The sequence below is a fragment of the Calliphora vicina genome, chromosome 3 (assembly GCF_958450345.1).
Source record: "Calliphora vicina chromosome 3, idCalVici1.1, whole genome shotgun sequence".
NCBI lineage: Eukaryota > Metazoa > Arthropoda > Insecta > Diptera > Calliphoridae > Calliphora > Calliphora vicina.
This window is the reverse complement of record NC_088782.1, coordinates 104,406,560-104,550,738: the sequence shown is the minus strand read 5'-3', so window position 1 is coordinate 104,550,738 and position 144,179 is coordinate 104,406,560.

Here is a 144,179-nt window from a genome sequence, read left to right as displayed (position 1 = left end):
TTTGAGCAAATGAATACTTGATTTAATTATGAAATAATTGAAACCAGTTCAATATGGGATAAATGTTTGAATTGGAATATAATTTTTTCTGTGTAGTACTTTAAGGTTTCAATGCGGTATAATTTAATCTAAATTAGCTTCAATTGTCGTATTGTTATTGGATATCAAATGATCAAATTTGTTTTAATCTCATCGAAATTAAGAAAAACATTTTAGTACGAATTTCATCTTTCAAGGTCTTCGGAAACTTCATGAAGCATTGGAAATAAACAAGTGCTTGCGAAATTATATACATATGTATATAAATGTTTGGTAATATTTTTAAAAAAACCACATAGGATTTCCACTGATTTCCCTGAGTAGTCCTATTCCATATATTTTGTTTTAAATACAGCTCTAACTTTGTTATTCTATGAATAACAGATTAATACTATACCAACTGTATAATATCCAAAACAAAATAAAGAAAACACTAAATAAATAAGTTAAATAAAAAAAATATTCAATGTTTTTCAATTAGTTCCTGTCTTCAACACACCAGTGATAACATAGCTAAATACTTGTTGCCGCCGTTGTCTTAATATAACTTGACAATTAAATGAAGTTTCCGGAAAGTTCAAGCGAACTCTTTCAGCATTAATATAAAAATTTCTAACAAAAATTTCCTTATCCTGCAATTAATAATTCATTAATATAAATTTTACACAGCGCTAACTCATTTATCTACCTTTTTTATTGGACACTTTTCTGGAAAATCTGGATTTGAGACACGTAATTCTGTAAGAAAAATATAAGGGAAATTCATACTCTTACGACTAGATTTCTCTAAATAATCACAACCATCTACGGTTACATTAAGCAGGGTCCACGGTTTGCCATTTCTTTTGGTGGAGGTTAAAATGAATGTAACATCGAATTTGTCTAGATCTATTTTGTATATTATAGAACCATTAAAACCATTATTTTGCTTTGTGATGTTGACTAATTGAAAATTCATAAATTTAACAATATCAGGATTATATTCCTGGTGATATGTTTGAAAATGTACGATCTGTAAAGGTAATGTGTATAGTATATTACGTTGACAATTAAATGAGTATATAATATTTACCCATCCTTGTATCATGCAATTGAGAACTAAAAAAATTAAAAATTTTAAAATTGTTCCGCTATTAAACATGGTTTTGATTTGTTGTTGAGTAATAACGACATTTGTTTTAGTGCATGCTTTTAAAATTTGATTTTGTGCAATTAAGCAAATTATACTTAAATAAAATATTAATTGATTTATATTTATAATTATTTAATTTGGTAGCCGAAATTTGTGTACGCGACCAATTTAGATTTTTGAAATATACACTAGAGTGTCCCAAAATTTTTTTTTTTGGAATTTCGGAACGCATACCCTCTAATTTTTGTATATATGTATATAAAACTATAGTTAAATATGAAATTTTGTCTTTCTATCGTGATTGTAACCCGTGCCGACTTGCGATTTAGTTTTGTGCAATTTTTTCAGTTTTTCTAAAAATTTTGCCATTAAATAATTACTTTTGCAATTTAATTTAAAAGAATCGATATGTGTACGTAATTATCGTTCTAATAAGATATAAAAAGCAGAAATTGGTTAAAAAATGTTAAAGTTATTGAAAAATCGCCAGGCCATTAACGTGTCTCAGGACACTAGAACAAGAAACGTAGGAACAAAATTAACATATTTTGAGAAATATTAAAATAAGAGCTTATTTTTACTTAAAATATATGCATATTTACTTGTATATGAGTTTTTGTCTTCGTAGGATACCGTTGACCTATTAGCAGGTATGACCAAAAAAAAATATTTTTTTTAACGGCAGTTTCAAAACTTCAATTTCAAATTTGTATAAATTTTGTTAAACAAATTTCAGAATTTTTTGATCATCATTTGGGGAGTTATTGTCAACATAATAGGGAATAAAAATGTGAAAAAGTTATGTGAATACCTCCTATAGTTTTTCCGTACCTGCGATTTAAATGTAACGATTTTCGAGAAAAACTAATTTTTTGGCCATATTTTGGCGAATGAGCCGAATTTCCTTTCAAAAACATTTTCCTTGAACAAACGATACCATTTTCTACGATTTTGGGTTAGGGTATGAAGGCAGTCAATTCAATTCAAGGACACATTACAAGCTAATGTAAATAGCTCACTTGTGTCCTTGAATTGGTACCTTAATGCATCATGATCTGGTCCTCAGAACAGCTCCTTCACATGTCGGAATGGGGTTCGGTGCCAAACCAACCCGATAGACTTATAAACGAATCTATCTCCCTAATATCCATACTCGATAGATCCGCTAGACCATACGCCACTTTTTTTCAGGCTTTCTCAAATTAAAACCACAACACATATTCTTAATTTTTTTCTTGTTGCGGATACATACATATGTTGACTTTAGTTTTGATCATTTCAATCTTGCCTATCTCATCATAATATAAATATTTTTTAAACATATCTAGACTGACCAAAAACGGTGAAACCACCTCGCCCATGGTGTAAATACGCCATAGGGATGGGAAAGATTTGTCAACATTCGCTTTTTGAAAAAAAAAATTTACGGTTCAATTCCTAACACTTCGACGATATAAATGCTAAAAACTTATGCCAATTGTCCACTCAGTTCATATGTAAATAGCTGTGAAAGTTTAAATTTTTTAAATAAAGTTTTCAAGCTGAAAAAAGTAAAAACATTTGTATTAAAGAAAAAGTGTTTTTTTTTAAATTAGTTATAACTAAGATTTTACCAAAATGGATTACAATACGGAGGTGTGTACTTAAAACAAGTAAGAGTACTATATTCGGCTGTGCCGAATCTTATATACCCTCCACCTAAATATGATGGTATAACAACTGAATAATATACTTAACAATTGTTAGAAATACTAGTTTACGCAGACAATATTTTATTTCAAAAGTACATAATATAATGGAACGTATGAAATTTAACAATTTATATACTTAATATTTAGTTAATACGTTTGGTCAACATTTTTCCTTTTTTACCAGATTATAAAAAAGGGTATACAAATATATTTAGACAAATTTCAAGCTATTGGGTTGTGGGACTTATATGGGAGCTATGACCTATTATGAGTCGATTGTCATAAAATATTTTAACGTGATTTTTATGTATTTATATTGGAGTTGTTGCGAAATATGGACCAATATTCACAAAATTCAGTAGTATGATTTTAAAAATTACTGATCGGTGTATTATTTTGGTTCAATATATGGAAGCTATGACCTATTATGGACCTAAGTATTTGAGAGCTATTTTTGTACAATTTTATATAAACAACGCCATTATCAAAAGTGGACATTATATGGGAGATATGGTTAATTATGGACCAATATTTTAAAAATCTTGTAGTACGATTCTTGGATACAAATTAGTGATCGGTGTAAAATTTTGGTTCAGTACAGATTACTTTAAATATTTGTGCAGGTTAATGTGTTTTCCGGAAGTGATTCTTATATGGAGGCTATGACCAATTATGGGCCTATCATCGTAACATTTGGTACATCGATTTTTGTGTACATATATTGAACAAATTTGTTTCGAATTTTAACCTGATAACTATATTTGTAAGAAATTTATGAGGATACTAGCAGACCCGGTGCGCTTCGCCACCCCAATTAGAAGAAAGAAATAGTACTATTAAGTCTCCGTTTGTGAATCTAATTGTAAATGTCTAATTTCATATTTCTGGGTCCATTATTATAGAAAATGCAAAATGTGTTCCTAATTTAAAATTTTTATGTTTATTATTATAAAATATTCAAAAAGTACCATTGCAATAAGGAAATAGTACCATTGATTATCACTTTTAAATTCGCATTCACTAAACCATAACCCGTCAAGTTTGAATTTTAGATTTGTATATCATTTCCTATATTATCAACTAATTTTGTTTCTATAATACTTAAGATTTAATAAATTATCACAAAACCGAAACCGATCGGTTTTTAATTTTTTAAAACCGAAACCGCGGTTTTGAAATTCTTCGATTATTTGGAAACTCTAGGTCCATTATTATAGGAAATTCAAAAAAGTACCATTATTATATATAAAAAGTACCAAAAATCCCCCACTTGTGGTTTCCCACTCACTCCGGTCCATATAAGCTTAATTTCATGTTTTTAGGTTCATTGGTGAAGAAATTACAAAAAGTATCATTCGAATAAAGAAAAAGTACCAAAAAGTCTCCCCTAGAATTCTAACTAACTTAGGACCATGCAGTATGCTTAATTTCATGTTTTAAGTCCATTGCTATAGAAAATTAAAAAAATTAACATTAGAATAAACAAAAGGTACCATGAGGTATCCGCTTGAATTTTCAATCACTTAGTACCATATACGCTCAATTTCATATTTCTAGGTCCATTATGTTATAGAAAATTCAAAAAGTAACATTAGAATATAGAAAAAGTACCAAAAAGCACCCACTTGTAGTTACTCACCCACTCGGGTCCGTATAATCTTTATTTAATGTTTCTAGGTTCATTGGTGAAGAAATTACAAAAAGTACCATTTGAATAAAGAATAAGTACCAAAAAGTCTCCCCCTAGACTTCTCACTCACTTAATTTCGTGTTTCTAAGTCCATTGTTATAGAAAATTCAAAAAAGTACCATTAGAATATAGAAAAAGTACCAAAAAGCAGCCACTTGCGGATTCCCACTCACTCTGGTCCATATAACCTTTATTTCATATTTCAAGGTTCATTGGTGAAGAAAATACAAAAAGTACCATTCGAATAAAGAAAAAGTACCAAAAAGTCTCCCCCTAGAATTCTAACTCACTTAGGACCATGTATGCTTAATTTCATGTTTTTAAGTCCATTGCTATAGAAAATTAAAAAAAAGTACCATTAGAATAAACAAAAGGTACCATGAGGTATCCGCTTGAATTTTCAATCACTTAGGACCAAATACGCTTAATTTCATATTTCTAGGTCCATTATATTATAGAAAATTCAAAAAGTACCATTAGAATATAGAAAAAGTACTAAAAAGTATACACTTGTGGTTTTCCAGACACTCGGGTTCATATAAGCTTTATTTCATGATTCTAGGTTCATTGGTGAAGAAATTACAAAAAGTACCATTCGAATAAAGAAAAAGTACCAAAAAGTCTCCCCCTAGAATTCTCACTCACTTAGGACCATATATGCTTAATTTCATGTCTCTAAGTCCATTGTTAAAGAAAATTCAAAAAAGTACCATTAGAATATAGAAAAAGGACCAAAAAGCCCACACTTGTGGTTTCCCACTCACTCGGTTCCATTTAAGCTTTATTTCATGTTTCTAGGTTCATTGGTGAAGAAATTACAAAAAGTACCAATCGAATAAAGAAAAAGTACCAAAAAGTCTCCCCCTAGAATTATCACTTACTTAGGACCATATATGCTTAATTTCATGTTTCTAAGTCCATAGTTATAGAAAATTCAAAAAAGTACCATTAGAATTTAGAAAAAGTACCAAAAAACCCACACTTGTGGTTTCCCACTCACTCGGTTTATATATAAGCTTTATTTCATGTTTCTAGGTTCATTGGTGAAGAAATTACAAAAAGTACCCTTCCAATAAAGAAAAAGTACCAAAAAGTCTCCCCCTAGAATTCTCACTCACTTAGGACCATATATGTTTAATTTCATGTTTCTAAGTCCATTATTATAGAAATTTCAAAAAGTACCATAGATGAACAAAAAAGTACCTATAGTACAGTTCACACATTTTGGTACCTAAATATTATCCCCTATTCCTAACACTAACTTCACTCAAATACATATCAGCTAACTTTAATGTCGATAACTGAAATAATTTAAATTTTAAAAAAGTACCATTAGGAGAAAAGTACCAATTTCCCTTTTCTTACTTGAACACCCCTCAAGTTTGAAATTTAAAAATATTCCATTTTGCCAAAATTGTTTATGCTACAGGCATGTATCAAAATATTAAAATTTGTGTTAATGTGCCCAAGAATAAATATGTTTTAAAAAAAGTACCAAACTGTTTACCCGGATTTGGCCCAATATACACCTTGGTACTCGAGTTCCAAATAACACCCTGTTAGTTAATTTTTGTATGAATCCAGGAACCAACGTTAAAAAAAATTATCATAATTGGCTTAATAATTTCAAATATAATGTATTTTCCCGATTTTATCCCCTTTTTGGTACCTTTTTTATCCCCATTGAGGTGGTACAATTTCATTGAAATAAATTTCTGTAACGTGGTGGGAGCTCATAATAAAATATTCGTATGTCTATGTCAAATTATAGAAAAACATATTTTATGAAAAAGTACCAAAAATTAACACAATTTTTATCCCTTAAAGGTTCGAATTTCCAAAAAGTACCAAACTTATATTTTTTATTTTTTGTTAATTAAAGAATACGATTTAAAATTTGTTTCTATGTTTATTGGTTTAAAAGATACATAGGGTGCAAAAAAAGTACCAAAATACAGTTTTTACCCGTTTTTCCCCTAAAAGTTTCGAATTTCCAAAAAGTACGAAACACCTGTCAGCTTATTTTTTAAATGGAGTAACATGCTATTTTAAGTTTTTTTATATCTTTATTAGTTTTGAAGATATAAGGTTACCGAATTTACCCGTTTTTACCCTTTTTTACCCCCTAAACGTTCGAATTTCCAAAAATCCCTTCTTATCGGATCGTTTTGGGGAGGGAGGAACCCACAGTTAAAATTTCGTGATTCTAGCTTCAGCCGTTTGGGCTGTGCGATGATGAATCAGTCAGTCAGTCAGTCAGTCAGTCAGTCAGTAACGTTACTCTTTTATATATATAGATTAGTGATTTTCAGGAGTGGACCTTATATGGGAGCTATGGTGAAATATGGACCGATCTTAAAAAAATTCAGAAGTATGATTACTGGATACAAATTACTGATCTGTGCGTTATTTCATTTTGATATCGATATGTTTTAAATATTTTTGAAGGTTAATATCTTTTTTCGGAAATGGGCCTTATAGGGGAGCTATGACCAATTATCGGCCAATCTGCATAAAATTTGGTACAGTGATATCTATATATATGAGTATAACTTTTCCGATATTCACAAAATCCAGTAGTATGATTTCTAAATATAAACTATGGATGTGTGTGAAATTTTGTTTTGATATTTATATTTTTTAGATATTTATGTAGGTTATTGTGTTTTTCGGAAGTGGTCCTTATATGGGAGCTATAACCAATTATCGGCCGATCTTCATAGAATTAGGTACAGCGATTTTGGTATATATAAAGATTATTTGTGTCGAATTTCAACTTGATAGCGATATTTATAAGACATTTATGCTTATTTAAGAGATTTTCGGAAGTGAACTTTATACGGGGGCTATGGTCAAATATGGGCCGATCCATGAAAAATTTTGTAATATAATTTCTTTGACCACGAAACTTATTTTTGCTGAATTTCATGTGGATATTCCTATTCTGTAGGCATTTATAGACAATAGAACCATATTTCGGGAAGAAATTTGTATGGGGGCTAGGAGAAATCATGGACCGATTCTTATAATTTTCATCAGAGTTACTCCTTTTATCACAAAAGTAACGAGTGCAAAATTTTATGATATTAGCTGCAATAAATTTACAAAAAATGTCCAAAAATATGTGAAAATTGTCAATTTGTACCGATTTTCTGATTTTCAATACCAAACTGCTTAGGACAATAATAAACATTTTGCTTGCAACTCTACTAAGTTTGTTTGCGTATTTTGGACGTGAGCGTGTTTTACACAGACGGACAGACAGACGGACATATCTCAATCGACTTAGAATTTCATAAGGATCAATAATATATATACTTTGTTGGGTCTCAGATGAATATTTCTCAATGTTACACACGGAATGACAAACTTATATATACCTTCATTCACCACTTATGGTGGTGGAGGGTATAAAAATATAAAATATTTTACTAAATGTTTATATTATTTGTAAAATTTCGTTTTTTTTTAGTATATTTTTTTTTTTGTGAAGTTTTTTGTCTTCTGTAGTATAAAACTTACGTTGCCTGCATTTGCCCAAGGAATAATACATATGTGGTTATTTGTGGGAAGGTCACTCTTCATTCCATACTAAAATTTTTGCAACTACTTGCACCGAAGCAAATAATTTTAATTTTTCTAGAAACATACTAAAATTTGTTGTAACTACTGTTACCGAAGAATAAATGCTTAATGAAGTAAGTTTTATAACGATAGCGAGAGTCAAAGACATATACATACAATTGCTTACCCAAAATTTACTTATAGCGGGCCCCAAGAATACGCCAAGCATAGAAATGCTATTTGTAGACAGTTCTATTAGAATATACATTTAATTTTTTTTTGGAAATTGTTGATGAGTTGGTGGGGTGGTTATAAGAAAAGTGAGTGATATTTGTGAAAAGTGCTAGAATATAGATTGAAATCTTTTTTTTTAAATGTTTGGTGAGTTGGTGGGGAGGAGGGGTTATCAGAAAAGCGGGGAGGGGGTTATTGCCAATTTATTTAAAATGCTTATTTTAGCAATAGGGGTCTCTACACAAAGTTTTATGATGCTATATCCCTTGGAAATAATGTTTGCCGCAATTTTGGCTTTTGGACACATAGTGGACACAAGTTGTTTAAATTTAAATTTTTTTTATTGTTTATTTCACATAACTTAGCAAAAAAAAAAATTAAACAAATTGCGACTGATTTTTTCTATATTTTATCAACATTTTGCTCAACATCAAAGGGATTCCTTATCTGGCGTATGTGCCTCATTGGGAGTTTTGAGGTTTAATATAAAGTTTTTTCATACTTCAAATTAAATGGCCGAAAAAACTATTGTCACTTATTGTTCACTACTATTGACATTCTATCATCAACAAATATCTTTTTTGTATCACAAAAACTAAAGAAGTTAGAACACAAAATTCTCACGCTATAATATTTTCACAGTTTGTTGAAAAACCATTAATCGCGTCTGACTCACATCATATGTAAAATTAAACTTTCAGGGATGATGATGATACATAACTTGATTATGTAACAAAATCTATTAATCGGTCTTTATGTTATTCGGTGTTGGCAGATGTGCCCCTATGGCATATGATCCCCCTTCTACTGCTAACGAACGCATCACAGGTTGCGGATTGTGGTACGTGCCTCAGATATGCGGGGTAGCCGAGAGTAGAGTCTCAGAGGGATATCGGGATATACCGATCACCACCTAAATTCTGAGTATCAATTATACTCGAAATGACATGGAGTCCGAAAATTATAAACTGGCACTACTTGGCATTAGCGAGCTGCGTTGGTCTGATGCAGGAGAACACATGGCAAGTGATGGTCTAACCCTGCTGTAATCTGGAAGAAGAGCTGATGAAGTTAGCGCAAGTGGTGTAGGGTATTTAGTCTTGAAGGAAACTCTTCGAGCACTTGTAAGTTGGAAACCATGGTCAGGTCGGATAATAACTTCCACATTTAATACCAGAGCTAGAAGTCTAACTTGCGTACAGTGCTACGATCCTACTGAAACATCAGTAAGATCAATGAAGGATGCATTCTATAGGCAACTTGAAAGGGTTTTAGCTACTGTTAATCGCGGGAATATACCAATGGTCATGGGCGATTTCAATGCGAAAGTTGGTGCTGAAAACTCCAGTATGGAGAGTACGATGGGCAGACATGGCTTTGCGAGACTGCCGAAAAAAACTACATATTCTCTCATCATTAGTGGCACACCATTTCCTCACAAGAGAATTCACAAGGTTACTTAGATTTCATTTGAACATGTGACGGAAAACCAAATTGATCACATCAAAATCAGCAGGAAATTCCGGGGGTCTCTATTAGTCGTACGTAATAAGAGAGGGGCAGACATTGCCAGTGATTACAACTTAGTAATTACCACACACCAAATGAAGGTCGCTGCCATAAGGAAGAACAAAACATCATCAGGGATCAAATTCGATATAGATAAAATCGAGTCGCGAATGACCCTGAGCTTTTAAAATCACGAAAAACACATTCATTTAGACCCCAAGTGCTCTTAGGGGTTAATTTCCATTTTTGTGCTGTTATTGTAAATACTAGATTTCATGTTATATTTTTCTTAAGTTTCATCAAAATCGGCCCAAAAATATATAACATTTCGCTAGCTTTCCATTAGAAATTCCAAATATTGAAAAAATTTACTTTTGACCTTCACGATTTAAGGGTTAACGTTTTCCGATTTTAGGAGAACTTTCAGACTATATTTGAAATTACCTGGAATGAACAGATTTTACTTAAAATTAATAACAGTAAGGAAATTGGGCTCATTCGCTAAAATATGGCCAAAAAAAATAGTTTTTTTTCGAAAATCGCAAAATTTATATCGCAGGTACGGAAAAAATATGGGAGGTATTGACATACTTTTTTCACATTTTTATTCCCTATTATGTTGTCAATAAATCCCCATGTGAAGATCAAAAAATTCTAAAATTTGTTTAACAAAATTTTTAAAAATTTGAAAATGGAATTTTGAAGCTGCCGGTAAAAAAATAATTTTTGTTTGGTCATATCTGCGAATAGGTTAACGGTTTCCTACTAAGACAAACACTCTTATACAAGTAAATACGGATATATTTTAAGTAAAAATGAGCTTTTATTTTAATATTTCTCAAAATATGTTAATTTTGTTCTTACATTTCTTGTTCTAGTGGCCTGAGATACATTAATGGCCTGACGAATTTTTAATAACTTTAACATTTTTTAACCAATTTTTGTCTTTTATATCTCATTAGAACGACAATTACGTACACATTTGGATTCTTTTAAATTAAATAGCAAAAGTAATTAATAAATAGCTAAATTTTAACAAAAGCTGAAAAAATTGAATTTTTTTCCCCTTGTAAATGCACCGCAAAACACCTACACACACGATGTAGCACTGTGCGACTGTGAGTAACATGAGATAAACCGAAATATCACCACAGAATGTCCATATATTCCCCAAATATGTGAAGCTATAAACAAATTGAAAAACAACAAATCCCCAAGACTAGACAATATCCATCCCGATCCAGCTCAAGACTACTGCTACCGCTCATGAATGGATTTTGGTCTTCCAATTATTTACCAGATTCACTCATAAAAAAAAAAAATCTGATCTCTCTCATAAAATCTATTTATGCTAATGCAAATGCAGAATATTAAAACGAACTATCTAATAAGATAAATATCGGTAAAGGAGATGTGTGCTCTCGCCGCTTCACTTTCATATTGTGCAAGATGTCATTATGCAACAAGCTACAACATCAATAAATGAAATTGTGTGGGACCTTCAAGATAGACTTGAAGACCTTGACTTTGCTGACGATATTTGTCTTCTCACACATTTGTGTTGTGAGGGAGACAAATGAAAACTATTAATTTTTAAGTTTTTGTTCTTATTTTAATGTTATTTTTAGTATATTCTTAAATAAATATCTCAAAAGTTTGACGTCCTGAATTTTCCAATATTTTTCCCAAAGATCGGCGGCCTAATATTACAAACCCATATAAGTATTTTTCACATCACGAACAAACCCTTGTAATCAATTTATCTGCTTGTTTTCACTGAACCACCAATGACAAGTTTTAACACTTGGACCCGACGATCTCTCGATATAACTACAGCATTAAATGATAATTCCGGAAAGTAGAAGGATATCTTTTCAGCATTGATGTAAGAATTCCGAATGAAAATTTCTTTATCCTTATAACGAATAAACATTAATGTAAATTTTACATACTGAATTTATTTAATTACCTTTTTGAAGGGACATTTTGTTGGAAAATCTGGATTTGAAGAGCGCAATTCTGTAAGGAATATGTAAGGAAATTTCACATTCTTACGGCTGGATTTCTCTACATAATCACAACCATCTAAGGTTACATTAAGCAGGGTCCAGATTTTACCATTTCTTTTTGTAGAGCTTACAATAAATGTGATATCAAATTTGACAATATCATTTTTGTGATTTGTAATATTAATTAGACGTATATTCATAAATTTTATAATATCAGGATTAATCTCTTGATGATATGATTCAAAATTTATTAGCTGTAAACAATAATTATTTTATTTTATTAGTATTTATGGATTTGATCACCAATTTTATATTTACCCAGCCTTGTATAAGATGATGCAGTATTAATAAAATTAAGAATTTTAACAATTTCCCGCAACTCGACATTGTTACGTTGAATTATTAAGTGATTTATTTGAAAATCAATTTTGTTATATTAAAAGCATTTGTGTATTTAAATCTAGGTAATTAAGTGTGGTATTCACTTAACTAAATAGGTATTAATTGATTTGATACCAGGTAAGCGTATATGGTAAAATTCCAAAATTGTTTAATAATAAAAATTGATAATTATACCCTACACGACCATAGTGGGGAGGGTATTATGCGTTTGTGCAGATGTTTGTAACGCCCAAAAATATTAGTCTAACACCCACCTTAAAGTATACCGATCGACTTAGAATCACTTTATGAGTCGATTAAACGATGTCCGTCCGTCTGGCTGGTAGGCTGGCTGTCCATGTAAACCTTGTGCGCAGGTCGCAATTTTGAAGATATTTCGATAAAATTTGGTACATACAATTGTTCCTGCCCAAGGACGAAGCCTATTGAAACTGGCTGAAATCGGTCCATTATTTCACCTAGCCCCCATACAAATGTCCTCTCGAAATTGAAATTTATCGGTCATAAATGTTTAATTTATATATGTATCTACACAAATTTCGCTCCAAATAAGTTTTATATATACAAAATTCATGTCACCAAATTTTGTTACGATCGGTCCATAATTAGTCATAGCTCCCATTTAGACCCGCTTCCGAAAATAACTTTAACGTGCTTAAATCACTTAAAAATGTTGGTATATACACAAAATTCCACATAAATAACTTTCAAATAGACATAAATCACACGACCTAATTTTATGATGATCGGTCCATAATTGGTCATAGCTCCCATATAAGGGCCACTTCCGAAAATCACTCACGAATATAAATTATTGATATTTTAAAAGAAAAATATTTTTACTCATTTACTTGGTGTAGGGTATTATATGGTCGGGCTTGACCGACCATACTCTCTTACTTGTTTTATTTATTTTTGTTAGCACTTTTTTTTATCACTTTTTTAAAATTTTTACTACTTATGATGGGCTGCTGGTAGCCAACAAGTAATTTAGTTTTGTAAATTTTTAAAGAGAGTTAATCAAAGTGATGCAGAGTATTTTATTTTTTGATGTAGACTATTTTCATTTACTCACTTGTCATTAGAAGGGGATTCATAGGGCTTCTTGAACACCTTCTAAGAGCAGGCAGTGTGAATGAGTATCGGATATTTTAGAATGAGTAAGTATGCCTTTTAGAAGGCCTACAAACTTAAGTCCTATCATTTTTTCCCGCTGGGTATCTTGCAAACAGTTGGGAATTTTGATATACTCTCTGAAGCAAAGTTGTAGCCCTTGTCATTGTCCAATTTTTTAAAATTGTTTGCCATTTTGATCATAAAGATGAAGTTTTTTTGATTTTCGATGTTTATAATTGTTGTTCTTTATGACAAGGCCCACATATTTGCTTCAGAGAGTAAATCAAAATTCCAAACTTCCCAGCGGTAAAAATACACATTACGTAAGCGCTTATCTAAGCAATATTTCGTAGCAGTCATTGGTGATTGTTTCGCTTATTTTCCCACTTAGATTAAACATAAAAGTGTCATAGGCTGTATAATCGGTGTGCTCTCGCCACAATATCAGTGGGTGTCACTACTATTTAATTTACATTAAAAGCGGAGTTCTAAGCGAACTTGATGATATGCCTATAAAGACTTGCAAATTAGAATGTAATAAATGTAGATTACAATTCTATTTGCATTTGCAAGTTAAGGTATAGTACCATGCATACTGATTTCGTAATTGAAAGAATACTTATGTATATTTTCATATATAAATTTCTGGAGGAAAAACCTTCCATTTGCATTTAATTTATTTATAATTTTTACGGCACTGAAATCAACACCTTCACTTACAGCATAAATATAAATTTTATCAATTTTGTTTTTCATGTATAAACAAGAAAGAAAAGGTATTTATTTTTAGTGAATTTTAGTGAAAAATTAAAATCAAAAAAAAAATTAAATAGCTGCTGACTATCCGCTTAAATCGTAATCGAAGTTATAATTAGTGCATGATGTGTTGGATTACGCACAGATTATACTCTAAGTACTTATGTAGATTGCTCGCTTAGAATATCATCCTGACGTTATCGATTATTATCTGGGTAGTTTGTTTCATTTACCGCTGGGTTTTTGCATGATATGAGCCCAAGAAAATTATCACGTTTTTACAAAAATTACACCGAGGCCCCAAATTGTAGGGGCCTGACTTTGGTCTTTTATCACTTTGTGGTGTCCGTATATGGTTATATTTCCAAGACTCAAAAAATTACACACAGTGTTTCCTGCGTTTAGGGTTTAAAGAATGATTTAAAATATTTTATGAATAATAACATTATACAACAAACTCAATTTTTTTTCCAAAATTACAAGGTCCGACCAATAAATTTTGATAGAGCAGACAAAAAAGACACGTGTATCGGCGTTTTGAATGTTTACATCTGAATTTAGTTTGAGGGCGGGTTATAGTAAAATTTCACGGATAATATTTTTGCGGAACATTTTAACCCCTTTAATCCCTGTTTTAATAGAGTTTGTTGCTCTTTTTTAAAAGAAGGACCAAAAAGACCCATGCCTTGCGGAGTTAGAGGGTTAATATATTCTACAAAAAAGTTCTCCGTAACATTTTGCATAAATTTGCTGAATACAATTTATACCTAAAATGTTCTTTAAAATAAAATTCTTAATAAATGCGAAATTAACCCTCGGCTCTCTTTTGTTATATCTTATTTCTGACTTTCTGGTTGAATTTTCCGTTTTGGTGTATTTAGGGACTTATAGTAAAATTTTACGGATAATATTTTTGCGGAACATTTTAACCCCTTAAATCCCTGTTGTACTGGTGTTTTTTGCTCATTTTTAAAAGAAGGACAAAAAAGACCCATGCCTTGATAATTTAGAGCGCTAACATATTCTACAAAAATATTCTCCGTAACATTTTACATAACTTTGCTGAACACATTTTATACCTAAAACGTAAGGATCACATGGTTTCTTATGACGATAAACAATAAGAATGTGCCAGAGTTGGGAAACTTTAAGTCCCCCTCAAATTTAATTCAGATGTAAACTTTCAAAACGCCGATACACATGTCTTTTTTTTTCGTCTCCTCTATCAAAATTTATTGGTCGGACCTCGTAATTTTTTTGGTGTTGTATAGTGTAATATACCAACAGTTTAATATAATATACAGCAAAACACAATTATGAACACGCTAAATACATAATTAAAATAAAAAAATTATTCAATGTTTTTCAATTTGTTCACGTCTTCAACACACCAGTGATAACATAGCTAAATACTAGTTGCCGCCTTTGTCTTAATATAACTTGACATTTAAAAGAAGTTTCCGGAAATTTTATACGAACTCTTTTAGCATTAATATAAAAATTTCGAATAAAAATTTCCTTATCCTGAAATTAAATATTCATTAATATTAATTTTACACAGTGCAAATTTATTAATTTTTACCTTTTTAAAGGGACATTTTTCAGGAAAATCTGGACTTGAGGCACGTAATTCTGTAAGGAATACATAGGGGAAATTCATATTGTTACGACTGGCTTTCTCTAAATAATCACAACCATCTACGGTTACGTTCAGCAGGGTCCATGGTTTGCCATTTCGTTTGGTGGAGGTTATAATGAATATAATATCAAATTTATCTAGATCAACTTTATACATTGTAGAGCCATTTAAGCCATTAATGTGCTTTGTGATGTTGACTAATTGAAGATTCATAAATTTAACAATATCAGGATTATATTCCTGGTGATATGTTTGAAAACGTATGATCTGTAAAGGTAAGTTGAATAAAACCTTATTACTTGGACAAACAAATGTGTAAATAATATTTACCCATCCTTGTGTCATTCGATTTAGTACTAAAAAAATTAATAATTTTAAAACTGTTCCGGTATTAGTCATGGTTCTGTTGACTGTTGAATAATAAAGCGGTTTATTTTAGTAAAATGTATTAGTCAGTGGTACATGGTTTTACAATTTGTGTAATTAAGTATTTAAATTAAATATTAATTGATTTGTTTTTCTAACTATTTAACTTTATTAACGAAATATGTGTAGGCGACCAATTTATACACATAATAACAAAATATTTCAATATTTTATTTTTTATAGGTTAGGCGATAAAGCCAGCCAGTTACACTTGCTCATTTGGTCTCTTTATTATGCATAGAAAAAATTATATTTCAGTTCAAACATTTGTCACATATTGAACTGGTTTCAATTATTTCATAATTAAATCAAGTATTCATTTGCTCAAAAACAAAATTTCTTTATATTTTCTATTGAATTTAGAGTTTTGAATTTGATTATTTTGACAATTGATTATACAATTTTCGTTATTGGTTGAATTTCAAATACAAAAATTATTGAATAGATAATTTTCGTAATTGAAACACAACAAGTAAGAGTACTATATTCGGCCGTGCCGAATCTTAAATACCCTCCACCTAAATATGATGGTATAAAAGCTGAAATAATATAACAATTGTTAGAAAGACTAGTTTACGCAGAAGATATTTTATTTCAAATGTACAAAAAATTGTATCTAATTCAGCAATTTATAACTGAAATTCCTATTAAAACGTATGAAATTTAAAAATATATATACTTAATAATTAGTTAATACGTTTGGATCAACATTTTTCCCTTTTAACCTCAAGTGAAGAAATAGAGTATAAACAAGAGTGGACCTTATATGGGAGCTATGTCGAATTATGGACCAATATTTAAAAAATACTGTAGTACGATTCTTGGATACAAATTACTGATCGGTGGAAAATTTTGGTTCAGTATAGATTTTTTTTGGATATTTGTGCATGTTAATGTGTTTTCCTGAAGTGATTCTTATATGGAGGTTATGACCAATTATGGGCCTATCATCATAAAATTTGGAACATCGATTTTTGTATATATTGAATAAATTTGTTTCGAATTTCGACCTGATAACTATATTTGTAAGAAATTTATGAGGATTTTAGTGATTTTCGGGAGTGGACCTTATATGGGAGCTATGGTTAAATATGGACCGATATTCACAAAATCCAGAAGTATGATTACTGGATACAAATTATTGATATGTGCGTTATTTCATTTTGATATCGATATGTTTTTAATATTTTTAAGGTTAATATCTTTTTTCGGAAATGGGCCTTATAGGGAAGCTGTAACCAATTATCGGCCAATCTGCATAAAATTTGGTACAGTGATATCTATATATATGAGTATAATTTTTGTCGAATTTTAGCATGATAAATGTATTTATAAGAGATTTATGAGTACTTAACTGACTTTTGGAAGTGGACCTTATATGGGAGCTATGATCAAATATGGACCGATATTCACAAAATCCAGTAGTATGATTTCTAAATATAAACTATGGATGTGTGTGAAATTTTGTTTTGATATTGATATTTTTTAGATATTTATGTAGGTTATTGTGTTTTTCGGAAGTGGTCCTTATATGGGAGCTATAACCAATTATCGGCCGATCTTCATAGAATTAGGTGCAGCGATTTTGGTATATATGGGGATTATTCATGTCGAATTTCAACTTAATAGCGATATTTATAAGACATTTATGCTTATTTAAGACATTTTCGGAAGTGTACTTTATATGGGGGCTATGGTCAAATGTGGGCCGATCCACGAAAAATTTTGTAATATAATTTCTTTTACCACGAAACTTATTTTTGCTGAATTTCATGTGGAAATTCCTATTCTGTAGGCATTTATAGACCATAGAACCATATTTCGGGAAGAAATTTGTATGGGGGCTAGGAGAAATCATGGACCGATTCTTATAATTTTCACCAGAGTTACTCCTTTTATCATAAAAGTAACGAGTGCAAAATTTTATGATATTAGCTGCAATATATTTACAAAAAATGTCCAAAAATATGTGAAAATTATAAATTTTTTTTTGAGGTTGTCCCACATTTTCATTCATAACTTTGGTTCCACTAAACCGATTTCGCTGATTTTCAATACCAAACTGCTTAGGACAATAATAAACATTTTTCTTGCAACTCTACTAAGTTTGTTTGCGTATTTTGGACGTGAGCGTGTTTTACACAGACGGACAGACGGACAGACAGACGGACATGGCTCAATCGACTTAGAATTTCATAAGGATCAATAATATATATACTTTGTTGGGTCTCAGATGAATATTTCTCAATGTTACACACGGAATGACAAACTTATATATACCCTCATTCACCACTTATGGTGGTGGAGGGTATAAAAAGGGTATACAAATATATTTAGACAAATTTCAAAATATTTGGTTGTGGGACTTATGTGGGAGCTATGACCTATTATGATTCGATTGTCATAAAATATTTTTACGTGACTTTTATGTATTTATATGAGAGCTGTGGCCAATTATGGACCAATATTCACAAAATTCAGTATTATGATTTTTGAATACAAATTACTGATCTGTGTACTATTTTGGTTTAATATATTAATGCTATGACCTATTATGGTCCTAAGTATTTAAGGGCTCTTTTTGTAGAATTTCAAGAGTGGACCTTATATGGGAGCTATGCCGAATTATGGACCACTTTTTAAAAAATCTTTTAGTACGATTCTTGGATACAAATTACTGATCGGTGTAAAATTTTGGTTCAGTATAGATTTTTTTTGGATATTTGTGCATGTTAATGTGTTTTCCTGAAGTGATTCTTATATGGAGGTTATGACCAATTATGGGCCTATCATCATAAAATTTGGAACATCGATTTTTGTATATATTGAATAAATTTGTTTCGAATTTCGACCTGATAACTATATTTGTAAGAAATTTATGAGGATTTTAGTGATTTTCGGGAGTGGACCTTATATAGGAGCTATGGTTAAATATGGACCGATATTCACAAAATCCAGAATTATGATTACTGGATACAAATTATTGATATGTGCGTTATTTCATTTTGATATCGATATGTTTTTAATATTTTTAAGGTTAATATCTTTTTTCGGAAATGGGCCTTATAGGGAAGCTGTAACCAATTATCGGCCAATCTGCATAAAATTTGGTACAGTGATATCTATATATATGAGTATAATTTTTGTCGAATTTTAGCATGATAAATGTATTTATAAGAGATTTATGAGTAGTTAACTGATTTTTGGAAGTGGACCTTATATGGGAGCTATGGTCAAATATGGACCGATATTCACAAAATCCAGTAGTATGATTTCTAAATATAAACTATGGATGTGTGTGAAATTTTGTTTTGATATTGATATTTTTGGATACTTATGTAGGTTATTGTGTTTTTCGGAAGTGGTCCTTATATGGGAGCTATAACCAATTATCGGCCGATCTTCATAGAATTAGGTACAGCGATTTTGGTATATATGGGGATTATTCATGTCGAATTTCAACTTGATAGCGATATTTATAAGACATTTATGCTTATTTAAGAGATTTTCGGAAGTGTACTTTATATGGGGGCTATGGTCAAATATGGGCCGATCCACGAAAAATTTTTTAATATAATTTCTTTTACCACGAAACTTATTTTTGCTGAATTTCATGTGGATATTCCTATTTTGTAGGCATTTATAGACATAGAACCATATTTCGGGAAGATATTTGTATGGGGGCTAGGAGAAATCATGGACCGATTCTTATAATTTTCACCAGAGTTACTCCTTTTATCATAAAAGTAACGAGTGCAAAATTTTATGATATTAGCTGCAATAAATTTACAAAAAATGTCCAAAAATATGTGAAAATTATCAATTTTTTTTTGAGGTTGTCCCACATTTTCATTCATTACTTTGGTTCCACTGTACCGATTTCGCTGATTTTCAATACCAAACTGCTTAGGATAATAATAAACATTTTTCTTGCAACTCTACTATGTTTGTTTGCGTATTTTGGACGAGAGCGTGTTTTACACAGACGGACAGACGGACAGACGGACAGACAGACGGACATGGCTCAATCGACTTAGAATTTCATAAGGATCAATAATATATATACTTTGTTGGGTCTCAGATGAATATTTCTCAATGTTACACACGGAATGACAAACTTATATATACCCTCATTCACCACTTATGGTGGTGGAGGGTATAAAAAATAACAAAAATGTGTTTTCAATTACGAAAATTATCTATTCAATAATTTTTGTATTTGAAATTCAACCAATAACGAAAATTGTATATTCTAAATAATCAAATTCTAAACTCAAAATGAAATAATTGAAACCAGTTCAATATGTGACAAATATTTGAATTGAAACGGTTTAAGAAATATTTTTTTCTGTGTGCCTTAAAGGATCATGATCTGGTCCTCAGAATAGTTGCTTAAAATGTCAATGATCAAATGATCAAAGACTATGAAGAAAATGACTACCCATTGTTCAAGTACTTACTAGTCCCCGATAAAGCAGTGCAAATACGAAGAAGCCGTACAACTGTACCTATGAACAAGTAAGAGTACTATATTCGGCCGTGCCGAATCTTAAATAGCCTCCACCTAAATATGATGGTATAGCAACTGAAATAATATTACAATTGTTAGTAAGACTAGTTTACGCAGAAGATATTTTATTTCAAATGTACAAAAAATTGTATTTAATTCAGCAATTTATAATTTAAATTCCTATTAGAACGTATGAAATTTAACAATTTATATACTTAATAATAAATTAATACGTTTGGATCAACATTTTTCCTTGTTAACCTCAAGTGAAGAAACAGAGTATAAACAAGTAAGAGTACTATATTCGGCCGTGCCGAATTTTAAACATAGCTGTAACTTGTGAATAAAATACAAAATATAAATATTTTTTATATTATTTTAGTTTTTGTTTCCAATTATAAATATTTATTTTCCAAATTATTTATTAGTTAAATAAAGTATTTGTCTAATTTATTAATAATATTTACAGTTAAATTTATGCATATTTATATATTTTTAAAACCAAATAAATTATAAATAAAATCATTTTATATTAGCTTAATTAAATTATATTGATATTTTTTTTAGAAAATAGTAAAATTTTATATATTCAAATAAAACAAAGTTGAATAAAATTTAAATTTATTTCATTTAGATACAAATAAAATCAACTAATTTCTTTGGAATATTTATTCAAACAAAACACAAAAAACTAAAATTATTCAAACAAAAAATGATTGAATAGAAATAATTCTAATAAAACTTTAGAAATATTTTTATTTTTCACAAATTTGAAACAAATAAATTTATTTTTCCAAAAATTACTGAATAGAAATAATTCTAATAAATGTTAAATAATATATTTATTTCACAATAATACTGCTGTAAAATATCTTCTGATTGCATTCTGAGTTGAAAAAGTTATTTTCGAAACGAATTACAAATTTTTTTCAGATTTAACTTGTTTTTTCTTAGTTTAGGAATGGAAAAATTCCGGGTAATTGGAACACTAGTTCTCTGATATCTAATATTTTATTTTTAAAAACTATTACTTAATCATTGATTATCACTAGAATATGGACACAGATTAATGGTTTCAATTGGAGGTTTATTATTAATTTAAATTGTGAAGAACAAAATTCATGAATTATTTTTAAAAACTGTTTTTAAAGTAACTAGTTGTTCAAAATGATCGTCTTACATGGCATTCCTCGTAGGACTATTTAATAACCCTGCAAGTGAAATTAGACGTTCAAAATATCGTTGAATTATTTTTGAGCATTGTTTTTGTTTATTTATAGCAAACGAAGGATCTTTTTCATAATCCTCGAAAAATCTTTATCGTCCGAGCTCATTTTCACAAACAAAAATATTTTTTTATAAAATTGTTCAAAAATTTGTTGTTAAAATATTTGACTTTATTTTCACAAATAAAATTATTCAAAGAAAATTTCTATGAATAAAAAAGTATTCTAAAATTTTTTGTTGAATATTTAAATATTTTTCTTTTTTTTGGAGAAATAAAATTATTCAAAGAAAATTGCTTCGAATAAAATCTATCAACAAATTTTCGAATAAGTAAAATAATATTTTATTCATAACTAGTTGAATAAACTAAATTAATATTTCATTTTTACTATAAAAATATAATTTGAAAATAATTACATGTTTTCATATTGATTAGAATATTTTAAAATCTATTCATTATATAATAAATAAAATACAACTTATTGTTACTAAAATACAAATACTATTAGTATAATTTTATAAATGTTTATTAAAAACTTTTAAGTATAATTTATTTAATATCGTATTCTATTGAAATCAAATAATATTTAATGCTTTATGTTCTAAATAGATATATACTAATTAGTATCCTATTTTGAATTATATAGAATGATTTCAATATAAATTTATTTTTTTAAATATAACTAAAATTCAAAAATAATTAAGTTTTTGAAAATATTTTGAATAAAAATATTCACAATTTACAGCTATGATTTTAAATACCCTCCACCTAAATATAATGGTATAAAAACTGAAATAATATAACAATTGTTAGAAAGACTAGTTTACGCAGAAGATATTTTATTTCAAATGTACAAAAAATTGTATCTAATTCAGCAATTTATAACTGAAATTCCTATTAGAATGTATGAAATTTAACAATATATACTTAATAATTAGTTAATACGTTTGGATCAACATTTTTCCCTTTTAACCTCAAGTGAAGATACAGAGTATAAAAAAGGGTATACAAATATATTTAGACAAATTTCAAAATATTTGGTTGTGGGAGCTATGACCTATTATGATTCGATTGTCATAAAATATTTGAACGTGACTGTTATGTATTTATATGAGAGCTGTGGCCAATTATGGACCAATATTCACAAAATTCAGTATTATGATTTTTTAATACAAATTACTGATCTGTGTACTATTTTGATTTAATATATGTAAGCTATGACCTATTATGGTCCTAAGTATTTGAGAGCTATTTTTGTAGAATTTCATATAAACAACGCTATTAACAAGAGTGGACCTTATATGGGAGCTATGCCGAATTATGGACCAATATTTAAAAAATTTTCTAGTACGATTCTTGGATACAAATTATTGATCGGTGTAAAATTTTAGTTCAGTATAGATTTTTTTGGATATTTTTGCAGGTTAATTTGTTTTCCTGAAGTGGTTCTTATATGGAGGCTATGAATAATTATGGGCCTATCATCATAAAATTTGGTACATCGATTTTTGTATATATTGAATAAATTTGTTTCGAATTTCAACCTGATATCTATATTTGTAACAAATTTATTAGGATTTTAGTGATTTTCGGTAGTGGACCTTATATGGGAGCTATGGCTAAATATGGACCGATATTCAAAAAATTCAGAAGTATGATTACTGGATACAAATTACTGACCTGTGCGTTATTTCATTTTGATATCGATATGTTTTAAATATTTTTTAAGGATAATATCTTTTTCGGAAATGGGCCTTATAGGGGAGCTATGACCAATTATCGGCCAATCTGCAATTTAGTAAAGTGATTTCTATGTATATGAGTATTATTTTTGTCGAATTTTAGCACAATAAAGATATTTATGAGTACTTAACTGATTTTCGGAAGTGGACCTTATATGGGAGCTATGGTCAAATATGGACCGATATTCACAAAATCCTGTAGTATGATTTCTAAGTATAAACTATGGATCTATGTAAAATTTTGTTTTGATATTGATATTTTTTAGATATTTATGTAGATTATTGTGTTTTTCGGAAGTGGTCCTTATATGGGAGCTATAACCAATTATCGGCCGATCTTCATAGAATTAAGTACTGCGATTTTGGTATATATGGGGATTATTTATGACGAATTTCAACTTAATATCGTTATCTATAAGACATTTATGCTTATTTAAGTGATTTTCGGAAATGAACTTTATATGGGGGCAACGGTCAAATATGGGCCGATCCACAAAAAATTTGGGGTTGTAATTTTTTTAAGCACGAAACATATTTCTCATGAATTTTGTATGGATACTGCAATTTTGTAGGCATTTACAGACCTAATAACCATATTTCGGGAAAAAAATTGTATGGGGGCTAGGAGAAATCATAGACCGATTCTTATAATTTTCGCCAGAGTTAGGCCGTTTAACATAAAAATAACGTGTGTGCAATTTTATGGTATTATTTGCAATGTATTTGCACAAATAAGGAAAATTATATTAAAATTATCAATTTTTTTTTTAGGTTGTCTCACATTTTGGTTCATAACTCTGGTTCCACTGAACCGATTTTGCTGATTTTCAATACCAAAGTGCTTAGGAGAACAATAAACATTTTTTTTGCAAGTCTACCAATTTTGTTTGCCTATTTTGGACGTGAGCGTGTTTTACAGAGACAGACAGACAGACGGACAGACTGACGGACATGGCTCAATCGACTTAGAATTTCACAAGGATCAATAATATATATACTTTGGTCTCAGATGAATATTTCTCTATGTTACACATGGAATGACAAACTTATATATACCCTCATTCATCACTTATGGTGGTGGAGGGTATAAAAAGGGTATACAAATATATTTGGACAAATTTCAAGATATTGGGTTGTGTGACTTATATGGGAGATATGACCTATTATGAGTAGATTGTCATGAAATATTTTAACGTGATTTGTATGTATTTATATGGGAGCTATTGCCAAATATGGACCGATATTCACCAAATTCAGTAGTATGATTTTAAAAATTACTGATCTGTGTACTATTTTGGTTCAATATATGGAAGCTATGACCTATTATGGGCCTAAGTATTTGAGTGCTATTTTTGTACAATTTCATATAAACAACGCCATTAACAAGAGTGGACCTTATATGGGAGCTATCACGAATTATTGACCAATATTTAAAAAATCTTGTAATGCGATTCTACAAATTACTGATCGGTGTAAAATTTTGGTTCAGTACTGATTATTTTGGATATTTGTGCAGGTTATTGAGTTTTCCGAAAGTGATGGAGGCTATGACCAATTATGGGCCTATCATCGTAACATTTGGTACATAGATTTTTGTATACATATATTGAACAAATTTGTTTCGAATTTCAACCTGATAACTATATTTCTAAGAAATTTATGAGTTTAGTGATTTTCGGGAGTGGACCTTATATGGGAGCTATGGTCAAATATGGACCGATATTCATTAAATCCTGTAGTATGATTTCTAAATGTAAATAACGGATCTGTGTGAAATTTTGTTTTGATATTGATATTTTTAGATATTTATGTAGGTTATTATGTTTTTCAGAAGTGGTCCTTATATGGGAGCTATAACTAATTATCGGCCGATCTTCATAGAGTTAGGTACAGCGATTTTGGTATATATGAAGATTATATGTGTCGAATTTCAACTTGATAGCGACATTTATAAGACATTTATGCTTATTTAAGGGATTTTAGGAAGTGTACTTTATATTAGGGCTATTGTCAAATATAGGCCGATCCACGAAAAATTTTGTAATATAATTTTCTTTACCACGAAACTTATTTTTGCTGAATTTTCTATGGATATTCCTATTCTGTAGGCATTTATAGACCATAGAACCATATTTCGGGAAGAAATTTGTATGGGGGCTAGGAGAAATCATGGACCGATTCTTATAATTTTCACCAGAGATACTACTTTTATCATAACAGTTACGAGTGCAAAATTTTATGATATTAGCTGCAATATATTTACAAATGATATGTGAACATTTTAATTCATAACTTTGGTTCCACTGCTTAGGACAATAGTAAATATTTTTCTTGTAACTCTACTATGTTTGTTTTCGTATTTTGGAAGGGAGCGTGTTTTACACAGACGGACAGACTGACGGACATGGCTCAATCGACTTAAAATTTCTCAGATGGTGTCAGATGAATATTTCTCAATGTTACAATCTTATATATACCCTCATTCACCACTTATGGTGGTGGAGGGCATAAAAACACAGGTAATTTTTAATTTTTTGTTGCAATTTTAATGTTATTATTGGTATTATATTCTTTCACAATAAATATTTCAAAACCTTGATCTGAAAACCTGGAGCTTAAGAACAAAAGATACTTTTTTGGGAATTTAAAAATTTTTGGAAATTAGTTTTTTCTAGAAGATTTCAATGCAAATATTTTAAAAAACCCAAAATATCAACTTGTAAAAAAATTCGAAAAAGTATATTTTGCTCTGCGGCTCCTCATATGGTTATTAACCATGAACATTTTCTGACAACTTTGTAAGAATATGACAACCGTGTATTAGAGGCCTAAGCAATCAGTTTATTTCCTGGTTTTCACTGAACCATCAACGACAAGTTTAAACACTTGGATCCGACGTTCTCTCAGTATGACTACAGCATTATATGATAATTCCGGAAAGTTGAAGGATATCTTTTCAGCATTGATGTAAAAATTCCGAATGAAAATTTCTTTGTCCTTATAATAAATAAATATTAATATAAATTTTACATTTTGATTGAATTTAATTACCTTTGCTATGGGACATTTTGTTGGAAAATCTGGATTTGAGGTGCGTAATTCTGTAAGGAATATGTAAGGAAACTTCACATTCTTACGGCTGGATTTCTCTACATAATCACAACCATCTACGGTTACATTAAACAGGGTCCACCTTTTGCCATTTCTATTTGTAGAGGTAACAATAAATGCAATATCAAATTTGTCAAGATCTTTTCTGTACATTAAAGAACCGTTAACTACATTTTGGTGATTTGTAATGTTAATTAGACGTAAATTCATAAATTTTACAATATCAGGGTTAATCTCTTGGCTATACGATTCAAAATTTATGAGCTGTAAACAAGAATTGTTTTATTTTATTAGTATTTATGGATTTGATCATAAAATTTCTATTTACCCAGCCTTGTATAATGTGCTGCAGTATTAATAAAATTAAGAATTTTAGCAATTTCCCGCAACTCCACATTGTTACGTTGAATTCTTAAGTGATTTATTTGAAAATCAATTTTGTTATACTAAAAGTATTTGAGTAATTAAATCTAGGTAATTATGTCCGGCATTCACTTAACTAAATATGTACTAATTGATTTGATACCAGGAGTGATAAACGTATATGGTAAAATCCCAGAATTTTTTAATACTATAAGGGGTGGGTGAGGTGTGCTACAAATCACAATAATTTCTCCGTCAAATTCAAACGAAATTATAAAACTAATATATTGGGCATTTCATGACAAGTGAACCAACTTTTGAAATCGATGTCTTCCGATCGGGATGAAACTTGCACCAAGGTTAGTTCTATTGGATAGTAACTCAGACACAATTTTTCAACAGGAGAAAGTCTGAGTTAGAGGGGGTCAACATTTGACATTTTGGCCAAGCAGCTGTTTTTTCTTATCCATGTATCTTATTACCTATTATTCTTAGCAAAATGTGTCCCAAATAGCTTAGATAGCTCTTTCTTCAATCTTTCGAAAAAAAATATTTAAAATTTTTTTTTTCAAAATGGGCCATTTTTTCTTTATATAAAGCTTAGACATTTTCCTTGAGGACCTATTTGGCCGCTTAGTGGGATGCGAGTGGGATATCTATCAAAATAAATATTTTGTAACTCAAGAAATACAATTTTTGAATTTTTTATTGCAAAATCGAACATTTTTTCAAATGGGCCCTTTTTTCAACATTTTTTTTTCTCAAAAAAAGGGCCTATTTTAAAAAAAAAATTAAAAAAAATTTTTGATTTCGGAAAAAAATATTAAACATTTTTTATTTTTTTATACCCTCCAACACCATAAGTGGTGAATGAGGGTATATATAAGTTTGTCATTCCGTGTGTAACATTGAGATATATTCATCTGAGACCCAACAAAGTATATATATTATTGATGCTTATGAAATTCTAAGTCGATTGAGCCATGTCCGCCTGTCCGTATGTGTAAAACGCTCTCACGTACGAAATACGCAAACAAACTTAGTAGGGTTGCAAGAAAAATGTTTATTATTGTCCTAACCAGTTTGGTATTGAAAATCAGCGAAATCGGTACAGTGGAACCAAAGTTATGAATTAAAATGTGGGACAACCTAAACAAAAAATTGATAATTTTCACATATTTTTGGTAATTTTTGTAAATATATTGCAGCTAATATCATGATTTCTCCTAGCCCCCATACACATTTTTTCCCGAAATATGGTTCTATGGTCTATAAATGCCTACAGAACAGGAATATCAATATAAAATTCAGCAAAAATAAGTTTCGTGGTAAAAAAATTATATTACAAAATTTTTCGTGGATCGGTCCATATTTGACCATAGCCCCCATATAATGTATACATCCGAAAATCTCTTAAATAAGCATAAATAGTTTTATAAATGTCGCTATCAAGTTGAAATTCGACATAAATAATCCCCATATATGTCAAAATCGTTGAACCTAATTCTATGAAGATCGGCCTATAATTGGTTATAGCTCCCATATAAGGACCACTTCCGAAAAACACAATAACCTACATAAATATCTAAAAAATATAAATATCAAAACAAAACTTCACACACATCTGTAGTTTATATTTAGAAATCATACTACTGGATTTTGTGAATATCGGTCCATATTTGACCATAGCTCCCATATAAGATCCACTTCTGAAAATTAGTTAAGTACTCATAAATCTCTTATAAATAACTTTATCATGTTAAAATTCAACAAAAATAATAAGTATATACATAGAAATTTCTGTACCAAATTTTACGCAGATTGGCCGATAATTGGTCATAGCTCCCCTATAACGCCCATTTCCTTAATAAATATTTAAAACAAATCGATATCAAAATGAAATTACGCACAGATCAGTAATTTGTATCCAGCAATCATACTACTGGATTTTGTGAATATCGGTCCATATTTAAATCACTAAAATCCTCATAAATATCTTATAATACAGTTATCAGGTTGAAATACGAAACAAATTTGTTCAATATATACAAAAATCGATGTACCAAATGTTACGATGAGAGGTCCATAATTGGTCATAGCCTCCATATAAGAACCACCTCCTGGAAACACATTAGCCTGCACAAATATACAAAATAATCTGTACTGAACCAAAATTTTACACCGATCAGTAATTTGTATCCAAGAATCGTACTACAAGATTTTTTAAATATTGGTCCATAATTCGTCATAGCTCCCATATAAGGTCCACTCTAGTGTGTTGTTTATATAAAATTCTACAAAAATATCCCTTCAAATGCATCATAACTTCCATATATTGAACCAAAATAGTACACAGATCAGTAATTTGTATTCAAAAATCATACTACTGAATTTTGTGAATATCGGTTTATAATTGGACACAGCTCCCATATATATACATAAAAATCACGTTAAAATATTTTATGATAATCGAATCATAATAGGTCATAGCTCCCATATAATTCCCAAATATTTTGATATTTTTTTATATATTTTATTTTTTTTATACTCTGTTTCTTCACTTGAAGTTAAAAAGGAAAAATGTTGATCCAAACGTATTAACTAATTATTATGTATATAAATTGTTAAATTTCATACGTTATAATAGGAATTTCAATTGTAAATTGCTGAATTAGATACAATTTTTTGTACATTTGAAATAAAATATCTTGTGCGTATACTAGTCTTTATAACAATTGTTATATTATTTCCGCTGATATACCATCATATTTAGGTGGAGGGTATTTAAGATTCGGCACGAATACAGTACTCTTACTTGTTTTTAATATTTTTTTTCGAAAGATTTGACCACCTCTAACTCAGAGTTTCTCTTGTTGAAAACTTGTGTCTGAGTTACTATCCAATAGAACTAACCTTGGTGCAATTTTCATCCCCATCGAAAGACATCGATTTCAAAAGTTGGTTCACTTGAAATGAAATGCCCCATATACGTCTACTTTTTTTGTCTTTTCAAAAAATTCGTTTACTGCTGCTGTCAACTGAATATATTGGGTGAATTTACAAAAAAATTATTTTAAATGTTTTTTATTTAAATTATTTAATTATTTTTAATGGTAAACGAATTTTATTTTATTTTATATTTTTCAATTAAAATAGCAAAACGATTGTGAATTAAACATGTTTTATATATTTTAGAATTTACGTTCATATTGCTGAAACATTTGATGCCATTCAGGTAAGTTTGAACGATTTGCAAAAGAAAATAAACAAATCTCCACTCCTCTTTTAATTGCAATTTGTAAAAATTCAGAACCAAATAGTCAAACCAATTCAAAGTGTTGCACATCACTCCTTTTGAAGAAATCCCTACTTGCTTTATTTATATTAACGATTGCTTACTATGCGCTTCTCATTATTTCTTTTAATATTATCTCTTAAGCATTCGTCTTTGTTTGGTTGTTGTTTTTGTTACTGCTCATGCTTTTTCCGTTTTTAGAGATATATTTTTTTTTTATTCGAAAGATCATTACATGACATTGAGCACAGTGCTTTATCCCCATATAACGATGGGACAAAAACGGAAGGAGTAGACTTTTGAAAAACAACATAAAATTTTTGGAAAAAATCAGATCAATTATAATTTTTGATATTGGCTGCACAATTAATCTAAAAATCTGCATTTGTTATACACACTAAGCTTAAAATATACAGCAAGGATTCACGATACTGCCATATATCCTAAAAAACTAATCTGATTATAATGAATCTTGGTATGTTTTTGTATTTACTAAATATTTTATTGAGTTGAATAAGATTTGTCCGTCCGTCTCCATCTATCTGTCCTTGTAAATTTGCCTCCTGGAGTTGGACTTTAACGTATCCCATTAAGCACCAAAGTACCAAAAATTCAAGCACTTGAACATTTTGATGGAATTTGACTTGAATGCAAATGTAATTATGTTTTAAACTTGAAAAATATTTGATAAAATTAAATATTTTTCAAACAAAAAACATATGGCTTGAATTTATCTGTATTTAAATTGCTTGAATATAATTCAAGGCTTGAATTACACTTGCTTTCGACTTGAATACCAGTAAAAATGGTTATTGGGATATAACTGATTAATAACTCTATACAACAAAATCAATTTTTTTCCAAAATTATAGATAAAAAAAAAAGACACGTGTATCGGCGTTATAATATTTTACATCTGAATTTCATTTGAGGGGGGGTTAAAGTTTCCCAACTCTAGCACATTCTTATTGTTAATCGGCATAAGAAACCATGTGATCCTTACGCCGATACACGTGTCTTTTTTTTTGTCTCCTCTATCAAAATTTATTGGTCGGACCTTGTAATTTTTTTTCTGTTGTACAGTGTAATTAATCGGATTTTAATAAAAATCAACAGAAACATGTTTTATATAAAAACAAATGTGCTTCCCAAATTAGTTGGTGATAGGTCCATTAGTAATCCTAACTCCTAAATAAAGTCTATATTCGAAAATAACCGCAACCAAAACGCCAAAAAGTGGCTTGAGTTTTGATGTCAGCTATCGAACAGTATATCTTTTATTCTATTTTAAGAGTATTTTTTTGTCTATGAGACAAAGCATCGTGCGCTGGTTGCTGGTTTACCAGCATAAAACAGTTACTGCACGTGGCTCCACAGGAAATAATCGAGAGTTGTCAAATCGCACGACCTGGGAGGTCAATTAGTAGCACCATACTTTTTCCACATACTGGACGGACAAAGCCCCAATTCCTGCGACTGACGATGAATCGATAAATTTGGATCTTATTGCACACTTTCGTTTACAGCGACGATATTCTCTTCAGTACGCACATTCCTTTGACATGTTTTATTGCATCATTTAAAGAGTATGTGATATGAAATCTATTCACAGTTTGACGAATGGCTTGCTCAGATGGACGATTATGTTCGCTATAAAAATCACGAAGTTGTCTATAGGTTGTCAGTCATCGGACTGATTTTCAAACTAAATTTGTATAATTTGGTGGCCACTCTAGTCACTATGATTTGCCAGAGTATGCTGATCATAATTGTGAAAAAGTGAGACAGTTCGTTAAATAGATAACCCTTTCGTAAGTACTACTAGGCTTAAAAACCATCCTTTATATATTAGTATACCCTACACCACCATAATGTGGAGGGTATTTCACGTTTATGCTGAAGTTTGTAACGCCCAAAAATATTAAACAAACTCCCAACTTTAAGTATAATGATCGACTCAGAAAGTGATTCTGACGTTATCCGATCGGTCAATAATTAAAAATGGATCCCATATAAGGCCTACTTCGGAAAGTCACTTTAAAGAGTATAAATTTCTTAAAAATTTGTATATTAATATTAAACCATAAAATTATAATCAAATATTATTTAATCTACATATTTATTTCGTTGTCTTCACTGAACCTGACACAGAAAATTTGAATGCTTGAATGCGATGCCGTGTTAAGCTAAAATCACAATTAAAAGACAATTCTGGAAAGTTGAGCGAAATCTTTTCCGAATTTATATAGAAATTTTTAAAAACAATTTTTGTATCCTAAAAAGAAAGCAATTAATAATTGATATTTAAAAACAATAAATTCCAAAAAAACAAACCTTTTCTACAGGACACTTTTTCGGAAAATTGGGATTGGAAGCACGTAATTCCCCCAACACTATATAGGGAAAATTCATATTCTTGCGACGAGATTTCTCAATAAAATCACAACCATTTATGGTAATATTAAGCATTGTCCATGGTTTTCCATTTCTTTTGGGCGCGGTTATGAAAAATGAAAAATCAAATTCATCCAGGTCTTGGTTAAATATTATGAAACCAGTGATGGCACTGCGATTTGTACTGTTGCTTAATTGTAAATCCATAGATTTAACTATATTGGGATTATATTGCTGATGACAAGATTCAAATTCGATAAACTGTAACAAATAATTCATATTAGACTGATTATTTAGGTCAGCAAAGTGTATCATAAATATTTACCCATCCTTTTATCATATTGCTCAGCATTAATAAAATTAATATATTCAAAAATGTTCCGTTTGCTTTCATGGTTTTATTTAGTTTTAAATAATAAAGTTATTTGTTTTTAACATTTTGTCACATTTATTGTATGTGCCTAGCATTTGGCTAATTAACTTAATTTGTCATTAATATTAATGCCATCAATTGTATTTTTTGTTCGTGGTTAATCGTTTTGTGTTTGATAGAAATTTGTGTAAATGACCGCTTGATGGTGCATATATTTTCAGCAAGAATATAACAAATTACGTTCACATGTTTCATAATATTTATTTAAATTTTATTAACAATAGATTAACCCGATGCGCTTCGCTACCCCTATCGTAGTAAAATAAAATAAATGTGAAAGAATTTTATAACAAACTAGCTCACTCGACAGATGTTGTTCTGTCCAAATTAGAAAAAAAATTTGTATTGGTTTTCTGAATTTGTGAGAAGCTCTTTGAAATGTGTAAAAAAATCCCTCTCGATTCAACAGGGGAATGTTTGTTTGAACTGATTCCCTCAAGGAATCGCAGTCTTATTGTTTTTCTCGTCGCAACTCTTTATTAAATGCATCGTGAATCAGATAATACCTTGTTCGACATCATCAAGGACATATCCTTAATTAATATCAAAGACTCGTTGTAAATTTCCTCGCTCAGTTTTCAAATTTAAATTTGATGGTCTAATACGCATCCGATGTAAAATATCATTACACATGGAATCGTTGCATTTGCTCTACAAATCAGTCGGTATGGATGGAAAGCAAGTTGATATAATTATCGAAATCAATGTTCGTATTTGATAAACATTTGACGAAAGCTCAGTATCTCCCAGGGTGTATTCCCAATGAGTGTCATTCTCTAACAATCGCAAGCATTGATACGCGTCTCTATACGTGTCACACAATACACCAGTTCGCAAATCTGGGAATGATGTTGGGCCACGAGCATTGACTAATATCAAACGCAAATAGAAACACTTATCGTTTATTGGATGAACTGTGCAAATGCCTGTTCCGCAGTTGAAATTTGTTTGATGATTGATTCTAACTTTCGGTGGAAAAAAGTGGAAATAAATCTGTAACTTCTAAACGAATAGACCGATTTTAATAAAAATTTCCATGGCTATAGAGGTGTTGATAAGTTTAAGTTTTGTATTTGGGATTATAACACCTAGGGGGTGCCGAGCCACAATGCCCCAAAGTGGGGCACCTCGGGTATATCAGAAATTAAAAATGATGCCAATTTTTTGTTTGCGATCCGATTTAAAAGATTTTTATATATGTATGAAATCTACTAGACGAGAACTACCATATATTATCTCTTATAGTTTACGAGTTATTCGCATTTGAAAAGTAAAATTTTATTTTATTTACCCACCTTGGTCTCGTTTTTTGCTAATAACGGATACAATTCCTTACCGATTTTCTTGAAATATAATTTTTTTAATTAAATTTAAAATTTAGCCAACATTTTCTAATATCGCATAGCTGCTTTCAAAAAAATAAGATCTGTTTTGTATGTCCCAAAATGTTCTTCAATATTGTGCAAAGGGATTTCATTAGTTAGACAACTAAATTACCAATAACATACAAAAGATTTCATAGCAATATCAATTACGAATCCAAAAATAACCGAATTTCAATTTAAAAATTCAAAAAATAGTAGATTTTTGCTGTTTTTTGGACAAAAAGGTAACTTAACACTTTTTTTTATTAAAAAAAAACTTTCTTTAAGACTATATAACAATTTTATGTTTTTCTATAAAGATTCTTTACGGAGAACACTTTGGTATAAAAAACATGTCCTATTTTTCGAACATGTCGGCTCTACGCCCTTCGGAAATTGACCTATTTTTTTATCAAAATTTCAAATTTGGGCCACATGTTCTAAAATCACAAAGCTGGGATCAAAAACGGAAAACAGATTTGGAAACCCTGATGTGTTTCCTATTTATCCCTAAAGTATTTTCTTAGCCCCAAAGGAAATGTGGATTCTATGAATAAAATTGTAAAAAATACTATTTTTGGGAATTTTGCTCCAATTTTTAGGAATTGCGGGATGCCCTTTAACCTTTTGACAAGGTTTTTTACACTTTGTTATTTAGAATGACAAACTTAAAAAACGTTGAAAATTTCGTTGAGTTTCGTTAATAAATAAAGATTTTATTACATATTAAATATTTATAGAGTTTCTAAAACTAAAATTTGTACCAAAATTTTAATAGGATTGCAAATATTAGGAACAATTTAATCCACATATATTCCGAACAAATTTTTATTGTTTAGATAAGTTAATTTTTGAAAAAAATTTCATGTCAATATCTCAATTGGATTCAAATATATGCCACTTTTAAAACTCAGTCAATTCGAGTCCATTCGGTCCAAAAGTGCTCCCTAAATTTTTAAAAAAGCAGACCAAGGTATGGTCTACTCGGAAATTATAAGAGATAAATAGCAGACGCAATAGCAGACCTAGCTGAGCGCATTCCAAAAATATAAAATTCTTTGAAATCGGATGGGAAACAAAAAAATGGCACGTGTTTAAAAATGTTACATGTCGAAGGTACCCTACTTTGAACCCTCATAGCGCCGCCCCTGAAGCATTTGCTGGACTCATTTTAATAACTTAAACTCGAATACTCCTTGGCTACGCCCACGTCAAATTTTTTTTTTTTATCCCGATCCGACCAGCCGTTTAGAAATGCCAGATTTATTTCCAAAAAATTTCGATTCTGCCCCACTGTGCGACAGTTCGTTGTCTTTTATAAATGGCAAAAGAAATTTGCCATTTATAAAAGAAATTTGAAATTTGGATTACGACGAATATTTAAAAAATTAGCCATGTCGGTGCAGCCGTTTCCGATTTAAGATAAATCGAAAAAAGTGGGCATGGTCCATTTGTTTAATAAAATTAAATTTTCAAAACATCGCCAAACAAATAACACAAACTTGCGCAAACTTTTTTCTTGTTCCTGAATATAGAGATTTAAAATTTTATTTTGGTACATATTTTTTTGTGGGGGTAAAAAAGTGTGATTTTGTTTTGCTTTTTAGTTTTTTAACGAATTGTTCGAACACAAATATTTAAATATTTGTTTTTTAAATATTGAAAATAGGTGTTGCACATGTCTTTCAAAATAAATCTCTTAATATGAATAAAAACGCATTTAATTTTCATCACTTTTCTGAATTAGATAGACAGCATTTGAAAACTTCAAATCTCAACATAAAGTTTACAGTATGATGCAGAATTTTGCAGTCTATCGAGCAGTCTATCGAGTACTCAGTTTTTTAAAATTTCTTTTAATGAATTTTTGCCTTTTTGGTCATGTTTTCTTGTTAAATTATCCTTAGTGCATCGTAAAAATATAAGGAAGCTGAATCACTTCCAAAGTTAAAACTCTTAAAATTTAAATTTTCTTTGTAATGGAGGTCCTATACCCACTTTTCCTATCTCACACATTTTTAGCTAAGCTTTCGTACAGCCATATTAAGCTTAAAGACGTTCACAATTATTGTTCTTTAAATATTCAAAAATCACTATATATGTATGTTGTATGGACGGTGCCACGTCTGCTAGTCAAATCCCACCCCTTTCCAGCCAAATTTCGTATAGTAAATTTGTATTTTATCTTGATATTAACTTTCGAATGAGTTCTTAGCAGTCTCTAAACTTTATCCAATTTTGCCAAAAATTTTGAGAATTTGATTCTAAGTTTGATGGACAACAATTTTAGACCTTGGGAGCACCGAGTTTTAAGGGTTAACCTGGTACAGTGAAAAAACCTTGAAGTAGTGCTTAAATTATTTTATTAATGTGCTTATTTTCTGTTGCGATTATTTTCATTGCCTAATTTTACAGATTACTTTATTTTAATAAATATATAATTTGTTTATAATTATTACTTTCGCTTAACAATTTAATTTACTCATCTAAATGTTACTATTAATTAAACATCAATTACAATCCAATCAAATAGTTGAACGTATTTAAAAATCATATCAAACCCCATACTTTATAAACCCTTCACAAACGTTTTGCTGGCCATTTTACATTTAGAATTTCAATGAATAAAACTTTGTTATAAATCAAGAAGGAAGAAAAACAAACTCCGGTTTATTTCGCATAGTTATCTCTTTTAGTTTAAAAGATATTTAAGTGTAAATTTTGAAATTTTCGTTTTTACCATGATTATAACCATAGTGGGGAGGGTATAATGCGTTTGTGTAGATGTTTGTAACGCCCACAAAATATTAATATAACACTCACCCACCCAATTATACCGATCGACTTAGAATCACATTCTGAGTCGAGTCCGTCCCTCCGTCCGTCTGGCTGGCTGTCCATGTAAACCTTGTGCGCTACTTTGCAGGTCGCAATTTTTAAGATATTTCGATCAAATTTGGTACATATTTTTTTCGCCCCAAGGACGAAGCCTATTGAAACTATTGAACCTAGCCGCAATACAAATGTCCTCCCGAAATTGGACTTTATTGGTCATAAATGTTTAACTTATATGTAAATTTCGTTCCAAATAAGTTTTATATATACGAAATTCTTGTCACCATATTTTGTTACGATCGGTTCATAATTAGTCATAGCTCCCATATAGACTCGTTTCCGAAAATAACTTTAACGTGCATAAATCTCTTAAAAATGTTGGTATACACACAAAATTCTACATAAATAACATCCATATAAACATAAATCACACGACCTAATTTCATGGTGATCGGTCCATAATTGGTCATAGCTCCCATATAAGGCCCACTTCCGAAAATCACTCCCGAATATAAATTATTGATATTTTAAAAGAAAAATGATTTTGCTCATTTACTTAGTGTAGTGTATTATATGGTCAGGCTTGACCGATAAATTTCAAATTAATACGTAAAAAGTATTTAGGAAATATCTCAATACGCCTAGGTAGTGCAAAATAATCAAAATTTTAAAATAAGTTTGAAAAAGAAAATTGTACATGTTGTTTTGTTGTTCGGCAAGAGACTTGCCTAATGTGAAAGTGGTCTAACGTCTAAATGCAGGAACTAATCAACAAATGAAAATAGCGCAATGTACTTTCCGATATGTCTGCTGTGCAGATAAGTTTTTTTCATAACTGTGGAACAAATGGGCATATTTGAGACTATGTTACAAATATCACACAACTTTTTGTAGGTTTCCGCATATTTTTGGTGGCGCAAGTACAAATTTATAAATAATATAAAGAGTTATTTACCATTAAATTCTGCATTTGTAGCCATACATTAAATATGCTAAATTTTACTGATACCACCCAGAAAATTCCGCAGAAATTTAACAGTCATGATATCAGTAAAACTGTAAAATAATCATTAACGAAAAGAAAAACAAATTGTTAAAATTCTGATTCGTTGGGTGTCAATCAAAATAAATTTTTTTATTATTATTTTTATTATTTTGTTTACCGCCCCAAACCATAAATACTTATGGGGAAATGCTAATATGTGAGTGTATCTACTTTGCATATTAAAGTATGTTAAGTTTGTTATGTCAAACTACTTTATCAAAAAAGGCTGTTTAGCATTTAAAGCGTTTGAAAGTTGCAGTGGAAATGTTAGGACTTCTTAGTTTATTTTTGGGCTTACTACTTTATTGACTTGAGCTGGTGATATCTCGACAACAATACCCCACAACAGGAATATACATATGTATGTATAAAGTAAAACATAATCAGAAAGCGATACTTTTGAGATATATTTGTCAAATGTACACATTTTCAAATCAAACAGTAAACTTCATATTCCCATCAAATACAGAGATTTGATCTCAAATTGAGAATTATTTGAAAATCTAAGACTTTAAAAAATTTCAATATTTCTGAATGCTTTGATAATATTTGAAAATAATGCCTATTTCAACAATAAGCAGTTTTTGCATCAAATAGCAATATTTTCAAAACAAGTTAAATTTGTGATTCAAAATCTTTCAAAATATCAAAATATTTGTCCCAGACCCCATTAGTAATTGGGGATTTAATGTCAAGTGGAACAACTTTTAAAATCGATGTCTTCCGATCGAGATGAAATTTGCACCAAGGTTAGATCTATCGATAGTAATTCAGATACAATTTCTAAACAAGATCGGTCAAGAACTCTCTGAGTTAGAGGGGGTAAAAATTTTACAATTTATGCAAACATGTGTTTTTTCTCATCCATGTAAAGCTGGCCACACGCGGAATGATTTGTTCGCCTGATTTGTGATCCCCATTAACAAGTCGAACACGAAGAAATCGCAATCGTGTGTGAACAGCTTAACTTATTACCTATTGTTCTTAGCAAAATGTGTCCCAAATAGTTTAGATAGCTATTTCTTCAATCTATTTAAAAAAAAATTTAATTTTTTTTTCCGAAATCAAAAACTTTTTTGAATTTTTTTTTAAAAATGTGCCATTTTTTTGACCAATATTGTTGAAAATTGGGTCTGAATTAATATCCAATAGGTCTAACCTTGGTGCAAATTTCATCCCGATCAGAAGATATCGATTTTATAAGATGGTCACTTGAAATGAAATCCCTCATATATATTCTAGGTAGGGTGATTGGGCCGGTTTTTAATAACCGGTTAATTCGGTTTCGGTTTTTTTTAAAAGCTCAAATTTCGAATATCGAAGAAACCGGATTTTTTTTTCGAATAGAAGGTTTTTTCTAAAAGTGTGTTTTTATGAGTTTAATAAGCTGTGTTTTATTCCTAAGATATTATTTTAGCCTTCATAAGGGGATCAAATTTATTGACGTTAACGATCTTAGGGTAAAATTTGACACATTTGAAATAAATGTCATAAAATATCAAAAATATCAACCACTCTCTTTTTGAAAAAATTAATTTTCAAAATGGGTCAAATTTGGAGACCTTGTGAAGGACAAGAAAAACATAGCTTTGGTATCTCACCGGGGAATCGCAGTTTTCATACAAGTATAATGTTCAGCAGATATGATGAAAAGAGACAGATATACATATATTAGTGCTACCAAAGCTCTGAAAACATTTAACTTAATTGTGAGTAACAAAAATTCAAGATTTTTGCTCCAGGTTTGAACCAAAGACCTTAACTGCAAAAAAAGTTAAAGATATTTTTTTACCAATATGTTTTTCTGAAATCCTAACGTATTTGTTGACATTTTAAATTAAATAAAATTCATAAAATACATATCAAAATTATCAACCACTCACTTTTAGAAAAAATTCAATTTTAATTTCAAAATGGATCGAATTTGACCAAAGACCTCGTGAAGGTTAAAACAGTAATCAAAATTATAATTTAAGGCTTATTTTTTGTTATTAGAATACATGTTTATTCTTATCATAACTATCTATATGATCTCAAAAAAAAATTGATAATTTTCACATATTTTTGGACATTTTTTGTAAATATATTGCAGCTAATATCATAAAATTTTGCACTCGTTACTTTTGTGATAAAAGGAGTAACTCTGGTGAAAATTATAAGATTTCTCCTAGCCCCCATACAAATTTCTTCCCGAAATATGGTTCTATGGTCTATAAATGCCTACAGAATAGGAATATCCATACAAAATTCAGCAAAAATAAATCTCGTGGTAAAAACATTATATTACAAAATTTTTCGTGGATCGGCCTATATTCGACCATAGCCCCCATATAAAGTACACTTCCGAAAATCTCTTAAATAAGCATAAATGTCTTATCAATGTCGCTATCAAGTTCAAATTCAACATAAATAATCTTTATGTATACCAAAATCGCTGTACCTAATTCTATGAAGATCGGCCTATAATTGGTTATAGCTCCCATATAAGGACCACTTCCGAAAAACACAATAACCTACATAAATATCTAAAAAATATCAATATCAAAACAAAATTTCACACACATCCATAGTTTATATTTAGAAATCACACTACTGGATTTTGTGAATATCGGTCCATATTTGACCACAGCTCCCATATAAGGTCCACTTCCAAAAATCAGTTAAGTACTCATAAATCTCTTATAAATACATTTATCATGCTATAATTCGACAAAAGTTATACTCATATATATAGATATCACTGTACCAGATTTTATGCAGATTGGCCGATAATTGGTCATAGCTCCCCTAGAAGGCCCATTTCCGAAAAAAGATATTAACCTTAAAAAGTATTAAAAACATATCGATATCAAAATGAAATTACGCACAGATCCAGTAATTTGAATCCAGTAATCATACTTCTGGATTTTGTGAATATCGGTCCATATTTAACCACAGCTCCCATATAAGGTCCACTCCCGAAAATCACTAATATCCTCATAAATTTCTTACAAATATAGATATCAGGTTAAAATTCGAAACAAATTTGTTCAATATATGTACACCAAAATCGATGTACCAAATGTTACGATGATAGGCCCATAATTGGTCATAACCTCCATATAAGAATCACTTCCGGAAAACACATTAACCTACACAAATATTTAAAGTAATCTGTACTGAACCAAAATTTTACACCGATCACTAATTTGTATCCAAGAATCGTACAACAAGATTTTTAAAATATTGGTCCATAATTAACCATATCTCCCATATAATGTCCACTTTTGATAATGCCGTTGTTTATATAAAATTGTACAAAAATAGCTCTCAAATACTTAGGTCCATAATAGGTCATAGCTTCCATATATTGAACCAAAATAGTACACCGATCAGTAATTTTTAAAATCATACTACTGAATTTTGTGAATATTGGTCCATATTTCGCAACAACTCCAATATAAATACATAAAAATCACGATAAAATATTTTATGACAATCGACTCATAATAGGTCATAGCTCCCATATAAGTCCCACAACCCAATAGCTTGAAATTTGTCTAAATATATTTGTATACCCTTTTTTATAATCTGGTAAAAAAGGAAAAATGTTGACCAAACGTATTAACTAAATATTAAGTATATAAATTGTTAAATTTCATACGTTCCAATAGGAATTTCAATTATATTATGTACTTTTGAAATAAAATATTGTCTGCGTAAACTAGTATTTCTAACAATTGTTAAGTATATTATTTCAGTTGTTATAAAATCATATTTAGGTGGAGGGTATATAAGATTCGGCACAGCCGAATATAGTACTCTTACTTGTTTATACTCTGTTTTTTCACTTGATGTTAAAAGGGAAAAATGTTGATCCAAACGTATTAAATAATTATTAAGTATATAAATTGTTAAAATTCATACGTTCAAACAGGAATTTTAGTTATAAATTGCTGAATTAGAAACAATTGTTTGTACATTTGAAATAAAATATCTTCTGCGTAAACTAGTCTTTCTGACAATTGTTATATTATTTTAGTTGTTATACCATAATATTTAGGTGGAGGGTATTTAAGATTCGGCACGGCCAAATATAGTACTCTTACTTGTTTATACTCTGTTTCTTCACTTAAGGTTAAAAGGGAAAAATGTTGATCCAAATGTATTAACTAATTATTAAGTATATAAATTGTTAAATTTCATTTCATGAGGTCCAGACTTAAACTCGACAACACTTTCCCTTTGCGCATGTGAAATTTCGTTAAAATGGGACTAAGGGTTTAGAAGTTACAGATTTATTTCCCTCTTTTTTTTTTTCTCATACCACTGTGCGCCACTTTGACACTCAGATATTGTAGATCGTTTAACCCAGTTCCAACAAACTGTTTACGGTTACCTATGTAAGAAAATAATAATTTACACAAAGATTTAGAAAAATTAAATTTAGACGACAATTTCTCAATTAAAAGACAATAATTAACTGTGTCAAACGTTCTAATAGGAATTTCATTTATAAATTGCTGAATTAGATACAATTTTTTGTACATTTGAAATAAAATATCTTCTGCGTAAACTAGTCTTTCTAACAATTGTTATATTATTTCAGTTGTTATACCATCATATTTAGGTGGAGGGTATTTAAGATTCGGCACGGCAGAATATAGTACTCTTACTTGTTTATTTTATTATGTTTTTCCATGAACTGTTTTTGATTTAATAACTATTATTTTAATAAATAAAACTTTTTTTCTTCTTATTTCTATGCGTTTTAATTTTTTTGGCGGTTAACCGGTTAGTATTTACAAAACAGTACAAAAATGGATATTAACCCTTAAGAGTACTTAGGGTCAAAATTACTGTGTTTTTCGTGATTTTAAAAGTTCAGGGCCATTTGGACCCCAAGTGCTGTTAAGGGTTAATTTCCATTTTTGTGCTGTTATTGTAAATACTAGACTTCATGTTATATTTTTTTTAAGTTTCATCAAAATCGGCCCAAAAATGTATAATATTTCGCTATCTCTCCATGAAAAATTCCAAATATTGAAAAATTTGACTTTTAACCCTCAAGATTTAAGGCTTAGCGTTTTTCGATTTTAGTAAACCATTCAGACTATATTAAAATAACCTGGGCTATAGTATTCTGAATTGGTTTTACTTAAAAATCATAATAGTAAGGAAGTAAGGCTCATTCGCCAAATATGGCCAAAAAATTAGTTTTTCTCGAAAATCGCAAATTTTAAATCGAAGGTACGGCAAAACTATAGGAGCTATTGACACACTTTTTCAATAATTTTATTCCCTATTTGTTGTTAATAAATCCCCGTGTGATGATCAAAAAATTCTGAAATTTGTTTAACAAAATTTTTAAAAATTTGAAATTGGAGTTTTTAAACTGCCGTTAAAAAAATATTTTTTTTGGTTATACCTGCGAATAGGTTAACTGTATGCTATGAAGATAAAACTCATATACAAGTAAATATGGATATATTTTAAGTAAGAATAAACTTTTATTTTAATATTTCTCAAAATATCTTTATTTTGTTCCTACATTTCTTGTTTTTTTAACCAATTTTTGTCTTTTATATCTCATTAAAACGATAGTTACGTACACATTGCGATTCTTTTAAATTAAATTGCAAAAGTAATTACTTAATAGCAAAATTTTTAAAAAGAATTAAAAAAATGCATTATTCCCCTTGTAAAAGCACTTCAAAACTAAATCGTCCGTCATATCTGCCTGCCTGTCTGTTTAAAACAAGATAGAGCCCAAACGAAAGGAGCTAGTTGGTTCCACAAATACTCTCTATTGATAAGGTTGGTTTGGTATTGAAAATGGGCATTATCGGTCCATGATTTCACATATCCCCCCGAAATACAGTTTGAGCACTCATAAATATGTTGATTATGCTGCAATCCTGATAAAATTTTGCATAAATTAATTATAAGTACTTTGAATTTATACTGTGATGTATGGCGAAAATCGGGCAACATTTGTCCATAGTCCCCATATAAGGTAACCCTCAGAAAATGACTTAAACATTCATAATTGTCTTTTAATAATTAATATCGTGATGAAATTGGACATAAACAAGATTTATATCTACCTAAATCTACCAACTTTTTTGAGGATCGGTCCATAATTGATCGTACCTCCATATAACCCATTTATTAGAAAAATATTTTATTGTAACAGATTGAGGGTGGGTATTCAAAATTCGGCACAGTCGAATATAACACTATTACTTGTTTAGTTTCTTGAAATTTCGTTTAACATTTTTTTTGAAATGTCAAATTTGGGATTTGAAATTTTTTGATTTTTGTTGACAAATTGTGTTTCCATAAAATGTTTATATTCCAATTGTTTCTTCTCAGCTAATAATGTTCAATATCTTAATAAAGCTATTGATAACAAATCATTTATCTTAACGCCTTCTACTATCTGCCAACATTGCCTGTCATTTAACAATCAAACATGTAGCACCTTTTATGGTCGCTCTTAACCATTAATAATGCTTAAATTTAGTTCTTTTATTTTGGCTTTAAAAACAAATTTCCATAAATTTTTTGGATTTTTAATATTTTTATTTTTGATAACCTGTCAATTTGTTCGTTGCCATTGTCTGCAGTTGCTGTTTACAATGTCGCTGGTGATGATGATGACGCTTTTGTTACTGCTGTTGATAATGATGATGTGGCTGATGATTTTGCTGTTGTTGATATTATTTACTGATACTAATGACAGCAATTTTGATGAGACGAACGTGTGCAAAAACATATTTCTGCAATATTTATTCACTTCACCAACATGCTCGTGAAGTGTCAATGAAATGTTTTTAAAATGATCCAAAACTATACGAAACAAACAGACATTGACATTTTGATTAATGATGATTACGGTTGGTTGGTAAAAATTTTAAATTCAAACTTTAAAGCTGTGAAGATTTTATTAAGCATGAATAATGTTAAGGAGGGGGTCAATACTTTAGGGAAATTATTAAATGACAATTTCAATTAATGAATTTTATACAATGCTTTTTATTATATTGCAATTTTTATTTAAATTGTATGGAATTTGCTATAAATTGCTACAATGGGAAATAGTACCTTACTAATGTTGTTGTTAATATTTGATCTACAAAATTGTAGTTTGTCTTCACTGCTACATTTTACTTTATGGAAATTTTGTTTCTATGTTTAACTAAATCTAAATCCTTGACCTCAATACAATTGAAAATTAAATGTAGTTTAATATTTAGATTAAAATATTGGTTTTTAAAATCACTTTAAACTTGTTCTTTAGTTTCTGTATCAAATCGAAAATCAGTTAAAATTAATCATACGTCTACGACAAATATTATATTAAATTACGGAATTTTTAACGCGGTTTTTTGATTTTAATAAATTATACATCATTTTAAAGGGCACATATCAGTTATACAAGGTGGCGCAAAAACTTCCGATGTTTTTTGTCTGTAATTAAAGAAAAAAATGAAAAACTTTGATTCTTCTTGTGGATTATTTTTATTTGGTCTTTTAATTTTTTTTACATCAAGTCGAGAATATTATGTCATGTAAATGCCCGCCGCCACAGTTGATTGTCATTTGAGCCCTTTTTATGGCATTTTCCATCACTTTGGCCAAAACTTCTTTAAGAGCTGCAAGAGTCTGAGGCTTGTTGACATAAACCCGCGACTTCAAAAAGCCCCACAAAAAGAAGTCTGGTGCGGTCAAATCAGGCGATCTTGCTGGCCAGTGCAAATCGCCAAAACGGGAGATTAGGCGACCGGGAAATGCATCCTTCAGCATATCGGTTGTGGCACGTGCAGTGTGTACCGTTGCACCGTCCTGTTGGAACCACATGTTTTCCTATTACAATTCATCAAGTTGTAGCGCTCACCATTCACAGTAACCGTTTGGCCCGCGACGTCTTCGAAGAAAAAAGGTCCGATGACTCCTCCAGCGAAAACAGCACACCATATAGTGACTTCGAGCGGGTGTAATGGCTCTTCGTGGGTTACACGCGAATTTTCAGTGCCCCAGAAGCGTAAATTTTGCTTATTTACGTACCCGCTAAGATGGTAATGGGCCTCGTCACTCATGATTATTTTAGATGAAGTCACCGACCGATTATTGGTCAAATAAATAGTCCGCAATATTCCCCGTTCTGGAGCAGTGTAGCGTAACATTGTTTATTAACGTGTATTTCGCATGTGTTTACTACACAAATGTCAAAACAGAACTGACATTAGGGGCCAATCGCAAAATTTATAGCATTTTCTGATAGGAGGATTACTTTTGCGCCACCTTGTATATTGATGTTTATAGTGTAAACAACACGAATTTTGTGCCAAGAAAGCGTCATATGCGAGAAGTTTTGCTTTACTTCTTTTAATTTGAAAAAAGCGCCGCTGAAGCACGCCAATGCTTATGGTGAATATGTTCCATCGGTTTTAAAGTATTTTTCTACCCATCTGTCATTACTGGGTTAAATAGTTTATGTTCATATTCTCAACAGGACTAATTTGAATTTCATATGCCTAATTATAACCTACACCACCATAGTGGGGAGGGTATAATGCGTTTGTGTAACGCCCAAAAATATTGGTCTAACATCCACCTTAAAGTATACCGATCGACTTAGAATCTCGATTAAACGATGTCCGTCCGTCTGGCTGGTTGGCTGGCTGTCCATGTAAACCTTGTGCGCAGAGTACAGGTCGCAATTTTGAAGATATTTCGATAAAATTTGGTACATATAATTTTTTTGGCCCAAGGACGAAGCCTAATGAAACTGGCTGAAATCGGTCCATTATTTCACCTAGCCCCCAAACAAATGTCCCTCCGAAATTGGACTTTATCGGACATAAATGTTTAATTTATAAATGTTTCTACACAAATTTCGCTCCAAATAAGTTTTATATACACCAAATTCATGTCACTAAATTTTGTTAAGATCGGTCCATAATTAGTCATAGCTCCCATATAGACCCGCTTCCGAAAATCACTTTAACATGCTTAAATCACTTAAAAATTTTGGTATATACACAAAATTCAACATAAATAACTTTCACACGACCTAATTTCATGGTGATCGGTCCATAATTGGTTATAGCTCCCATATAAGGCCCACTTCCGAAAATCACTCACGAATATAAATTATTGATATTTTAAAAGAAAAATATTTTTACTCATTTACTTGGTGTAGGGTATTATATGGTCGGGCTTGACCGACCATACTTTCTTACTTGATTTTATACAAAAATATGGTTATATACCTACATTTTCTCTATGTCTATGCTAAATTATTAATTACTGTAATAGTTACTATCTATACAAGAATATTCACAAATATTCAAATGCATAAGAGTATTTTGCATCAAATTTTAATTTAAAAGTCTTTCTTTGAATTATTACCCTAATGAATATTGTGGCATTAGTTACGTACTAACGTTAGCAACTAATCTCAGAAATGTACATAAATTGTAATTATACAAAGAGTAAAAGTGTCCGTATGATTTAAGAGCAAAGTGAAGTTTTCTGGAATTCTGATGAAATTCAATGGAAACTTAAGTGTACAGTGGGGAACAAAAGTTTAAAATTCAAAATACTAAAATCATGTTTCTTCGAAGGGCAGAGCTATTAGTGCATTAAATATATGATTTAGTGGACATCCAATTATTGGTGTACAAATACCAGAGCACGTAGGATAAAATCTTCTTTTTAAGGGCCTTATAGACTGAGTTATTAAAAATTCCTATCAAGAAATGTATTATCTCAGCTTCGTTGGACCAATAAGGATAACAAGTTTCATCTAAAAGACATCTCAATCAATATATTCCCCATTATTGGAGTTTTTTCTTAAACCAAAGGTTTCCTGAAATGCGCATAGGAACTAGCTTATCCTCCATCAATAAATTTCAGTGAATTTATCAATAACACAGGTCAACAGAAAAAAGGCTTCACTAACCACTATATAGATTGGATGTATTATGGTTACCTACGTACAAAAATGGTGAAATTTTTTAATTCTATGGATAGATTTTTTTTAAATTATTTTTCTAAAATTGTGAATTTTTGTAGATTTTTCTCCATATCATAATATTAATAGGCAAGTAGATTTCTTTAGACCCCTTTTACTCTCACATTATATATTTAATTTGGACAAGAAATATATCATTTTAAAGGGATTTATTCACAGAAGTGCAGAATATATATTTTATTGAAATCGGTTCAGTTTTTTAGGAGTTATAAGCGTTTAAAGATGTTACTAACACATATGCAAAAACGTGTACATGTGAACCTTAAGCTAAAAAGTAAACAAAGCAATGTGTGTTTGTTTGTTCAATTTGTTGTTGTAAATAAATAAGAGAAACAATTAAACAGTATTGATTTCGCTCTGTTTTAAGTGAGAGTTGTTATAAAAAACAAAGAAGACTTTAGTAATTTAAATTCGCTTTAATAAATATATTTTGAAGGTGTTTTTTTATTTTCTAACTCCCAAATGCATAAAAAATTTTTAAATTTATCAAAGTTTTATAAAACAAAATATGTTTTATAAACCTTTGACAAATTTAAAGAACTGTTTATGCATATGGGGGTAAATACGTAATTGTAGATAAGTAAATAGTAGTTATTTTATAATTGTGACGATGAATGAAATATGGGACGGGTCGGAAAAAATGGTGAGTCGCCTCCCATACAAAGTGAGTAGTTATTTCTAAATATTTTGTGAACTATAATTGCAAGATTCTTCAAACTTAGTCTAAATGGCTCGCTGAAATTGTTCGGGATTGAAAAGGTGGGCGTGGCACACCATATACAAAGCATATAATTCATTTCGAATATCTGCAGAACTATAATAGTAAAAGTGTTTAAACTTTTAGCGAATTAATTTCTTATTACTGTGCGGAGTTTAGCTGAATATAGACGGAATTAGATTAGAGGGCATAGCACCCAAAATGGGAGAGGTCGGAATACCTCCCATACAAAGTAATAATTGCAAGGTTCTTCAAACTTTGTCTGCATAACTCTCTTACCATTTTACACAGATTGGCTGAAAATGGTCGGGATTGCATTAGTGATTATGGCGCAAAGTAAATAATTAATTTTGAATATCTGGAGAACTATAATTCTAAAAGAATTTAAACTCTGTATCAATCAATTTATTACCATTCTAAGGAGGTTAGCTAAAAACGAATTTATTCCTGATCCCTGTTCGAAGTTTCCCTTATAATGGAAAGTTAAAGTAAAGCATGATATTTACATAAAGGGTTTAAAAATGGGTGGGATCTGAGCAGTGGAGTGGTATCTCCCATACAAAATTAGTTAGTTATTTTCGAATATCAAGTGAACTGTAATTGAGAGATTCTCAAATTTTGTATGTGTTATTTTCGTATTTCCATTCATATTTTTTTTAATTTTACTAGGGTAGGGGTAGCGAAGTGCACCGGGTTATGCTAGTAATTTATGATAACTCAAAAAGGGTTAGTCCGATATTATTGAAGTAAACTTAAAAAAGTTGCAATTTACATAACCTTTGAGTTTACATTTTAAGCATGTTATGTTTTTGTTAAAATTTTTGTTACAATAACAAAACACATGTAAAATTTACGTTCAAAGAACACGCTTGTAAGCGCTTAGTTACAATTTTCTGAAAATTAGTGAGTTGACTTAATTGTGAATAAATTCGAAAATAATCAATAGATTTTTATGATCGATATCTCATTTTGTTGCCATTATATGTGGGTTTGTGACAAAGCAATAAACCTAAACAATTTCTGCCGTTTTCGATTTTTCATAATTTTTTAGAACAAAAAAATTTGTTATTTTCACGTAAAAAAATATATTTTTAGCTTCAATTTGTTATTATAACTCCGAAAATACTGAGTCGATTAAAATGCAAAATATATGTGAAAATTCGCACATAGCATGGGGAAAACGTTTTCAAAATTCAATCAATCGTAACAAGATTATTAACTACTCAATTTTATGTATTTCAAACAGAAAAGTAAAATTTTATGAAAATGAGCGAATTCACTTAATTGTGAATAAATTGGAAAAGAATTAATCGATTTTTATGATCAATATCTCATTTTGTTGCTATTATATGTGGGTTTGTGATAAAGTAATAAACCTGAACAATTTTAGCTATTTTCGATTTTTCATGAGTTTTTTAAAACAAAAAAATTGATATTTTCACATAAAAAATAAATTATTTGCTTCAATTTGTTATTACATACAACTCCGAAACTACTGAGCCGCTTAAAACGCAATATATAAACAGATTAAAGGTTATGTAAATTTGAACTTTTCCAAGTTTATTTCAGTAATATCGGACTAACCCTTTTTGAGTTATCATAAATTATGTGGAGAAACATCTAAAAAATTTGCAATTTAAAAAAAAACAAGTAAGAGTACTATATTCGGCTGTGCCGAATCTTATATACCCTCCACCTAAATATGATGGTATAACACCTGAATATATACTTAACAATTGTTAGAAATACTAGTTTACGCAGACAATATTTTATTTCAAAAGTACATAATATAATTGAAATTCCTATTGGAACGTATGAAATTTAACAATTTATATACTTAATATTTAGTTAATACGTTTGGTCAGCATTTTTCCTTTTTTACCAGATTATAACAAAAGGGTATACAAATATATTTAGACAATTTTCAAGCTATTGGGTTGTGGGACTTATATAGGAGCTATGACCTATTATGAGTCGATTGTCATAAAATATTTTAACGTAATTTTTATGTATTTATATTGGAGTTGTTGTGAAATATGGACCATTATTCAAAAAATTCAGTAGTATGACTTTAAAAATTACTGATCGGTGTACTATTTTGGTTCAATATATGGAAGCTATGACCTATTATGGACCTAAGTATTTGAGAGCTATTTTTCTACAATTTTATATAAACAACGCCATTATCAAAAGTGGACATTATATGGGAGATATGGTTAATTATGGACCAATATTTTAAAAATCTTGTAGTACGATTCTTGGATACAAATTAGTGATCGGTGTAAAATTTTGGTTCAGTACAGATTACTTTAAATATTTGTGCAGGTTAATGTGTTTTCCGGAAGTGATTCTTATATGGAGCCTATGACCAATTATGGGCCTATCATCGTAACATTTGGTACATCGATTTTTGTGTACATATATTGCACAAATTTGTTTCGAATTTTAACCTGATAACTATATTTGTAAGAAATTTATGAGGATATTAGTGATTTTCGGGAGTGGACCTTATATGGGAGCTATGGTTAAATATGGACCGATATTCACAAAACCCAGAAGTATGATTACTGGATTCAAATTACTGGATCTGTGCGTAATTTCATTTTGATATCGATATGTTTTTAATACTTTTTAAGGTTAATATATTTTTTTGGAAATGGGCCTTATAGGGGAGCTATGACCAATTATCGGCCAATCTGCATAAAATTTGGTACAGTGATATCTATATATATGAGTATAACTTTTGTCGAATTTTAGCATGATAAATGTATTTATAAGAGATTTATGAGTACTTAACTGATTTTTGGAAGTGGACCTTATGTGGAAGCTATGGTCAAATATGTACCGATATTCACAAAATCCAGTAGTATGATTTCTAAATATAAACTATGGATGTGTGTGAAATTTTGTTTTGATATTGATATTTTTTAGATATTTATGTAGGTTATTGTGTTTTTCGGAAGTGGTCCTTATATGGGAGCTATCACCAATTATCGGCCGATCTTCATAGAATTAGGTAAATCGATTTTGGTATATATGGGGATTGTTTATGTCGAATTTCAACTTGATAGCGACATTTATAAGACATTTATGCTTATTTAAGAGATTTTCGGAAGTGTACTTTATATGGGGGCTATGGTCAAATATGGGCCGATCCACGAAACATTTTGTAATATAATTTCTTTTACCACGAAACTTATTCTTGCTGAATTTTATATGGATATTCCTATTCTGTAGGCATTTATAGACCATAGAACCATATTTCGGGAAGAAATTTGTATGGGAGCTAGGAGAAGTCTTGGACCGATTCTTATAATTTTCACCAGAGTTACGCCTTTTATCATAAAAGTAACGAGTGCAAAATTTTATGATATTAGCTGCAATATATTTACAAAAAATGTCCAAAAATATGTGAAAATTATCAATTTTTTTTTGAGGTTGTCCCACATTTTCATTCATAACTTTGGTTCCACTGTACCGATTTCGCTGATTTTCAACACCAAACTGCTTAGGAAAATATTAAACATTTTTCTTGCAACTCTACTAAGTTTGTTTGCGTATTTTGGACGTGAGCGTGTTTTACACAGACGGACAGACAGACGGACATGACTCAATCGACTTAGAATTTCATAAGGATCAATAATATATATACTTTGAATATATATGAATATTTCTCAATGTTACACACGGAATGACAAACTTATATATACCCTCATTCACCACTTATGGTGGTGGAGGGTATAAAAATATGTAAAAAAACTTATCCATAGAATTTAAAATTTGAACCATATTTGTACTACTGGAACCACAATACATCAAAATTGTGTTGAGGTTTAAAAAGCCTCCAAATTTTTTTTCGATTTCGTTGCCCTGTGGAATTAAAAATTTAATTTTTTTAATTTTTGTCTTATAAAATTAAAGATTTTCCCCCTAAGCCAAAAAAAGACTGAGTTATATGGCATTATTATTATTTGAATATAGAATAAAATTATAAAAAATTATAAATTAAAAGAAACAAATAAATAAGCAAATATTTTTATTCGTTTTATTCAATTATTCTACATAAAATTATTCCAATTATTATAAAAAACAAAAGGTAGACAGACATCTTTATAGAGGATTTTGTTTTTTTCAAAAATATTTATAACTTTTGACAGTCAAAAAATTCATAGAATACTTTTCTGAAAAATGTGACAAAAAATACATTTTATTGATTTTTTTCATATATACAAATTTTTCAAATTGAAATTAATGTGAAATTTAACATGTGTTTTGTTATTGTAACAAAAACAAAATACATGTCCACTCAAAGTACTCGTTCGCTATAGAAAACCAGCACGTAAATTTTTATTTATGAATATTTTTCAAGGAAACTTTACAGTTATATAGGATTTTCAATTTAAAATTGAAAAGTAAAACAAATTTTGAAAATTGTAATCAGAAATCCTGCAATTCCCAAAAAAGTGTTGCAAAATTCCAAAAATAGGATTTTTTAGTGCTGTGGCTATAATATCCATACCAGAAGTGCGGGTAACGGAACCCTTTACAAAACAATTAAGAACATATTTGGCCATATAAAATGGGTTACTATATTTTGATATCGACTATGCCATTTGAGAATTTTTCCCATAAAGATGAATTTTACATAAAAAATAGGCGTTTTTTTTGGATGGACCTGATCCCCTCGGTATCAATAACTTTGAAATTTGTTTTCATTTAAAATATTTAATGTAAAGTAAGCTTTTCAAAAAGTATAAATTCCTGTTACATCTCCTTAGAAATACTTTAGATAACTTAAAAAGAATAAAAGTACTTTTTTCACATAAGCTAGCGAAAAATTGCCTTTTTAAAAATTTTTAAATTCAAAAGACTTTAAGTCAGTTTTAAGATTTTTAAACAATTCTTTATTTTAAACAAATTTTTATTTGACATAGGCATTTGTTGTTAGTAAAATAAAATAAAAATGAAGAAAATCGGGAAATATGTGGACTCGCTGTTATCAAAAAACTAATCATAAGATATAATTAATAGCTACCATGAAGTTTTTTGTAGTGCTCGATGAGGAGATGAAACACACACTAAGAAATAGGATCGTTTTAAAAATTTAACATGCTCATAAAATTCAAAAGTGAAACTTGTCCTTACTTCTTCTTTGTGCACGTCTAATTTCAGTCAAATCGGGATTAGAAGTTACAGATTTATTTCCCTCTTTATTTTTATACCCTACACCACCTAAGTGGGGAGGGTATTATGCGTTTGTGTAGATGTTTGTAACGCCCAAAAATATTAGTCTATCACCCACCTTAAAGTATACCAATCGACTTAGAATCACTTTCTGAGTCGATTAAGCGATGTCCGTCCGTCCGTCCGTCTGGTCGGCTGTCCATGTAAACCTTGTGCGCAGAGTACAGGTCGCAATTTTGAAGATATTTCGATCAAATTTTGTACATATTATTTTTTCGGCCCAAGGACCAAGCCTATTGCAACTGGCTGAAATCGGTCGATTATTTCACCTAGCCCCCATACAAATGTCCTCCCGAAATTGGACTTCATCGGTCATAAATGTTTAATTTATATATGTATCTCCACAAATTCCGCTCCAAATAAGTTTTGTATACACAAAATTCATGTCGCCAAATTTTGTTACGATCGATCCATAATTAGTCATAGCTCCCATATAGACCCGCTTCCGAAAATCACTTTAACGTGCATAAATCGCTTAAAAATGTTGGTAAACACACAAAATTCAACATAGTTAACTTTAATATAGACATAAATCACACGACCGAATTTCATGGTGATCGGTCCATAATTGGTCATAGCCTCCATATAAGGCCCACTTCCAAAAATCACTCAAAAATATAAATTATTGAAATTTTAAAAGAAAATTTTTTTTTGCTCTTTTACTTAGTGTAGGGTATTATATGGTCGGGCTTGACCGACCATATTTTCTTACTTGTTTTCTATATCACTGTGCGGTAGTTCGTAAAAAATACTGCCATTTTTACATGTTCCAAATTTGGATGCGTGTAACTTTTTGTAGGAACGAGTTAACTGTTTGCAAGTTAACTCGTTCCGTTGCACTGTGGGAAAAATGACCAATCTAGCTTATAAAAAATATTTTTTTTTTTTATTTTGAATTTATAGCATAGAATAATTCTATGATAGTTGCTACTAAAAAGTGCATTCAACATTTTTCGATTGATATTTTAATTATGAAAATACAGGGCCGTAAATGTATGCAATGAATAAGTAGTACGTTCATGAGGGATTTTGGTTTCATGTTTCACCCAATGTATTATCAAAAGTTTTATTGCGCTATTGAACCTACACTTTATTTTTGGATAAAACAAGTCCTAAAGATTACGAGGACATAATTTCTGTAGTGAAAATGATTTTAGTAATACCTTTTGCAATTAAATATATAAAAGTATATTTTTGTTAAAATTTCTTAATGTGAAAAGGGATTAGAAAAAAGTACCCCTGATTGCCGCCAAACTAATTTTTGAATTTGAAACTAGACCTAATGAAGTAAGTCTCGACAAAAAATTGGCTGCCACAAAGTATAATTTTAAGCAATTGTTTTATCCTCTGGCTCTGGCATCAATATTTTTATACGAACCCTGGCACTATTTACATTTGTAAATACGTTTAGTTTCTTGTATAATATATTTAATTTCCTATATAATCATATTGTTAGGGATACTCAACCATTAGGGATACTGGTGTAGCCGTCCTTAATTTCACCACAATAGGACCTGGGTTCAAATAACTAGTACCAAAACAGTGTTTAAAATTGAGATATTTACATATATAAATAGTAGGCTGGGTCGAATTGTATGGACGATAAAAAAGTAAGAAATCGTATAGCAGAAACGCAATCTACGGAAAATTCTAAGAAAGTTTCCTCAATAAACCATAGGTCCAAAATGAAATTCTTAAATAACTCTTGAACTAATAGAGATAACGTACATAATATAAGTGTGCATGTCTTTTGCAGATCTCTTTAATGACTATTTATATTTTAAATATCAGCTCATATGGACCATGAATAGATTTTTGGCGATTTTTTTTTAAAAATTAGAGACACAATTAAGTGTATAAAGCTTTATTTACAACTTTGGTATCTTTGTGACCCCCACTGAAATTTTCCGGCAAACATTTTCTTTGAATATTTTAAGGATTAAAAAATGCCTTTTTGAGAAGACTTTTTTGATTTTCTCGAAAAAAGTGTCAAAGAGAGGAGCTAGAGGGTCAAGATCTTCCACAAAAATTATCCCCATAAAATTCCACAATATAACTGTGACAATAAGAATTCTATTAGACATTAACTTACATAATTTTTTTCAGTTAGTATAATGCTGCCTTCAATCAAAAAATTAAAACTTTGACCCACTGTAAACAAAATTGAGACCAGCTGAACATGCGCTTTCAGACAGTGGAATTAATATCGTGATGATATGGACCGTAATCTTTCTACAAACGTCTATGTTGATCGGTCTATAACTGATCCCCATATACTATTTTTACACATTTCAAACAGCTTCTCACAAATTCCCAAATCTAACACAAGTTTTTTTTAATTTGGATAGGACAACTTCTGTCGGGTCGCTAGTTCTTCTATAACATTTGAACTTTGAACCTCAATAGAACCAAACCATAGCAAATTTAAAAGTTTTAATCCATGTTCGAATTTTCGGTAGATTTGTATGGATTCTAATATTTGAGGTCTACAAAAACCTCATAAAACGTTTTGAGTATCTCTCAAGTGTACAAGGTATTTGCATTTTAAAGAAAAATCGATCTATCTTTCACTGAAAGCATGAAAAATCATATTGATTATTTTATTGCTTATTGATATGCTGAAGTAAATCCAATAATTGAAGATTCAGCTGAACTTGCCATTGAAATCTTGAAAAGGTTTACAAATATCATTGGTGCTATGCACGGCATCCATATACAAAAACGTTGATTAATCGATACAGGACATTTTTTGGGCAGTGCTTTGATCCTGATTATGACAGGAGCAGTTTCTTATATATTAGTAAAAGATATGCCCTTTTTATTAGACTGCTTCCAAATGTAGTACTGTAATTTAACCAAATATTCTATGAAATTTTAAGCTGTCATCTATAATCTTAATTATGTGTAGTTTATAGCTTTACATGACATTAGGTAACGGCATCAACATCATTTATAAAATTTAGGGAAACTGTATTTACGTTTTGGCCACATTAGCAACCATATTAGCTATAGTATCCCAAATACATTCATACAATCCATCACAGCTTGTTATACTTAAATAATTTAAATCTTTTCCTTTCATATCTTTTTTGTGTATCCTTCGTACAAGGGGAATATTTAAATAGTTTTTGTTACGCAGTGTCCAGTTTTAGCCTTTTTGTTTTCGAAAGGAACATTTAACATTTGTATTGTTTGCCAAATGTTTTAATATTGTGTCACTTACCCACTTCTGTTTCTATTTTTGGGGTCAAACAAACAGAAAACAGTAACACAAATATGCAAATATTCGCATTTACACACAGAAACACACAGACACACACATCAGCACTCAAACACATGTAAATACCTATGACTGTATGTGTCTTTTTTTTAATTATGCAAATTTAAGCCTTTGTACGAGGGTTAACTGAAAAGTGATTTTGTAAATTAAATGCAATTTTTTTTTTGTTTTAGTCTTCCTTCAAAATTCAATCTTCAGTTGAAGTCTTTAATCGATGATTGCTGAACATTGCTCATGATGTCCAAATGAAAAAATAGACTTGCTTTGCCTAGCGATTATTATAATATGCAATTATTTTATAATTTTTTTTTATATCTATACATAAATTTCTTATATTCTCTTTCATTCATATTCTCTTTCCGCAACTTTCTGAAGCCATCTGATGTCATAGGAAGCTAAATTAAATTATTTGCGACATAAGGGAGACATATTATATATCGATGCATAGAAGATTTTGTCTACTCTTCAAAAATATGTATAACTTTTGATAATTAACAAGTGAGAAAGTATGGTCGGTCAAGCCCGACCATATAATACCCTACACTAAGTAAAAGAGCAAAAACATTTTTACATGGACCAAGGTTTACATGGACAGCCAGCCGACCAGACGGACGGACATCGTTTAATCGACTCAGAAAGTGATTCTAAGCCGACCGGTATACTTTAAGGTGGGTGTTAGACTAATATTTTTGGGCGTTACAAACATCTGCACAAACGCTTAATACCCTCCCAACTGTGGTGGTGGGGAGGGTATTATGACTGGCTGGCTGTCCATGTAAACCTTGTGCGCAGAGTACAGGTCGCAATTTTGAAGGTATTTCGATCAAATTTGGTACATATAATTTTTTCAGCCCAAGGGCCAAGCCTATTGAAACTGGCTGAAATCGGTATATTATTTCACCTCCCGAAATTGGACTTTATCGGTCATAAATGTTTAATTTATATATGTATCTCCACAAATTCCGCTCCAAATAAGTTTTATATACACAAAATTTAGGTCACCAAATTTTGTTACGATCGGTCCATAATCAGTCATAGCTCCCATATAGACCCGCTTCCGAAAATCACTTTAACGTGCATAAATCGCTTAAAAATGTTGGTATACATACAAAATTCAACATAGTTAACTTTAATATTGACATAAATCACACGATCTAATTTCATGGTGATTGGTACATAATTTGTCATAGATCCCATATAAGGCTCACTTTCGAAAATCACTCTAGAATATAAATTATTGATATTTTAAAAGAAAAATATTTTTTCTCATTTACTTGGTGTAGGGTATTATATGGTCGGACTTGACCGACCATACTTTCTTACCTGTTTAAATTGAAATTCAATTTTTATTTATGAACAGTTTTTAGTGAAATTTTACAGTTATGCAGAATTTTCTATTTAAAATGGAGAAATACAAACAAATTTTGAAATTTATTATCAGCAATCCCGCAATTCCCAAAAAATTTTTGAAAAATCCCAAAAATGGGAATTTTTAGTTTATCCGAACTCTTCACAAAATTACACAGAGGAAGAAAATTGACATTCTGGTTTGGTGCCGCGTAAAATGTTGTTGATAAAACATGTATGGGATATTTCATAGTCAAAACTATATTTAGATTTTTTTGGTTATTATATATTTTTTTCTCTTTTTGCTTGATTATTTCATAAATGGAGACTAAAATTAAAAACGCATGTTTGTACTGGTATTCTACACAAAATTGTCTTTTCTTTGACATCAATTTGGTTTATCTAAGTTTCAGGATATATTGGTGATATCGCAAGGATTTTGAAAATTAACTTTTTTCAGTTTCATCCTTATAAGATTGAGCTATGGTAAGAGGGTTCAAAATATGTTCACTATATATAATAAAAACATATCAATAAACTAATTTATATAAAAATATTGAAAATTCGCTGAAAATATACTAAACTTTTTGGTAAATAACTCAAAGTTTTACAATATTTTTCATGTGTATTACGTTAGGGTGGCCCTTAATAAACGAAAGTTGGATTTTAGCCATTCTCACCCTCCAGTTTGGTGAACATTAGTAAAGAAATCATCCTGAAAAAATTTTAGGTAAATCGGTTTAGGTAAATCGGCAAGCCCTCTGATATTTGGAATTTCTCTTGGAAAGATTTCGAAATGTATGAAATGTTGTATATTTTTTGGGCCGATTTTAATGAAATTTAACAAATAATTGTTTTTTCTCGAAAATTTCAAAATTTAAATCGCAGGTACGGAAAAACTATAAGAGATATTTTCAAAATTTTTTCACATTTTTGTTCCCTATTATATTCTTAATAAATCCCAATGAGATGATCAAAAAATTCTGAAATTTGTTTAACAAAATTTTTAAAAATATGAAAATGGAGTTTTGAAACAGCCGTTAACAAATTTTATTTGTTTGTTCATAACTAAGAATAGGTTAACGGTATCCTACGAAAACAAAAACTCATATACAAGTAAATATGGACATATTTTAAGTAAAAATGAGCTTTTATTTTAATATTTATCAAATTATGTTAATTTTGTTCCTACATTTCTTGTTCTAGTGGCCTGAGATATGTTAATGGCCTGGCGAATTTTTAATAACTTTAACATTTTTTGACCAATTTCTGTTTTTTATGTCTCATTAGAACGACAATTACGTCCACATTTCGATTCTTTTAAATTAAATTACAAAACTAATTTTTTAATGGCAAAATTTTTACAAAAACTGAAAAAAATGCATTTTTCCCCCTTGTAAATGCATCTCAAAACTTCAGAGGGCTTGCGGCACGTTTTAACCCCAACCGATTTACCTAAAATTTTTTCAGGATGATTTTTTTACTAATGTTCACCTAACTGGAGGGTGAGAATGGCCAAAATCCAACTTTCGTTTATTAAGGGCCACCCTAGTATTAAGTATTAAAAAAATGTTTTACACCTGTTTTTTGATAAATATAATTTCTCCTGTTATATTATTTCATTATGGCTAGTAAGATAAGATGCTGTGTTAAAGATCCTAATATGTTTTGTTACATTTGTGGCGAATATATGTTAAAAGATCAGCGTAAATCAATCACTGTTCTCTAATTGTATTTTGTTTACTTTGGTATTCAAATTCGCAACTTAGACAATTCGTGTATATATAATGTAGAAATAAAATATGTGTGTGTAAAAATTTTTAATAAAAATTTTAAGATATTTTCACCAAAAACGCTGTAAATCACGTAAATACAAAATACGCAATATTTTAAAAACGTCAAATGAAGAATTTATATTGCTGTAGTTGGATTTAAATATGTATTAAGAAATAAGACTAATAACTACCTAAAAATTAATTTATAAAAGAATTGTTTTTTAGGATATACAATTTTGGGATATTATCTAAATATTTCATTAAATTTTTAACTAATTTTTCATTTTAATTAAAAACTATGTTCGCTATAATGCCTTGAATGTGCAGTGCTAAATTTTTATTTAAAATTTTCATAATGCACAATTTTATTAAGGATAAAGCTAAAAGAGTCAAATTTCAACTTTCCTGAAAGATCAGACAAATATGCCAAAACATCCATTAGAATTATTATACTCAAAAGAAGCATATGTTTACTTAGTCCCGTCTCATGCTAAAAAAATTTCACATTCTTAGCTGCATTAGCCAAAATTTTGAAGAAAAACACAAACAAAATGGGTATTCAATGAAAATATAAAAACCGCGATACTTCGAAAACGCGAGCTGACTGGAAAAAACAAATATAACATAGTAATGAGGGTTCATCAACTTGTACAAAACGTAGTTCAAATCTCGGGCACCAAGATCTCTGTTCCGCAGTGTTATTAAAAACAATTTTCATTTTTATACCCTTCGCCATGTGTGGCAAGGGTATATATAAGTTTATCATTCCGTTTGTAATTTCTACATTTTTCATTTGCGACCCCAAATTATATATATTCTGGATCCTATTTTTGATCTATATCTGGATTACTAAGTCATTAATATAGACAATATGGATATCTAATCATAGATATTTTAAATTCCATTGCAACGATGTATATAAAGTTGGGTCAAAATCGGGAAATATATTTTTTTACCGGAAATTTTTTTTCATCAAAAAATTTTTTTTGTCATAAATTATTTTTCCAAAAAAAAAAATTTAAAAATTAAAAAAATTTTAAAAAATTTAAAAAACAAACTTTTTAAAAAAACAAGTAAGAGTACTATATTCGGCCGTGCCGAATCTTAAATACCCTCCACCTAAATATGATGGTATAACAACTGAAATAATATAACAATTGTTAGAAAGACTAGTTTACGCAAAAGATATTTTATTTCAAATGTACAAAAAATTGTATCTAATTCAGCAATTTATAACTGAAATTCCTATTAGAACGTATGCAATTTAACAATTTATATACTTAATAACACAGTGCAACAGTGAAAAAAACACACGATCATGACAGTATAGATTCGACTCTACTACCAAAGGGTAGTAAAACCCTATACTCAGTTTGCCCATTTTGGTGACCGATTTTTTTTTATGGGCCCCCAAAGTTTCTGAAAATCAGTGGGGCCTCTAAAAAAGGTGTCATCAGGTTTTGGTTAACAGCTAATTCAGACTTTGTGCTACGGCTTAACTTTATATGGCAATAATATAGCTAAGAGTCCGCCAAATAAATTTTGTTAAAATTTGTTTCCAAAAAATAGCTTTTTCGTGCACTTTTGTTGAAAAAATATAGGAAGAAAATTTTTTTTTTTTACTTTTTTTAGAATAACTTCCAGGGACTCCTAATTTTTCAATAACAATATCTCGCAAAGTTGTAGCTACGGTAAATTTGAATAACTCTCGTGAACATATCAAAGCAATCCGAACATACCTAGGTATTCTAAATAGCTGTCAAAAATCACTTTGTAGCTTAAAATTTGTAGTTTTTTACTAATTTTTGACTCTAAAACAATAATTTTTTGTTAAAAATGTATGTTCGAGTGTATACTTCTCTATTTTGCTGGAATAACGAAGAATGGGCAAATCATTATCGGTATGATCCGGGCGCATAACTTTATCCAATCTTGATCATGCAAGACCGGCTTGATGCAAGATATGAAAAAACTTTAAAATTTTTGAAAGTGGGCAAGGTTTGTGGAACTTCTGAAGTGTAAATATAAGCTTTTTATATAAGTTTTTGATATCGGTGGAAACCTAATGACTTAAAGATTGACATTTTAGTGAAATGAATAATTTTGTGACGTCATTTACCTTAAAAACTAATAATATTTTAAAATGGTGATTTTCCATCAAGAAAAATAAAAACTTTGAATTAATGTAAAATTTGAACAGTTACAGACATCACAATAAAATTTGGAAGTAATATAGACCTAAATATTCGTAAGTCAATGGCATCACTAATGTTGCCATTCTTTGTTTTTAAACACCGAAATTCCTAAAACGGCGAAAATTTGTTCCAAAAACTAAGTTTTTTTTAGAAAATAGCCCACTTTGACGTTATTTACAGCATGATAGTAAAAACGTTCTGTATGTATATAAACAACATATGGGGCTATACAAATGTGATGAGCTTTTGAGGGTCGGTGTTTTGCGTTTTTAGAATTTTTTACTCAAACCTAATTTTTTTTTTCAAAATTGCCCAAGTTTGGATAGGGCTGGGGGGTACAATGTCCGCTTAAGTTAGTCAAATGTTACCTTATATGTTTTTGCATTAAGTTCTCTTTCCAGATCATAAAAAAATTTATATAGTCCCGAAGAAAATTAGTTTTTTATAAAAGAAAATATATGGGGACTTTTTTGGGAAAAAACTTAAAAAACACACGCATACAAAGTTGAAATATATAAAAAGATGCTTCAACTTTGGATGCGTGTAACTTTTTATAGGGACGAAATAATTGTTATCAGATTTGTTTTATTTTCTTTAGAATTTTATCGCAAATATACGTCATATATAAAAAAACAAATTTCGACCTTTCGTAGCCCCATCAAATTTAAAATACGAAAAAAAGATCGGGCAAAATTTAAAAAATATTAAACCCAAATATCTCTTGAACTAAAAGAGATAACTACAGATAAAATCATATTTTTTGTAGACCTTCTCAAGGTCTATCTATATTTGAAATTGCAGCTCATTCGGATCATAAATGACTTTTTGGCAATTTTTTTATAAATGTGTGACATTGAAGGTCCACCCACTGATCCCCATTCCGAACACCTCAGCCGAGTAAATAATACAGCACAACATAGAAGTGTGGACTTGATAATACTATTTTTACAAAAAAATCTTTGTTTTAGCGTCAAAAAATAGGAAAAACGTAAATTGTTAAGGTACAAAGTGATCTTTATGTGCTATGTAGAGTGACTAGACACATTCAGAATGCATTGATATGTTCACAAGAGTTATTCAAATTTACCGTAGCTACAACTTTGTGAGATATTGTTATTGAAAAATTAGGAGTCCCTGGAAGTTATTCTAAAAAAAGTAAAAAAAAAAATTTTCTTCCTATATTTTTTCAACAAAAGTGCACGAAAAAGCTATTTGTTGGAAACAAATTTTAACAAAATTTATTTGGCGGACTCTTAGCTATATTATTGCCATATAAAGTTAAGCCGTAGCACAAAGTCTGAATTAGCTGTTAACCAAAACCTGATGGCACCTTTTTTAGAGGCCCCACTGATTTTCAGAAACTTTGGGGGCCCATAAAAAAAAATCGGTCACCAAAATGGGCAAACTGAGTATAGGGTTGTACTACCCTTTGGTAGTAGAGTCGAACCTATACTGTCATGATCTTGTGTTTTTCCAAAAGTCTCCATTTGTTGCATAGTGTAATTAGTTAATACGTTTGGATCAACATTTTCCCTTTTAACCTCAAGTGAAGAAACAGAGTATAAAAAAGGGTATACAAATATATTTAGACAAATTTCAAAATATTTGGTTGTGTGGCTTATGTGGGAGCTATGACCTATTATGATTCGATTGTAATAAAATATTTTTACGTGATTATTATGTTTTTATGTGAGAGCTGTGACCAATTATGGACCAATATTCACAAAATTCAGTATTATGATTTTTGAATACAAATTACTGATCTGTGTACTATTTTGGTTTAATATATGGATGCTATGACCTATTATGGTCCTAAGTATTTGAGGGCTATTTTTGTAGAATTTCATATAAACAACGTTGTTAACAAATGTGGACTTTATATGGGAGATATGCCGAATTATGGACCAATATTTAAAAAATCTTGTAGTACGATTCTTGGGTACAAATTACTGATCGGTGTAAAATTTAGGTTCAGTATAGATTTTTATGGATATTTGTGCAGGTTAATGTGTTTTCCTGAAGTGGATCTTATATGGAGGTTATGACCAATTATGGGCCTATCATCATAAAATTTGGTACATCGATTTTTGTATATATTGAATAAATTTGTTTTGAATTTCAACCTGATAACTATATTTGCAAGAAATTTATGAGGATTTTAGTGATTTTCGGGAGTGGACCTTATATGGGAGCTATGGTTAAATATGGGCCGATATTCACAAAATCCAGAAGTATTACTGGATACAAATTATTGATCTGTGCGTAATTTCATTTTGATATCGATAGTTCTTAATATTTTTTAAGGTTAATATCTTTTTTTGGAAATGGGCCTTATAGGGGAGCTATGACCAATTATCGGCCAATCTGCATAAAATTTGGTACAGTGATATCTATATATATGAGTATTATTTTTGTCGAATTTTAGCATGGTAAAGGTATTTATAAGAGATTTATGAGTACTTAATTGATTTTTTGAAGTGGACCTTATATGGGGGCTATGGTCAAATATGGACCGATATTCACAAAATCTTGTAGTATGATTTCTAAATATAAATTATGGATATGTGTGAAATGTTGTTTTGATATTGATATTTTTTAGATATTTATATAGGTTATTGTGTTTTTCGGAAGTGGACCTTCTATGGGAGCTATAACCAATTATCGGCCGATCTTCATAGAATTATGTACAGCGATTTTGGTATATATGAAGATTATTTGTGTCGAATTTCAACTTGATAGCGATATTTATAAGACATTTATGCTTATTTAAGAGATTTTCGGAAGTGTACTTTATATGGGGGCTATGGTCAAATATGGGCCGATCCACGAAAAATTTTGTAATATAATTTTTTTTACCACGAAACTTATTTTTGCTGAATTTTATATGGATATTCCTATTCTGTAGGCATTTATAGACCATAGAACCATATTTCGGGAAGAAATTTGTATGGGGGCTAGGAGAAAACTTGGACCGATTCTTACAATTTTCACCAGAGTTACTCCTTTTATCATAAAAGTAACGAGTGCAAAATTTTATGATATTAGCTGCAATATATTTACAAAAAATGTCCAAAAATATGTGAAAATTATCAATTTTTTTTTGAGGTTGTCCCACATTTTAATTCATAACTTTGGTTCCACTATACCGATTTTGCTGATTTTCAATACCAAACTGCTTAGGACAATAATAAACATTTTTCTTGCAACTATACTTAGTTTGTTTGCGTATTTTGGACGTGAGCGTGTTTTACACAGACGGACAGACGGACAGACGGACAGACAGACGGACATGGCCCAATCGACTTAGAATTTCATAAGGATCAATAATATATATACTTTGTTGGGTCTCAGATGAATATTTCTCAATGTTACACACGGAATGACAAACTTATATATACCCTCATTCACCACTTATGGTGGTGGAGGGTATAATAATTTCAAAAATAAAAATTAAAAAAAAACTTTTTTATAAAAAAATTTCGAAAGAAGTTAAATTTGTTTACATAAAAATATTTAAAAAACAAGTAAGAGTACTATATTCGGCCGTGCCGAATCTTAAATACCCTCCACCTAAATATGATGGTATAAAAGCTGAAATAATATAACAATTGTTAGAAAGACTAGTTTACGCAGAACATATTTTATTTCAAATGTACAAAAAATTGTATATAATTCAGCAATTTATAACTGAAATTCCTATTAGAACGTTTGACACAGTTAATTATTGTCTTTTAATTGAGAAATTGTCGTCTAAATTTAATTTTTCTAAATCTTCGTGTAAATTATTATTTTCTTACATAGGTAACCGTAAACACTTTGTTGGAACTGGGTTAAACGATCTACAATATCTGAGTGTCAAAGTGGCGCACAGTGGTATGAGAAAAAAAAGAGGGAAACAAATCTGTAACTTCTAAACCCTTAGTCCGATTTTAATGAAATTTCACATGCGCAAAGGGGAAGTGTTGTCGAGTTTAAGTCTGGACCTCAACATTTTTCCCTTTTAACCTCAAGTGAAGAAACGGAGTATAAAAAACAGAGTATAAAAAAGGGTATACAAATATATTTAGACAAATTTCAAAATATTTGGTTGTGGGACTTATGTGTTAGCTATGACCTATTATCGTTCGATTGTTATAAAATATTTTAACGTGATTTTTATGTATTTATATGAGAGCTGGTGCCAATTATGGGCCAATATTCACAAAATTCAGTATTATGATTTTTGAATACAAATTACTGATCTGTATACTATTTTTATTTAATATATGGATGCTATGACCTATTATGGTCCTAAGTATTTAAGGGATATTTTTGTAGAATTTCATATAAACAACGCTATTAACAAGAATGGATCTTATGTGGGAGCTATGCCGAATTATGCACCAATATTTAAAAAATCTTGTAGTACGATTCTTGGATACAAATTACTCATCGGTGTAAAATTTTGGTTGAGTGTAGATTTTTATGGATATTTGTGCAGGGTAATGTGTTTTCCTGAAGTAGTTCTTATATGGAGGTTATGACCATTTATGGGCCTATCATCATAAAATTTGATACATCGATTTTTGTATATATTGAATAAATTTGTTTTGAATTTCAACGTGATAACTATATTTGTAAGAAATTTATGAGGATATTAGTGATTTTCGGGAGTGGACCTTATATGAGAGCTATGGTTAAATATGGACCGATATTCACAAAATCCAGAAGTATGATTACTGGATTCAAATTACTGGATCTGTGCGTAATTTCATTTTGATATCGATATGTTTTTAATACTTTTTAAGGTTAATATCTTTTTTCGGAAATGGGAGCTATGACCAATTATCGGCCAATCTGCATAAAATTTGGTACAGTGATATCTATATATATGTGTATAATTTTTGTCGAATTTTAGCATGATAAATGTATTTATAAGAGATTTATGAGTACTTAACTGATTTTTGGAAGTGGACCTTATATGGGAGCTATGGTCAAATATGGACCGATATTCACAAAATCCAGTAGTATGATTTCTAAATATAAACTATGGATGTGTGTGAAATTTTGTTTTGATATTGATATTTTTTAGATATTTATGTAGGTTATTGTGTTTTTTGGAAGTGGTCCTTATATGGGAGCTATAACCAATTATCGGCCGATTTTCATAGAATTAGGTACAGCAATTTTGGTATATATGGGGATTATTCACGTTGAATTTCAACTTGATAGCGATATTTATAAGACATTTATGCTTATTTATGAGATTTTCGGAAGTGTACTTTATATGGGGGCTATGGTCAAATATGGGCCGATCCACGAAAAATTTTGTAATATAATTTCTTTTACCACGAAACTTATTTTTGCTGAATTTCATGTGGATATTCCTATTTTGTAGGCATTTATAGACCATAGAACCTTATTTCGGGAAGATATTTGTATGGGGGCTAGGAGAAATCATGGACCGATTCTTATAATTTTCACCAGAGTTACTCCTTTTATCATAAAAGTAGCGAGTGCAAAATTTTATGATATTAGCTGCAATATATTTACAAAAAATGTCCAAAATATGTGAAAATTATCAATTTTTTTTTGAGGTTGTCCCACATTTTCATTCATAACTTTGGTTCCACTATACCGATTTCGCTGATTTTCAATACCAAACTGCTTAGGACAATAATAAACATTTTTCTTGCAACTCTACTAAGTTTGTTTGCGTATTTTGGACGTGAGCGTGTTTTACACAGACGGACAGACGGACAGACAGACGGACATGGCTCAATCGACTTAGAATTTCATAAGGATCAATAATATATATACTTTGTTGGGTCTCAGATGAATATTTCTCAATGTTACACACGGAATGACAAACTTATATATACCCTCATTCACCACTTATGGTGGTGGAGGGTATAAAAAGGACTTTTTTTCCAAAAAATTGGCGAAAAATCGCCTTTTTCAAATTTTTTAAATTCGAATGCATATAACTTTGGACTTAGTCATTAGTTTTAAACAATTCTTTTTCCGTTTGACATATACATGTGTTGTTACTCCAATAAAGGAGAAAATCGGGAAATATTTGGATCCGCTGTTATCAAACAACAGAAGTAGGGTGGGTAAGAATGTTGAAAATTTAAGTTTCAAATGCGTAATTGTTTTGAAATCGGAACACAAACGAAGAAATATGATCGTTTTAAAAATGTAACATACCCGAGGTGTCCTACTTTGGGGACCTTGAGGTCCAAGTTCAAAACTTAAACTCGACAATACTTCCTCTTTGCGTATTTCATTGAAATCGGACTTACCGTTTTGAAGTTACATATTTATTTCCCTCTATTTTTATATCCTACACCACCATTTTGGGGAGGGTATAATGCGTTTGTGCTGATGTTTGTAACGCCCAAAAATATTGGTCTAACACCTGTCCTAAAGTTACCGATCGACTTAGATTCATTTTCTGAGTCGATTAAACGATGTCCGTCCATCTGGTCGGCTGGCTGGCTGTCCATGTAAACCTTTTGCGCAGTTTACAGGTCGCAATTTTAAAGATATTTCGATCAAATTTGGTACATATTACTTTTTCGGCCCAAGGACCAAGCCTATTGAAACTGGCTGAAATCGGTCCATTATTTCACCTAGCCCCCATACAAATGTCCTCCCGAAATTGGACTTTATCGGTCATAAATGTTTAATTTATATATGTATCTCCAAATAGGTTTTATATACACAAAATTCATGTCACCAAATTATGTTACGATCGGTCTATAATCAGTCATAGCTCCCATATAGACCCGCTTCCGAAAATCACTTTAACGTGCATAAATTATGTTGGTATACACACAAAATTCAACATAGTTAACTTTAATATAGACATAAGTAAAATGACCTAATCTCATGGTGATCGGTCCATAATTGGTCATAGCCCCCATATAAGGTCCACTTCCGAAAATCACTCAAAAATATAAATTATTTAAATTTTAAAAGAAATATGTTTTTGCTCTTTTACTTAGTGTAGGGTATTATATGGTCGGGCTTGACCGATCATACTTTATTACTTGTTTTTTTCTATACCACTGTGCATCGTAATTTTCTGGTGCCAAAATTGCTCGTTCGCACGGCCAATCCGAATGTGTTTAGTTGGTAGTAAGTCTTGGGAATACCTTGTCGACAATGGCTTGAATATTAGTTTGCATTTGGCAGAAGTTCGTCGGGAACTAAATCTCATTTGTGGTGGGATTAATTTGAATTTTTCCATTTCCGATGTCCAACAGTTGTTTTGAGAATATTCCGGCAGAAGGGTATTGTTTTTTTTTAGGACAAAATAATATTTTTTCATGTCATTAGCAGTGTAATCTCAAAATTTGATTTTGCCACGCCCCTCCACTCACAGGCCGAAAAATCTGACTTTACAAAAACTATTTTTAATTGGATATTTTTTTAAAATTTAATTTCTTTTTAATATTACCAAAAACTTAAAATGAAATTTACAATATCTAAATGTTATCCGATTTTGATTAAATTGTCAGCATTTTATTTTTAGAAGACAGAGAAGACAATTTTAGAACTCTGGTCCTTCAGTACCCATACATCTGTCGATTATTTTGTACAATTTGAAAATCGTATTAGTCAAACAACTTTTCAGTCTGATCTCCTTCATTATATTTGTATTCGTTCGTATACACTTAACTTTTGTATCTTTGTATGGCAAAAGGTTTCATTTGCATTTTGTTGGTTGAGAGGAGAAAAAAACGGACTCACAATACATATTAAGCCTACAACATTTACACTCTTATGCAGATATGGAGCACTTGACCATTGTTTGAGTGTTGCATTTAAGTGAGGTTACAGGTCTTTAAGCATGTCGGTAATGCCAAACAAGAGAATAGTCCTACATTTGTAAGACTTGTTCTTGTGCTTCTACTTCTAAATACTTGAATATTTTAACTACATGCAATAAAATGGAAAAACGGGTTCTCTTAACTAGCTTTATTTGTAACAGTTGAAAGTTAAATAAAGATTTTAGGGACTACAACTACAATTGAGTAAAACAAATAGTCGTAAATATACTAGGGGTTGTGTGTACTTGCTCTAGTTTCGACAAAATTAAGCCATTTTTGGGAGAGGGTGGATTTAAAAACATAAAGTGGTCTTATGCGAGTATATGTGTATTGGACATATGAAATTTTGGTCAAATTTGTATACTAAAGTGGTTTTTAAGTGCGTTAAGATTGTAAATTTAAATGGGTTTTAATTAAAAAGAATTAAAGAAGCACTGAATTTGCATTAATAGGGGAAATAATGGAACAGTAATAGTTATAATATCTGTATAGTTTAATTAAATTTTTAGTATAATTGTAAGAAGATACATTTATTTGTATGAACATAAGAGGAATTAGTATCATAATAAGGAAAACTTTAAAACAAAGCTGCAACTTTGTTACAATCTCTCATCTGCGATATGGAATTGATTGTTGAATCAATTGTTCAATTGAAAAAAAGTTTACATATTTCATTTACCCATAGATTACCAATTATAACTTGATACCAAAAAAAAAAGTATTTTTTAAACCAAATTAAAAAAAATATGTTTTCGATTCTAATGTGAATCGAAATGAGGATTAACAAGTAAGAGAGCTATATTCGGCTGTGACGAATCTGTCATACTCTTCACCAAATTATGCTTAATTTTTTATTTTTTTATATATTTTTAAGTAAACATAATAAAATTTTTTTTTAATTTTTTTAAAAAATGTTTTTCAAAATTTTTTCTTTAAAAGCCATTTTCCAAATTTTTTTTGGAAAAGAATTTATGAAAAAAATTTTGTTGATGAAAAAAAATTGGTGTTGAAAAATATTTTTCCCGATTTTGACCCATTGTAGATCCAACTTACTATAGCCTTATATACATCGTTGCAATGGATTCTGAAGTAGCTATCATTAGATATCCATATTGTCTATATTAATGACTTAGTAATCCAGATATAGATCAAATATAAGATAAAAATCCAGGTTGTCCCGGTTTTTTCCTTATATCTCAGCCATTTGTGTTTCGATTTTAACTAGCAACTAGGGTTCCTAAGCTGGACAAATTTCCCAGGAATATCTTTTCTTCTAAAGTTTCTAGAGTTTTCTTCTAAAAGTTATTATATTCAGATACGTTTCGATGGCCAAATTTGTTGCTAATTGAATTATTCTATCCATAGATTGTTTCGGTTCTAACAACAGAGTCTTAGTCAGTTGGCAAAGAAGTATTAGTATTGAAATAACCGAAGTTTTTTCACTTAACTCAAGCCACAGCAGAAAAATGTTGTTATTAAGAATTAATCAAATTTAAAGTTTATGCTCTTAAACGAATTATTAAGTTGAATAACATTACATCGTTTAGGGATATTCAATGATCAATATTCATATTTAGAGAAAATACTAACAATAATAGTGGTTCAAATTTGTTTATCTACAATCAGATTTCTCTGAAAAATTTCTCTAACTACGCATATTTTGTAGATTTAAAATGGTCAAAATTCTTAAGTTTTTTAATTAAACAATGAATTTATTGATTTCATACTGATTGCTATTAAATCAGAAACTCTTATAAAGGCTGGACCAACAACCAAATACAGTTATTTTATACTTCTTTGAAACCCTGGTAAAATTATAAGTCAATTTATTCGAACAAATTTTTCTGTTTTTTGGTTTCATTTAGTGTTAAAAAAAAACCAGGGAATTAAACGATTTCTTAATTTCCTCCCGGGAAAGAAAAAAGTCCGGGAAATTAGGAAAGCTACTAGCAATCGAGCCGGAAGAATTCCCGATATATTGTTGTATGAATCAGGGATGGCAAAGCTGGTACAATTGAACTTTTTTTGGCACAATTCGAAGATAAAAAGTACCATGGTACACCAATGACTCATTTGGTACAATTATTTCGAGTTTAAAAAATTAATTTAAAAATTGTATTTCATTAATTAAGTTTAGTTTCATTAATGAATAAAATATTAATATGATTGCTCTTTAAAGTTATAGCAATGTTTGTAATAGTTTCTGAAATAGGAAAGAAATGAATTCAGATTATTTTATTTTTAACCTTCGCTTGACCTCTTGGTTTTTATTAGTTTAATATTTATACCCTACACCACCATAGTGGGGAGGGTATTATGCGTTTGTGCAGATGTTTGTAACGCCCAAAAATATTAGTCTAACACCCACCTTAAAGTATACCGATCGACTTAGAATCACTTTCTGAGTCAGTCCGTCCGTCCGTCTGGTCGGCTGGCTGGCTGTCCATGTAAACTTGGTGCGCAGAGTACAAGTCGCAATTTTGAAGATATTTCGATCACATTTGGTACATATTATTTTTTCGGCCCAAGGACCAAGCCTATTGAAACTGGCTGAAATCAGTCCATTATTTCACCTAGCCCCCATACAAATGTCCTTCCGAAATTGGACTTTATCGGTCATAAATGTTTAATTTATAAATGTGTATCCACAAATTGCGCTCCAAATAAGTTTTGTATATACAAAATTCATGTCACCAAATTTTGTTACGATCGGTCCATAATTAGTCATAGCTTCCATATAGACCCGCTTCCGAAAATCACTTTAACGTGAATAAATCACTTAAAAATTTTGGTATACTCACAAAATTCACAAATCGCACGACCTAATTTCATGGTGATCGGTCCATAATTGGTCATAGCCCCCATATAAGGTCCACTTCAGAAAATCACTCAAAAATATAAATTATTGAAGTTTTAAAAGAAAAGTGTTTTGCTCTTTTACTTAGTGTAGGGTATTATATGGTCGGGCTTGACCGACCATACTTTCTTATTTGCTTAGTATGAAAAAGTGCAATATTTGTGAGGGACGGAGATTTAAAGTGGCATATTTTTGAATATAATAGAGATATTGACTTGAATTTTTTTTGTAAGACCAAGAATTAACTTATCTAAACAAAAAAATATATCTCGGAATAAATGTGGATTAAATTGTCTAATATTTGTAATCCTATTAAAATTTTAGTTTTAGAAACTCAATTAATATGTAATAAAATCTTTATTTATTAACGAAACTCAATGAAAATTTCAACGTTTTTTAGGTTTGTCAAGGTGTAAAAAACTTGTCAAAAGGTCAAAGGCAATCCCGCAAATCCTAAAAATTGGAGCGAAAATCCCAAAAATGGTATTTTTTATAATTTTGCCTATAGGGTCCACATTTCCTTCGGGGCTGGGAAAATACTTTGACGAAAATAGGGAACACATCAAGGTTTCCAAAGCTGGTATTTGTCTTCTAATCCCTGCTTTGGGATTTTAGAACATGTGGCCCAAAATTGAATTTTTGATCAAAAATAGGTAAAATTCCGGGCGTAAGGGCGACATATTCGATGAATATGACATGTTTTCTATATCAAAATGTTCTCCGTGAAGATATCTTTCAGATAAACATATAACTGTTATATGTTCTTAAATAAAGTTTTTATACCCTACACCACCATAGTGGGGAGGGTATTATGCGTTTGTGCAGATGTTTGTAACGCCCAAAAATATTAGTCTAACCCACCTTAAAGTATACCGATCGACTTAGAATCACTTTCTGAGTCGATTAAACAATGTCCGTCCGTCCGTCTGGTCGGCTGGCTGGCTGTCCATGTAAACCTTGTGCGCAGAGTACAGGTCGCAATTTTTAAGATATTTCGATCAAATTTGCTACATATTATTTTTTCGGCTCAAGGACCAAGCCTATTGAAACTGGCTGAAATCGGTCCATTATTTCACCTAGCCCCCATACAAATGTCCTCCAGAAATTGGACTTTATCGGTCATAAATGTTTAATTTATACATGTATCTCCACAAATTCTGCTCCAAATAAGTTTTGTATACACAAAATTCATGTCACCAAATTTTGTTACGATCGGTCCATAATTAGTCATAGCTCCCATATAGACCCGCTTCCGAAAATCACTTTAACGTGCATAAATCGCTTAAAAATGTTGGTAAACACACAAAATTCAACATAGTTAACTTTAATATAGACATAAATCACACGACCTAATTTCATGGTGATCGGTCCATAATTGGTCGTAGCCCCCATATAAGGCCCACTTCCGAAAATCACTCAAAAATATAAATTAATGAAATTTTAAAAGAAAATTTATTTTTGCTCTTTTACTTAGTGTAGGGTATTATATGGTCGGGCATGACCGACCATACTTTCTTACTTGTTTTTAATTAAAAAAGAGTTAAGTCACCTTTTCGCCCAAAAAAAGCAAAAATCAACTATTTTTTGAATATTTAAATTGAAAATATGTTATTTTTGGATCCATAATTGATATTGCCCTGGAATCTTTTTTATGTTATTCGTAATTTAGTTGTCTAACTAAAAAAAAATCGAGTCAATTCGCTCCAAAAGTACGATCAATATTTTCAAAATTTTAAAATTTCAATTTTGAAATGCCTATAACTCGGAAATTATAAGAGATAAATAGCAGTCGCATGCAAGTTTCAAGACCTAGCCGAGCGCTTTCCAAAAATATGAAAATCTTTGAAATCGGATAGGAAACAAAACAAGTAAGAGTACTATATTCGGCCGTGCCGAATCTTAAATACCCTCCACCTAAAGATGATGGTATAGCAACTGAAATAATAAAACAATTGATAGTAAGACTAGTTTACGCAGCTCTAATTCAGCAATTTATAATTGAAATTCCTATTAGAACGTATGAAATTTAACAATTTATATACTTAATAATAAGTTAATACGTTTGGATCAACATTTTTCCTTTTTAACCTCAAGTGAAGATTCTTCACTGAAGAAACAGATTATAAACAAGTAAGAGTACTATATTCGGCCGTGCCGAATCTTAAATACCCTCCACCTAAATATGATGGTATAACAACTGAAATAATATAACAATTGTTAGAAAGACTAGTTTACGCAAAAGATATTTTATTTCAAATGTACAAAAAATTGTATCTAATTCAGCAATTTATAACTGAAATTCCTATTAGAACGTATGCAATTTAACAATTTATATACTTAATAACACAGTGCAACAGTGAAAAAAACACACGATCATGACAGTATAGATTCGACTCTACTACCAAAGGGTAGTAAAACCCTATACTCAGTTTGCCCATTTTGGTGACCGATTTTTTTTTATGGGCCCCCAAAGTTTCTGAAAATCAGTGGGGCCTCTAAAAAAGGTGTCATCAGGTTTTGGTTAACAGCTAATTCAGACTTTGTGCTACGGCTTAACTTTATATGGCAATAATATAGCTAAGAGTCCGCCAAATAAATTTTGTTAAAATTTGTTTCCAAAAAATAGCTTTTTCGTGCACTTTTGTTGAAAAAATATAGGAAGAAAATTTTTTTTTTTTACTTTTTTTAGAATAACTTCCAGGGACTCCTAATTTTTCAATAACAATATCTCGCAAAGTTGTAGCTACGGTAAATTTGAATAACTCTCGTGAACATATCAAAGCAATCCGAACATACCTAGGTATTCTAAATAGCTGTCAAAAATCACTTTGTAGCTTAAAATTTGTAGTTTTTTACTAATTTTTGACTCTAAAACAATAATTTTTTGTTAAAAATGTATGTTCGAGTGTATACTTCTCTATTTTGCTGGAATAACGAAGAATGGGCAAATCATTATCGGTATGATCCGGGCGCATAACTTTATCCAATCTTGATCATGCAAGACCGGCTTGATGCAAGATATGAAAAAACTTTAAAATTTTTGAAAGTGGGCAAGGTTTGTGGAACTTCTGAAGTGTAAATATAAGCTTTTTATATAAGTTTTTGATATCGGTGGAAACCTAATGACTTAAAGATTGACATTTTAGTGAAATGAATAATTTTGTGACGTCATTTACCTTAAAAACTAATAATATTTTAAAATGGTGATTTTCCATCAAGAAAAATAAAAACTTTGAATTAATGTAAAATTTGAACAGTTACAGACATCACAATAAAATTTGGAAGTAATATAGACCTAAATATTCGTAAGTCAATGGCATCACTAATGTTGCCATTCTTTGTTTTTAAACACCGAAATTCCTAAAACGGCGAAAATTTGTTCCAAAAACTAAGTTTTTTTTAGAAAATAGCCCACTTTGACGTTATTTACAGCATGATAGTAAAAACGTTCTGTATGTATATAAACAACATATGGGGCTATACAAATGTGATGAGCTTTTGAGGGTCGGTGTTTTGCGTTTTTAGAATTTTTTACTCAAACCTAATTTTTTTTTTCAAAATTGCCCAAGTTTGGATAGGGCTGGGGGGTACAATGTCCGCTTAAGTTAGTCAAATGTTACCTTATATGTTTTTGCATTAAGTTCTCTTTCCAGATCATAAAAAAATTTATATAGTCCCGAAGAAAATTAGTTTTTTATAAAAGAAAATATATGGGGACTTTTTTGGGAAAAAACTTAAAAAACACACGCATACAAAGTTGAAATATATAAAAAGATGCTTCAACTTTGGATGCGTGTAACTTTTTATAGGGACGAAATAATTGTTATCAGATTTGTTTTATTTTCTTTAGAATTTTATCGCAAATATACGTCATATATAAAAAAACAAATTTCGACCTTTCGTAGCCCCATCAAATTTAAAATACGAAAAAAAGATCGGGCAAAATTTAAAAAATATTAAACCCAAATATCTCTTGAACTAAAAGAGATAACTACAGATAAAATCATATTTTTTGTAGACCTTCTCAAGGTCTATCTATATTTGAAATTGCAGCTCATTCGGATCATAAATGACTTTTTGGCAATTTTTTTATAAATGTGTGACATTGAAGGTCCACCCACTGATCCCCATTCCGAACACCTCAGCCGAGTAAATAATACAGCACAACATAGAAGTGTGGACTTGATAATACTATTTTTACAAAAAAATCTTTGTTTTAGCGTCAAAAAATAGGAAAAACGTAAATTGTTAAGGTACAAAGTGATCTTTATGTGCTATGTAGAGTGACTAGACACATTCAGAATGCATTGATATGTTCACAAGAGTTATTCAAATTTACCGTAGCTACAACTTTGTGAGATATTGTTATTGAAAAATTAGGAGTCCCTGGAAGTTATTCTAAAAAAAGTAAAAAAAAAAATTTTCTTCCTATATTTTTTCAACAAAAGTGCACGAAAAAGCTATTTGTTGGAAACAAATTTTAACAAAATTTATTTGGCGGACTCTTAGCTATATTATTGCCATATAAAGTTAAGCCGTAGCACAAAGTCTGAATTAGCTGTTAACCAAAACCTGATGGCACCTTTTTTAGAGGCCCCACTGATTTTCAGAAACTTTGGGGGCCCATAAAAAAAAATCGGTCACCAAAATGGGCAAACTGAGTATAGGGTTGTACTACCCTTTGGTAGTAGAGTCGAACCTATACTGTCATGATCTTGTGTTTTTCCAAAAGTCTCCATTTGTTGCATAGTGTAATTAGTTAATACGTTTGGATCAACATTTTCCCTTTTAACCTCAAGTGAAGAAACAGAGTATAAAAAAGGGTATACAAATATATTTAGACAAATTTCAAAATATTTGGTTGTGTGGCTTATGTGGGAGCTATGACCTATTATGATTCGATTGTAATAAAATATTTTTACGTGATTATTATGTTTTTATGTGAGAGCTGTGACCAATTATGGACCAATATTCACAAAATTCAGTATTATGATTTTTGAATACAAATTACTGATCTGTGTACTATTTTGGTTCAATATATGGAAGCTATGACCTATTATGGGCCTAAGTATTTGAGTGCTATTTTTGTGCAATTTCATATAAACAACGCCATTAACAAGAGTGGACCTTATATGGTAGCTATGACGAATTATGGACAAATATTTAAAAAATCTTGTAGTACGATTCTTGGATACAAATTACTAATCGGTGTAAAATTTTGATTCAGTATAGTTTTTTTTGGATATTTGTGCAGGTTAATGTGTTTTCCTGAAGTGATTTCTATATGGAGGCTATATTTCGAATTTCAACCTGATAACTATGTTTGTAGGAAATTTATGAGGAGTTTTGTGATTTTCGGGAGTGGACCTTATATGGGAGCTATGGTTAAATATGGACCGCTATTCACAAAATATAGTAGTATGATTGCTGGATACAAATTACTGATCTGTGCGTAATTTCATTTTGATATCGATTTGTTTTAAATATTTGTTAAGGTTAATATCATTTTCGGAAATGGGCATTATAGGGAGCTATGACCAATTATCGGCCAATCTGTGTTAAATTTAGTACAGTAATTTCTATATATATGCTTATTATTTTTGTCGAATTTTAGCATGATAAAGCTATTTATAAGAGATTTACGAGTACTGAACTGATTTTCAGAAGTAGATCGTATATGGTAGCTATGGTCAAATATGGACCGATATTCAAAAACTCCCGTAGTATGATTTCTAAATATAAATTAGAGATTTGTATAAAATTTTGTTTTGATATTGATATTTTTCAGATATTTATGTAGGTTAATATGTTTTTCGGAAGTGGTCCTTATATGGGAGCTATAACCAATTATTGGCCGATCTTCATAGAATTAGGTATATCGATTTTGGTATATATTGGGACTATTTATGACGAATTTAAACTTAATAGCGATATTAACAAGACATTTATGCTTATTTAAGTGATTTTCGGAATTGAACTTTATATGGGGGCTATGGTCAAATATGCGCCGATCTACAAAAAATTTGGTGTTGTGTTTTTTTTAAGCACAAAACTTATTTTTAATGAATTTTGTGTGGATACTGCAATTTGGTAGGCATTTACAGACCATAGAATTATATTTCGAGAAGAAATTTGTATTGGGGCTAGGAGAAATCATGGACCGATTTCTATAATTTTTACCAAAATTATAGTTCTCCAGTTATTCGAAATTAATATGCCAAACCCACTAATCCAATCCCGAAAATTTTCAGCGAAACTACATATCGCACTCGTACTGTTTTTTCACTAGAGGGAAAAAACTGTTTGTGGTTACATTTTACGAGAATTTTAAAATCCTTTTAATATAAAATAATATAAAAACAAGTAAGAGTACTATATTCGGCCGTGCCGAATCTTAAATACCCTCCACCTAAATATGATGGTATAAAAGCTGAAATAATATAACAATTGTTAGAAAGACTAGTTTACGCAGAACATATTTTATTTCAAATGTACAAAAAATTGTATATAATTCAGCAATTTATAACTGAAATTCCTATTAGAACGTTTGACACAGTTAATTATTGTCTTTTTCTAAATCTTCGTGTAAATTATTATTTTCTTACATAGGTAACCGTAAACACTTTGTTGGAACTGGGTTAAACGATCTACAATATCTGAGTGTCAAAGTGGCGCACAGTGGTATGAGAAAAAAAAGAGGGAAACAAATCTGTAACCTCTAAACCCTTAGTCCGATTTTAATGAAATTTCACATGCGCAAAGGGGAAGTGTTGTCGAGTTTAAGTCTGGACCTCAACATTTTTCCCTTTTAACCTCAAGTGAAGAAACAGAGTATAAAAAACAGAGTATAAAAAAGGGTATACAAATATATTTAGACAAATTTCAAAATATTTGGTTGTGGGACTTATGTGTTAGCTATGACCTATTATCGTTCGAAATTTATGAGGATATTAGTGATTTTCGGGAGTGGACCTTATATGGGAGCTATGGTTAAATATGGACCGATATTCACAAAATCCAGAAGTATGATTACTGGATTCAAATTACTGGATCTGTGCGTAATTTCATTTTGATATCGATATGTTTTTAATACTTTTTAAGGTTAATATCTTTTTTCGGAAATGGGCCTTATAGGGGAGCTATGACCAATTATCGGCCAAACTGCATAAAATTTGGTACAGTGATATCTATATATATGAGTATAATTTTTGTCGAATTTTAGCATGATAAATGTATTTATAAGACATTTATGAGTACTTAACTGATTTTTGGAAGTGGACCTTATATGGGAGCTATGGTCAAATATGGACCGATATTCACAAAATCCAGTAGTATGATTTCTAAATATAAACTATGGATGTGTGTGAAATTTTGTTTTGATATTGATATTTTTTAGATATTTATGTAGGTTATTGTGTTTTTCGGAAGTGGTCCTTATATGGGAGCTATAACCAATTATCGGCCGATTTTCATAGAATTAGGTAGAGCAATTTTGGTATATATGGGGATTATTCATGTCGAATTTCAACTTGATAGCGATATTTATAAGACATTTATGCTTATTTAAGAGATTTTCGGAAGTGTACTTTATATGGGGGCTATGGTCAAATATGGGCCGATCCACGAAAAATTTTGTAATATAATTTCTTTTACCACGAAACTTATTTTCGCTGAATTTCATATGGATATTCATATTCTGTAGGCATTTATAGACCATATAACCATATTTCGGGAAGAAATTTGTATGGGGGCTAGGAGAAATCTTGGACCGATTCTTATAATTTTAACCAGAGTTACTCCTTTTATCATAAAAGTAACGAGTGCAAAATTTTATGATATTAGCTGCAATATATTTACAAAAAATGTCCAAAAATATATGAAAATTATCAATTTTTTTTTAGGTTGTCCCACATTTTCATTCATAACTTTGGTTCCACTGAACCGATTTCGCTGATTTTCAATACCAAACTGCTTAGGAGAACAATAAGCATTCTTTTTGCAAGTTTAACCATTTTGTTTGTCTATTTTGGACGTGAGCGTGTTTTACACAGACAGACAGACGGACAGACAGACGGACATGGCTCAATCGACTTAAAATTTCATAAGGATCAATAATATATATACTTTGTTGGGTCTCAGATGAATATTTCTCAATGTTACACACGGAATGACAAACTTATATATACCCTCATTCACCACTTATGGTGGTGGAGGGTATAATAACGTGTGTAAAATTTGATGGTATTATCTTCAATATATTTGCACATATAATAAAAACAATTTTAAAATTATCATGTTTTTTTGTAGGTTGTCTCACATTTAGGTTCATAACTCTGGTTTAACTGAACCGATTTTGCTGATTTTCAATAATAATAATTTTGTTTGTCAGACAGACAGACGGACACAGCTCAATCGACTTAAAATTTCATAAGGATCAATAATATATATACTTTGTTGGGTCTCAGATGAATATTTCTGAATGTTACACACGGAATGACAAACTTATATATACCCTCATTCACCACTTATGGTGGTGGAGGGTATAAAAATATCGATAAGTTTCAGAAACCCTCTTATTATAAACTCAAATAATTTATATATTTTGCAATAATTGCAAAAATTTTAAAGAAAAACAATGTAAATATATTTTCAAATGGAATTTGCTTACTATAATGTACTCGGATTTTAAAATTCTCGTAAAATGTAACCACAAACAGTTTTTTCCCTCTAGTGAAAAAACAGTACGAGTGCGATATGTAGTTTCGCTGAAAATTTTCGGGATTGGATTAGTGGGTTTGGCATATTAATTTCGAATAACTGGAGAACTATAATTGTAAAAGTGTTTAAAATTTGTACGAATTAATTTCTTATTACTGTGCGGAGTTTAGCTGAATATAGACAGAATTAGATACAAATACAAAGTAAATAGTTTAACTATAATTGTTAAAATATTTAAACTTTGTATGAATCAATTTATTATTATTGTACGTTGTTTAGCTAAAAGCTAAAGATTGACAAGAGTTATTTTTCTTTAAATATTTTATATTTTCAGTAAATTTTTTTTTTTTAAATAACAAATTCCATTTTTAATGTTGACAGTTCGGAGCACCAAACCAATATAAATATTGCTATTTGCGTACAGCTTGTATTTATATAGCAGCTGTAAACGAAATATTCAATAAACCTAAGAAATTAATGCGCATGTCCAAAATATGGTCTACTTTTAGTTGACATAGCAGTACTTAAGCAAATACAAAACAGTTGATTTTGATTTAAATTCTTTTTTGTTCAGACATGCGCAGTAATGACTAAAATTTTATTATTGAAAAGAAACGCAAGTTTGTGTATCTGCTTACAGAAATTTTACGCTTGTTCATTAGCTATTTATACTAAAACTTTAAACCAAAGCGTATGGGAATTTTTGTACTAAACAACATTTCAGTTTCAATAAAAGTTAATGCGCATGTCCAAAAAGTAGTTGACTTTTACATTGACAAAGCAAATACAAAACAGTTTTGATTTTGATTTAAATTCATTTTTGCTCAGGCATGCGCAGTAATGACTAAAATTCTATTATTGAAAAGAAACGCAAGTTTGTGTATCTGTTTGCAGAAATTTTACGCTTGTGCATTAGCTATTTATACTAAAACTTTAAACCGAAGCGTATGGGAATTTTTGCCGAAAATAGTCTAAACTTTTATGTTGACAAAGCAGTACTTAAGCAAATACAAATCAGTTGAAGTTGCAATAAACATTGTTTTTTGCTCAGACATGCGCAGTAGTGACTAAAATTCTATTATTGAAAAGAAACGCAAATATGTACATCAGCTATTTATACTAAAACTTTAAACCGAAGCGCATGAGAAGTTTTTGTATTAAAGTGATGAACAAATATGTTTTTTTGTGTGTTTGGTTGGTTGGTTTGTTTGTTTCTAGGTTGGTTTGTTTTTTGTTTGTTTGTTTGTTTCTTTGTTTGTTTGCGGATTTATTGGATATGCTTAAAAATTCCGCAATAAAATTTCCTTTAAGAAAGATGAAAATTTTGTTTGTCTGCGCAGTAGTTTTTGAAATATAAATTTTTTATGGCAAAAAAAAACTGTTTTTTTTAAATTTTCGACATTTTTGTTTTTTAAAACTTTACTCCCGGTTATACCTGATACATTTTTATCATGATAAACGTCAAAATGGTTGTCAAGATAAAAAATTATTAGGTATAGTCTTCATTTATTAGTATTATTGCTTCGTTATGATAAAATTGTTAGTGCTTTTGCTTAGACAACTTTGTCTTGACTACAAATGTCATTTATTGTTATGATGAATATTTGTCATGTATAGACAGGCGGCAAGATTTTCTGTTTGTTTTTGATTTTGAATCCATAAATTTGACTAGTGGAAATTATAAGATATACATATTATACATATGGGGCATTTCATGTTAAGTGAACTAACTTTTGAAATCGATATCTTCCGATCGGGATGAAATATTGGATAGTAACTCAGGCACAATTTTTCAACAAGATTACCTATTGTTCTTAGCAAAATGTGTCCCAAATAGCTTAGATAGCTCTTTCTCCAATCATTAAAAAAAGTGTTTAATATTTTTTTCCCGAAATCAAAAACTTGTTTGATTTTTTATTTTAAATGTGCCCTTTTTAGAGCTTAGATATTTTCCTTGAAGACCTATTTGGTCGCATAGTGGGATCCGAGTTGGATATCTATCAAAATTTCAATATATATATTGAATAAATTTGTTTCGAATTTCAACCTGATAACTATATTTGTAATAAATTTATGAGGATTTTAGTGATTTTTGGGAGAGGACCTTATATGGGAGCTATGGTTAAATATAGACCGATATTCACAAAATCCAGAAGTATGATTACTGGATACAAATTACTGATCTGTGCGTAATTTCATTTTGATATCGATATGTTTTAAATATTTTTTAAGGTGAATATCTTTTCCGGAAATGGGCCTTATAGGGGAGCTATGACCAATTATCGGCCAATCTGCACAAAAATTATTTATATCGAATTTCATCTTGATAGCGACATTTATAAGACATTTATGCTTATTTAAGAGATTTTCGGAAGTGTACTTTATATGGGGGCTATGGTCAAATATGGGCCGATACACGAAAAAATTTGTAATATAATTTGTTTTACCACGAAACTTGGATATTCATATTCTGTAGGCATTTATAGACCATAGAAACATATTTCAGGAAGAAATTTGTATGGGGGCTAGGAGAAATCATGGACCGATTCTTATAATTTTCACCAGAGTTACTCCTTTTATCATAAAAGTAACGAGTGCAAAATTTTATGATATTAGCTGCAATATATTTACAAAAATGACGAAAAATATGTGAAAATTATCAATTTTTTTTTGAGGTTGTCCCATATTTTAATTCATAACTTTGGTTCCACTGTACCGATTTCGCTGATTTTCAATACCAAACTGCTTAGGACAATAATAAACATTTTTCGTGCAACTGTACTAAGTTTTTTTGCGTATTTTGGACGTGAGCGTGTTTTACACAGACGGACAGACAGACGGACATGGCTCAATCGGACGGACATGGTTCAATCGACTTAGAATTTCATAAGGATCAATAATATATATACTTTGTTGGGTCTCAGATGAATATTTCTCAATGTTAAACACGGAATAACAATCTTATATATACCCTATATGACAAACTTATATATAATGTCGCTATCATGATGATGGTGGTGGAGGGTATAAAAAGGGTTCATTTTGAAAAAAAAAAAACGTCAACAAATTTTTTGATTTAGCAAAAAAAAGTAAACATTTTTATTTTTTGAGTTACAAAACACTTATTTTGATAGATACCGAATTCGCATCCCACTAAGCAACCAAATAGGTCTTCAAGGAAAATATTTAAGAAAAAAAGGGCGCATTTTGAAAAAAAAAGTCAAAAAAGTTTTAGATTTCGGAATAAAAATATTAATTTTTTATTTTTTTTTTTTTAAATATTTTTTTCGGAAAATTGAAGAAAGAGCTATGTAAACTGTTTGGGACACATTTTGCTAAGAGCAATAGGTAATAAGCTACATGGATAAGAATAAACACCTGCTTGGCCAAAATGTTAAATTTTGACCCCCTCTAACTCAGAGAGTTCTCGACCGATATTGTTGAAAAATTGTGTCTAAATTACTATCCAATAGAACTAACATTGGTCAATCTGTCCCACTGTGTTCTGTAATTTAAAATCAACTTCCTTGTCGTCTCTAAACAAATTATGTTTTGATAAATACCATGAAAATAGTCTTTCAGAAAGAGCTTAAGTTTGTTTTTAATATGCATGAAATTTCATAAGTAGATTGCTAGTGCAGATACATGAGGAAAGACTTGTTTGAGAATCCTTTAAACAAAACAGACACCAAAAACATGGCAACAACAAATTTAATCTTCCTTCAAGTAATTATACCCTTCACCTCCGTGAGAAGGGTATATATAAGTTTGTCATTCCGTTTGTAATTTCTACATTTTTCATTTCCGACCCTATAAAGTATATATATTCTGGATCCTTATAGATAGCGGAGTCGATTAAGCCATGTCCGTCTGTCTGTCTGTCTGTCTGTCTGTCTGTCTGTCCGTCTGTCTGTCTGTCTGTCTGTTGAAATCAGTTTTCTGAAGACCCCAGATATCTTCGGGATCCAAATCTTCAATAATTCTGTCAGACATGCTTTCGAGAATTTTGCTATTTAAAATCAGCAAAATCGGTCCACAAATGGCTGAGATATGAGGAAAAAACCAAGACAACCTCGATTTTTGACCTATTTTTTACCTATATCTGGATTACTAAGACATTAATATAGACAATATGGATATCTAATGATAGATATTTCAAAGACATTTGCAACGACGTATATAAGACCATAGTAAGTTGGACCTACAATGGGTCAAAATCGGGAAAAAAAATTTTGAACCCGAATTTTTTTTTTAAAAAATTGAAAAAACGAAAAAAAAATTTTTTAAACTTAAAAAATTTTTTTTTTTTTAAATTGAAAAAAAAAATTTTAAAATTTAAAAAAAAATTTTTTTTTTAATTTAAAAAAAAAAAAAATTTTAAATTTAAAAAAAAAAAAATTTTAAATTAAAATAATTAAATAACAATCGAAAAATTTTTTTTTCCAAAAAATTCAAAAAACAAATGGAAAAAAAAATAAATTTTGTTTACCTAAAAATATTTAAAATTTTGAAGTATAATTTGGTGAAGGGTATATAAGATTCGGCACAGCCGAATATAGCACTCTTACTTGTTTTTTATTCATATACTCGCATCATTCATAATGTTGCCTGTCACAAATTATTAAACTGAAATGAGAAACAAAACGAAGGAACCTTCAACTTACACAAACAAAAAATCTGTCCAAACTTGTCAATTTTAATTAAAAAAAAAAATTCCTGGTTTTATTACAAAAATCTGATTTGTTCATACTCAGTTTGGTGCTGGTATTTAATTCCCGAATAAAAGTTGTTTTTTTTTTGCATTTTATCGGTGATATCAACAACTGCAACAAGGAAATTACATGATAGTAAAGGGTGCTGCAAAAGTAAGAGTGTTTGCTGTTTGATATAGCCAAAATAACAAATTCTTTTTAAACACCCTTTGCCACACTTGACACTTTGGGCTATATTGAAGGTGGAACAAGTTGACGCACCAATGAATAAATACTCGCACAATTAAATGATATCAACCAAAAAAAATAAGCGAAAATAATAATAACCCTTCTTTTTTTTATTCCAGACCACATGAGTTACAATAATTTATTGCCACAGAGTTTAAGTACTCGACAGTTATGGATCAGTGCACTTTGGCTTTGACAAAAATCATTGCAGCAGCAGTCATCAGACTGTCTGGAGGGCTGGCTGCTCTTAGCTGTCTCTTGTAAAAGATATGGAATTTATATTTATTACATTCAATACTGGCCAAACGAAAATAAATAAACACTTACGCAGCTCATTGACATAACTTTTTTGTATATTTTTGGAAATTCCATTTGTTTCGAATTTAAGTTGTTTATCCAATAAAATTAATTTCATGATTAAATTGTAATGATAAGTTTTAATTAAGTAATTCATGTTCAATGACAGAGAACTGTTGGTTCTGTTTTTTTGGGGCGGTTTAATTATAATAATTAAAAAAAACAGAACATTTGTATTTAGAGTGTTAAAGAAAAAAAAACAGAGCTGCATTATACTGAAAGCAGTTGCTGGATAATTTTACAGAATTATTTAATTTTCATATGTAAAGTCGACTGGGATGAGAGTGGGATATCCATAAAAATGAATATTTTGTAATTCAAAACATACAATTTTTGAAACTTTTTGCAAAATCCAACTTTTTTTTCCAAAATGGGCTCTTTTTATACCCTCCACCACCATAAGTGGTGAATGAGAAATATTCATCTGAGACCCAACAAAGTATATATATATTATTGATCCTTATGAAATTCTAAGTCGATTGAGCCATGTCCGTCTGTGTAAAACACGCTCACGTCCAAAATACGCAAAAAAACTTAGTAGAGTTGCAAGAAAAATGTTTATTATTGTTCCAAATCAGCGAAATCGGTGCAGTGGAACCAAAGTTATGAATTAAAATGTGGGACAACCTAAAAAAAAATTGATAATTTTCACATATTTTTGGACATTTTTTGTAAATATATTGCAGCTAATATCGTTACTTTTATGATAAAAGGCGTAACTCTGGTGAAAATTATAAGAATCGGTCCAAAATTTCTCATAGCTCCCATACAAATTTCTTCCCAAAATATGGTTCTATGGTCTGTAAATGCCTACAGAATAGCACTATCCATAGAAAATTCAGCAAAAATTAGTTTCGTGGTAAAAAAAATTATATTACAAAATTTTTCGTAGATCGGACCATATTTGACCATAGCCCCCATATAAAGTACACTTCCGAAAATCTCTTAAATAAGCATAAATGTCTTATAAATGTCGCTATCAAGTTGAAATTCGACATGAATAATCCCCATATATACCAAAATCGCTGTACCTAAAAATTATACTCATATATATAGATATCACTGTACCAAATTTTATGCAAATTGGCCTATAAAGCTCCCCTATAAGGCCCATTTCCGAAAAAAGATATTAACCTTAAAAAGAATTAAAAACATATCGATATGAAAATGAAATTACGCACAGATCCATTTGAATCCAGTAATCATACTTCTGGATTTTGTGAATATCGGTCCATATTTAACCATAGCTCCCATATAAGGTCCACTCCCGAAAATCACTAAAATCCTCATAAATTTCTTACAAATATAGTTATCAGGTTGAAATTCAAAACAAATTTATTCAATATATACAAAAATCGATGTACCAAATTTTATGATGATAGGCCCATAATTGGTCATAACCTCCATATAAGAACTTCTTCAGGAAAACACATTACCCTGCACAAATATCCATAAAAATCTAAATTTGTCTAAATATATTTGTATACCCTTTTTTATATTCTGTTTCTTCGCTTGTGGTTAAAAGGGAAAAATGTTGATCCAAACATATTAACTAATTATTAAGTATATATATATATCTGGAAGGAACAATAGGATACTTTTTGTTTTGAATTTTCAAGTGGGCGTGGTACCTCCCATACAAATTTAATTTTAAATATCATATATTTTGGAAACAATAAAAGCTATAGTCCTCAAATTTTGCATGATCAATACCACAGTTTGTATAAATATTTGAGGCCAAAATGGGAGTAGAAGCCACAGAGGGCATGGCACCTCCCATATGATGATAATTAAAAAATCTATTATATGGGATACAATAAGAGATAGAGTCCATAAATTTTGCACGGTTATTCTATCATCAGTATTAATAGTGGGCGTGGCACATCCCATCCAACTAAATACTAAAAATCATATCTATGTGTATAATTTTGATATGTAAAGCAATGAAAATTTGTATGAATTACATATTTAGGCCAAAAATGGGCAAACTAGCAAAAGTGGGCGTGGCACTTTCCATAGATATACTGACAAATTATATATAGAGAAAGCTATAGCAGCTATCAATATTAATTTTTAGTACAGAAGTGTTCGGACTACCAACAATATGAAGTAAATGTTAAAATGTGTATACATTTGAAATCCTTATCTATATATGGGGCATTTCACGTCAAGTGAACCAACTTTTGAAATCGATGTCTTCCGATCGCGATTTGCACCAATGTTAGTTCTATTGGATAGTAATTCGGACACCATTTTTCAACAAGATCGGTCAAGAACTCTCTGAGTTATAGGAGGTCAAAATTTGACATTTTGGCCAAACAGGTGTTTTTTTTTATCCATATAACTTATTACCTATTGTTCTTAGCAAAATGTGTCCCAAATAGTTTAGATAGCTATTTATGCAATCTTTCGAAAAAAAAAAATTAAAAAAATTTAATAAAATATTTTTGATTTTTTTTTTTTAAATCAAAAATATTTTTGACTTTTTTTTCAAAATGGGCCCTTTTTATTTTTTTTTTTTAGTTTTTTTAAGAAAGCTTAGGTCTTTTCCTAAGCGACCTATATGGTCGCTTAGTGGGATGCGAGTGGGATATCTATCAAAAAAAATATTTTGTAACTCAAGATTTAAAATTTTTGAATTTTTTTGCAAAATCAAAAACTTTGTTGACTTTTTTTAAAAAAATGGACTCATTTTTTAATTTTTTTTTTTGCTCAGAAGAAAGCTTATGTGTTTTCCTTTAACACCCTTTTTGTCGCTTAGTGGGATGCGAGTGGGATATCTATAAAAAAAATGTTTTGTAACTCAAGACATACAATTTTTTACTTTTTTTTGAAAAATCAAAAACCTTTTTGACTTTTTTTTTCCAAAATGGACTTTTTTTTTATTAATTTTTTTTCTCAAAAGAAAGCTTAGGTCTTTTCCTTTAAAACCTTTTTGGTCGCTTAGTGGGATGCGAGTGGGATATCTATCAAAATAAATGTTTTGTAACTCAAGACAAAGGTTTTTAAATTTGCACTATTTTAATTTTTTTCATATTTGTGTGTAAACCTTAAAAATTAAACTTACGCAGAGAAACTAGACACATTAGCCTTTCCGATGGTATGTTACATACCCAACTAAAATTTCATAGCCTCGATACTGTAATACCCATAATATGTTAACCTCAGGAATAAAAATCACTTTTTTTCTATGGAAATGTTGAATAATTTAATTTTGTTATTTATTTGTAATAATAATTAATTTAATATATAATAATAATAATAATAATAATAATAATAATAATAATAATAATAATAATAATAATAATAATAATAAAAAGATGAATAATTTAGTAAAATTTAATATTAATCACAATAGATCAATTTATATAATAACTATTTTTACACTTAATTTATGAAGTTTTTAAATTTTCAAATATCCATACTTTTATCCTCCTTATTTGTCACCTTTATTAGCTGCTTTTTTTTTGTCAATCCTTTCTTGGCGTTATTAGATTAAGCTACTGATTTCGCTGCTGGCTTCTTTTTTGGCTTTGGAAAGAAATCGCATTGAGTAGATGCAGAAAACTTTTTTAATTTGAGTCTTCCATCGACAAGCGGTATGAAAGCATGGTATTGAGCAGTGCCATCGATTGTTACCGCAGCATCGAATCTGCTCTTTAGTGTTTTCAATGTTTCCTCATGATCCTCTTTGCTACTAAAAACTATTTTAGTTTCTTTACAATATATATAGTATATTTCATGAGGTCCAGACTAGTCTTTCTAACAATTGTTATATTATTTCAGTTTTTATACCATCATATTTAGGTGGAGGGTATTTAAGATTCGGCACGGCCGAATATAGTACTCTTACTTGTTTAAAAGAAAGCTTAGGTTCATTCCTTTAAGAGGATTTTAGTCGCTTAGTGGGATGCGAGTGGGATATATATCAAAATAAATGTTTTGTAACTCAAGATCTACAATTTTTTTTTTGCTCAAAAGAAAGCTTAGGTCTATTTCTTTATGATCTTTTTTGTTTCGTAGTGGTACTCGAGTGGGATATATATCAAAAAAAATGTTTTAACTTAAAAATTTTATGTCTTGAGTATAGTATAGAGTATTTGGACCTCGAGTAAATCCCTCAAAAACTATTCATGTGGTGTCAAACTAATCTTATCCGAAAGCTCAAAGTGTCTATTAGTTATTCTAGATTTGAAACCATCTTAGAATCAGCGACCATTTAGAGAGGACATAAGGAGAAACCCATGATAATGAATGGCTTTGCACTGCTTATTACTGCTGCTTTTCGCATAATAGTATCCAAAGTCATCATTACCATGATAAATTAGCTTTCTGTTGAACTTTTGGCTCAATGCTGTGATAAGATGTGATACTATGGGACAGAGGAATTTCGTGTTTATGACAGATCCCTACTGAAGAACACATTTGAGATCCTATCTGATGGGTCGAAATCGAAGATGGTTAAAGTTTCTGTATGACATATAATTGAACTCATATGCATATATTTTAGACTACCAAACCAGTGTAGTGTTCTTCAGAATGAGATCTCTACCGTGGGTATGACTCGGTTAGTCAGCCGGGATACCTGAAAATTGCATTGTGGATGTATAGGACAGAAGAGGAGTCTCGCTTCCGGATTATGAGTTTGATCGATAACTTTCTGATCAGCTCTCATCGCCCAGCGCCATAAGGTTTAAGTATGATTATCTTGAACCACAACACTGATCGTGCGTGATCCATTACGGAATATTGTGCCTGTTCGTTGTGGACGCTAGGTTATTGAATCTCCAATATAATGACTGATGAAGGAGTTGGTATGATGAAGAAGGCGAAAGAGCACCTGTTCTAAATAGTTAACAATCATAAATACACTTATACTAACAACTGTAGATTAAACATTTGACATATATTAAAATTGTTGGTAAATCGCATGTTTATCATCCTTTAATATTTAGCACGTAATTAAAGTGTCTTAAACATGATTAAACAAATGAACTCTAACGCTTAGAGTCGCAATTGTAATTGAACTCCTACATTATCTGTAACAAGTATCTATTACATTTTGATATGTTCAAATTTAAGCATAAAAATTAATTATTTAGAGAGCAGCAACTTGGTGAAATGAGTGTATGGTTTTGGTTTTAATTTTAGACATAACGACAGATAGGCAGACACAAACAAGAAATAAACAATCTTACATACAAATTTATTTGTATTAAATGAATGGATTTTTTTATATTGTAAAAAACAAACAACCCCGCAGTTAAGCAAATTGTCAATGTATCCATAATAGACAGTTATTGGCACTATCTGCTCACTTGGCTGACACCAATCAAATATTGTTGGTCATTTGAAACGTATGTATTCTTTATAGAGCAGAGAGAACTGGTTACTTTATACCTCCCAGGTAATCTAGCGTGAAGACAATTGTCACTTAACTGTCTCTAAGTAATCTAAAGTGTAGTTACTTTAATCGTCTATTGTACTGGTTTTATACAAATTGTATTGATACAGTATATTTTCTTATTGCTTAAGTATATTGACATCTATGTAACCTAGCGGGAAGTTAATTGTCACTTTAGTGTCTCTAAGTAATCTAGAGTGTAGTCACTTTAAGCGTTTATTTTGTACCGCTCACCAAAAGTAATCTATTGGATAGTTGTCGGAGGAAGGTTTGTTTAGAAGCAATCGGTTATTGGACCTTCTATGAGATGTCTTTTTAACTGACCTTTTGAGGTCTATTAGTACCCATACATGTTAATATAACTAGTTATGTAGCTAGTAAGGGAACTGACTCTATATAACCGGTATGTGAATCCAAAAAGTTGAATACTTAGGACCAGCTATCAGACAGTCTTATTGTAATCAAAAAGGGTCATCTAGTAACGTAACTACTTATATAATTAATTGTCACCATAAATAATAGGTGAAAATCACTTGTTTGGGACAGTTACCAAGAACTGCTGGGAAATTAGACAACTCATCAAATATTTGTAAGGCGTAACGTAAATATAGAACATTATATTGAAAAGTTTCGTTTTATTTATTTTATTTAGTATTTTCATTCTTTAATTTTTGTGGAGATGTCAATGACAACAATGATGATGGTGTCAAAGGGGGCGTTAAAGACAGTTAATCAAATAGAAATGAACTGTTTGTAGAGAGTAAAATTATACATTTTTCTTTTGCTAATAAATTTTGTTGTTTTGTTTACTCAAGAGCAAAATTATATTGACACAACACTCTGCTAAGATTTAGAATTTTTCCTCAAGAATAATTAATTTGAAAGAGGATTAAAATAAATTCATTAAATTTTATTAATTTAATAGGAAAATAGCAAAAGTATTCAACAGAGCAACAGTTTTTGGTACACACAGAAATAAAATAAAAATACATTGTGGTAGATTAGGGTTGTAGGATAAATTTATTAATGTTGAATTTGATTTAATTTCTAAGGACTTAAATTGCAAGTGACACAAATTGACACAAACATTTTCTTTTTATAGAGCTAAATTGTAGGTCATCAAATATTTATGTAGACAGTATGAAACAATATAAAGGAATTTGTCTTTAAATAAATTTCCATTTAAATTTTCTGATATTACAAATACCTTTATACATTTGTGTTTAATACTTTTTATGCAAATCATCTGCTATTTCCTTCTTTACAAATCACTAACATATGTATGTAAAATTTATTTGCTTTTGATTTGTCATCTTTACTTTTATGTATGAAATATACATGAATTGTAAAGTGACAAAAAGTAAAGTGCAAGTAAACTATGCAAATTTGTGATTACAAATGACAAATGATCAAGTGGAAATTTATGCGAGATATAGAAAGACTATACACACCATAATATTTAAATTATTTTAAGAACTATATTCCACCTAACACGACTATTGAGTTTAATAGATTCGACATAAAATTAGACGTTTGGAAAAGTTGGTAAAAAACAGTTGGACGTATCTAATTGGGCGGCATACACTGTCCTGTGGTTCCTATTGGGATGAAAGAGCAACAACGAATCTATTCCATTCCATTTGGCTGACTTTGATATTCAGTTGCCGGCACTATGTGTGTAACGGTCTGCCTACTCTTCGTGTCCTACCCTGTGGTTGTGACCAATCCAGCGCCATTTTCAGTTCAAGATATCAATATAGACTGGCCGCTGATGAGCTTGTGTCCAGATTTCCGTATTACATATGGTGTTAGGCCACAAAACTTTTAATATTCTTCGGAGACATCGATTAACAAACACTTGTAGGGAGTTTACGTCGTGTTCTGTCATATGCCACGTCTTGCATGCATAGAGTAGCACACAATTGACACAAGAGTTAAAGATACCGATCTTGGTGTTCTTGGATATGGCAGAAGATTTTCATACTGACCGAAGGGTACCGAATGCTTGGTTGGCTCGTGAGATTCAGTTGCTGATTCAGCGTATCAAATGCTTTTTCAAAGTCGATAAACAACAGGTAAATCTGAGAGCGAAGTTCTTTAGATTGCTCTATAATTATTCGTAGACTACTGATTTGGTCTACACAGGATTTTTGGGGCCGGAAGCCAACTTGTTCGGGCCTTAGATCCTTTAGTACAGTGTCGGATATTCTCCTGTTAATGATTTGCGCTATGATCTAATTCACTGCACTAAGGATGGTAATTCCCCGTCTGTTCTTGAAGTTTGTCAGGCCACCTTTTTTGGGGAAATTTACTATAAACCCTTCCTTCAAATTTGGATCAAGTTCATGAGTGAGCCAGGGGTCTTATTAATTTTAGGTGTTCAATTTCATGGGAAACACAAATGCATATGGCTTGGTGGTCAGAAGTTGTTAAGGAAAGCATATTGGAATAATGCTGTTTTCATACTTCCAATTGGTGTTTCGCAGATGTTGTGAGTTCGCCTTCGGCGTTTCTCAGCGGTCTTGTGTTCGAAAAGTTCTTTCCAGTTAGTTTCTAGGTGATACTATAAATTGAGCGGCATATGCAGTGAATGTCCAAAAATTATTGGATTTTTTTAAGATAATGAAAATCCTAAAATCATGGATTCAAATTTAAAAGTTTTGGTTTGTTGGAGATTGAGTTGAATAACAGATTCGGTTCGGAAATAAAAAGATTTAAGTCGGGATATAATGATTTTCATGTTCTTAAAAAAATCACACACTTCTGAGGCTGGGTGTATGTTAAATAAACTGGTTTTTGTCAGAGCGACAGAAATGATTGCGAATGGAAGAAAGTTGCCTGCCACTGATGAGGTGTCTAACATATTGGCATTGTATAAGTTTAATAAGGACTACGAATGGGTTCGTCTTTTCTATAGCCTACATAATGGATCAATCTGAAGTTTCAGTGTGTTTCTGGCATTTATTTAATTAGTAATCATTCATCATGATTTTAATTCAAAATAGAATTAATTCAATAGAATTCATGTAACCTTTGCAAATCTAATAATAATTGAGTTAAAATATTTTTTTTTCATTCTAGTTGGTTTTTGTTTTGCTTTTAATCAGTCGATTAAACGATGTCCGTCTGGCTGGCTGGTTGGTTGGTTGGTTGGTTGGTTCGTTGGTTGGTTGGTTGGTTGGTTGGTTGGTTGGTTGGTTGGTTGGTTGGTTGGTTGGTTGGTTGGTTGGTTGGTTGGTTGGTTGGTTGGTTGGTTGGTTGGTTGGTTGGCTGTCCATGTAAACTTTGTGCGCAGAGTACAGGGCGCAATTTTGGAGATATTTCGATAAAATTTGGTGCATATAAGTTTTTCGTCCCAAGGACGAAGCATATTGAAACTGGCTGCAATCGGTCTATTATTTCACCTAGCCCCCATACAAATGTCCTTCCGAAATTGGACTTTATCGGTCATAAATATTTAATTTATATATGTATCTCCACAAATTTCGCTCCAAATAAGTTTTATATATACAAAATTCATGTCGCCAAATTTTGTTATGATCGGTCCATAATTAGTCATAGCTCCCATATAGACCCTCTTCCGAAAATCACTTTAACGTGCATAAATCTCTTAAAAATATTGGTATACACACAAAATTCAACATAAATAATTATCACAAAAACATATATCACACGACCTAATTTCATGGTGATCGATCCATAATTGCTAATAGCTCCCATATAAGGGTCAATTCCGAAAATCACTCACGAATATAAATTATTGATATTTTAAAAGAAAAATGTTTTGGTCGGGCTTGACCGACCATACTTTCTTACTTGTTTTAAGTTGTATTGCAGCACTCTCTAATAACACTGTCCGATAAATTGAGATTTTTGATTGGAACAGAATTTTTTTTTTAACGCTTTATTGAATTATTGGATCTGTCTGTTATCGACCTTACAATAAGTATTTAAATCTTATAACTAAAAGTAAAACTATTTGCTCTTCAACCAGAGAGCCTTAATGGTAAACTGTCACTCATCTTAGCGGGGTGGTAGATCTGCTCTACGGAGCCTGGATCGGGTTTGGGTCTGCACAAGTTGTCTTGCAAGCGTATTGGGATGGTTTCGCAGCTGCACAATATATTTCTCACGGACTTTCTCGAACTCTTCCTTTACCAATGTCACTTCTAAGTCTCTGTGGATGTTTTCATTTCTTATGTACCATGGTGCTCCCGTCATGGTCCTAAGAATTTTAGATTGGGCCCTCTGTATAAGATCAATACTGGTGTTGCTAGCCATTCCCCATAATTGAATTCCATATGTCCAAATTGGTTTTAAAACGGTCTTATACAGGATGACTTTATATTCAAGGCTCAACCTGGATTGGTCACAGATTAACCAATGAAAGCTAGAGGCTTTTAACTTCATGTGAAGTCTCTTGGTTTCTATGTGTCGGCGCCAAGTAAGCCGTCTATCTAGATGAATACCTAGGTAGGTGACATAATCACACTACGTATTAACGTTGTTGAGTGTGACAGGTGGGCAATTTCCTCTCCTTAGAGCGAACGTAACATGTTTACTTTTCAGCTCATTTCCCTTTATTCGCCAGTTTTTCAACCATGACTCCACACGTACGAGGTAATTCTGTAGTTGACTAGATGCCATGAGTGGGTTTTCGTCTAAGCTAATAATGGCGGTATCATCAGCAAATGTTGAAATTGTTAGTTTATCGAACGTAGGGAGATCGGAGGGGTAAATCAAATATAGCGTAGGTCCTAGTACACTTCCCTGTGGAACGCCAGCTCTAATCTTGTACTCTCGTCACATAATCATTGTACTTAACTCTGAACAGAATAGCGACTGATAATTCTGGAAGGGCATGTTTAGTAGATAATTTTTGTGGAACAAACTTATAATCCAGCTGGTCTGAATTTCTATTTATAGTGGGTGAAAATTTAAATTTTTTGATCGAAGGGAGCATTATATTAAATGAAACAAATGTTGTAAGTTAATGTCTGAGATAATTCTTATTGTCAGAGTTATATTGTGGAATTTTATAGGGATATAATTTTTGGGAAAGTTGTAAATATAGTTCTTTACGTTTAATTAGCAAAATTACACGCCACCTTGGGACTCATATTTTCTTGAGAAGATCTACAAGAACATGCACACTAGTGTGTCCCAAAAAAAGTTGTTTTTCTTATTTTCATGGGTGCTCAAGCATAATTTGAAAGCTTATAGGGTAGAGTATTTTTGAGATTTTTTCAGATTTTTCGGAAGTGGTTTAAAGGTCGCTAAAATCGGGTTTGCGTTTTCTTCATAACTTTGTCAAGATCCACGATTTTCATTACTTTTCAGGACACATTTTAAAAGAAAAATGTCCGAGCTTTATTTTTGAGTGCAAACATTTTTAATTTTTGTAATGAATTGGCTCATTAAGGTGCCCTACATTACAATTTTTCGAAATTTTTCCATAAATTTTGTAAATAAGGCTTTATAACTTTTAAAATTTTTATGAAAATGAAAAAAACTAAAAATGCAGTTTGAAAGATCAATTAATTCTTAATATTTTTTTCTTTTATATTATTTGGAAGCCATGCAATTAACCCCAATCTATTGAACTTTTGTATGCATATCTGTTTAAAATTCCCTTATTTACAATTTATAGTCGTTATAAACAATGAATGACATAAATTTTGGTTGTTCATTTTCTCTTCATAACATTAATTAACTTTGTATGACCTATTAAAATTGCAATTACAACAATTACAGCAAAAGAAAAAAGAAAAAACGTTTATCACTATTTCCTAAATTACAATAGCTATTACAAATTTCAATAAGGGTACTCATTTAAACGCTTATGTTTGCCATTTGTTCAATTGTGCAAATTTGCGCGACGTGTTTCATGAACCCACCTTATCAATGTTGTGCAAGTTTATACATTAAATTTCTCGCTATTTGATATAAATGTCAAATAAAAATAAATTCAACAAAAGCCTTAACAAATTTTTCAAATTGTATAAATTTTAATTTTAAAAATGTTGAATGAAAGTTAAATCTTTGGAACAAACGGTGATATACAGAGTTTGCAAGATTTTGTTTATATTCTAGCTGTTGGTTAATGTTATCATACACAATGCCATTTAATACAATCATGCTGTTCCAAAGTTACACAATTTTCACATGCACAACATTTTTATATTTTATTTGATTTTTATTTCTTATTAATAAACGTAAACAAAAGCAGCTGATTCATCAAATGCACAATAAATTCAAGTTTGCGAGTCTAAATTGTCGCGCAAACTTATCGAGGTTGTGCAAACGAATTTCCATACATTTTTTGACAGTTCATTTGCGAGAGTGTAAAAATGCACAGATTGCACAGCTTGCGAGGCATTTAAGCGTTTACATGAGGACCCTTAATATGTATGTAAAAAAACAGAGTGTATAAATAATTGGTTAATTTTTGTAAGATGATATTTTGAATTGATTTGATTTATTGATTGAATAGATTTATTTTATGATTGCTATTATTTACTTGAGAAAATGTGTTAAAATCTGGCTTTAATCTGTACACCAGTGTGCAAGCAAATCCAATAATGTGAAGCTAATGTCGAGTTAAAGTACATTGTACTCCATTTTTAGATTTTGCAGACATCTTAACGTATGAGTATGTGCAAACATTTCCTTTTTATATATTGATTATACGTTCAGTTATTTCCCATAAATTAAGAAAAATCAATTAAACCAAAAATAACAACATTCCTCGAAACACTGTGTACAATCGCAGGAAAAGCCAACGCAACTCCAACAATAAAATTATGCACTTACATTGTGTCATACATAATCGCGCACACAGCAGTTGTAAGTGCAAATTAACACTTTATTTCTACCTGTGCTGACAGTTGCAAGTTACACAAAATGTATTAAAAACTGTATTGTTTCCAAGTAGTGTTGTGTTAATGTTTTCCTTTATGTTACACAGCAATATTGTAACAATATAAAATTGTTGCTGAAGCTTTTTGTAATGTAAATAAATCCAAAGGTCAATATGAGTAAATGGTTGGCTGGGGTTGTAGTTTGCAGGAAACTTTTTAGTTCATATGTGCAAAAAAGTGCACTCGAGCTATCTCTTTTATAAAGTGAGTTCAGAAATAATATGAAAATTGTTGTCAAATACAATTAGGATTTTTCACAAAAATATAAATTTGTTTCGTCTCCATATAGTCTTAATTTTGCAACAGTTGTAAGTAATTTTAATATACCTTCAGTCGTGGATCTTCATTTAGCTTTAAACCTGGCTCTTCATTTACCATTAATCACGCAATACTAAACGATGCTAAATAAATAACTAAGAATAAAGCTTATTTGAGCTGTACAAAGAGCCATGATTGAAGCTAAATGAAGAATATAAAGAGAACTACGATATGAGCTAAATAAAAACTATTTAAGGACACACGCATAATAAATGAATAGTTTATAAAGATCCTTTATTTATCTAGTTTAGTTTTTTGTCGTAATTCTTTATATATTCTTCATTTAGATTCAATCATGGCTATTTATATAGTTTTATTTGAACTTTAGTTCCTTATATAGTCATTGTTTAGGATCAATTGTGTGTCATAATATAGTCTCTATTTAGCTTCAATCATAGTTTTCTATATAGTTCTCATTGAACTTCAATCGCATGTCTTTTTATGTTCTTTATTAAGCCTTACTCGTAGTTCTTTAAATGGTCTCAATTAGCTTTAAACCTCGGTCTTAATATACTCTTCATTTATCGTAGTTTCAATTGTGGTTATTTATATGATTTTCATTTAGCTTTAATCATCGCTCTTTATATATTCTTCTCTTAGCTTCAATAGCTGTTCTTTTTATAGACTTTGATCAGCATTCGTGTGTATTTTCATAGCTTGGTCTTTATACAGACAGCATTTAATTTCGATCGTTATTTTTATAAAATTGTGGTAACAATTGTGAGTTTTTATGAAGTCTCTATTTAGCTTCAATATTAAGTCATTATATAGTCTTCAGTTATATTTACTATTTGCCTTTTTATATTGTCTTCATTTAGCTATAATCGTATTTAGTATCAATTATTAGCTTATATATAGTATTCCTCTGGATTCAGCCACGGCTCAATTTATGGCCTTTATTTAGCATCAAATAGGTCTTTATATAGCCTTAATTTAACCTTGGTCAATTTAAGCTCATTAAGCTTCAATCATGGGTCTTTATTTATAATTAATAGTCACTCCATATCGTCCCCTCAATAAAACAATAGTGTATAAGCATATACATAATAAGAATCTACAGAGCTGATTCTATATGTGGTCAAAATATGGTGAAATTCTACTTCCACAAAGTGGGTCAAAAGATCAATTGAAATATTACTTTTATTCTAGATGTCTATTAAAACAAAATTTTTAAACTCAATTATTTCGAAATGGAAAAAAAATTATACACTATTGTTTTATTAAGGGGGCGATATAAAGCTTTTATTTAGCTTTAATAGTGACACTAAACGTAATATCTATTTAGCACTAAATTTTTCTCTTTATACAGTCTTCTCTTGGCTTCAAACTTGGATCTTCATATAGTCTATATTGATCTTCAATGGTGAGCTTTTCTGTAATATTTATTTATCTTCAATCGTGGGTTTTTATACAGACTTTATTTAGCTTCAATTGTGGATATTTATGTAGTCCTCATATAGCAACAATCATAGGTTCTAATATATTTAGCTTTAAACATGTCTATTTTAGTCTTCATTTAGCTATAATCGAAGCTCTTTATAAAGTCCTCATTAATCTCCAACAGTGGCTCAGAATCTTGATTCATCGACCAAAACTCTGTAACTTATGAAACGATGGAGATATTTTAGAATTTTTTTCTGATATTTTCTTGAATTTTTCTCCAACTTCATAAAAATCGGTTCAGAGTTGTTGAGAAATTTAAAGCTAAAGTTGAACTTTTAATTTTTGCATTAGCTTTACTTATGAAAAAGTTATAAGTAGAATAATTTTTGGAAGAGGGCCTTATATGGGACCTATGACTAATTAGGGTCCTATCGCCATGAAATTAGGTGTATATGAATGTTATTTCTTACATATGAACAGGTAAAATAAAAATAGAAAATAATTTGAGAGTAATTTCATTAAAATGAAAAAAAAAACTGATAAACAAGTATATATGGGATTAAAGAGGCATTTCTCTTGGTAGTAAAATTTGTTTAACCTCTTAGGGTCCTTAGGGTCAAGGACTTCTATTCCATTGAAATTAAAATTTGACTAAAATATAGTATCTGAGAAAAAATTGCATACCATATCATGTATAAACTGCACAGTGACACATTATAACATTTCTTAAAAACTATTATCCTGCCAACATAACAAAATTTACAAAAATCACAATTTTTATAAAATAACATAAAATATTTGTGTTTAACAGCATGCCACGCCCACAATTACCAATATTTTTATCTAATTTTGTGGCCACCTTAGTTTAAATATGTTTACTATTTTATGGCATTAAAATCTTTTAAATCAGAGATAAAAAAGTTGAACTTTTGGCCGATGAAATTAAGTTCTGAGCCACCTTACGTCGTGGATCCTTGTCTTAGTTTAGCCTCAATCATTGCTATTCACATTGTGTTTAATGTAAGTCAAATAGTGGGTCTTTATATTGGCTTAATTTAGCTTAAATTGTGGGTTTTTACAAATACTTCAATTATGTTCTAGCAGTCCAGTCGATTTTTTGAATCAAGATAGCATGATTAGGGTGACACTTAATAAACGAAAGTTGGAGTTTGGCCATTCTCACCTCCCAGTTCGGTGAAGATTAGTAAAAAAAACATCCTGAAAAAATTGTAGGTAAATCGGTTACGGTTAAGACGTGCCTCAAGCCCTCTGAAGTTTTGAGATGCATTTACAAGGGGAAAAATGCATTTTTTTCAGTTTTTGTAAAAATTTTGTCATTAAAAAATTACTTTTTCAATTTAATTTAAAAGAATAGAAATGTGTACGTAATTGTCTTTATAATGAGACATAAAAAACAGAAATTGGTTAAAAAATGTTAAAGTTATTAAAAAATCGCCAGGCCATTAACTTGTCTCAGGCAACTAGAACAAGAAATGTAGGAACAAAATTAACATATTTTGATAAATATTAAAATAAAAGCTTATTTTTAATTAAAATATATCCATATTTACTTGTATATGAGTTTTTGTCTTCGTAGGATACCGTTAACCTATTCGCAGGTATGACCAAAAAAATTAAATTTTTTTAACATTTTCAAATATTTATACCCTCCACCACCATAAGTGGTGAATGAGGGTATATATAAGTTTGTCATTCCGTGTGTAACATTGAGAAATATTCATCTGAGACCCAACAAAGTATATATATATGTATATTATTGATCCTTATGAAATTATAAGTCGATTGAGCCATGTCCGTCTGTCTGTCCATCTGTGTAAAACACGCTCACGTCCAAAATACGCAAACAAACTTAGTAGAGTTGCAAGAAAAATGTTTATTATTGTCCTAAGCAGTTTGGTATTGAAAATCAACGAAATCGGTACAGTGGAACCAAAGTTATGAATTAAAATGTGGGACAACCTCAAAAATTTTCGCTCGTTACTTTTATGATAAAAGGCGTAACTCTGGTGAAAATTATAACAATCGGTCCAAGATTTCTCCTAGCCCCCATACAAATTTCTTCCCGAAATATGTTTCTATGGTCTATAAATGCCTACAGAATAAGAATATCCATATAAAATTCAGCAAAAATAAGTTTCGTGGTAAAAAAACTTATATTACAAAATGTTTCGTGGATCGGCCCATATTTGACCATAGCCCCCATATAAAGTACACTTCCGAAAATCTCCTAAATAAGCATAAATGTCTTATAAATATCGCTATCTAGTTGAAATTCGACACAAATAATCCCCATATATACCAAAATCGCTGTACCTAATTCTATGAAGATCGGCCGATAATTGGTTATAGCTCCCATATAAGGACCACTTCCGAAAAACACAATAACCTACATAAATATCTAAAAAATATCAATATCAAAACAAAATTTCACACAGATCCGTAATTTATATTTAGAAATCATACTACAGGATTTTGTGAATATCGGTCATATTTGACCATAGCTCCCATATAAGGTCCACTTCCGAAAATCAGTTAAGTACTCATAAATCTCTTATAAATACCTTTAACATGCTAAAATTCTACAGAAATAATACTCATATACATAGAAATTGCTGTACCAAATTTTGCGCAGATTGACCGATAATTGGTCATAGCTCCCCTATAAGGCCCATTTCCAAAAAAGATATTAACCTTAATAAATATTTGCAACAAAACGATATCAAAACAAAATTACAAACAGATCAGTAATTTGTATCCAGCAATCATACTATTGGATTTTATGAACATCGGTCCATATTTAACCATAGCTCCCATATAAGGTCCACTCCCGAAAATCACTAATATCCTCATAAATTTCTTACAAATACAAATAAATAATCTGTGCTGAACCAAAATTTTACACCGATCAGTAATTCGTATCCAAGAATCGAACTACAAGATTTTTTAAATATTGGTTCATAATTCGGCATAGCTCCCATATAAGGTCCACTCTTGTTAATAGCGTTGTTTATATATAATTCTACAAAAATAGCCCTCAAATACTTAGGCCCGTAATACGTCATAGCTTCCATATATTGAGCGAAAATTGTACAGAGATCAGTAATTTGTATTCAAAAATCATACTACTGAATTTTGTGAATATCGGTCTATAATTGGCCACAGCTCCCATATAAATACATAAAAATCACGTTAAAATATTTTATGATAATCGAATCATAATAGGTCATAGCTCCCGTATAAGTCCCACAACCCAATATTGGCCTGGCGATTTTTTAATAACTTTAACATTTTTTAACCAATATGTGTGTTTTATATCTTATTAGAAGGAAAATTACGTACATATTTCGATTCTTTTAAATTAAATTACAAAAGTAATTATTTAACCGCAAAGTTTTTACAAAAACTGAAAAATAGTATTTTTCCCCTTGTAAATGCACCTAAAAACTAAATCTCAAGTCGGCACGGGTTTCAATTATGAGGGTATGCGTTCCAAAATTCCAAACTAAAAAAAAAGTTGGACACTCTAATGCTCACAAATGAAGGTTCCTAACTGTCTGACTCTTGAAATAAAATTACAAAATTTTAAGAACAATTGAGTTGATTTTTCTGGTAAATTAAAATTGACAAGCAATTTTATAGTCAAGTAAATACTTGGAAATGGATAACTTATTCTAAAACGATTTACATAATGCAATAAATCTTTAAAACAGAATATTAACATGCCGAATTAAAATGTTGAAATTATACACATTCCCGATTATTTTAAATTAAAGTACCAATTTTGCTGATTTTTTATAAAATGTATATGGAAGCAGTGATCGTGGGTCTTTATATTTCAAATGCCCTACTCTCCCTTTAATGAAACTCCCCCTTTATTTGACATAACAACTCTTCTCGATTATCTACATACAGTATTTGTACACTCACATAAGTCCAACAACATTTACTGCAAAGTTAAACTCTAGTTATGTTTGTGGGCTTGGGGGGGGTCTATTGCACAAAACACAAAAAATAAAAGTAAAGTTACGTCTTTTGTGTATGATTTGAATTTTTAATTAAAAACAATGTTTATTTAACTTGTGTGTATGAGAACTTTTTTCTGTTGTATTTTGTTTTCGAATCATATAAATTTGCTGATGCAAAAACCCCAAAAGAACTAAATTGTTATTTTTGTTTAGCAAATAAAATAAAAAACACACGAATGAGTTGTGGGTCATTATCAGTGTAATTATCACGTTTTTTGTGATAATGTGCATAAATGCAACACAAAATAAAATAAAAGTAACAATCATCAAAACAATCATCGAATCATGGCGCACAACATACCATTTGAAATGGTCATCACTTTGAACAGAATTGAATGTGAATATTGATTTTTCTTGTTAAATAAAATAAGAAATATGTACTTTAAACTACTTTAAATTTTGAGTTGTTTGTTTAAACCTGAAATATGTTAATTTGTTTTACTCCTTTTGCTTTAAAGACTTATTATTATGCAAATTATGTAGCATTATGGTTTGGCATGTGAAATTTATTCGAACAAAATTTTTGGTAAGAGTTTTTATTTTCTGCTTTCAAGTTTTTGACACAAAATGACTCAGGATATTTATGATCATTTAGTTTGCACTGGACAGTTTAATAAAACATCATAAATTTTGAGCAAAACTGCAAAATGTATCGTAAATTCATCAAATGAGGTTTTTTTTGGGAAACAATGATGACACAAGAAAATGAAACAGGGAAAAAGGATTTAATTTATTTTGATTAAAATGTATTAGAAGAGAAAAGAATGATGAATTGAATTAAGTATTTTTTGTTAAGTCATTGAACTCTTTACAAAAATATTGTGAAAATATGTGAAATTGACAGTTTGGGCAGAGATAGGTAGGACTGGCGAATCTCTAAACTAGGGAGGTATTGCAACCAGATAATTTAGGTTTTCTTTGTACGCAATTTCAACTTTAACTTAAAAACTTTTTAACTCTTGTGGAAATGTGCATCTATCTCTTGCATGATCCCTAAAAAATTTCAAATTTATATATTTTTTTTTAAACTTTAACATATTGTTAAATATTGCATAACAGCATTAATATTGCTATTTACATTTGTATCTTGTCATATTACGGTTTATATTTGTACTATTTTTTCTGCTTTTATTCAATTGTTTAATCATTTTTTTTTATTCATATAAATCATTTAATATTTTACGTTTGGTCACCACAGCAAAAACCTACCATTTATGTCCACATTTATGCATACTGTGTTGCACACACAAGTCTAGTGGTGCATGTTAAACTTTTATTCAAACTTTGGCTTTATTATCACAAAGAAAAAATGCAGTTATTTATCTTTTTTTGCATTTAATAAATCAAACTTATTTGATTTACTACATACATATGTATATGTATACGAGGAAATATTACATAGTATATTGTTGTATTGCATTATTTGTATACCAAACATTAACAATTTATATAAAGGTTTTGTTAAAAGACCTCCATCATGAACTATATGCAGCATATTTTTAAATGCCCGTAACATATTTTGGTAAAATGTCATGTATTTTTAAAACATTTAACAATTATTGTTGCATAAATATTTAAAAATAGCAGCGGGCTTCATTAAGTGGGAACTCTACAAAAAGCATAAGTACACAGTATTACACAGTGGAAACTGTTTCATTATGACTCTTCATAGAAACACATTTCAAGATAAATAATGTCTATATATAGCCCTTGTCCAATTATGAATCTCTATAGAGTCATATTTTAGCTATAATAGTGGGTTTGTAATAGTCCTCTTCTCGAGGCTTTTTATATAGTCTACATTTATATTCAATCATGTCTTTATATAGCTTTCATTTAGCTTCAATCGTTGGTCTTTATATAGTATTCATTTAACTTCCATAGTGGGTCGTTCGATATTTTTCATTTAGCTTCAGTCGTGGGCCTTTATATAGTCGTCATGAAGCTTCAATCGTGGGTCTTTATATAGTCTTCATTTAGCTTCAATCATAGGTCTTTCGATAGTCTTCAATTAGCTTCAATCGTGGGTCTTTATATAGTCGTCATTTAGCTTCAATCGTGGTTCTTTATATAGTCTTCATTTAGCTTCAATCATAGGTCTTTCGATAGTCTTCAATTAGCTTCAATCAAAGGTCTTTCGATAGTCTTCAATTAGCTTCAATCATGGGTCTTTATATAGTCGTCATTTAGCTTCAATCGTGGTTCTTTATATAGTCTTCATTTAGCTTCAATCATAGGTCTTTCGATAGTCTTCATTTAGCTTCAACCGTAGGTCTTTCGATAGTCTTCAATTAGCTTCAATCGTGGGTCTTTATATAGTCGTCATTTAGCTTCAATCGTGGGTCTTTATATAGTGTTCATTTAGCTTCAATAGAGGGTCTTAATATTTTCTTCATTATCTTCAATCGTGTGCCTTTAGACAGTCTTCATTTAGCTTCAATGGTGGGTCTTAATATTTTCTTCATTATCTTCAATCGTGTGTCTTTATATAGTCTTCATTTAGCTTCAATCTTGGGACTTAATATAGTCTTCGATTAGCTTCTATCGCGGATCTTTATATAGTCTTCATTTAGCCTCATTCGTGGGTTTTTCTATAGCCTTCATTTAGCTTCAATCGTGGGTCTTTATTTAGTCTTCATGTAGCTTCAATCGTGCGTCTTTATATAATCTTCATTTAGCTTCAATCATGGGTCTTTTTATATCCTTGATTTTCTTCAATCATGGGTCTTTCTATAGCCTTGATTTTGCTTCAATCATGGGTCTTTCTTTAGAATTGATTTTGCTTGAAGCATGTGTCTTTATATAATCTTCATTTAGCTTCAATCAGGGGTCTTTCTTTAGCCTTGATTTTGCTACAATCATGGGTCTTTATATAATCTTCATTTAGCTTCAATCATGGGTCTTTCTATAGGCTTGATTTTGCTTCTATCATGGGCCATTCTATAGCCTTGGTTTTGCTTCTATCATGGGTCAGTCTATAGCCTTGGTTTTGCTTCAATCATGAGTCTTTCTTTAGCCATGATTTTGCTTCAATCGTGGGTCTTTATATAATCTTCATTTATCTTCAATCGTGGGTCTTTCTATAGCCTTGATTTTCTTCAATCATGGGTATTTCTATAGCCTTGATTTTGCTTCAATCATGAGTCTTTATACAGTCTTCATTTAGCTTCAATCATGGGTCTTTCTATAGCCTTGATTTAGCTTCAATCATGGGTCTTTCTATATCCTAGGTTTTGCTTCAATCCTGGGTCTTTCTTTAGAATTGATTTTGCTTGAAGCATGTATCTTTATATAATCTTCATTTAGCTTCAATCATGGGTCTCTATATATAATATTCATTTAGCTTCAATCATGGGTCTTTCTATAGCCTTGATTTTGCTTCTATCATGGGCCATTCTATAGCCTTGGTTTTGCTTCTATTATGGGTCAGTCTATAGCCTTGGTTTTGCTTCAATCAAGGGTCTTTCTTTAGCCTTGATTTTGCTTCAATCGTGGGTATTTCTATAGCCTTGATTTTGCTTCAATCGTGGGTCTTTCTATAGCCTTGATTTAGCTTCAATCATGGGTCCTTATACAGTCTTCATTTAGCTTCAGACGTAGGTCTTTCTATAGCCTTGATTTTGCTTCAATCATGGGTCTTTATACAGTCTTCATGTAGCTTCAATCGTGGGCCTTTATGTACTCTTCATTTTGCATCAATCGTGGGTTTTTATATAGTCTTCATTTAGCTTCAATCATGGGGTTCAAATAGTCTTCTTTAATCTTCAATCGAGGATCATTATATAGTCAAGTTCAAGCTTCAAATCGTGGGATTCTCGCTTCGATCGTGGAGCATTATAAATTAATATTCAACCTTTAGTCATAGGTATTTATGTAGACATTTTCAAGCTTCAATGGTAGGGTATTAAATAACATTTTTAAATAATTCGTGTAATGTCTCAAACTTTTTCTGTAAGTCACCTATTTTTTATTAGTAAAGAGTATGTCTGTTTATGTGGCAAAAACTGCAATTTATTAAGTTATAAAAATATTTAAAACTATAAAGAATATATAACAGATATTAAAACAGATATACTATGCGAGGATGTAAATTAATAACAAAAGCGGAAATGTCATAATAAACATAAATACATGAAAACAATTTATATGGATATAAGCATATTAGACTGCCTCCAAAAAAAACTTCGGCTATAACTCCCACACAATTTTTCCTTATATTATAAAACACAGCATTATCTTTTTAAGAAAATAAAAAGATCGCTTGGGAAATACTTAATTTACTCAACATTTCCTTTGATCAGTTACGTGCTTCTGAGCAATGGAATAAGATGTGCAAGTAATTTTTATTATGTGCAAGCTCATAAACAATTTCCTTTATTAATTGTATACCCACCATCAAAAAAGAGTGGGGGTATATTGATTTTGTCATTCCGTTTAGTCATCGAAATATCCCTGCGGGAAATTTGTGTCAGTTGTTCTAAAAGCACTTGTCCTGTGACCAGTGAATACAAAATTATTACAAAAAGGAACGAATTATGATAGGTGAAAACAAGACATATCACATAACTAGTGTTAAAGTGTTTGAAGTGTAGTTACTACTGAGGAAAGGTAACTGACACAAAATTAGTCCTGTGACTAGGTTTTGTGGGTGTTATGTTCAATCTCTATATATGGCATAATGTTGGTCTAGAAAGTGGTGAAATCACATCTTTTCGGCTCATTGTGATAGGTCACATAATGAACGCAAATGAACCGGTTCAGTTTATTATGAAACTGGTCACCAAATAGGATTAAAATAGTTTGAACTTTTTTTACCAAATATTATTAAAATACGTTGAACCGACATTGAATAAGTGCGCTTAGGTTAGTTCAGCGACTTGTACACTTGGTACAATATATGAGACAGGTCTTGTATTAACCGAAATTGAAAACGTCCATTTAGATAAGTTCAGAGACCTGTCACAAAGTGTCAAAAAGGTGTCAATTAACCCCATCCTAGGACATCCCCATGTTAAAGTGACAGGTCCCCATTCATATAAAGTGTTAGAACTGGAACCGGTCCCTACCACTTTGGAACTGTCACGTGATAAGTTTGGTGTTAGTTCATTTTCCCATAGGGATGTGTCGCCAAAAATACCTGTTTAGCAAAAATTTCGACCCCCTCTAACTCAGAGAGTTCTTGACAGATCTTGTAGAAAAATTGTGTCTGAATTGGTTCACTTGAAATTATGATTGGCCTCAAACGAAAGGAGCTAGCTGGCTGAAATTTTTCACAACTGCTCTCTGTTGACTTCAATAATCAGTTTATTCACACAATTTTGTAGCAGTTTAATAAAAATACAAATGCAATGTGACAAATTTTATGGATTGTAAATTTTTATATATATTTTATATGTATACATTAGAGTGACAGCCGATTTTTTTTTTTTAGATTTCAAAGAGTGCCGGGTGGAATATTGTGACACTAGGCCTAAATGTTAAGTGCTGAAAATTTGAGCCAAATCGGGCAACGATTTCTGGACGCGCATCGAGGTCAAAGTTCAGATATATGCAAAATTTTACTGTTAATATGGAATAAATAGGTGAAACTCGTTAACTTTCTGCATTGTTTTCTAGAAATATGTAGATTTATTTATATTAATGAATATTACATTAAAAAAAAAATTTTGGAACTTAACCCTGTATCTCCATTGGTTCAAAATGACCCAAAAACTGTATTATCGCCAAAATTAGAGAAAAATGCAAATTTTTCAGTTTTTGAAAAAATTTTGCTACTAAATAAATACTTTTGCAATTGAATGCTAAAGAATCAAAATATGTACGTAATTATCGTTGTAATGAGATATAAATGACAAAATTGATGATATGATATGAATGAATGTGTTTTTATTTAACATGAAATGGTATTTTACAATATGTTATTTACAAATATTATTAAAGAGTTCAGGCAAAATAATAACCTTTTCTACTTAGTTATGATATAAGTTTACAATAAATATTATTTAATAATATAATAATAATAATTTTAAAAAAATTAAGGAAAAAGTGGTAAGAAAAAAAACCTTTGAAAATAAAAAAAAAAAGAAAAAGGGTTTTATGTTAAGATAAAAACATAAAACTATGAGCTAACATTTAATATGTTAATATGGTCGTATTCAGACATTTCACACCTAATATTATAATTGTTTTTAAGTTTCAAAACTCTCTCTTTAACTCTGTCGATATTATTAATGGAATGCAAACGCTGTGTAGAAAAATGCCATGGTAAATTGTATATCATTTTTAACAATTTATTTTGACTAATTTGGAGCTTCTTTATGTGGCATTCCGCAATATCACTCCATACTGGAGCTGCATAATATAATATAGACATAAAAATTGATTTAAAAATAATAATTTAGTTATCTTGACTTAGCAATGAATTTCTATTTACAAACGGGTATAAAAGTCTTGTGATATTATTTAATTTATTTATAATATATGAAACGTGTTCTCCAAAATTCATTTTTGGGTCAAGGATGACTCCTAGATATTTAACTCTTGATTCCCACTTAATATATGTATTGTTGAAATATAAATCTCTTTGTGGGGTAAACATATTTTTCCTTCTTCTAGTGAAATAAATAGCTTGAGTTTTTTGGGTGTTAATAAGAATTTTCCATTTGTTGAAATATTCTACTACTGCTAGGTCATCTTGAAGATTATTAATTATATTTTCTGCCATTACATCGTGGCAGAGGATAGCAGTGTCATCTGCGAAAATTGAAGACGAACAATTAAGGAGCGGTGGAAAATCAGAGGTGAAAATGTTGTAAAGAATTGGAGATAAACAAGACCCTTGAGGGCACCCTGCTGTGATTGCAATTTTCGAAGAACAAGTTTTTCCAATGTATACTTTATAATTTCTATTGAGTAGAAAGCTTTGAATTAGTTTGGTAATCTCAGGAGGGAAGTTCAGTTGAACCATTTTATAAATAAGTCCATCGTGCCATACACAATCAAATGCTGATTTAATATCTAAAAGTACCATGCCAGTGGATTTTCCAGCATTGAAATTGTCTTTTATTTTGGATTTGATTCTGACCAAAGGGTGTGATGTATTGTGCCCGGTTCTAAAACCGAACTGTTGAGTCGGGAATACCTGGTTTTCGTCGCAAAATTTCAATATTTTTTCTTTAATTACTTTTTTAAGAACTTTACTTAAAGATGATAGTAGGCTTATTGGCCTATACGATAAAGGACATGATGGTAATTTGTTTGGCTTGCAAATAGCAATAACCTTTGCATCTTTCCAACAATCAGGAAAATAACAAAGTTTAAAACAGTTGTTTATAATGCTGGTAATATTTTGTATTCCTTTTTTCGGGAGGGCCTTTAATAATCTATTACTTATCCCATCAGGGCCCGTTGCTTTTTTAATTTTGAGATTTTTAATTATCGTTTTTATTTTATCGTATGATACCAAAAAATCATTATTGATATTAGTGTGAACTTGTTGTAATGAATTTAATGCATTTGCAACGTTAGCAATAGTTGTATTATCACTGAGATGTGTAGTAAGCGTGTGATTTAAGTTGAAACAATTAGCTAATAACTCGCATTTCTCTTGCGTAGTAGAGTAACGAACATCTTCATATTTAAGAATTGGCAAATTTTGGTACTTCTTTTTCAGGACTTTTGAAATATTCCAAAAGGGGGAAGAACCTTTTTCAAGAGTTGCCAAAACATTGCTCCAAGACTTATTCCTTTCAATAATGAGTTCTTTCTTAATTTTTTTATTAAGAAAGTTCATTTGCATCTTATCAATACTATGCCTGTTTTGCATCCATCGACGACGAAAAAAATTTCTGTTTGTCATCAATACTTTAATGTGAGTTGGTATTTGTTTGGTTTTGTGTAGTAATGATTTTTTCGGCACACTTGCGTTTGTAGCATTGTGAATGATATTTGTGAACGACTAGCATGCAACCCGCTACTTCGTTAGCGAAAAAATGTGGAAATAACAAAACAACTACGTAAATTATTTTAAAATGTTTATTATAGAAATTTTAATTATTGCGTAAAGTAAATACACCTTACAATTGTTTGTAGTCCATGATATTTTGAAGTATTAAAGCATCTCAAAACTGCTTGCGTAATTGAAAATTCATAATAATAATTGCAAATATTAATAGTAGATAGATAAAGATATACTAATTTAATAATGTGTGTGAAGTTAAATTTCGAAATTTATAACCCTAGACACAAACCAGTTGAGTTAACAGAGTTATGTTTAAAAGTTTACATGACACCGTTAATTTCAACTAACAGTCGTACATACACTCAGATGGACAAATAAGTGTTCACCAATTACCAATAAATATTCTTACTTTAATCATATATGTATATTTACAACTGTCTCAATTTACATCCATTGTTTAAGCCAAAATAAAAATTACAGCCAGAAGATAGATAATTAATAGTAGTAGTAATTGGGTTTTAAGTCTCATAGAAACTCACATTCTAACTTTTAGAATTTTCTATGTTTATGAAAATCAAAAATACTATTAAATAACTGTTAGTTCAAACGTCATTTCGGAAATGCTAAATCGCTTTTCAAGGTATCTCGTCTTCGATTCGTATGGTACCCAATTTGCCTTTTTTTTTGACAAATCCTGCTGCTTGCAAACGTTTTGCTTCTTGAGTATCTCCCTAAGATATTGCAAGCTCATGTTGAGTTTGACAACAACATTCACGGATTAATGCCTCCAAATCTTGGTCTTCAAATTGTTTGGTTGTCCTGGGCCTTCCGTTTCAAAATCATCACTTCTGAACATGCACCATCTCTTGCACGTTGAAACCGATGGAACACGTTCACCATAAGCTTTGGTGATCTATGTGTACTTCTGCGGCACGTTTTTCAAATGAAAGAAGTAAAGCAAAACTTTCCACATATGACGCTTTGTTGGCACAAAATTCGACAAAAAAAACTTTGTTGTTTACACTTAATGTTCAATAACTAAGCGAGGATGAATGACAGATATATACCCTTTAGAGTGATATAAAAGTTATTAAAAATTAAAAAAGGGGTTCAAAAGATACGCCACCTATAGCAAATCCCACATTTTTAAGTCATATACCCAATAGTTGAAATCAAATTTCAGTAAAAATATTTTTTAAACACACTTTCAACATATTTGGGGTATTCAAACGGTCTGATTGTCCTAATATATTATGATAGTTTAAACAAATTGTTGTTGTGCTTCAAAAAAGTGTTATTTTATGACAAAACAATGAACATAGTTCAAAAAGTCTTATTAGTTTAGAACATTATTTTTTGAAACACAACAAAAATTGTTTAAACTATCATAATATATTAGGACATTATGACAATAAGGACATTATGACAATATGACCTAATAGCATATCATTTTTTAAAATTTTAAAAATTGTGGTGTGAATGTATGTACATATACATTTTATTTACACGATAAAAACGTAATAAAACTTAATGAAGATTAATATACATATATACATATATGGAATATGAAATTAAAAAACTTACATTTCTAAGTAACGTAGAATTTTTTCTTTTAATTGAATTTATAAAATTTGAGCACTTATTATTACACAACTATTTTTTTTCAAATGAGTTGACGGTTATATGTAAATAGTGTTGTCTATTCATCGAAATAAAAATATTTAAATAAATGTTTGTGTAAACGATTTTATTTAAGCGAAAATTTATTTGTTATTATCTAAAAAAATGTTTTTTTTTATAAAGCGTGCAATTTGTATGAAGAATACTGGTAATAAGGTTTTAAACTTGAATTTTTTTCATACACAATTTGTTTAACGTTTGGAAGCGTAAGCAATTTGTATGAAGAATACTGGGAAAAAAGTTTAAAACTTATTTCCATAGAATTTTATTTTAACGTTTGTCGTTGCGTTTTATAAAATGAGGCCCTAAATTTGTTTTATAATCTTTTGATAAATTGAATATGAATAAGGTTTTAATCATAGAGACACATATTGCGTAAATTCTGTTTTTTAAATTTATAAAAAGTTTCTAATACTACATTTGAGTGAGATATAAGTTGATTTTATAAACTTGATAAATAGAGTATAAATAATGATTTACTCATAGATACACATAGTGCATTTTAATTTTTTTAGGGTCTAATTTTATAAAACGAAACGACAAACGTTAAAATAAAATTCTATGGAAATAAGTTTTAAACTTTTTTCCCAGTATTCTTCATACAAATTGCTTACGCTTCCAAACGTTTTGTTTTATAAAATGAGGACCTTAATTTACTGAAATTGTTATTAAATTTTGCGAGAACAAAATTCTTATTTTAGCGAATAGGAATAAACACGTGATTTTTTTTTGAGAAATGCTTTAATGAATATATTTTTATGAATATTTTTTGTTTTGTTTCACATTTCAACAAAATAATTTGTTTTGTAGTTTTTTATCAAATAAAACTATAACATTTCAAATAGCATTAAACCAATTATATTTACAACACTGTTATTAATATTTTCCCTCATAAATTCCCATATACATTTCATATAACTGTATGTTGAATAAATTTTAAATTTATTGAATAAGGTGAAAATAATAATTTTTACAAAAAAGGTTAAGGTTTGTGTCTGTACTATTGGAATTTTCAACACCATTAGAATTCAACTAATGGTGAATAGGGTGAAAAACTATATATTTTAAAATAAAATTAGTATTCTAAACATGAAAATAAACATTCTGTTGTAGGCTAAGGGTTTAGACTACTGAACTGTAGCCGAACTACATCGGTTCGAATCTCAGTGGAGGCAAAACAATTTTATTGAAAAAAAAAAATAAAACTACTTGAATAGAATAGTAGAAATGAATTTCAAAAAAGTACCAATATAAGTGTACTGAAATTTGGCCCTTTTTACCCATTTGTATTTGACTTCCGAATAGCATGTTGTGGATTCTTTTTTGTGTGGTTGGAAGAATATTTTATCTTTTTTTTATTTTTAAATTGAATAAATAATATCAAATCTCCGTTTTTATCCCGTTTTTTGTCCCCTTTTTGTCCCCCGTGAAGAAATAATTTTCAAAAAAGTACTTAGTAATACGTACTATTTGAAAATAATAGTTCATGGAATTGTTAGTGAGAAAATACATTTTGATAAAAAAGTACCAAAAAAGAAAACAATTTTGAGGCCTTAGGAATTCGAATTTCAAAAAAGTACCAAAAAGATTTCTAGTTTTTATTGATCTGAGCCAGATACATTCAATATAATATTTCTATGTTTATTTATGTAGGAGATATACATGTTAACAGAGGGTTCTACGGGGACTATTTTTACCCCATATGGCCACTTGAATTTTGAATTTCAAAAAAGTACCAAACACCTGTCGGCTCTTTTTTTGATTACAGGCGGACGCATTTAAAATATTATTTCTAAGTTTATTTGTTTTGGAGATATAGAGGTACAGGTTTTACCCGTTTTTGCCCCATTTGTCCCCCTTAACGACCGAATTTCCAAAAATCCCTTCTTAGTGGATCTACATATTGTAAAAGGAACCCATTACCCGAATTTCAAGTTTCTAGCTTTAGCGGTTTGGGCTGTGCGATGATGAATGAATCAGTCAGTCAGTCAGTCAGTCACGTTACTCTTTTATATATATAGATTCAATGATACCATTTAATTCGATTGTGTTGTCGCAAATGAAGCTTTCATCAGATATGTTTTGTTTAACATATTGTTTAAACTGTACCCAGTTGGCTTTACTAAAGTCGAAAAATAGGTGAGTAGTATTAATATTTGTACATTTAAGTGTTATCTGTACAGGTAAATGATCGGAGCCTAAATTGTTGCATGTAATAGGGTCGGATAATTTTAGAGGAATATTAGTCAAATAGAAGTCCAAAATTGAGGGTTGGTGGGTGTCAATTGTAGGTATGTGTGTAGGGTCACATGGAGCTTTAATCCAAATGCTATTTGATTCGATTTTTTCAAAAAGAATATTTCCCCAACAGTTGGCTCGAATACAACCCCAGGAACGATGGTGACTATTAAAATCACCACCCAGTATATAATTATCCCAACGAGTTAATTTTGATATATCAGCTGCAAATTGTTTTTTCTTTAAATCATCTCGACCGGCAGCTCCTCCGGGAAAGTAACAAGAAATTATAGTTACTAGACCATCTTGTGTTTCTAGTTGTATACCAATGTTTTCAATTAAAACTGTGTTTGTTATAGGAATCAATTTATGCCGTATATTTTTTTTAATAAAAATTGCAACGCCTCCGCCTCTGGTGTCTCTATCGTTTCTATAACAGTAATAAGCATTGTTTTTAATGGAAACTTGATGTGTTAGTAGCGTTTCCGATAGTAAACAAATATCTATTTCATTACTAATCATAAAATCAAGCAATTCATCTTTCTTATGTCTGATGCCTCTAGCATTCCAGTTCATAATTTTTGTTGATCTTGTTTGAGCCATTATGGTGACAAAAATTTGCAAGCAATGCTTGAAACAACCTCTAATTGGTCTAATTTAGATTTACATGCTCTTAGTTTATGTATTAGTTCGAACGTAATATTCTTGATTTCATCAAATGAAAATAAATCGCTATTATTAGCATTGGTGTTTAAATTTGCCCAACTATTTGTAGGGGGGTCACTTAAGGGAAGTGCGGGAAATTGGGAGTTATCCAATTTATTGTTGGTAGTATTAACAACTACTCTTTGTCTATTATGACCTTGAGATCTGGAGTTTTTGGACATATAACGTTGTTTCAACTCAATATAACTGATACGATTTGGACAATTTGGTGACGATGACGGGTGATCACCTCTACAATTTGCACATTTAATAATATTTACGTTGCATTCCGTCGTTTTATGTTCTCCTGAAGATTTAGAACAAAATGTTTTGACAGCACAACGAGAGGAACCGTGACCAAACATTTGGCAATTGTAACATTGCGTTATTTTATTTTTCCTATTTCTATGGAACTGCCACTTAACTTTGAGGAACTCGATTGACGAGTATTTTTCTCTAAGTTCTTTGAGTGTGATACTTTGTCTTTTAAAATAAACAATATAGAATATAAGGTCAGTATTTAAATTCCCAGATTTAGTAATCATTTTGACATCTATGCAATCTAAACCCATAGATATTAATTTTGTTTTTAATAACAAGACATCAGATTTGTCATAGCCAAACAATAAGGCTTTATATGGTCTATCATTTTTGGTAGCATACGTAAAGAATTCAAATTTATTTGATGTTAAATATTTTGATATATTATCAAAATCCTCTTGATTTTGACAAAAAAGTTTTAATCCAATTGAAATTCTTCTTATAGCATAATTGCTAACATTACTTTTTTTGCATAATTCATGCAATTGTTCAATTTTACTTTTAAGTATTGTTATTGGAGGAATGTGTTGTTTTTTTGTTTTTGATACTATTGTTTCATTATCAGCCTCTACAGTTTGTAGAGGCTGCCAATAATTATTGTTATTTGTAACGGTTCTCGCCGTACTACTAGTATTTGTTTTTATCATTTTAGCTTGCAAATTGAAAGCAGAAGTATCATTTTCGCGACTGCGTTTAATTTTTGTTTTTTTTATTTTTTTTATTTATGTTTTGATCTGTGTTTCTTTATTAAGTCAAAGCGCAAACAACGTCCGTACCATACGAAATCACAACACCAACTGTAATGACAAAATTTGATTAAAAAATTTTAAAGTTATTACAAATTCGCCAGACAAAATTTTGCATATATCTGAACTTTGACCTCGATGCGCGTCCAGAAATCGTTGCCCGATTTGGCTCAAATTTTCAGCACTTAACATTTAGGCCTAGTGTCACAATATTCCACCCGGCACTCTTCAAAATTTTAACAAAAATTTTTTTCCATACAACTGATTGTCACTCTAATATACATACATATTTGTGATTTCAAATATAAAAAAAAAATAGATGCATATTGAAATGTGTATATACTATTTATGGTTTTTTACGGGAAAATGTTCTCTACATTCTCTTGAAAATGGGAAATTGTACATAATAATGAATTTATATAAAAACTAAAAAGAGAGACTGTATTAGACAGTGCCGAACCTTATATACCCTTCGCTATATTTCACTTAAAAATTTTATTTTTAGGTGAAGAAAATATAAAGTGAATGATACCTATATAATATTCGGCACACTCGAATATATCACCCTTACGTGTTTCAATTCAAATTAAAGTATCTTATTCTGTGCACTACAATATTTTTGCTCAGCAAAGTACTTCTATACACAGAAAGAAGTACTTTACTGAGCAACAATTTTTGCACCCTTAAGAATATTTAACTACAACTACAGTCTTTCCAAATTTTTAGTAATCAAAAAGAAATAAATTTAAAATTTTTATTAAATTTCGAATTTGTTAAAATTAAGTTTCATGCTGTGCAGAAAAACAATAACAATTGTTTATGAGTTTGGTATAAAAATTAATTGAATTATTTAGCGTTTTGTTTTATTTATTAAGATTTTCTATGGAGGAATCAATAAAAATATAAAGCATATTTTTAGGGTTTAGAAATAAAATATTTACAATTTACATTTATTGACATATTTGATGTTTATGTTTTAGAGAAAGGTTTGGTGCATACGTGGACAAAATAAGAGCACCAACGCAAAAATTCTGTTTTGAAAAGTTATTTTATTATATTTCTGTTAATTGATGAGTTAAATAGATGATATTTATAAGTGCAACTTACGATTTTATACCTCTTTAATTAATGATAGATTTTGTGATGTTATTTTTTACCGCAACTGTATATTCGAAAAAGAAAATAAATTTTACAACATTATTTTATTATATAATTTGATAGCATTGTCATCAATACATTGATGAATTGTATGAAAAAGCATATAACCTATATTTTTATAATTCATTAAAATGAATTGACACATTTCCATTTATAGAATTTATTTGCATAACTAAAAATTTTTATCTAAAATCTAACAAAATTGTTGATATTTAAAATTTAAATCGATCTAGATATGTGTAGCTATATATTAACATTCATTGGAATACCTAGTAGGAATACAGCAATCATATGGAGGGAAACAAATTTCAGTTTTACCAACTCAAAATTTTTGTTGAAAATATTCTGGATAGTTCTCTAGCCTGGGTCCACTGTAATAGTTCCCAATGAACCATCCAAATCGAAAGAAATATTGAAACTCCTTCGTTTCGGAAATCTTGACATTAAAACACATGATTGGAAGCTGGTCAGGGTCTCTGAATCCGAAGAACATTCCAGAATAATGAGGATCATTATGAAGCAGGGACTTCTAAGGCGGGTAAGGCGTTTAATAGGGTGACTTCGGAGACATGCCGATTTAGTGTGTGTAGGGTTAGAAGTAAGAAAGAAAGACAGCGAGCATTCGTAGGAAGTGTCGCAGACTAAGGCGAAAAGAAAGGAAAACTGGTTCGTATAGAATTCCAAGTAAATATATTCAAGAACCTGATGATGAAGTTTAAACGCAAATTTCGAAGGACATTTTGAATAGGTAAATCAGTTGATTGTTCGCTTCATATCTAGACTTCGGACGAACAGAGTCATTATCTCTAATATGGTGACTGATAATGTCTACAGAGTAGAGAATCGGGGTAATCGGCAGGGAGTTGTTTTTGCAACTCCTCTGGATTATTTCCATTAGTTACAGTGGTTGTTTTTGGGAAATATCTGGTAACTCTTTCACAATGTCTAGACACTTCACTAAGTCAACTTAGCCGCTGAGGCTGAGTCAACTATTCTCAAGAATATAAAAAATACTTTCGCACTACCGCGCCTTTGTGAGGTTGAACTTGGGGTCTCCGACAGTGCCAATTATATCTGGAAATAATTCTGGAAAGAGAACTTTCTTTGCCGTAGCTATTGTCGAATATGCATGCAGACCATAGATATAACCTTGCACTGATACCCTGTTCTATATCGAACTCTATGAACACTGGATATGAGACCATTCTACGATGTGTATCTAATATACCTGCGAATGTTAATAATTCCTTACTTACACCCTTCTTCACAGACAGACGGATGGCGGCAGGATCATTGAAGGGTGAGATTTAGGACGTTAAGAGTGAGGATCTATCGAGGATCAATATTAGGAATATGGAATCATGCATCTGGACGATTTGGTATTGAACGGAACAGGCATAAACAAATGCGCTGATTTGGAAACCGAAACATGAACCCAAGTAAGTCGGCTATCGCTGGATGTCTGCTAAAATTTATTAATCCGCTAAAACACATCAATACTAAACCAACGATAAGTAATAAACCTCCTGTAAAGGGCGTACGATTACACACTCAATAACGTAAACATACCTTAATCTGATTTGACATCTAGGGATTTCAAACGGGACTGGGTTTAACAAATCTCGGGATTCTGGATAACGGTATTTTTTGGTATTCTTGCTTCACATCAAACAACTCAAAATGCAACAATGAAAACTAAAATTACTTTTAGGGAAATACATTACCGTTACTGTTAGACCAATCGTGTAAAAATAGCTTAGGAAGTAAAATTTATTTACAATTGAAAATGCACAATATTACAATTCTTATTAAAAGTGGAATCTCGATAGAATCCAGACCATAGCACATATGAGGGGTTTAGAGCACAAGGGATTCAAGTGACTTATGTTTAATAATGAGAAAAAAGAGGTTAAAGTTAATTTACAATAAAAAATGTTAGATATTACCTGGTATATTACTTTTTAATTTATAGAGATCCTGATATATTTTAATCTAACACGATAAAAAAGACCATCTTTTATATGTATATATGTATAAATATCCAAAAACTACCTTTGAAGTAAGGAAAGTCGCACTTATACCCCTTGTGCTTTAAATTTTTTTTTAAATTTCTCAATTTATTATTAAGATTTTATTAAGAAAAGCTTTTATGGTTCTTTGTTACATTTCTTAGTCGTCATAATCAGATTCCATGACATCATCAGGCTCATCTTCATCCTCACTTTGACTTTCGATTCTTTCCGGAATTTCTTCCATTCAATCGTGGGGAAGTGCTTTAAACCATTCATGGTAAATTGGTGGTATATAGCAATGAAGATCCTGTAGGTTCTTGAATTTCTGGAATATTATTGTTTTGGCGCTATTTTTTGGAGGAAGTTTTGGTTCATATTTACTTCGGTGAAGTTTTCTTGCACATTCATAAGATCATCTTTGTATGAGATGATCAGATTCAGAAAATTCGTCAATATTATTTTCAGATTCACATATTTTTAATAATTTTACGTACCAAAAATAATAAAAAATCAACAATTATTTACATATATACTCAACTGCATTATTTTATGTTACTTTTTCTTTTTTGGGAAACCGGTGTTTTGATAGTGATGGAATTATCTAACATCTAAATTCACATAATCAGTCCATGTGAAAAATGAATTTTAATATTTGCTTAGAGCACAAGTAGTTTAAGTGCTCATGTACCACTTGTGCTCCAAGCGAAACAGGTATATTAATGAAAAGTGCTAGAATTGGTCGCCATATCTCGCTTACTGATGAAAATTCCACTTTCAACTCTTGTGCTATGAACTTCTCTGAACTTCACCTACTAACTCCATATGTTAACTCAATTTGAGAAAAAAGGCACTTGAACCCCTTGTGCTTTAAGCCCCTCATATTAATTAAGGAACTTAAAATTTTTGTTAAACATATTAAATATAAAGGCATTGTGAAATAAATAGGAATTTCTTAACATTCCCATATGGACAGATTGGATTCATTGAAATCTGTTCACACATATTTGTTACAAGCTGTACAAAGTTTATCTAACCAGAGGAGCTTTGCTCAAAGCCTATGTCCTTCTCTACGATTCGTTCATACATATTTTTACAATCGGAACACATGTTTGGAAAATTTTGATTTATTACCACATTTTGTCGATCGGACCCACTGTGTGTTGAGTCTTCGAAATCCTTCAGGTTATGAAATTAATACGAAAGGAATTATGTTGCCATATCAGATGCTGATTGAGATAGAGGGACACTCTAATGTACATAATATTCATACAGCTAAATACATACATACATGTGTATGTATATTTATTCAACTGAATATGTTTAAGTTAATTATTCAAACTTGAATTTGGGGCAAATCTCCCTAATTTATTTTCTCACAATTATAAAGTGTCCTTGGCCAAGCCTATTTCAATTTCATTTACAATGTACACCCCATTTATTTGAAATTAAATAATGTAATTTAAACAAATATTTCACATTTGAAATGATCACGTTTCGGTAATAAGCAAAATGTCCCATTAATTACATACGACCCGTACGCAATAAACAAAGATTGAGTTGAAAAATTATTATACATTTAACCGAACAGTATGAAACGCAAACAATACAAGTGTTATCAATTTAAATTATATGCAATACAATATTTAGACAGTTAATTTGACTTCGATTTTATGGGAAATTTATGTCAATAGTACGTTTTGCACGCAGTCGCATGAAAACAAATAAAATTTTGATTACGAAATTTTAATTGTGTCCCCAGTACGCCCGAGGAAATTTTAAAAGTCAAACACTTAAATAAGATTAAAATCTGGAAGTTTAAATCCTATTAAATTTTCCTAAATAAGAAAACTCTACTCTTTAGACCAAAATAGACAATTGAAAATTACAATTGTTCGCTGGATTTGTAATAAAATATACAACCGATATTATTGTGCAATGTAATACTTCGCTTTTTAATTTTTTTCCCTCAGGTTGTAATCGAAATACAGATCGTTAAAATAATGTATTTATAATAAGCCTTTAAATAAAATATTCTTTCGATTATAAATTTTCTTTTGAGTCTATCAATATTTATGCACAGTCATACTTATTACAATAAATAACAGATTTAATCGAAAATAAATAACAATTATAACGTTTTTTTAAATACATAATAATAAAATATACAGGTTAAACAATACAGACATCTACATGTAATATGAACACAAATAATGAAGTAAATGTCTCATATGTGGAGCAACAAAACACAAACAAAAAGGTAAAAACTTAATTTAAACAATAATACAAAAAAAGACATTTAACATAAAATTAAATTTATGTCAATGTGTTCTGAATGCGAGATAATTATTCAGTATTGTGGTTTCCAGTATTGTGTTCTTTAATTCACTCTTAATTAAAATTACACTATAGGAAATGTTCGCAATTTTCAGAACAAAAAAATAATTATACAAAGTATATTATAAAACTCATTTGCCATTGAAGTAGGTGGGTGTTTGAAATAACAACTTTTAATAATTCATAACTTAGCCTCAATCATGGGTCTTTATACAGTCTCTATTTAGCTTCAATCGTTGGTCTTTATATAGCAGGATTTGAGCATTAATCGTGGATCCTTATATGGTATTTTTTAAGCTTCAATCGTAACTCTTTATATAGTCTTCATTTAGCTTCAATCGTGGGTCTTATTTAATCTTCATTTAGCTTCAATCGTGGGTTTTTATATAGTCTTCATTTAGCTTCAATCGTGGGACTTTATTTAATCTTCATTTAGCTTCAATCGTGGGTTTTTATATAGTCTTCATTTAGCTTCAATCGTGGGACTTTATATAATCGTCATTTAGCTTCAAACGTTGGTCTTTTTATAGTCTTTATTAGCTTCAATCGTGGGTTTGAGGGTGCTGTGGCTTAGTTGGTTAGCGCGTTTGATCATTAAGCATGATATGGTATTTGTGGCCTGGGTTCGATTCCCAGCCGCTGCCAATCAACAACATCAGTTTATAATAATTATTAGTGTTGGCGTCTGTCCGGTGTAACAACTATTATATTGTTTCTCGTGTAAACATATTCCGTTTACTAACTACATATGGCAACTTCATACAAGTGTGGTGAGTTTTGCTGTTAGAACAAACAATGTGTGGCTCGACCGTGTCACTCTGAAACTACTACTCAAACCTATAAGAAGCCGACAGACGCCAAAAACATTAAATTAAAAATTAAATAAAATAAAACAAGTTCTTTAAATAATATTATAAATAAAACAAAAGTGAAAAATAAAAATAATAAATAACAAGTAAGAGTACTATATTCGGCCGTGCCGAATCTTAAATACCCTCCACCTAAATATGATGGTATAAAAGCTGAAATAATATAACAATTGTTAGAAAGACTAGTTTATGCAGTAGATATTTTATTTCAAATGTACAAAAAATTGTATCTAATTCAGTTATTTATAACTGAAATTCCTATTACAACGTTTGACACAGTTATTATTGTCTTTTAATTGAGAAATTGTCGTCTAAATTTAATTTTTCTAAATCTTCGTGTAAATTATTATTTTCTTACATAGGTAACCGTAAACAGTTTGTTGGAACTGGGTTAAATGATCTACAATATGTGTGTGTCAAAGTGGCGCACAGTGGTATGAGAAAAAAAAAGTGGGAAATAAATCTGTAACTTCTAAACCCTTAGTCCGATTTTAATGAAATTTCACATGCGCAAAGGGGAAGTGTTGTCGAGTTTAAGTCTGGACCTCATGAAATGAAATTTAACAATTTATATGCTTAATAATTAGTTAATATGTTTGGATCAACATTTTTCCCTTTTAACCACAAGCGAAGAAACAGAGTATAAAAAAGGGTATACAAATATATGTGGTCAAATTTCAAAATAATTGGTTGTGGGACTTATGCGGGAGCTATGACCTATTATGATTCGATTGTCATAAAATATTTTTACGTGATTTTTATGTATTTATATGAGAGCTGTGGCCAATTATGGACCAATATTCACAAAATTCAGTATTATGATTTTTGAATATAAATTACTGATCTGTGTACTATTTTGGTGATGCTATGACCTATTATGGTCCTAAGTATTTAAGGATTATTTTTGTAGAATTTCATATAAACAACGCTATTAACAAGAGTGGACCTTATGTGGGAGCTATGCCGAATTATGCACCAATATTTAAAAAATCTTGTAGTAGTGTCGATTTTTATGGATATTTGTGCAGGGTAATGTGTTTTCCTGAAGAAGTTCTTATATGGAGGTTATGACCAATTATGGGCCTATCATCATCAAATTTGGTACATCGATTTTTGTATATATTGAATAAATTTGTTTTGAATTTCAACCTGATAACTATATTTGTAAGAAATTTATGAGGATATTAGTGATTTTCGAGAGTGGACCTTATATGGGAGCTATGGTTAAATATGGACCGATATTCACAAAATCCAGAAGTATGATTACTGGATTCAAATTACTGGATCTGTGCGTAATTTCATTTTGATATCGATATGTTTTTAATATTTTTTAAGGTTAATATCTTTTTTCGGAAATGGGCCTTATAGGGGAGCTATGACCAATTATCGGCCAATCTGCATAAAATTTGATACAGTGATATCTATATATATGCGTATTATTTTTGTCGAATTTTAGCATGATAAATGTATTTATAAGAGATTTATGAGTACTTAACTGATTTTTGGAAGTGGACCTTATATGGGGGCTATGGTCAAATATGGACCGATATTCACAAAATCCAGTAGTATGATTTCTAAATATAAACTATGGATGTGTGTGAAATTTTGTTTTGATATTGATATTTTTTAGATATTTATGTAGGTTAATGTGTTTTTCGGAAGTGGTCCTTATATGGGAGCTATAACCAATTATCGGCCGATCTTCATAGAATTAGGTACAGCGATTTTGGTATATATGGGGATTATTCATGTCGAATTTCAACTTGATAGCGATATTTATAAGACATTTATGCTTATTTAAGAGATTTTCGGAAGTGTACTTTATATGGGGGCTATGGTCAAATATGGGCCGATCCACGAAAAATTTTGTAGTATAATTTCTTTTACCACGAAACTTATTTTTGCTGAATTTTATGTGGATATTCCTATTCAGTAGGCATTTATAGACCATAGAACCATATTTCGGGAAGAAATTTGTATGGGGGCTAGGAGAAATCATGGACCGATTCTTATAATTTTCACCATAGTTACTCCTTTTATCATAAAAGTAACGAGTGCAAAATTTTATGATATTAGCTGCAATATATTTACAAAAATATGTGAAAATTATCAATTTTTTTTGAGGTTGTCCCACATTTTCATTCATAACTTTGGTTCCACTGTACCGATTTCGCTGATTTTCAATACCAAACTGCTTAGGACAACAATAAACATTTTTCTTGCAACTGTACTAAGTTTGTTTGCGTATTTTGGACGTGAGCGTGTTTTACACAGACGGACAGACGGACAGACGGACAGACAGACGGACATGGCTCAATCGACTTAGAATTTCATAAGGATCAATAATATATATACTTTGTTGGGTCTCAGATGAATATTTCTCAATGTTACACACGGAATGACAAACTTATATATACCCTCATTCACCACTTATGGTGGTGGAGGGTATAAAAACACAAACTAAAACAACACAAGCTGTTTTATTGAGAACCCAAAAATAAGGGTGGTTTTTTCTTGTGTGTGAAAGCTGTAAGAGTGTGTGCAGAACAACTTGGCCCTGACCTGCCACAACAACTGAGGAAGCTGCCGGAGACTGCGTGCCTGTCTACAACCAGTGAAAAAGGTAATCGGGAAACACTGCAACCCCCCAACAATTAGTTTACTAATAACTAATATTTATCACAGCGCCCTCCTTCGGTGGTATAACACTAAAACGCCACCGAAGTAAAATAATTAAATAAAGGTTGTTGGCTTTACTAAGGCGCCATCTCACCATCAGAGGCGCTGCAACCTGCACTAATAAGAAACATAACGCGCAATTGCAGAGTTGTCAATTAAAAAGCTTTTCTCCTCCTTTCACCACCTTTTCCTCTACACTCTATCCCCTTTCCAAAGCAAGTAACACATTTAATATAGGCATATTAATTGCCTGAGTGTTACTTCTCATTAAAAAAAAAAAAAATCGTAGGTCTTTATTTAGTCTTCATTTAGCTTCAATCGTGACTCTTTATATAGTCCTCATTTAGCTTCAATCATTGGTCTTTATTTAGTCTTGATTTAGCTTGAATCGTTGGTCTTTATTTAGTCTCCATTTAGCTACAATCGTGGGTCTTTATTTAGTCTTCATTTAGCTGCAATAGTGGATCTTTATATAGTCCTCAATTAACTTCAATAATTGGTCTTTGTTTAGTCTTCATTTAGCTTCAGTCGAGATTCTTTATATAGTCCTCCTTTAGCTTCAATCATTGGTCTATATTTAGTCTTCATTTAGCTTGAATCGTGAGTCTTTATTTAGTCTTGATTTAGCTTCAATCGTGGATCTTTATATAGTCTTCATTTAGCTTCAATGGTGACTCTTTATATAGTCCTCATTTAGCTTCAATCATTGGTCTTTATTTCGTCTTCAATTAGCTTCAATCGTGGATCTCTATATAGTCTTCATTTAGCTTCAATCATTGGTCTTTATATAGTCTTCAATTAGCTTCAATCGCGACTCTTTATATAGTCCTCATTTAGCTTCAATCATTGGTCTTTATTTAGCTTTAATCGTGGGTCTTTATATAGTCTTAATTTAGCTACAATCGTGGGATTTTACTTAGTCTTCATTTAGCTTCAATCGTGGCTCTTCATATAGTCCTCATTTAGCTTCAATCATTGGTCTTTATTTAGTCTTCATTTAGCATGAATCGTGGGTCTTCATTTAGTCTTCAATTAGCTTCAATCGTGACTTTTATATAGTCCTCATTTAGCTTCAATCACTGGTCTTTATATAGTCCTCATTTAGCTTCAATCATTGGTCTTTATATAGTCTTCATTTAGCTTCAATCGTGGGTCTTTATTTAGTCTTAATTTAGCTTCAATCGTGGGTCTTTATTTAGTCTTAATTTAGCTACAATCGTGGGTCTTTATTTAGTCTTCATTTAGCTGCAATTGTGGATCTTTATATAGTCCTCAGTTAACTTCAATCATGGGTCTTTGTTTAGTCTTCATTTAGCTTCAGTCGTGATTCTTTATATAGTCTTCATTTAGCTTCAACCATTGATCTTTATTAAGTCTTCATTTAGCATGAATTGTGGGTCTTCATTTAGTCTTCAATTAGCTTCAATCGTGACTTTTATATAATCCTCATTTAGCTCCAATCATTGGTCTTTATATAGTCCTCATTTAGCTTCAATCATTGGTCTTTATATAGTCTTTATTTAGCTTCAATCGTGGGTCTTTATTTAGTCTTAATTTAGCTTCAATCCTGGATCATTATTTAGTCCTCAATTAGCTTCAATCGTGGGTCTTCATATAGTCTTTATTTAACTTCAATCTTGGGTCTTTATATAGTCTTCAATTAGCTTCAATCGTGGATCTTTTTATAGTCTTCATTTAGCTTTAATCGTGGTTCTCTCCGTGGTCACATTTGAGCTTCAATCGTGGATTTTTATTTAGACATATTTGAGCTTCAATCGTGGATCTATATTTAGTCACATTTGAGCTTCAATCGTGGATCTTTATTTTGTCACATTGAGCTTCAATCGTGGATCTATATTTAGTCACATTTTAGCTTCAATCGTGAATTTTTATGTAGTCACATTTGAGCTTCAAGCGTGGGTATATAAAATCCAAGTCGGGTTTTTGCTATGACCTCTTTCCGCAGTCCAGTTAACTTCCGTTTTCCAGTTTTATTTTGTTATAAAATAATAAATAAATTTGCATTTAATAAATAAAATAAATCGCTTTTAATTTTATTACAAATAAGGTGTGTGCACTCGATTGTTTGTTCGGTTAACAGTGGTGGCAACACAAATTAATTGTGTTAAAGTAGGTGTGAAAATTAATCAAATTTATTATTTGTTCAGTCTGATACTGATTATAATTCACATTATTTTTGTATGATTCTTTTGTGTTTTTTTATATGTGAGAGTTGGTGTGGTTTTGTAAATGTGTCTCTGTTGTGCAAATTAATATGGTCTGGCTAATTTAAACAGACAAGATTACATTAATGTCGTTATTAATTTTATGCGAAACATTGTTAATTTTGTCAAATGAATGAAAAGCAGGGCAAATGAAAAATATTATGAGTCTAAGGAGACATTAATGTCAGTGAATATAATTAATTTAAGTCCATTTAAATATGGATATTGTTATAATTTATTACAACAATTAGCTTTACATTGTCATGAATTGAAACATACGAAATTTATGAATCATTTTTTTTGTTTGGTAATTTGTGTGACAGATTATGATAATTGAAGTTGAAAGAAATATAAATGAGTTTGGTATTGAGTACCAAGCAATTTATAAGAACAACATGATTGGCAAAAAATATCATGTCATTATTTTAAAAATAATTATCTTATTTCTTGAACTTTAATATTAAATTTAAACAAGTTATTAAAACGATATAGATTTATTTGAATGCTATTTAATTTTCTTTTAATAATGTTAATATATTTATATGTTTTTATATATTACATATTCAAATTATTAATTAATATTTTTGGCTGGAAAATACCACAATTTATAGAAAACTTGCGGCTATAGATCAAGCCACTGTAAGCTGTTTCTTAATTTGATTTTAATATGACCTACTGCATGCAATTCGCATGTATCTTGCTTCAGTAATAATCAATATATTGTTATACATACAGGGTCTACTATAGCAGAGTTTGATTTTAAAAACTAAGTCAAATGATGGATGTAACAATGTTTTTTTTTTGTTGAGCAGAATCAAAATAATTAGGAAACAAAACTGCCATTTATGTGTGCACAGTGGGGCCGAATCAATAATATTTTTGGGAATAATTCTGGCATTTCTAAACCGATAGTTCGATCAGGATAAAATTTGATGTGGGCGTAGACATGGAGCATTCGAGTTTAATTTATTAAAATGGATCCTACAAATGCTCCATGGACGGTGCTATGGGGGCTCAAAGTAGGGTACTTCGGCATGTAAAACACGTGCCATTTTTTCAAAGATTTTTATATTTTTGGAAAGCGCTCTGTTAGGTCTTGAAAATAATGATATTTATCTCTTATAAATTCCTAGTTCTAAGCATTTCAATATTGAAATTATAAAAATTCGCCATACCTTGGTGCACTTTTTTAAAAATATAGATACTTTTGAATTGAATCGATTTCTTTAGTTAGGCAACTAAATTACCCATAATATACAAATGATTTTAAAGCAATATCAATTATAGATCCAAAAATAAACGATTTCCAATTTAAATATTCAAAAAATTGTTTTAGATTTTTGCTGTTTTTTGGGCGAAAAAGCGACTTATTTTTTTATTAAAAATAAAATTTCTTTAAAAACATATAATAATTTTATATTTTTCTGTAAGGTATCTTTACGTAGAATATTTTGGTATAAAAAACATGTCCTATTTTTGGAACATGTCGCCCCTAAAACCTTTATTATTTAGAATGAAAAATTTAAAAAAAACGTTGAAAATTTCATTGAGTTTTGTTAATAAATAAAGATTTTAATTTATGGAGCATTTCATGTCTAGTGAACCAACTTTTGAAATCGATGTCTTCCGATCGGGTTGATTTGTTCTATTGGATAGTAACTCAGACACAATTTTTCAACAAGATAGGTCGAGAACTCTCTGAGTTAGAGGGGGTCAGAATTTGACATTTTGGCCAAGAAGGGTTTTTTTTCTTATCCATGTAACTTATTTACCTATTGTTCTTAGCTAAATGTGTCCCAAATAGTTTAGACAGCTCATTCTTCAATATTTCGAAAAAAAAATTAAAAAAAAAAAAAAAATTTATATTTTTTTTCCAAAATCAAAAACTTTTTTGGCTTTTTTTCAAAATGGGCCCTTTTTTTCTTAAAATAAAGCTTAGATATTTTCCTTGAGGACATATTTGGTCGCTTAGTGGGATGCGAGTGGGATATCTATCAAAATAAATATTTTGTAACTCAAGACATACAATTTTTGAATTTTTTTGAAAAATCGAAATTTTTCATTTTTTTTAAATTTTTTTTTTTTGCTCAAAAGACCTAATTTTTAATATTTTTTTTTCCGAAATCAAAAACTTTTTTGACTTTTTTTCAAAATGGGCCCTTTTTTCTTAAAATAAAGCTTAGATATTTTCCATGAAGACCTATTTGGTCGCTGTCAAAATAAATATTTATGTGGATACCTGTCAAAATAAATATTTTGTTACTTAAGACATACAATTTTGGACTTTTTTTTTGCAAAACCGAAATTTTTTTTCAATATGGGCCCTTTTTTTAAAAATTTGTTTCTTGCTCAAAACAAAGCTTAGGTCCATTCCTTTAAGATATTTTTGGTCACTTAGTGGGATTCTAGTGGGATATCTATCAAAATAAATGTTTTAACACTAGAAGACATCGATTTCAAAAGTTTGTTCACTTGACATGAAATTCCCCATATATTTATTGAGTTTCTAAAACTAAAACTTGTTTCAAAATTTTAACAGGATTGCATATACACTCAGGTCTCGTTTTGTGCGGATTTTTTTTATGCGAATTCAAATTTATGCGGTTTTTAAATTAACGATTTTTTTTGGAATTTTAATAGATTTTAAAATTTTAGATGTTTTTTTTTAGTTCTACTGATGAAAATGTTATTTTACAATATGATGACAATATGATTATATCATCTAGTGATGAAAGTGACGTTGAACCAATTCCTAAGCGATGCCGACAATTATTCAGTCATTCAGATTGATCATACATATTTACAGAATTTGCATAAAAAATGTTTTAGCTTAATTCTTGGATCATTTTCTGTTTTTTCTGTAATTAATGAATTAATATTATATTTTTGTTTATTTTTTTTAAAGGGTTTTTGTTTTTATTGTTTAAATAAATGAAATAATTATATTTTTGTTGATTTTTTTATGCGATTTTGCTTTGGTTTTTTAATTAAAATTTGAATTTATGCGGTTTTTCAGAATTTTGGAACGAATCATTAGTTTTTATATGAAGCTAGAGTACCGTTTTATGCGAATTCAATTTATGCGATTTTTTTTGGAACGCATCTATCGCATAAAACGAGACCTGAGTGTATTAGGAAAAATTTATCCATATTTATTCCGAACTAATTTTTTATACCCTTTACCATCTGTTGAAATCAACTTTCCGAAGCCCCCAAATAACTTACATATACCATTCGTACATCAATATCTCCGGAATTCTTCCGGCTCGGTTGCTATAGATATAAGGAAAAAACTAGGATAACCTCGATTTTTGACCTATATCTGGATTAATAAGTAATTAATATAGACAATATGGATACCTAATGATAGATATTTCAAAGACCTTTGCAACGACGCATATAAGTTGGACCTACAATGGGTCAAATGGGAAAAAATATTTTTTAACACGAATTTTTTTTCCAAAAAAATTAAGAAAACAAAAAAATGTTTAAAATTAAAAAAAAAAAAATTTAATTTAAAAAAACAATTCGAAATTTTTTTTTACAAAAAATTTAAAAAAAACAACTTTGGAAAATAAAATAAATTTCGACTTAGAATCACTTTCTGAGTCGATTAAACGATGTCCGTCCGTCTGGTTGGCTGCCTGTCCATGTAAACTTTTGAGCAGAGTACAGGTAGCAATTTTGAAGGTATTTTGATCAAATTTGGTGCATATTATTTCTTCGGCGCAAGGACCAAGCCTATTGAAACTGGCTGAAATCGGTCCATTATTTCACCTAGCCCCCATACAAATGTCTTTCCGAAATTGGACTTTATCGGTCATAAATGTTTAATTTATAAATGTGTTTCCACAAATTGCACTCCAAATAATTTTTATATATGCAAAATTCATGTCACCAAATTTTGTTACGATCGGTACATAATTAGTCATAGCTCCCATATAGACCCGCTTCCGAAAATCACTTTAACGTGCATAAATCGCTTAAAAATGTTGGTATACTCACAAAATTCAACATAGTAAACTTTCATAGAGACATAAATCACACGACATAATTTCATGGTGATCGGTACATAATTGGTTATAGCCCCCATATAAGGCCCACTTTCGAAAATCACTCAAAAATATAAATTATTGAAATTTTAAAAGAAAAATGTTTTTGCTCTTTTATTTAGTGTAGGGTATTATATGGACGGGCTTGACCGACCATACTTTCTTACTTGTTTTTCTTTAGATAAGTTAATTTTTTATCTTGTAAAAAAAATTCAATTCAATATCTCAATTAGATTAAAAAATATGCCATTTTGAAAGTCCGTCCTTTTGAAATATTGCACATTTCAAAATACCCTGTAAACATAACCAAGACTATTAAGCACCCAAAAATATATTAATATTATTTTCTGGTTTATCTATTGTGGCGTAGACAAAAACACAAAAAACATCTGTTCTAAATAATTTCATAATTTCCTCAGATAAACATTTTGTATTAATGAGCTTTTGATATTTATTACACAAATTTGTTGCCCTTCATGAAAAGGCTAACAATAAAATATGGCATGAGGCATAATTCGGTTTTAAAATTGACCACATTTATAATATAAAGAAACGAAATCTCATTAATCATATTTGAAATCCACTCAATATAGACAATTTATGATACAAATCATGAAAGAAGACTGGAAACCAAAAAAAAAAAAAATAAAGAAAAACACACCAGTATATAGTAAAGACTGTGATTTAAAGTCATTTCTGTTTTAGGTTTTGTATCTGTACACTCTTTGCTTTTGTCCCCAACAGCCATTATTGATGAAGTGTTACAGATAAACTTCAAGTTCAAAAAGTCTAAGTATTTCTTTTCTTTTTTTTTGTCATGACCATGAGTTTTATGAAGCTAAAATGTAATTCATATATATACATATGTACATTCTAGGACATAATTCAAGGAATATATTATACATCTGAATACATACTGATATTTATGCTATAATAAGTATTCATGTTTTCATGATGAAAGTTTTTTTTATAATAAAATTGTGTATCATACATACATGATATGAGTTTTAATAATTTATAAAGTCTTGCACTTGAAAACATTCAAAGTTTAAATGACACTCTTCTTTGACATCATAAGACTTGCTGCTTGCTATACATGAGTTTGTGCCTTTAAGGAAAATTGAGATCATTTGAAAAAATATAATGATAAAGAAAATATAAATGAAAGCAAAACAAAATTATTAAAAATGTGTAAGTGCCTATTTTATTAGATACTTTTAAGACACATTTTCCTTTGTACCAAAAGCACATTTTATTATGCGTATCCCCCATTATAGCAAAAGTAACAGAAGAAGTTCAAGTACTATATTCAACTCTTACGAAAATTAGGTGTCCCTTACCAGTTATTAAATTGCTTACCAATTAGTAAATTGTATACATAAAACCATTTCATTATGACAACTGCGGTTGAAATCTATCCAATTGCTTAAATAGATTTGTTCGGTTTTATAATCAGAATAACTATTAAAAAAAACAATATTTTTCATCCCATCTAACTGGTAAATTCGCTGATGAAGACTGATCATTCGATTGGCAAGAAATTCGAAACTGTTTTATTTGTCTGAATATCGAATCTGCACAGTGAGGAGGAATCAAAATATCTTGGAAATAAATATGCCATTTCTAACAAGCTGAATCAGATCACATAGGCGTAGCAGAGGAGTATGATACTGTTACAATAGCGATTTGAATTTAACGGTCTGTAACGACTACCGGCAACATTCATCATATTTATATATCCATCAGTAGACAATGTTGTTTGTAAGTATGACAACATTATTATTGAAAGCTCTAGAATTCGAATATACTAGTTTTGTCCATTAAGATCATTGTAGAAGATACTAGAAAGATGGCGGTGTCTATAAATAGTGGCAGAGGTTGCAGTTGTTAGTCAGCTTATCATAGACGCTGTTAGAGTAAATATCAACTGTATTAACAGTGTATACTTTTACATTATAAAGTATGTAATTTAAGTGTGTGTATTTTTACGCGTATAAAAACAACGAGTGACTATTTAAACTTTTGTTTTATGGATTTAAGTACTGCATTTATTTAAAGGCAAAAATCACGGTTTTTAAAAGTTTAACAAGTAAGTGTACTATATTCGGCCGTGACGAATCTTAAATACCCTCCACCTAAAATGATGGTATAACAACTGAAATAATATAACAACATATAACAGATATTTTATTTCAAATGCACAAAATTTTTTATCTAATTCAGCAATTTATAACTGAAATTCCTATTAGAACCTTCGACACAGTTAATTATTGTCTTTTAATTGAGAAATTGTCGTCTAAATTTAATTTTTCTAAATCTTCGTGTAAATTATTATTTTCTTACATAGGTAACCGTAAACAGTTTGTTGGAACTGGGTTAAACGATCTACAATATCTGAGTATCAAAGTGGCGCACAGTGGTATGAGAAAAAAAAGAGGGAAATAAATCTGTAACTTCTAAACCCTTAGTCCGATTTTAATGAAATTTCACATGCGCAAAAGGGAAGTGTTCTCGCGTTTAAGTCTGGACCTCATGAAATGAAATTTAACAATTTATATACTTAATAATTAGTTAATACGTTTGGATCAACATTTTTTCCTTTTAACCTCAAGTGAAGAAACAGAGTATAAAAAACGGTATACAAATATATTTAGACAAATTTCAAAATATTTGGTTATGGGACTTATGTGGGAGCTATGACCTATTATGATTCGATTGTCATAAAATATTTTTACGTGATTTTTATGTATTTATATGAGAGCTGTGGCCAATTATGGACGAATATTCACAAAATTCAGAATTATGATTTTTGAACACAAATTACTGATCTGTGTACTATTTGGTTTAATATATGGATGGTATGACCTATTATGGTCCTAAGTATTTAAGGGCTATCTTTGTAGAATTTCATATAAACAACGCTATTAACAAGAGTGGATCTTATATGGGAGCTATGCCGAATTATGGACCAATAAAAAATCTTGTAGTACGATTCTTGGATACAAATTTCTGATCGGTGTAAAATTTTGGTTCAGTATAGATTTTTTTGGATATTTGTGCAGGTTAATGTGTTTTCCTGAAGTGGTTCTTATATGGAGGTTATAACCAATTATGGGACTATCATCATAAAATTTGGTACATCGATTTTTTTATATATTTAATAAATTTGTTTTGAATTTCAACCTGATAACTATATTTGTAAGAAATTTATGAAGATTTTAGTGATTTTCGGGAGTGGACCTTATATGGGGGCTATGGTTAAATACGGACCGATATTCACAAAATCCAGAAGTATGATTACTGTATACAAATTACTGATCTGTGCGTAGTTTCATTTTGATGCCGATAGTTTTTAATATTTTTTAAGGTTAATATCTTTTTTCGGAAATGGGCCTTATAGGGGAGCTATGACCAATTATTATATCTATAGATATGAGTATTATTTTTGTCGAATTTTAGCATGGTAAAGGTATTTATAAGAGATTTATGAGTACTTAATTGATTTATTGAAGTGAACCTTATATGGGAGCTATGGTCAAATATGGACCGATATTCACAAAATCCTGTAGTATGATTTCTAAATATAAATTACGAATCTGTGTTAAATTTTGTTTTATATTGATATTTTTTAGATATTTATGTAGTTTATTGTGTTTTTCGGAAGTGGTCCTTATATGGGAGCTATAACCAATTATCGGCCGATCTTCATAGAATTACGTACAGCGATTTTGGTATACATGGGGATTATTCATGTCGAATTTCAACTTGATAGCGATATTTATAAGACATTTATGCTTATTTAAGAGATTGTCGGAAGTGTACTTTATATGGGGGCTATGGTCAAATATGGGCCGATCCACGAAAAATTTTGTAATATAATTTTTTTTACCACGAAATTTATTTTTGCTGAATTTTGTATGGATATTCCTATTCTGTAGGCATTTATAGACCATAGAACCATATTTCGGGAAGAAATTTGTATGGGGGCTAGGAGAAATCTTGGACCGATTGTTATAATTTTCACCAGAATTACTCCCTTTATCATAAAAGTAACGAGTGCAAAATTTGATTGTATTAACTGCAATATATTTACAAAAAATGTTCAAAAATATGTGAAAATTATCAATTTTTTTTTTGAGGTTGTCCCACATTTTCATTCATAACTTTGGTTCCACTGTACCGATTTCGCTGATTTTCAATACCAAACTGCTTAGGATAATAATAAACATTTTTCTTACAACTCTACTAAGTTTGTTTGCGTATTTTGGACGTAAGCGTGTTTTACACAGACGGACAGACGGACAGACAGACGGACATTGCTCAATCGACTTGGAATTTCATAAGGATCAATAATATATATATACTTTGTTGGGTCTCAGATGAATATTTCACAATGTTACACACGGAATGACAAACTTATATATACCTTCATTGGAGGGTATAAAAACGTAACAATAGTATATGTTTTGTCTCCGATTTCAAAAAATTTAATGCCATTCAATAGTAAACACATTGAAACTAAGGTAGCCAAAAAATTAGGTAAAAATATTGTCAATTGTGTGCATGCTGTTAAAGTCAAATATTTTATGTCATTTTATAAAAATGTGATTTTTGTAAATTTGATCAGAAGTAAATTATCATTACATGCAAACTATTATAGATAATTGGATGATTTTTCCTTTGTTATGTTGGTAGGATAATAGTCTTTAAGAGCTGATATGACTTGTCATTGTACCATTTATACCTGATGTGTTATTAATTTTTTCTCAGGTACTATATATTTGAATTTTGCTTAGGCTCAAAAGGGGTTAAACAAATTTTACAACCAGGAGAAAGTCCAAAGTGTCCTCTTTAAGCCTATATATACTTGTTGACCTGTTTTAACCTGTTTGTTGAACAGTTTTTTCATTTGAATGAAATTACTCCCAAATTTTTGTTCTATTTTTATTTTATTAGTTCATATTATGTTATAAATAAATCTCCATGTGATGATCAAAAACTTCTGAAATTTGCTTAACAAAATTTTTAAAAATTTGAAATTGGAGTTTTGAAACTGCCGTTAAAAAAAATATTTTTTTTGGTTATACCTGCGTATAGGTTAACTGTATCCTATGAAGATAAAAACTCATATACAAAGTAAATATGGATATATTTTAAGTAAGAATAAACTTTTGTTTTAATATTTCTCAAAATATGTCAATTTTGTTCCTACATTTCTTGTTCTAGTGTCCTGAGACACGTTAATGGCCTGGCGATTTTTTAATAACTTTAACATATTTGAACCAATTTTTGTCTTTTATATCTCATTAGAACGATAATTACGTACACATTTCGATTCTTTTAAACTAAATTGCAAAAGTAATTACTTAATAGCAAAATTTAAAAAAAAAAACTGAAAAAAATGCATTTTTTCCCCTTGTAAATGCACCTCAGAAAAAGCCCTTCTTAGAAAAAGCTAAAATTTTGTTGGTCCTTACGAAAGTTTTCAGGTGGTACCGTGTCAACATTTCAAAAAATTTAATTCTAAGGAACACTCTAATGTACATATTGGGTGTATGGCTTAAAAATGCGTTATTTTTTAAAATTTTTAACTTTCATTTTGAAACATTTGAACAATATAAATTTATTCAAAGTATTGGCCATTGTTAGCTACGAACTTTTCTCATTTGTCTGGCAACATATCGATTCCGAGCCAAAACAACTGCTCATCTTTTGAGGTCAAAAACGAATCAAGGCAATACGGATACTCTGTTCCAAAGGGAAACGTATAGCAGAGACAGCGTTCTGCATCGATCGAAACAAATAGTATTTGGACGGGCCACGGTATGGACTATAAAGCGGGTGAAGCAAAACATCCCAACCGCTTCATTGTAAATACTAAATACCCGCAAATCAATTTTTTGAAATTAACTATAGTATATATCTTTCTATTGAAAAGGAAAAACTAAAAACCAATTTTTAAATTTATAATCAGGAACCCCGTAATTCCCAAAAAAGTGTTAAAAAATACCAAAAATGGGATTTTTCAGTTTTTTTTTGGCAATTTTAAACAATTATTTTTCTGTTTAACATATACAATTGTTGTCAGTCCAATAAAATACAAATAGATGGAGCCGATATTATCAAAAAACTGGAGTAGGGAGGGTAAAAATTTTGAAAATTTAATTTTTAAATGAGAATATCTCCTAAGCTATAAGAGATAATTGCTAGCTATGACAAAGTTGTTTATAATGCCCGATGAGGAGATTCTTTATGTGTAATTTTTGGGAAATCAGAACCCAAACTAAGAAATATGATCGTTTTCAAAATGTAACATACCCGAGGTGTCCTATTTTGGGGAATCCTGGCAGCGCATCTGGTGGACCCATGAGGTCCAAAATCAAAACTTAAACTCGACAATACTTCCTCTCTCGCACGTCAAAATTCATTAAAATCGAAATAAGCGTCTGGAAGTTACAGATTTATTTGCCTCTATTTTTTTCTATACCACTGTGTGGCGTTGGAGCAGTATTTCAAGGCATACAATATCGTCTTTCAGGATCTCTCAGCTTCAAAGCGTATGGTACCCAATTTCCCTGCCTTTGGATGTATCCTGAATTCTGATTGAGTAGCTCGCAATGATTTTGCAAGCTTTTGATGAATTTGACAATAATCTTCAAAATGACATATAAGTTATTAAAACTGCTTTCAAAAACTGCTTTCAAAAAAAACTTATACTCATACACCCAATAGTTACAAGTAATGACTTAAATAAGACATTTATGGTTAGGTCTCACAGAATCCGTTATCAGTAAAAAGAGAATGTGCAATTATGTAACAGATAATAAATAACTCATACGACTACTTCTAAGTAATGCAGACATTATGTAGTATTAATTTTTTGCTGGTTTTGCAGTATTTTTTTAAATAATGCAGATAATTTTAGTTCGACTGCACTAAACTCAAGTTCTTTGTTAAGAAAATGCTTTTACAGCTCACAAGAAATCAGATACCAATCAATATTTTCTACGAGTGTTGACTTTAAAATTTAATAGTACAGAAATTTTGAATTTGATAGATTTTGACTCAAAACCCCAAATACAAATCTTAGCCCCTGGTTACAAAAAAAAAATATTTTTTATTTTCTTTAAGATATTATTACAGACATTATTCCAATATAAGAAGTAAGACTTTTATATTCGGCTGCGCCGAATCTTGTATAAAACAACTAAGAGAGCTATATTCGGCTGTGCCGAATCTTAGATACCCTTCACCAAATTATACTTAAAAATAATTTTTTTTAATATTTTTGTGTAAATAAAATTGAAATTTTTTTATAAAAAATTTTTTTAAAAATTTTTTTCCTTAAGCTTTTTATTGGAAAAATAATTTATGACAAAAAAAATTTTTGATGAAAAAAAATTCGGGTTAAAAAATATTTTTCCCGATTTTGACCAATTGTAGGTCCAACTTACTATGGTCTTATATACATCGTTGCAATGGACTTTGAAATATCTATCAGTAGATATCCATATTGTCTATATTAATGACTAGTAATCCAGATATAGATCTAAAATAGTGCAAAAATCGAGGTTGTCCCGGTTTTTTCCTTATATGTATCTCTGCCATTTATGGGTCGATTTTGAAATACCAACCGAGCCGAAAGAATTCTTGACATATTGATTTATCAATCATGTATTTAAGTTATTTGGGGGCTACGGAAAGTTGATTTCAACATACAGACGGACATGAGTATATCGACTTCGCTATCTACAACGATCCAGAATATATATACCTTGTGGGGTCGCAAATGATAAATGTAGAAATAACAAACGGAATGACAAACTTATGTATACCCTTGTTATTCATGGCGAAGGGTATAAAAATAAGTTCCACGTTGTATTGACAAACATTTTTCGATATTGTGCCATAGATTTTTCTATAGCTTTTGACATGAGAAACAAAATTTCCACTACGACATATGATTTCTATAGAATCATTTTCGAGGCGCCCAAATTTCAGAAAAGTCAAAAAATTTACTTCTATTTTTAACGTTTTTAATAGGTAATAAAAAAACCTTAAAAATAAAGGTTGAGAAAAAGAAAATTTTCTACATTTTCTGAAACTTGGATTCGTCAAAAATGATTTTTTGGATATTCGTAGTGGAAATTTGTTCGCTCATGCTATCGAAAAATCTATGGCACAATATCGATTTCTAAATCGAACCACCATAGAATGGGGCCTTATATGGAGGTAAGGGACAAATGTTTCTCGATTTTCGCCATAGTTTACAGTATAATATCAGAGTACTAATTTGTGCAAAATTGTTTCAGAATTTCCGCATAATCAACATATTATGACCGCTCAAACAATATTCCAAGGACAAGGACGTCTTAGATTCTTATGAGGACCCATAATATACATACTAATGTCCAGTACCAACAAATCTTTTCTAATAGAGTGTATTTGAGTTCCAGCTAGTTTCTTTTGTCTGGGCCCAACAGACAGACGGACGGACCTAGCAAAGTCGTCTTAGATTCTTATGAGGATCCAGAATATACATACTAATGTCGGTCTGCGACAAATATTTAGATGTGTTACAAACGGAATGGCAAAATGTACAACCTGTTATCGTTATCCTATGTTGCTCAAATTGTCAGGATTTTGATTTTAGGATTTAGATTTCGAAGGAAAATAAGGGCCATCCTAGTGTATAATATTCCACTATTTTCCTCATGATAATAAAATCCAATACTTTAAACAAACAAAAACAAGAATAAATAAATTCAAAAAAAGCAAACAGCAAACAGATTTTAACTATAAACCAAACAGTTTAGTTGTTGTTGCTGTTGTTATTTTATATCAATACTTTTAAATCTGACAAATTTTTGTTTTTCTTTTTCTATCTATTATTTTTTGTTTGGTGAAATTAGTAACAAATTCTTAAGAAACCAGGTGCGGTCATATATCTAACAAACTAATCTATTGACAAACAATGGAAAATAAAAGAAAAAGAGAAAAACAAAGAAAATGCTTGAGCCGGTCATGTAAAAGTAAATATTTATTTATTTGAATTTCTGTGTGGAAATGTGGCTAGGATTAAATAGAAAGAAACAAGTAAATAAATTTAAAGTCATAATACAGTTTTAAAAAGACACCTTAGGGAAATTTTTGTAACAATTTATTTTCTATTAAGCTACAGAGTGTTTTCAAATGTATTTAAATAAGTTGCATAGTATTATGAACAAAGGTAAAGAGGTAAATGGGTGTATGGTCATGTGGGCTATATTACTGTTGATTTATTTTACTTCATTTCTAATTTTGTCCGCATTTTAGTTGCCATTGCGAATATTT